The 143285-nt window shown below is 50.2% G+C and overlaps 2 protein-coding genes across 4 annotated transcripts in view; both read right to left on the bottom strand.

The window, feature by feature from the left end:
* Positions 1-1728, bottom strand: part of NPFFR1 (neuropeptide FF receptor 1) — an 8059-nt gene extending 6331 nt beyond the window's left edge. The window contains exons 1-2 of the mRNA XM_046652813.1: positions 1701-1728; positions 721-1035 (exon numbers count right to left, since the gene is read on the bottom strand). Coding sequence (XP_046508769.1) covers positions 721-1035; positions 1701-1728 — 343 coding nt within the window. The remainder of the gene's footprint in view (positions 1-720; positions 1036-1700) is intronic.
* A 39461-nt stretch (positions 1729-41189) lies between these two features.
* On the bottom strand, positions 41190-119429 carry LRRC20 (leucine rich repeat containing 20). 3 transcript variants are annotated; one of them, XM_046650399.1, is made up of 5 exons: positions 119317-119429; positions 113653-113796; positions 90793-90942; positions 67422-67589; positions 41190-43703 (listed from the first exon to the last, which is right to left on the bottom strand). In XM_046650399.1, exons 1-5 carry the CDS (start codon positions 119381-119383, stop codon positions 43549-43551), a joined length of 684 nt encoding a protein of 227 aa, XP_046506355.1. In that variant the 5' UTR covers positions 119384-119429; the 3' UTR covers positions 41190-43548. The 3 variants fall into 3 exon arrangements, with proteins under 3 accessions (XP_046506355.1, XP_046506361.1, XP_046506366.1); XM_046650405.1 differs by lacking the exon at positions 119317-119429 and adding an exon at positions 118223-118357; XM_046650410.1 differs by lacking the exon at positions 119317-119429 and adding an exon at positions 113929-113946.
* Positions 119430-143285: the final 23856 nt, after the last annotated feature.

Below are 143285 nucleotides of genomic sequence, written 5' to 3'. Positions count from 1 at the left end.
AAGAGGGAAGTTAAAATGAATCCTGTGATGTTGGACTGGAAGCAGAGGTATTGTGATTTGTACGTACAGAGGGAGAGATAAAGAAATAAAGGTGTGTATTTTAAGTGTGTGTGTTAGCATGCATGTATTTCCTAGCTCTGTCCCTTCTACCAAATCCCTGCTAAATGGCCAGCTAGTCCCTGCTTAGACACTCAGTGACAGGTAGCTCGCTGCCTGAAAGACAAGACTCTCTTTTGTTGGAGAATAGCTCAAATAAGTGGATTTTTAGGTCCTCATTCAGAGGAAACCTGTCTCCCTACCATTTCTTCCCACTGGCTCTAGTTCTGCACACGGGAGCTACCTGTGAGAGTGAGGCTGAATGGTGTAGTGGTAAGAAATAGGCATGTGAGAATGTGGGACTTGACGGTTAGCTGTGTGACTACAGAACGGTCCCTTAACCACTCTGAGCCACAATTTCCTCATCCATTAAGTGGGGATGATAATAACACATACTTTATTGGATTGTTGTGAGGATTAATTAAGATAATGCAGGCAGAGTACATCACACAATGCCTAGCACAAAGAAAATAATTAATTTATTGTTTCTATTATTTCTGGTCTAATTACTCAGCCACAAGACCGTCTTGAGAGTTTGAGACCATAGCATCTTGGCCAAGAGACAGGGCAACAACGCTTTCAGGGGTGAGGGGTACTCCTACTGCCTCCACTGCCTTCACTCACCAGTGATGAGGTTGTCCACAAGGGTGGTGGGCATGCAGAAGATGCCCACCAGCAGGTCACTGACGGCCAGGTTGAGGATAAACATGTTGGTGACGGTGCGCATGTGCCGGTTCTTGAGCACGATGAAGCAGACCAGAGCATTGCCCACCATGCAGAGGAGGAAGATGAGCACGTAGGCCACAATGAACATGGCCGCCACTGGTGAGGAGTGCTGGTAGTAGGAGGAGAAGGTGAGGTTTGCCGCCGGGGTCGCCTCGGCGTTACTCCCATTCTGGCTTGGGAGCCAGCGGCTGTTGGGAGGCTGGGCTTGCTTCCCTAGGAGCAAAGGAGCATATGGGTCAGGATCCTGGGCAAAGAAGAGATGACTGACTTCTCACTACTGGTGAGACCCTTCTGTGCTCCACACCCTGCCCTGCCCTAGTACCCAGACCTTGTGCTCTACTCCAGTCGCAACTGGATGCACTGATCCATGACTTGCAACCCACAACCACTCAAACCCTGATTTCACACCTCCCACCTGGTCCTGTCCACAACTCGTTCCCCAGTGTCAGCTATTATCCATTTGCACACAATCCCCTCTCTGCCCCAGAGGCTGACCTCCAAGGACTACCTCACCTAGGTTCCCTTGCCCTCCAGTTTTTGACAGGGCTCAGCCAATGGGAGGCACTGAAGGAGACTGAAGGACTGGAGGAAAGAGAGGTCAGGGTATTCAGCTCCAGACTCTCTCCCTGCCTGGCCAGTTCTGCCTGTAGGGCTGTCTTTATGGGCGCAGCTCCCGTCAGGTGACTCCTCTTCTGTGGCTCTAGCTTTGGGCCACATTGACACTGTTTCCTCTCTGCAGTCCCTGGGTTCTTCACCATCCCTTGCTGGTTCTCTTACCCCACCCCCAACTCCCCTGTAAAGTCCCTCCACTAACTCTTTGCAGTTAAACCCTTTCTGAATGCACCACTCATTTTCTTCTGGGACCCTGACTATTACACCCTTAAAATCTTTGATGTCGCTCCTCATCATCTCCACAGAACTTTAGTTGGGAAAAGCAAGAAGGCAGTAGAGGAAGGAAGACTGAAAGGGGATTGTGACCCAGGGCTAAGGAGCAAAGGCATACATTCAAGTCACCAGAAAGCCATTCCAAGGCAAGGCTAGCACCCATCCTTCACCTCCCCGCAGGTGGTGATCAGCTGCTTCATTTGGACAGCATTTCACAAAGCACTTCCATACCTATTATTTTATCTAACCCTCCCAGCTAAGTATTAGCCCCATTCAAAAACCGAGAACTGGGATCAGAGGGGTTCCGTGACTGGCTCAAGGTAGCAGAGGAGTATGAGGCAGAGTTGGCCCTGCTCTGTGTGTCTCTGAATCAGTCCGGGGCTTTATTGTGTGTTTCTCCAGCCTCGTTTGGAAGTGTCCCACCACAGCTCCTCTGGGAAGTCATTAGGTGTGGTGACTCACAGTGTTGTCTTGTAAACGCTCCTCTCGCCTTCCTGTGGGACCAACTGTGGCCTGTTCCAGGGGATGAACAGTCTTTGGGGAGTTTTCTGTTGCATCCCAAGCTCAGCCACTGGCCTGGAGGCCTGTCGGAGGCTTGGGACCTGGAGGCTAGGGAGACCCTGGGGGGAGCAAGGGCTAATAAGCTGGCGCTACAGGGACGGCAGGGACCAGCAGGTGCAGCAGGGGCACTCGGGTGGGGTGGAGGGCCTGCTTGTGGAGGTGGAGAAGCTGGAAGCTTCTGGCATGCAGCAAGAGGAGGACATGACACTCCCCTTCTTAGGCCCCCTAGGAGCACCCAATTTATCCAAACGTCTTTATTTTAATACAGAGAATGTCAAACGTAGAAGAGAGAATGTTTTAGTGAACATATACAAGAGTATATAGTTTAATGAACTATTACAAGAGAGAACTCCCACATGTCTATCATCCACTTTCAACAATTATCAGCTCAAGGCTAACCATGTCTCACCCATTCCCCCACCTCTCTTTGGATTATTTTGAAATGAATATTACATCACTTCCTTTCATGCATAAATAGTTCAGTTTGTATCTCTAAAAAAAAATCAAACCCCATAACCATAGTATCATTATCATAACAAAATTAACAATTATGTAATAATACTATCAAGTATCCAGCAACTAGCATTCAAAATTCCCTGATTGTTACATAATTTTTTAAATAATTGGTTTGTTTGAGTGACGATCCAAATAAGATTTCTGTTTCTATTATCTATTATTATGCTGCAAACTACCCCAAAATTTAGTGGTGTGGCACTGTGGCTTGGCAGTCTGGGTGGCCCTTCTGCAGGTCTCTCTTTGGATCACTCATGCAGCTGTGGTCATCTGATGGCTCGACTGGGACTGGAAGGTTCAATACGACCTCCCTCACATGGCTGGTGGTTAGTGCTGCCCTGTGTTAGTTCTCTCAACACCTCTCCTCCTCCAGGAGAATAGACTGGGCTTCTGCACAGCTTATTGGTCTCAGGAGGCCAAGACAACAAGAGAAGAAGCTACAGGCTTCTTAAGATCTCGGCTGCAGAATTTTCGCATCATCACTTCTGCCACATTCTGTTGGCCAAGGCAAGTCACAAAGTCGGCCCAGATTCAAGCCAGAGTAGAAACAGTCTCCTCCTCTTCACGGGAGGAGTGGCAACGTTACACTGCAGAAGAGTGGTGGACCCAGGGAATCACGATTCGTGCAGGTCCGTCATTGTAAAATCTACCACCACCTCCACATTGAGTTTGGCTTGTGGAAACCAATAAACAGAAACCTCATTAAAATGGATTCAGGAGGCCACAAAAGGGAGCTCTGACACCCTGCAATGATTTCAGAGCCCAAGAGGAAGAAGAAAGACTTCCTCTTCTTGCCCAGCAACAGCTCGGCCAATGAGAGACTGTCACGACTCAGCCACTGAAAAGCCACTGCACTTGGAATTCTCAGTCTCCTCCAACGATTCTGTCTACAATAGTCCTCCCACTTCCTCTTCCTCTCTTTAAAAGAGTTTTTCCTCTTTTTGCTCCTGGGGAAGTGGATGTGGCTTGCCATGCCTGCAGACCCCGAACTGCAATATTTTGGTGATCCAAAAATTTGGTAAACCCATTTTTTCTGGAGAAATAACTGGCTGTCTATTTGATTAAGGTCAATATTTTGATCGCTGTCTATTTGATGGTCAATTTCTCATGGGGGATCCAGAAAAGACCCCCAATGACTCCAAGACTGGTGAGCAAACAGGTGTGGTACCCACAACAGAGCCCACTGAGCTGGCTGCTTTTCTCACTGACCCTGGAGTTGGAGGGTGAGTCTTCCTCCTGGATCTGAGCTTCTGCCCTCTTTGTGTCGGAGGCTCTCCAGGTACTCGAGATCTACTTTCAGACTTCATCCTGAGCCCAGCCCTGTGGCCTAGTGGTTCAGTTCGGCACGCTTCACTTCAGTGGCGTGGATTCAGTTCCTGGGTGTGGACCTAAACCACTTGTCTGTTAGTGGCCATGCTGTGGCGGTGACCCATATACAAAACAGAGGAAGACTGGCACAGATGTTAGCTCAGGGACAATCTTCCTCAAGCAAAAAGAGGAAGATTGGCAACAGATGTTAGTTTATGGCAAAACTTCCTCCGGAAAAAAAAAAAAAAAGTCTTCCTCTTTTTCTGGTTAAAGCCTTGTTTGTCCGTGAGTACTCACTCGCGTGGCACTTCGTCCTGACTCTTTGATTCAGGCTGTTCCTTCGAACTGCACTAATCTTCGGTCCAATTTCTTTTGGAACTGGACTGTTTCCACTGAAACTGGTTAGCCTTGGGTCCGACTTTTGGACTGTTGATTGGAACTGTGCCATCAAGACTTTGGCCTGACTCTCTTGGGAGCGGACTGTCCCTTGGAACTGTATTGATCAACCTTCGGTCCAATTCCCTTGGGAACTGGTTCTTTGGAACCGTGTTGATCCAACCCTCAGTCCACCTTCATGAACTCGGCATGTTCCACTGGGACAGGCTGGGAGTAAGCCTGCAGGCTGCTTGAGCTGCTCAAGCTGTTTAAGCTGTTAGAGCTGTTTAAGCTGTTTGAGAATTATTCCTTTGCTCTAGAGAAAAACCCCTAAGAAATGAGATCCTAGTTATCTAACTATTTTGAGGGTGCCCCCGACAGAGACCCCGGATGATTTGATGTTTAAAAACTGCTGTCATTCCTCATGTACATTTCTAATTTAAATGGACCAATTTATTTAAAAGTAATTTAGGATACCGATGGCCATTATGGGGAACTTTTGAACTGCCCAAACTTCCTTTTCTTAAAACTGAATTGGACAGCACTAGCTCTGTAATTTCCAAACGGAATGGAACGCCTGTTTTGATTGGCATGCTAAGGCTTCCAAACGTCACCAGGAGTCTAAAATTGCCTCTTTAAAAAAATAAAATTTAAAGATTAACTGAGGGGAACAATTAAAGTGGTTTCGGAAGCCTCCTGGTCCTCTGCCCCGGCGCCTGGCACTCAGGCCCCGCCTCTGCGCAGGCTTCCTCTTCCGCTCCTGTAAGGCCTACCTCTCCCTGCACCCTCACTCTCACCCATGCCCCTCTTCCCCAAACCTTTGCCGACTTGCTCTGCGTCTGAACCTATCAGAACCTGTCCCTTTAAAATTAAGCCTTCTGGGGATCAAAAACTAAACCTTTCTTTTTTTTTGATTTTTTATTCTTTTTTTTAATTGCCGTAACAATGGTTTATAACATATAAATTTCAGGTGTACACTGTTATATATTTTGTTTTCTGTGTAGACTACATCATGTTCACCACCCGAAGGCTAATCACAACCCATCCCCACACACATGTGCCTAACCTGCCTTTCAACCTCCTCCCTCCCCCTTCCCCTCTCCTAACCACCAGTCCATAAGCCTTTAATTTCTTATATTCCCTGGACCAAAGCTGAACTGTGAGCCATAGCCAAAGATTTTCCCAAAATAATCAAAGATCTTCACAGATTTGCTGAGGAATTTAACAAGAGTCATTCAAACTTATCAACCCGGTTTCTCTGACTTCTATCAGCTCATTCATATGCTTCCGGTGAAGGACAGGCCCAGCAGTGGATGAAAACCGCTAGTTGGGAAAATCCTGCAAGGTCTCTAGAGTTACAACCAGGTGACCAGCCCACTGACGTTGTGTGGTGAGGCTCAGGCAATCGCAGGTGACTTCATCCGGGAGTTCCCGGGGCTTCCCCACACCTGCTGATTGGAACAAAGTTCAGGCTTGTGCACAAAACCCCATGAACCCATCCATGGCTCCCACAGTTGACTCCAGATTGTTTTTAAGAAAATTCTGCCCTTCCTTCAGATCTTGATTCCACCCGGGGAGCTTTTAACTCTATGTTTATTAATGGTCTGAACAGGACCTTTCCTTCCAGTAAAAAGGACCAGGATGGAATAGGAAACTGTGCCCACCCAGATTTTGTTAATCTGGCAAACCAGCTCTCTCGCACTCTAGATGAGTCACCTAAAACAAAGACCACTAAAATTCTTTTTTTTTTTTATTGAGTTATTGATAGGTTACAATCTTGTGAAATTTCAGTTGTACATTAATGTTTGTCAGTCATGTTGTAGGTGCACCACTTCACCCTTTGTGCCCACCCCCACCCCACCTTTCCCCTGGTATCCACTAAACTGTTCTTAGTCCATAATTTTAAATTCCTCATATGAGTGGAGTCATACAGAGATTATCCTTCTCTAACTGGCTTATTTCACTTAACATAATTCTCTCAAGGTCCATCCATGTTATTGCAAATGGAATGATTTTGTTCTGTTTTGCAGCTGAGTAGTATTCCATTGTATATATGTACCACATCTTCTTTATCCATTCGTCTGTTGCTGGACACTTAGGTTGCTTCCACATCTTGGCTATTGTAAACAGTGCTGCAATAAACATTGGGGTGCATAGGAATTTTGGGATTGCTGACTTCAAGCTCTTTGGATAAATACCCAGTAGTGGGATGGCTGGATCGTATGGTAGTTCTATTTTTAATTTTTTGAGGAATCTCCATACTGTTTTCCATAGTAGCTGCACCAGTTTGCATTCCCACCAGCAGTGTATGAGGGTTCCTTTTTTTTTATTTTTTATTTTATTATTTTATTTTTATTGAGTTATTGATAGGTTACAATCTTGTGAAATTTCAATTGTACATTAATGTTTGTCAGTCATGTTGTAGGTGCACCACTTCACCCTTTGTGCCCACCCCCCACCCCACCTTTCCCCTGGTAGCCACTAAACTGTTCTTGGTCCATAGTTTTAAATTCCTCATATGAGTGGAGTCATACACAGATTATCTTTCTCTCGCTGGCTTATTTCACTTAACATAATTCTCTCAAGGTCCATCCATGTTATTGCAAATGGAATGATTTTGTTCTGTTTTGCAGCTGAGTAGTATTCCATTTTATATATGTACCACATCTTCTTTATCCATTTGTCTGTTGATGGGCACTTAGGTTGCTTCCATGTCTTGGCTATTGTAAACAGTGCTGCAATAAACATTGGGGTGCACAGGACTTTTGGGATTGCTGACTTCAGGCTCTTTGGATAAATACCCAGTAGTGGGATGGCTGGATCGTATGGTAGTTCTATTTTTAGTTTTTTGAGGAATCTCCATACTGTTTTCCATAGTGGCTGCACCAGTTTGCATTCCCACCAGCAGTGTATGAGGGTTCCTTTTTCTCCACAACCTGTCCAACATTTGTTGCCATTAGTTTTAGATATTTTTGTCATTCTAACGGGTGTAAGGTGATATCTTAGTGTAGTTTTGATTTGCATTTCCCTGATGATCAGCAATGATGAGCATCTTTTCATGTGCCTATTGGCCATCCATATATCTTCTTTGGAGAAATGTCTGTTCATGTCTCCAGCCCATTTTTTGATTGGGTTGTTTGATGTTTTGTTGTTGAATTGTGAGAGTTCTTTATATATTATGGATATTAAGCCTTTGTCAAATATATGACTTGCAAATATTTTTTCCCAGTTAGTGGGTTGTTTTTTTGTTTCAATCCTGTTTCCATTTGCCTTGAAGAAGCTCTTTAATCTGATGAAGTCCCATTTGTTTATTCTTTCTATTGTTTCCCTTCTCTGAGAAGGCATGGTGTCCTTTTAATACTGATGTCAAAGAGTGTACTGCCTACATTTTCTTCCAGAAGCCTTATGGTTTCAGGTCTCACCTTTAGGTCTTTGATCCATTTTGAGTTTATTTTGGTGAATGGTGAAAAAGAATGGTCAATTTTCATTCTTTTACATGTGGCTTTCCAGTTTTCCCAGCACCATTTGTTGAAGACTTTCTTTTCTCCATTGTATGCCCTCAGCTCCTTTGTCAAAGATAAGCTGTCCATAGATGTGTGGTTTTATTTCTGGGCTTTCAATTCTGTTCCATTGATCTGTGCACCTGTTTTTGTACCAGTACCATGCTGTTTTGATTACTGTAGCTTTGTAGTATGTTTTGAAGTCAGGGATTGTGATGCCTCCCGTTTTGTTCTTTTTTCTCAGGATTGCTTTAGAAATTCGGGGCCCTTTTGTTGCCCCATATGAGTTTTAGGATTCTTTGTTCTAATTCTGTAAAGAATGTCATTGGGATTCTGATTGGGATGGCGTTGAATCTGTAGATTGCTTTAGGTAGAACGGACATTTTAACTATGTTTATTCTTCCAATCCATGTACATGGAATGTCTTTCCATCTCCTTATGTCGTCATCCAATTCTCTGAGAAAGGCCTTGTAATTTTCATTATATAGGTCCTTCACTTCCTTAGTTAAATTTACCCCAAGGTATTTTATTCTTTTTGTTGTGATTGTGAATGGTATTGTATTCTTGAGTTCTTTTTCTGTTGGTTCATTACTGGAGTATAGAAATGCTACTGATTTATGCAAATTGATTTTATACCCTGCAACTTTGCTGTAATTGTTGATTACTTCTAACAGTTTTCCAATGGATTCTTTGGGGTTTTCTATATATAAGATCATGTCGTCTGCAAACAGCGAGAGTTTCACTTCTTCCCTCCCTATTTGGATTCCTTTTATTCCTTTTTCTTGCCTGATTGCTCTGGCCAGGACCTCCAGTACTACGTTAAATAAGAGTGGTGATAGAGGGCATCCTTGTCTCATTCCTGTTTTCAGGGGGATGGCGTTCAGTTTTTGCCCATTGAGTATGATGTTGGCTATGGGTTTGTCATATATGGCCTTTAGTATGTTGAGGTAGTTTCCTTCTATGCTCATTTTGTTCAGAGTTTTTATCATAAATGGCTGTTGGATCTTGTCAAATGCCTTCTCTGCATCTACTGAGATGATCATGTGGTTTTTATTCCTCAGTTTGTTGATGTGGTGCATCACATTGATTGATTTGCGGATGTTGAACCATCCCTGTGTCCCTGGTATGAATCTCACCTGATCATGATGTATGATTCTTTTGATGAATTGCTGAATTCTGGTTGCCAAAATTTTGTTTAGAATTTTTGCATCTATGTTCATCAGTGATATTGGCCTGTAGTTCTCTTTTTTTGTGGTGTCCTTGTCAGGTTTTGGTATCAGCGTGATGTTGGCCTCATAGAATGTGTTAGGAAGTGTTCCATCTTCCCTAATTTTTTGGAATAGCTTGAAAAGGATAGGTATTAAATCCTGTCTGAAAGTTTGGTAGAATTCCCCAGGAAAGTCATCTGGTCCTGGGGTTTTATTCTTTGGGATGTTTTTGATTGCTGTTTCAATCTCTTTCCTTGTGATTGGTCTGTTCAAATTGTCTGCCTCTTCCTGTGTGAGCTTTGGGAGATTGTAGGAGTCCAAGAATTTATCCATTTCCTCTAGGTTATCCATTCTGTTGGCATATAGTTTTTTGTAGTATTCTCTTATAATCTGTTGTATTTCTGCAGAGTCTGTTGTTATTTCTCTTCGCTCATTTCTGATTTTGTTTATTTGAGCTTTCTCCCTTTTTTTCTTTGTAAGTCTGGCTAGTGGTTTGTCAATTTTATTTATCTTCTCAAAAAACCAGCTGTTTGTCTCATTGATCCTTTCTACTGCCTTTTTCGTTTCAATAGTATTTATTTCTGCTCTGATTTTTATTATTTCTCTCCTTCTGCTGACTTTGGGCTTCATTTGTTCTTTTTTCTCTAGTTCAGTTAGATGTGCTTTAAGGTTGCTTATTTGGGATTTTTCTTGTTTGTTAAGATGTGCCTGTATTGCAATGAATTTTCCTCTTAATACAGCTTTTGCTGTATCCCATATGAGTTGGTATGGCATGCTATCATTTTCATTTGTCTCCAGGTATTTTTTTATTTCTTCTTTAATTTCTTCAATGATCCATTGCTTGTTCAGTAGTGTGTTGTTTAGTCTCCACATCTTTGTGCCTTTCTCAGCTTTTTTCTTGTAATTAATTTCTAGCCTTATAGCACTATGATCTGAGAAGATGCTTGTTATTATTTCAATTTTTTAAAATTTGTAGAGGCTTGCCTTGTTTCCCAACATATGGTCTATCCTAGAGAATGTTCCATGTGCACTTGAGAAGAATGTGTATTCAGCTCTCTCAGGGTGAAGTGATCTATGTATGTCTATTAAGTCCAATCGTTTTAGTTTTTCATTTAGCTCCACTATTTCCTTGTTGATTTTCTGTCTGGATGATCTGTCATTGATGTGAGTGGGGTGTTGAGGTCCCCTACTATTATTGTGTTGTTTTTAACATCTTCCTTAGGTCTGTTAATAGTTGCTTTGTGAATCTTGGTGCTCCTGTGTTGGGTACATAGATATTTATAAGCGTTATTTCTTCTTGATGAAATGTCCCTTTGATCATTATATATTGTCCCTCTGTGTCTCTCTTTACCTGTCTTATTTTGAAATCCACTTGGTCTGATATGAGAATTGCAACACCTGCCTTTTTTTCCTTGCTATTTGCTTGAAGTATTGTCCTCCACCCCTTCACCCTGAGTCTGTGTTTGTCCTTGGGGCTGAGGTGTGTTTCCTGGAGGCAACAAATTGTTGGATCGTGTTCTTTAATCCATTTTGCCACTCTGTGTCTTTTTATTGCAGAGTTCAATCCGTTCACATTGAGAGTGATTATTGATGCAGGTGAACTTAGTGCTGTTAATCTGTTGCGCATTATCTTGTTTTCCTGCGTTTCTTTTCCTGTTTGCTTTAGACTACCCATTTAATACTGCAATTTCTTATGCTGGGTTTCTTAGATTTTTCCTTATTTATGATTTGTGACTCTGTTCTGTACTTTATTTTAGTGTCTACCTTGAAGTTTGTAATTAGAATCTCGTGTATAATATAGTCTATTCTCTGGTGGTCTCTTACTTACTTGACCAATACTGATTTAGACCCTTTGCTCTTCCCCTCCTAAATAATTATTTTCATTTTTTATTCCAACTCGTCTTATTATTTGGTAGTTAGAGTGATAAGATCGTCCTTGTTTTGGTAGTTTCCTTACCTTTACCCTAATGCTATAGTTGAATATTTGCTATCCTGTTCTGGTTCTATCCATCGGTCTCCCTAGTCTGTGGATTGTGTCCCCTTTCTCCCTTTTTTCTTTTTTCAGGTATGAGAGCCTTCCTGAGGATTTCTTGTAATGGAGGGCTTTTAGTTACAAATTCCCTTAACTTTTGTTTTTCTGGAAAAGATTTAATTTCTCCCTCATATCTGAAGGAAATTCTTGCTGGATAGAGTATTCTTGGCTGAAGATTTTTATCCTTTAAAGCTTTGAATATGTCACTCCATTCTCTCCTAGCTTGTAGGGTTTCTGTAGAGAAATCTGCTGACAGTCTGATAGGGGCTCCTTTATAGGTTATTCTCTTTTGTTTTTTTACTTCCCTGAGTATTCTTTCCTTTTTGCCAACTTTACTACTATGTGCCTTGGGGTAGCTCTTTTTACATTGACAAATCTAGGAGATCTAAAACCCTCCTCTACACACATTTCTCCGTCGATCCCTAGATTTGGGAAGTTCTCTTCAATAATTTCGTTAAGCACACTTTCTGCTCCATTTTCCTTTTCCATATTCTCGGGAATTCCTATGATCCTTATGTTCTTACTCCTCATTGAATCCATTATCTCTCGGAGATTTTCCTCATTTTTTTTTAATTCTTAGTTCTCTTTCTTCCTCTGTCTGGCACCATTCAGCCTGTCTATCTTCGATTATGCTAATTTTCTCCTCTATGTTGTCTACATGGGCATTCAGGGAATCCGTATTCTGTTTTATCTGGTCCATTGTGTTTTTCATCTCAAGTAATTCTGTTTGATTCCTCTTTATGATTTCAATCTCTTTTGTGAAGTAACTCCAGAACTCGGCTTGTTTCTCTATCTTTCTCTCTACCTCATTGAGTTTTTTGATTATAGCTGCTCTGAACTCATTATCACTTAGTTTACCTAATTCCAAGTCCTCAGGACTTAATTCTATGTTTTTATTGTTTTCCTTCTGGTCTGGGGCTTTTATAAATTGCTGGATGGTAGAGGAGCGGTTTTTTCGCATGGTGGTAGAATTCGGTTGCAGTTACAGCCTGTCGCCACTAGATGGGGGTCGAGAGCGGCATGTTATGAGCTCTCCGCCTTGGGGCAAGATGGCTGCGCCCACTGGCTTTGCGGGGGAGCGGGGGAGCGGGGGAGCGGGGGGGCGGGGGGGGGGGGGGGCGGGGGGGGGGGCGCTGTTACTCACACGCGCCGGTCTGGGTTCAGATCAGTTCTGTTCTCTGGTCTCCTGAGGCCCTTGGTTTATGGGGTCCCCACGATGGAAGCTTTCCCCCCGTCAGCGGGTCTCCACTGAACCAGGGCAGGAGTCCTGGATGATCCCTGGTCGCGCAGCCCCTCCCCTGCTCCCTCCCGACCCGCGCCGCAGTGATCGCAGACTCTAGGGGAGGGAGCGATGTTCTCTCCTACCGTTCCAGCGCCTCCGAGGGTGTAAGCAAGGTTATGATCTCCGCCTTCTTGGTATTGTAGGTCTCTAACGAGCTGGCATTATGTTTATTCTCTGAAATTCAGTTCTTCTAATCTTTTGTTGTATTTTGGAGGGGAGAGAATCCCGCGTCAGCTCACCCCGCCATTTTGCTCCGCCCCCTTCTCAAGACCACTAAAATTCTTAATCCTCAACTCCAGCAAATGAAGGCCCCGAACGAAACCCAAAACCTCCTCGTTTCTGTTATTATTATTGCGAAGAGCCAGAAGATTGAAAAAAAGGTTGTTAGAAATGTCAGGATTGTTACAAATCTAAGGGGTTCCAGCACGTTCAGCCCTCTAACCAGCCTTTCCAGCGTCCTCCAAATTCTCAGTGACAAGGCTCTGAGGAGCAACAGGGCCTCTTTCAATCCTCTCTCTTAATCGGCTCAGAGAAACACCTCTCCAGATCGGAGATGAATCTCTTTCTGTCCTAATTGACCCCGGAGCCACACTCTCGGTGTCTAGCCCCACTGCTATGAAGCAGGCCCTGCCTCCGAGGACTAAAACAGATCAGATGGTGGGGATTTCTAATAAACCTCAACAGGGTCCTGACTCTGAACCTAGTCCCTTTTGCTTAGGCCCTTCGAGAGACTTGCAGCCTTTTCTCCTTAGTTCCCCCACCCCTATTTTTATTAGGCCAAGCCTTCTCGAAAGTATCATGCTGGAATTTCTTTCCCCCAAAAGGGGGAAATTATTCTGGAATTTGACAGTAGTCATCAAGACAGTCAACCAGGTGTATTAAATGACCCTTTTGACATCTTTTATTTGCTCCATCTTTGACGGTACTATAGTTGATTCTGGGAACAGTAATCATTTGCCCTATTGAATCTGCTCCCATCCTCCTCATGGGCAAAATCTCCAACTGATATTGGTAAAATTCACAGCACACCTCCCATCGAGATTCAAATAGATCCCTCAAAATCTCTCCCCAGAATTAATCAATTACGTAAAGAAGCCCTTCAAGGTATAAAGCCCATAATAGAGGATGACAAGGCTCGAGGCCTCATTATCCCTTGTCCTAGTCCCTGTAACTCTCCTATTTTACCTGTCAGAAAACCTAAGGGCCAAGGGTGGTTAGTCCACGACCTCCAAGCAATAAACAACATTGTTATCCTTTGACACCTTGTGGTTCCTAACCCTCATATGCTACTAACACCCATCCCCACTGGATGCGAGTTCTTCACAGGCATTTACTTATGCAGCAGCGCATTCTTTAGCATTCCAGTTGATGAAGGTAGTCAACACCTTTTGCCTTCACATGGGAAGGAAAACAATCCACCTGCCTCAGAGTTTTACTGAGCACCCTTCTTATTTCTCACAAATCCTGAAGGCTGATCTGGATGATATAAAGTTCCCTAAGGGTTCTCCTTTGTTGCAACTTGCAGATGATTTGCTTCTTTGCTCTCCCTCCCAAGCCTCCTCACAGGAAGGCAGCATCCACTCTTGCTAAAGCTTTTACCCTGAAAGGGCCATAAGGTCGCCAAGGAGAAATTGCAGTTGGCCCAAATCCAGGTTTGACGTTTAGGGCATCTGACATCGGAACAAGGACTACACTAGATCCAGATGGGCTTCCTCGTGTCCTGAGTTTCCCCAAACCCCAAACTAAGTGCCAACTGCGAAGTCTTCTCAGGCTAGTTGGTTATTGCTGAAATGGGATTCCAAATTTCTCTCTTATGGCCAAACCTCTGTATGTTGTACTCAAGAACAATACCCTCAACCCAATTTTATAGGAAGAACTGGGCGACATAGACTTTAAGACCTTAAATGGGAATTTGATGAACCCACCCGCCCTTGGACATCACGATGATCAAGTTCCCATTTTCCTTTTTGTCTATGAGAAGGAAGGGAGTGCCCTTCGGGTACAGACCCCAAAACACGGGACCACCATCCACCACAGTTTTATAGTTAGCAACTGGACCCTGTGGCACAAGAATACCCCCCTTGCCTTAGAACCATTCCTGCCACGGACCTTTGGGTTAAGGCCACTGAGAAAATCATTGTGGGATCCCCTTTAACCATTTTTTGTACCTCATGCAGTAGAAATCCTCCTGAATTCTCATCACACTCAACATATTTCAGTCAGCCATCTCACCTTCTATGAAATCCTGTTGTTAACTGCTCCTCACATCACCCTTTTAAGTGGTGATCATCTTAACCCTGCTGCTCTTCTCTCCTGGTTACTGCCAAAGGCCCCCACGACTGCTTAATGCTGATCACCTCCCGACTCCTCGTGACCTGCAGGAAGCCCCTTGGGTGATGCCGACTTCCCAGAGCTCACTGATGGTTCTTATTTGAAAGGTGACAATGGCAAACCCTGTGCTGGGTGTGCTATTGCAACTCATTTTGATACTGTCGGGGCTGCCTCTTTGTCTATGGCTACTTCGGCCCAACAGGCTGAATTGCGCACGCTAACATGGGCTTGTACTTTAGCCAAGGGCAAAACTGCCAATCTGTCAGAGTGGCTCATGATCTTGGAGTGTTGTGGAAGCAAAAACGCTTCCCTACTTCCAGCAGAAATAAAATTAAAAATGGCCTCTACATTCAGGAATTATCGGAGGCTATACTTTTACCTGTCACTTTTAGCTATTATTAAGATCCCAGGGCATTCTAAACTTGACTCCCTGGAAGCTAGAGGGAATCACCTTACTGATATTTCTGTAAGGAATGCCGCCCTTAAAGGAACCGACAGCAGCTAAACCTCAGTCATAGTCTAAAGGAATATTTCCCTAAATGATAACTTAAAAAAACAACTAGAGGAGCCAAACAATTGGCCTCAAAAAAGGAAAAACAAGAGTGGAAATTCAACAATTATTGGTTTGATAAAAAGAGAAAGCTCCAGTTCCAACTAAATAACAACCCAGTCCTAACGAAGACTCTAAAATTCCCACCCCTGACCACTGCACGTGCATTAAACCATTGATGTACTGACAAAATGACAGCATTGATGAATCAGCATTGGTGGTGAAACGTTAACAAGGCCACAAAAAGTACCCACCTCACTTGTCCCATTTGTCTGGAATACAACCCAGGGAAGTATTTTATGTTCGTACTGCTCCCAGAATTTTTAGACTGTCTAGTGGACCATTTGAGATTTGGCAAATGGATTTCCTACAGTTGCTCCCCTCTCATGGATATAAATATGTTTTAGCCATGGTTTGTATGTTTTCTCACTGGACTGAAGCCTTCCTTTGCAGACAGCCTACTGTCTCTTCTGTGGCCACAGTCCTTTGGGAAAGGACTATCCCTACCCGGGGAACTCCTCTCGAGCTTCATAGTGATCAAGGAACCCATCTCACTGGTTGGGTGCTCGACAAGTCTGTGCTGTTTGGCCAGTTTTATGACACTTTCACTGTGCTTACCACCCTCAATCCTCTGGTTTAGTCAAATGCACCAACGGCATTATTAAGACTCAGTTGGCAAAATTTGTAGAGACCCTCCAAATACCTTGGCCAAAAGCATTGCCCTTTGTTCTTATAAATCTCAGGCCTGCCCCCTTTGGAACTCATAACCTCTCACCCTTTGAGACAGTCACAGGATGCACAGGGCACTTGGCTCCTGCCTCTTTTGACCTACAGCTGATAAAAGGAGATATACTCCAATATTGTGAAGGCCTAATTACTTCTACTAAAAATAACCACATTTTGGTAGAGCAATCTCTTCACAGTGTGATCCAGGGAGACGAAGACCTTAAGCATCACAGCTTGCAACCTGCAGATTTTGTCTATCAGAAGGACTCCCTTCAACCTCAGTGGAAAGGCCCCTGTGGGGTACTGCTAAGTAACCATTGTGCCACAGAACTCCAAGGAATAGACTCTTGGATTCACGTGACAGAGCTAAAGAGAGCACAAAATCCTGACTGGACGTGCACATCATCTGGTGACTTGAAAGTAAGGACTTCTCAGAATTGAAGCAGACAACATCTCATGAGACAGCTTCCTCAAGATGCCTGGACCAGGGCAGTTGGAAGGTTATGTGCCAAACCTTTGATGATAACATAATGCTTCAAATGATCTCCAATGCCTATGATCTTGATAACACATGGACTTTAAAAGTGTCTGAGTGTTCTCCCTTCTCCCCCTCCTTGTTTCTCAAATGTGGCCACAAGAGGTTTCCAGTCTGTGCACTTTCCCTCCAACATGAGACATGAAACCTAGGAAATGTCCTCCCTGGCATCGAGGGACAAGAAGTTGCTGAAATCAGAAAACTTGACTCTTGGTCAGAGATGCTTTCAGAGAAGGATCTCGATCAAAAGGGGAAAATGTGGAAATTAATAAACAGAAGCCTCATTAAAATGAAGTCAGGAGGCCAAAAAGGAGAAGCTCTCATGCCCTACAACAACTGCTGAGCCCAAGAGGAAGAAGAAAGACTTCCTCTTCTTGCCCAGCAACAGCTCGGCCAATAAGAGACTGTCACAGCCAATGAAAAGCCACTACACTTGGAACTCCCAGTCTCCTCCAATGGACTCTGTCTACCATAGCCCTCCCACTTCCTCTTCCTCTCTATAAAAGAGTTTCTCCTCCCCTTGCTGCTGGGGACTTGGAGATGGCTTGCCATGGCTGCAGAAATCAAAATGCAATATTTTGGTGATTCTGAATAAACCCATTTTTGCTGCAGAAATAACTGGCTGCCTATTTGTTTAAGGTCAACAGGTTGATGTGGCTCTTACGTCTCTTTTAGATTCTAGGTTCTCTATCTCTTTTCTCTCTCTGCAATTTATTTGTCATATAAATATCTGGGTCATTTGTCTGTAGAATTTCTTGCAGACTGGATTTTGCTGATTGCTCCCTGGTGATGTCATTTTACGTGTTCTACTCTCTGTCCCCTGCATTTTCTGTAATTGACAGATCTAGAGGCTAGGTCAGATTATCTGGTGGTCTCTTTTTTGACGCTAAGCTTGACCAGTGGGCTCAGGAGATGTCAGCCTGGTCCCTCCACTGCCAAGTTCCCCATCAGCTTTGCTCTGGTGATGATTATTGCCCAGACCCTTCACTGTGTCTCAGATACAACCCAAACTCTTTACTGCGTGGTCTGATTCCTGTCGCTGTCTCTCTGGCCTGACCCTTTGCAACTCTGCCCTTTGCCCATTATGCTCTGGCCACCTTGTGATGGCTCCTACACGCTCCTGCTTTTTCCAACCTCAAGGCCTTTATCTCTTCCTATTCCCTCTGCCTCTTTCCCTCCCTTAGCTCCTGGCTTAGATGTCTTCTCAGAGAAGCCTCACCAGATCACTTTATTTAAAGTAGGTGCCCCACTATTATCTCATAGCATCCTGTTTATTTTCCTTAGTCTGTCAATATTTTATTGGTTTTTAGGTTTATTGTTTTTCCCACCCTTGAAAGTCAGCTCCTGGGGAGCAGGGATCTTCCCTTCCTTGTTGGCAGCCACATCCCCAGTGTGTCGTCAGCGCCTGCCCTTTGCAAAGGGTTCAGTAACTGGTTGTTGGATGGACAGATATTGGTATGAAGAGAAAATGGAAGGAAAGATTGGTCCTGACACCAGGTGACATAGTCTTGCTCCCAACTGTATTACTGGCGTTGGAAGGCCATCTCTAGGGTCCTTTAGAAAGAACCCCCACCACAGAGTTTTTGGGAGCCTCCCCATGTGGCTTACCCCTGCTGAGCCTCAAAACCAACTCTGAATCAGTCCCCATGACTTGGGGAAATCTGTCGGTCTGCCTGGCTAGACTCCAGTCTGTGTGTTTCCCCTACTGCCTTCATTAAGCCTCAGAGAACTGCTCAGTGAGTTCACCTGCCACAGTCTGTCCCTGGGAAGTGTCTGGAAGCAACCCTGCCCATCACTAGACCCTCAGCAGAGCCTGGGCAGCAGTCTCTACACTTAGGCGAGTTTCCAGCATTATAGACTGCTTATTTTCTCAAGGAGGAAAAACTCCTTCCTATTCCTGGCAACTCCCCTGGGCTGGGGTGAGATGGTCTGGAGGCAGGCAGCCCTCTCACCCCTCCTGGGTCCCTGCCTGCAGCTGGAGACCTCATTAACACCCTGGACTTATCATTCTGGGATCTACCCAGTGCCCTTGTGGATGCATGACAGCCTGTGAAAATCATCCGCTGAGCCCAATTAAGCAATTCCCATACTTGGGGAGCTTCCTGGAGGTCTCAGGATATAATAATGGTTGCCTCCACAGCGTCTGATGATCTCAGAGATCAAGCTCTAGGCCACTGAAAGCCCAGGGCCAGAGAGAGGATGGAGATGCACTGGCTCTCAGTGTGTGGCCCCGAACCAGCAGCAGCATCACCCAGAACCTGTTAGAAATGCAAATTCTTAGGCCTCACTCCTGATCTAGGGAACCAGAAACCCTAGGGAACGAAAACCCCAGGTATCTCTGCTGTAATGTATCCTCCAGTTGATTCCGAGGCACTCTCCAGTTGGAGAGCCACAGAGCTAAAGGACTTGGAGCAAAGACCCTGGAGGTAGTGGATACACAGAGACCGGGAAGTCCCAGCTCTCCTTTCTGGTGACTTCAGGCAATACATTGAATGTTTGCGTCCCCTCAAAATTCATATGCTGAAACCTAATCCCCAGTGTGATGGTATTTAGAGGAGGGGCCTTGGGGAGGTAATTAGGTCATGAAGGCAAGCTCTCATGAATGGGATTATAAAGGAGACCCCAGAGAGCTGCCTTGTCCCTTCTGCCATGTGAGGACACAGCGAAAAGATGGCTGCGTATGAACTAGGAAGCGGGCCCTCACCAGCCACCTGGTCTGTGCCTTGATCTTGGACTTCCCAGCCTCCAGAACTGTGAGAAGTAAATTCCTGCGGTTTATAAGCCAGCCAGTCTATGGTATTCTGTGATAGCAGCCCCAGCCGACTAAGACACTCCTCACCTCTGTGGGAACTTACCCTTCTCATCTTTAAAATGGGAACACACATTTCCTGGCTACGACCTTGGGTAGGTCATGTCACCTCTCTGGAAACCAGAGTCCTCACTAGTAAAAGGGAGATAAGTTCACACTTACTGCAAAGGTGTCGTGATGAGGAGTCAGCGAGATAACGTGTGACGAGAACCTGGAGTGACGCCAGGCATGGGGCACTCAATGCATGTGTAGTTCAAGCCCTGACAGTCGTGTTTTTTCCTTTTTTTGTAATGCAAGTGCCTGACTTAAGCTTTGATTGCCAAGGTATCACTTCAAAGAGGCATCCCCTTCAGCGTTGGCTATCTCAAATAAACACATTGCCAGTACACAACTAGATAAAGAGCCAGTGTGGAGCTTCCTCAAAAAATTAAAAATAGAAATACCATGGGATCCAGCTATTCCACCTCTGGGTATTTATCCAAAGAACATGAAAACACTAATTTGAAAAGGTATCTGCATCCCTATGTTCATTGCAGCATTATTCGTAATAGCCAAGACATGGAAGCAACCTAAGTGCCCATCAGTGGATAAAGACGTGAAATAGAAGACAGTGAAATACTGTTCAGCCATAAAAAAGATGAAATCTTGCCATTTGAAACAACATGAATGGCCTTGAGGGTGTTATGCTAAATGAAATAAGTCAGAGGGAGAAAACAATTACTGTATGACTTCACTCATATGAACAAGATAAACAAACAAACACAAAGATACAGAGAACAGGTTGGTGGTTACCAGAGGGAGAGGGGAGTTGGGGAGGGCGAAAGGGGTAAAGGGGCACATGTGTATGATGATGGTTGGCAACTAGACTTTTGGTGGTGAAGACGATGCAGTCTACAGAATACAAAATATAATGATGTACACCTGAAATTGATATAATGTTATAAACCAATGTGACCTCAATGAAATATATATATATGTATATATGTAAAAAGAGGGACCAGCCCTGTGGCCAAGTGGTTAAGTTTGCACACTCTGCTTCGGCGGCCTAGGGTTCACTGGTTGGGATCCTGGGTGCGGACCTGGCACTGCTCATCAGGCCATGCTGTGGTGGCGTCCCACATAGAAGAACTAGAATGACCTACAACTAGGATACACAAGTATGGTACTGGGGCTTTGGGGAAAAAAAGGGGGAAAAAAAAAAGAGCCAGCCTCCTCCCCCCACAGAGGCTGCTTTTTTTTAGAGATCTTGGTTGATTTCAATAACTATTTGGACCACTTGTGGGGTTTTTTTTTCCTTTTCCTGCACTTTAAATTCCTGCTCCTATATTTTAAATTCACCAGTAAAGAGTGAGTGCCCTAAGCCCCCTCCCAAACACTGGTAAAAGCAGAACCCAGGCCCATGCGCTCTCTCTCTCCCACAACCTCGCTGTGTGGCCCCAGTGTGCTGTGTAATTTCCAGGTCTTGTAAGTAATAAACCTTTATTTTTTCAGTTTCCTCATGGATCTTGCTGAAGGCGTCTTGCAATCACTCTAAGAACCACGAGGGTGGCCCAGCCACAACGCTGGTTATTGACAGGCTGAAACCAGCACAAAACGGCACGTTAGCTCAGGAGCAGCAGTGTCGACCGTGTTAAACTGCACAATGAATATGAGAGTAATATTTTTTTGTGTTTTTTTTTTGAGGAAGATTAGCCCTGAGCTAACTACTGCCAGTCCTCCTCTTTTAGCTGAGGAAGGCTGGCCCTGAGCTAACATCCACGCCCATCTTCCTCTACTTTATATGTGGGACACCTCCCACAGCATGGTGTGCCAAGTGGTGCCATGTCCGCACCTGGGACCCGAACTGGCAAACCCGGGGCCGACAAGAAGCGGAATGTGCGAACTTAACCACTGCGCCACCAGGCCAGCCCCTGAGAGTAATATTTTTATAATACTCTTGGTTTGGGCCTCCCTGCAAAGCCTGAAAGATGTCTGAGAGAGAGAGACCACCACCAAAACGAATGCCCTGAGCTCAGAATCAGTCTGGGTATTTCCCAGAGTTCACAGCTCTCCCACTAACACTAACTTCATCATTATCACCACCTGCTCCACTGTCCTGGTACCACTCGGGAGCTCAGCCCCAGACCAGGGACCTGGGTTCACCATTCAACACCTGCTTCCTGAGAGTGTCCTGGGGGAACCGGCCGGGGCTGAGAGGCTGTGGGGATTCGCTGAAGAACACAACACAAAATAGGACAAAGGGCTAACGAACAAGGGAAAACACTCATGTTCATTTGTAACCCAAGAAATGCAATTTTAAAGAACATTTGGGTGCGGCTGGCCTGGTGGCTGAGTAGTTAATTTCATGCACTCCGCTTTGGCGGCCTGGGGTTCAAAGATTCGGGTCCTGGGCATGGACCTAGCACCGCTCGTCAAGCCATGCTGTGGTGGCATCCCACATAAAACAGAGGAAGACTGGCACGGATGTTAGCTCCGTGACAATCTTCCTCAAACCAAAAGAGGAGGATTGTCAACAGATGTTAGCTCAGAGCCAATCTTCCTCACAAAAAAAAAAAAACAGAGAGAGAGAACATTGGGGTAAGCTTTTCATCAGTCAGATTGGCAGAGATGAAAAGTGCTCAGTGAGGGCTAGAGTGTGGCCGTGCACTGTAGGGGGAGGAGGGACAAATCAGTTCAGCCTTCACAATTGGGGCACATCTGTCCAGCACCCTGACAAGGGACCCACTCCCGAAGCCAGCCAGTCCACTTCTAAGGTTTATCCTAAGGAACAGAACAAGCTCTAATGGTGTAGGGGGGAAATATTGACCAAGAGTTGTAATGGTTACAAAGTATTACGTACCTGCACTGTAAATCTGCATGTCATATAAAAGAGTGTGTGTGTGTGTGTGTACAAATGACAAAACAAAAACATTAACAGTGTTTGTCACAGGGGGTGTTTTAAGTGACTTTTATTTACCTTTTCACTAACTTGCATTTGACCTTCCTAATCAGAAGGAAGCTCTGATCAATGTGATGAACATACTGACTACGGCAGTGCTTCTCAGCTTGGACTCATAGCAAAACCACTTGGCTTTTTTTTGAAGAAGAAGACTGGCCCTGAGCTAACATCCGTGCCCATCTTCCTCTACTTTATATGTGGGACGCCTGCCACAGCATGGCTTGGCAAGCGGTGCCATGTCCACACCCGGGATCCGGGCCTGCGAACCACCGGCCGCTGAAGGAGAACATGCGAACTTAACCACTGCACCACCGGGCCGGCCCACCAGATCACTTGGCTTTTAACAAGACAGACCCCATCCCTACCAGTGAATCACTCTCTAGGGGTGGCATCCAGGCACTGGTATTTTTATTTAAACCTCCCTGGCGATTTGCAAGTGTAGCCAGATTTGAGAACCACTGAATTACACAGTCCTTAAAGGTGCTTACGCTCGGGTTTAGTGGTGGTTAACATTTTGGGGATCACCAAACTCTTGGAGACCCTGATGCACCTGAATCCATTTCACAGACGCTTTCCCAGAGCTTTGTCTTGCTATACCAAGAAATGGTCTCTGTCCAGATGGTATTTACAGTCTTTGAAAGCTGCGGATCTTCTCTCAATGTTTCACACACACTTTCAGGGGAGTGTGGGCATCCGGAGCTGTGGCGCACCTTGCGTGCGTTATCCCTTTCTCTAGCATTGATTTTTCCCTTGGAGAGTCAGCCCTCCTCCCTGCATGCAGCTTTAGAGGGACTGTCAATCAGGGGTCTGCGCTGGCCCCTGGCCAAAGGATGGCCAATCTGACTTCTGCTTTGGATCCGACTCTGGGTCCTCGGAACAGCTTTTCCTTCCACTGGATGACTTACCCACACTCTTCTGATAAATCCCCATTGTTGGTTAAGTTAGTGAGAGTCAGTTTCCGTTGCTTGTAACCCCAGTGTCTTGACTAAAACAAGGGGACTAAAGTTGATCATCCTTGGACCTCCTGGAGTCTGCAGAGTTCAGGATCAGAACCCCAGGGACAGTCGGAAGGGGTAGGGATGGGTAGGGACAGCACCATAGACCCCCAAGACTCCTGCTCCCCAGGTTAAGTATTTGCCGTCCCTATGCTGCCGCTAACAGGCCATGTCTTCCACAGAGACTGCACTGAGGCAGGCGGGAAAGGACACTGACCTGGAGCCAGAAAACACGGCCTTGAGATCTGGCCCAGTGGTGGTCACTCCAGAACTTGCATATAGGAGGAGCTTGGGGGGTGGGGAACTTAGTTTGAAGGAGAAGGTTGGGAACTTGTCTCAAATCTGCTTTTGGGGGCTGGCCCCATGGCTGAGTGCTTCAGTTCGCGCGATTGGCTTCGGAGGCCCAGGGTTTCGCCAGTTCAGATCCTGGGTGTGGACATGGCACCGCTCATCAGGCCATGCTGAGGTGGCGTCCCACATAGCACAAACAGAAGGGCCTACAACTAGAATATACAACTGTGTAGCGGGGGGCTTTGGGGAGAAGAAGGAGGAAAAAAAAGTGATTGGCAACAGATGTTAGCTCAGGTGCCAATCTTTAAAAAAAAAAGCTGCTTTTGCACAGTTATTTGGAGATTTTCAGTTTAGGGTGACTTGGAGAGTGATAATGGGGGAACCTAATTCCCTATGCCACCCCTTGGTACTCCTAGGTGAACTGGGGAGATACCCTTGATCTCCCTGTGTCCTCCTTGGCTTTCAGACATGGATGACCTGGGCTTCTTGCACTTCCCCATCTCATGGGGTTGCTACCAGGCCCAGTGCAATATCACAGGAAATTATAAAGGTCCTCTCTGACCTAAGGGCTGCCTCTTGACCGCATTAGCTATCTTCCAGGCAGCTGCAGGGGCTGGAAGGGTCACAGCGAGGGTCCAAGTCATTTGGGTTTGTTCCTGAGAAAGCCTGTCTCGGCAAGGCCTGTGTTGGGACACTCAGGTGAGTGAAAGGTGGGTGTCTGAGAGGCTCCCTGCTGAGGAGGAGGCTTCCTGAGACCTCACTCTGCCCTCCTGGAGGCCGAGCTGAAGCCACCTCAGCCCAGGCACCCACCGCAGCAATATAGATTTTACAAGCCCAGCCCCTTCTTGGCAAGTGAGAGCAGGTGGGCCTGCTCATTTGGGTTGACGGAGGCCAAAGACAGGTGCCGAGGAGTTCCTGGAGCAGCCAGCAGGAGCCTCAAACAAGCCTCTTTTTGCCCTTTCCCTTCTCCTACTCTGAAATCTTTTCATTTCTCCTCACTTCCTCCTGGAGCTCTCCAGTTTTCTGTTTTACCTATCAAAACCCATATTCAGGAAAGAAGGTTCTGATGCAAGTTGTTTACCTCTCAGCAAAAACTGAAGTCACCTCATTGCTCTTTACTCACATATTAAACCTATACTCTCAGCACATCCAAAGGCATTCCAGACCTCAGAAAATAGGGTAGAAGAGACTTAAGGTGAGGGGGGAAAGGGAAGGGGTTTTCCTCTCTCTTGCTCTGGGTAAGGCTAAGCCTATGCCCTGGAGCTCCCTTTCTGGGCTCTATGACTGTTTCCCCAGGGTCTACCTGCAGTGCTGGTCATGTTCTGTTTCCTCCTTCAGCTATGTGTAGAATTTTTTTCTTTCACTAAGCTAGAAATGCCTCAGAGGGTGAAGCTATGCCTAATTCAGTTCAGAATACTTTCCACTATCTGTCACCAGGCCTAGAACATAGAGATGATTAATGAACATTGGCAATTAATATAGGTCCTGAAGGCTATGAATTTTCCTCTAAGCACTGCTTTAGCTGTATTCCATAGGCTCTGATATGTACCATTTTCATTATTGTTGAAATACTTGTTATACAACATCAAGCTGTCTCTGACAAGGAAAGGAGAATTATTTTCACATCACGGATAGGAAAATTAAAGCTCAAAGATAAAGAGACTTGCTTTTAGAACACAGGGGGCAGCAGTGGTGGAGCCTTAGGTTTCACTTGGCCCCAAGATTCAGGGTGAATCAAGTAAGCCAGGTGACCTAGTCTGAGATAAGCCTGGCTCCGGCTCTGCCACCTTCAACCATTTCTCATCCTCTCTGGGCATCACCAGGTCAGCTATTAAGACTTCCAGTGTCCATTAACAGCAACTGACGGACAGCAACTAAGGATCCTCAATTTAAGGGGGCATTGCCATTCCAAAGCTCCAGCTGCAAAGCTGACACCACAAATACTGCCTGTGTCATCTAAAACCTTTCCTGAAGAAGCAGGCACACAGTGGCCAGAGGGAGAGCCAGCCTAGTCTGGGCTCAGCTGAGAAGTAATGGAAGTGAACACCTACCTCCTTTGGGATTCATTCTTCCCCCACCCAATATCTCCCAACCAGGAATCACCACTTAGAGTCTCAGTGTCCCTGTCCAAAGCTACTTATATTCTTTCTCTACCTATTCCTAGCAGGATCTTCTTTTAGGAAAGATTCTGATAAACTTGTTCACATGGATGAGGAAATGACTCATAACAACTTAAAGTGCTGTGTCTCTTTATGGTGTTTCCATTTTAAAGGGAGTCAAATCTTAAATCAGAAAAAGCAAAGCTCTAATGGTGCAATTTCAGTTAATAATGACAGAGTAGCAAAAGGTTTTTGAGAAAGAATGATTGAATTTAATTCTTTTATATTTATATCTTAAGTAGATCTGGTAGAAATTAGCTGTGTTGTCAGTTCCACTCTCTGTGCCTCAATTTCCTCATTTGTGAAATCGAGGCTGAGCAGCTGCTTACTCAGGCCTTTCCTGGCTCTAATAACCTGCGGTCTTTGCAATAGAAAGGGCCACACAACAATTGGAAGAGAAATAGTTACTATAATTATTGCTTCTACTCACTGCTAGAAGCAGGACAGACTGCCATAGGACAGATCATGGCCCCAGTGGGAACCAGAACTGTATCTACCTGGCCTCTGCCTCCCCAGCAGCAGCTGAGATTCCTCCCATTCCTCACTCCCAGCAAGACAGGAAGGTGCAGACAGTGGATAGGTGGGCTCCATGGAGGCTGCAGCCCCAAGAGTCCCCAGAATCTGGGCCATTTGTGCAGAGAGAGCCAGCAGACCCACTGTAGTTTCAAGCCAGGGCAAGCTGCAGCTCCTCAGCTCAGTTTCATCATCTGTTAAGTGGGGGTGAGGCTGTCTCCCTGCCCACCTCCCAGGCTGGATGGGTGACCCCAAGGGGATGAAGTGCATTGTGAAAAAGAACAGGACACAGTGTCTCTGGCAGCATTTCCAAGGGGCATGGAAAAGCAGAACCCCCCTGGACCTCCAAAATGCTTCTGTGTCCTGGGCTACAGGGAGGCCAGCTGGCTTGCTCCTCGCCACCTCCTCTCTCCAGTGGCCTCCTTCCTCTGCACAGGCCACGTCCCCACTTCCTCCAGCCAGTGTGAACATATATCCTCCCAGCCTATGGCGTCCCCCAGCCACAGAGCTCCCAGGCCCAGTAGGCAGCTGTGGAGGCTACGAGGGACTCTGAGGAAGCCACTAGGAGTGGATCTGATTTGCTGTCGTTTGCTGACTTATTGCACAGCACGCCACCACAGTCAAGGCCCAGTGGGAAGGCTTGGACGGGGGTTACTGCCCGGCTGGCCCCCGCAACGCAGCAGGGGGCTCTGCAGACTGCAGTGTCTGTCCTCAGGCATTGGGAGCAGGCTTCTGGGCCCTCAGAGACCCTCCAGGCCATGTTTTTGATCCAGCCACCCAAGAATTCCCCCTTTTGCCCCCTTCTCAGTCCCCTTTACTCAAGCTGGATGAGAACTGATGAGGAGACAGCTTCCAGGCCAGCTCTGAGTGACAGTAAGTTCTTCCTGATGTTGAGTTGAATTGTCTTACTGTAACGTGCTCTCTGGAGCCACAGAGAACAAAGGTGAGCTGCTGTCCCCAGGATCATCGCCCTCTCCCTGCCTTTTTCCCACACTGAACATCTCAGGGGCTCCACTCTTCATTGAGAGGAATTCCAGGCCCATCTTACTGTCAGTACATTTTGATCCCCCCAGTAATTTTCCTCAAGAATACAAGCCAGATCTCCCCCATTTTAAATGTATGCAATTGATTTTTGGACCTAAATTCAGGACTTTGCATTCCACTTACTTTTACCTTTCATTTTCTTAGATTGGACCCAGCATTCTGGCATGTTGAGACACCCTTAAACCTTGAATCTGTTGCCGTGTGGGTGTTATGGCTCTTATCCACAGCTTTGATAAGCATGCTTTTTACTTTCCCTCTAAATTATTTAATGTCACATCAAGGTCAGAGTCCAAGGGATCTCCAGGCTGCATTTAAGCCTTTAATGAAAGCTCCATTGTCAGTCCTCCAGCCCCTTTCCCAAGTCTCTCCATCAGTTCACAGGGCTTTCTGAGAAATCTTTGCAGCATCCTGCTGAAACCTCATAATTCAGCTTTCTATCTCTCAGAGACCCAGTCTGAAAGAGGAAAATTGGTACGTTTAGGGTGATTTGTTCTCAGTGAGCATTAATATTGGCTCCTAATGAGCACTACATTATTTTCTTTCGTTTTGAAACTTTTTTTGTTTTTATAAAAATGACGTGCTTATTATAAAACAGCTCTGAGCACTGCGAAAGAAGAGAGCAAACGCCACTGAGCAAACTCTCTCCCGCCCAGAGAGAAGCCCCACGGCTGACGCCTTTGTGATGCTTCCTGCCACAGCCCCTCGGCCCAAAAATTCTCGCTGGGGTGGACACTTCCTTGCACTTCTAGTGCCCCTTCAAGCCTGCGTCCAGGGGTCTCTCTGCTTTGCTTTCTTTGAAGCCATGATCAGGAACCACCTAGAAGTGCAGGAGTGGGGCAACCCTCAATCGATGGAGAGGGGCGAACAGCAGTCAGCTCCTCATCTCGTGTGGGCAGAATTTCAGGTTCATTCTGCACTTTTCTCAGAGGGTCCCCAGAGGGATAGAACCCTCAAGTGCCCACAGCTAAACCCAGTTCATTCATGTACCCATTCCTTGCTTTTTCTCCCTCTCCCATCTCACCCTTCTGACTTCTGCCTCTAGTTATCACCTCCCAAATAAACTCCTTGTACCCAGCCCTTCTCTTAGGGTATGCTTTCAGGGGCAGGAGAATTCAAAGATGTTAGACCTATCTCTTAGGTGATAGATCCAAAGACCATCTCCTTGCATATATTTTACATGTATATCCAATAATAAGCCTATGTAATTTTGCATAAAGGAGATCATAGTACACACGTTCTAAAACCTGCTTCTTTTTTTTAAAAAGTAGTATTCACAGTAGGCAGTGAATATATTCTTATACCAGTAAACAAAATCCTAAACACAGTTCTTAATGTCTGCCTAGCCATGCCACTGCAGGTGTGTCTCGTCACTCAATTTACTTAATTTACGGACATCTACATGGTTTCCAAGCGTGCACTGTGAGGCAGACGCTCACACACCTATCTTTGTGAGTGCACAGAATGGCGTCCTTTGAAAGAATCCTCAGAAGTGTGATTGCTTTTTTGTCTCCTAAGTGTTCTCTGTGTTTGATTATTTATTCTGGAATTTTAGCAGAGGTTGATATTAATCTTAGTACTTTAGAGGTTTTTTTTTTTTTAAAAAAAAACTCTCTTTCTTTTTTGAAAATCAGGACATTTGCCCATCTTCAGTTTTCTGGCACTTCCTTCACTCTCTGTAATTTCCTCTGAGGCAATGATTACATCTGCAAATGCCTCCAGGCCCCTGGGATGTCATTTGGGCTCCGACTGTATGTGGCTGGATGCCGTCTCTCCATCGCCTGACTTGGGTTTCAATTTCCTCGTTATGCTCTTTATTCCACTGTTTGAATTAAAATTGCCGGTGCCCTGCTCTGCCTGTCCTCCCTTGTGCATTAGGATTACACCACGCACCCCAAACCCTGAGCAGATTCCTTTTTGTTGTCCTTACTTACTTTGAAGCTTCTTCCCCAGTTTTCCCCAGCTTCTCTTCTCTCGGGCTTCAGAGTCTTGCTAACACTATTCTTAGAGATCCTTCCAATCTTCCAGACTCATCTTGGGTTATGCATTCCTCATCGCATCTTTTGTGTGCGCACTTTTCAAACCCTAGCTCACTGGAAAGCTACAAGTGCAGCCGCACAAGATGTTCTGTAAAACTCCCTTTTCTTTCTTGCCGGCAGTGTTTACAATTACTTGCTCAGAATTTCAGGGTTTTATTACCTCCTGCAGCAGTCTTCTCTTACCAGCATGAATTTATTCAACACATCTTCTTTTTTCACCCTCACAGCCTTCATAGCCCCACCCTGTGAAGCCAGCTGAATGTAAGTTTCTCCTTTCAACAGGTGGGTAACCAGTGGCACAGTGAGGTTTAGGCACCATCCCAAGGACACCCAGCAAGCCAGTGGACCAGCCTTCAGTCCTCCAGTTTCTTAGCTTAAATAAAGTTTCCCTTGCCCACACTGGCTGAGAGAGGGGCTTGGAGCTTTACGTGGTCCATAGTCCCCTCCCCTTTCCCCCAGGGAGAGAAATTCTCTCTGCATGGAGATCTTGTCTAGAATTCCATCTCCCCCACTACTCCCACACCTTCTAGCGGCAAAGCCAGTTACAATTTCTCTAAAGCTAATAGCCAAGCTGTCCTCACCTGGTTTCAAATGATCCCCTGCCCAGGCAGGAGGGAGATGCTATGCACACACCGACACACCTCAGGTCTTTCTCTCCCTCTCTATCTCTATCTTTCTGTCTCTGTCTCTCTCTCTCTCACACACACACACACGGGCACACATACTACAGAGCACTCTAGGTCTTTCTCTCAGTGTCTCTCTGTCTCTGTCTCATGCACACACACACAGCGTCACAGTGTCTGGCTCTGGATAGCCCTCTGTGACTGGACACCCCAGGCCCTTTTCTTTCCCTTCTCTCACTGCCCCTGAGTCAGTACCGCGCCCACCCCCGGTCCCATCACCCCCAGTCCCCGGGTCACTCACCCTCCATGCTGCCCACTCCCGCCCGCTCCGGGACAGTCTCCGATGGAGGGAGGCACCGGGCCCCTCCAAGCTGACAGGGGAGAAGCTGTCTCCCTGCGCTGGGTTGCCCGGCCCGCGCCTCTGCCTCTGCGCTCCGCGGATCGAGTCCGGAGTCCGGTGGAAGCGGGCAGGGATGGTGCGCTCGCAGGCCCCAGCCCTTCGCTGGGTGTCGCTCCCCTCGGGCCCGGAGTCAGCCGGCCAATGGCCGGGGCTGAAGACTCTGGTGCAGCGCTGCTGCCTGCCCGGCTCCGCCGCCCCGCTGCCCAGCGCCTCCGGGGCGGGCGGGCGGGAGGGGGCTGGCAGCGCCGTCGCCATGGCAACCGGCACACCTGTGCCGGCCGCAGCCCCTGCCCGCGGCACCCAGCCGAGCGGGGGCGTCCCGGGCCCGCCTCCCTGATGCGGCTCCCTCGGAAGGGACAGAGCACCCCTCCAAGCTAGGGGACACGCCCCACTGCCCGCTGCAGCCCTGGCAGCGACGTCCAATAACTCTGCACCCTTCTCCTGGTGCCCCAGATCCCAACCCCTGTCCCCACTCCTCGTCCTTGCCCCACTCAGTCTGACCTTCAGCCACGACGCTGGTATCCAGGACCCTGCGGCCCTCCTGAGAAGGGGATGAGAGGCAGCTGTGAATACACAGGAGGGCCAAAGGAGGGAGGTGGGCCTCCCTATCAGCTCTGAGCCCTGCGAGTGGGGACAGTGTGTCCCTTGGATGACCACTGACTGTGGAGTTAACTGGCCCAGGTGCTCACTAGATGCTTATCCTTGGGCAAGTGTGTTACTAGCACCTGAGTCTTAGTTTCTGCGTTTGTGAAATGATTTCATGGGGAGTAAATCAGATGATGTCAGATTCTGCCTAACACGTGGTAAATGCTCGAAAGATGGTCCCTTGAGCTGGATGAGAGGCTGCCTCTCCCCAACCATTTCAGCCACGGTAAGGCACCCATCAACCACTACCATAGACTTCTATCACATGAATCAAGATCTCTGGTTCCACGCAGACCAAAGAGAGTGAATGGCCCATTTCTTCCTTTACTGGGGACCATGGGTTTACTCCAGGGGGACTCTGGGGAAACCATTCACATCAGGCTTCTTCCTATTCTTTTCCCTCTAGCTCTTCTTCTGCCCCAAGTAGCTGGCAGAGTCTCAGGGCTGGAAGGGGCTTAGAGGTCATTGAGTCTAACCTTGCCCTGGGGCAGGAGTCCAATCCTAAGGCCCAGCAGCCGATCCTCCTGCCCTTCCATCAAGCCCTCTTCCCGCAGGACGGCCCTTCAGGCAGCAGGAGGGGGCAGGGAGGGTGCCCTCTCTCAAGTCTGCCCTTCTGTGGACGAAACACCTGAGTTTCTCTGGGCTTTTTTCTTCCTGTGACCTGCCTCAGTTTCATCTGTAAAATGGGGAAAATAATCCCACCTGTCTCCTAGAGGTGTGAAGATTAAAGGAGTACTCTGTGGAAAGCCCTTGGAAGAGTGTCTGGCAGATGGGAAGTGCTCAATAAATGGTAGCTACGTAGTATCTTGAGTCCACCTCCCTATGGAAGTGCTCACAGTTCTTGAAATCCCTCTGGGTCAGGACCTAGAACTGTCACAGTCCTATCAAGCCCCTTTGACCAATGCAGAGTTCAGGACACTGCTGTAAAGTCAGTCTGGCCCAGCACTGCCATTTAGTGTACGTGTGACTTTAGGAAAGTTATATAACTTCTTTGTGCCTCAGTTTCCCCTGATATACAAAATAGGGATAATAATAGTATTTGCCATGTAGTAAAGCACTTACCACAGTAAATACTTGGACTAGGCTTTAAAAACAGTCTCTCTTTCCACTTTTTTTTCTCCTTCTTCGTTTTCCCCTCCTTTCTTCTTCTGTTAGCAGCCACATCATTCTAGTGCATTAATGTAAGCTTGTGGTCAATTCCCCTCCCCGCATCTTTTTTATTTGAATGGTTCTGGATGACAGAGCTTCTTTTCCTTCTGCCTCCTCTTCTACAGACTTCTTTCTTCCATCGTCAGAACATTTGTCCAGTGCCCAAGTACCTTTGGCACCACACAGAATGAACTCAGTGGGCCCAGCCTTTGAGGGGCAGGCAGAGCAGTGCCATGGATAGAAAGACCCGGGTGTGAATCCTTCCTCCACCACTTATTATGAGTGGCCAGGGTAAGTCCCTTAAGCCCTCTAACCTCATCTTCCCCATCTGTAAAGTGGGATTTATGATCCTCTTCTCCAGGCTGTTGTTGAGGATCAAAAGTCAAGTGCCAAAAATACAGGGCCCGTCCTCATCCCCAAAGTTGTGGGTAGAGGCCAGATAGATTGGAGAAAGGGCTTTCCATGCAGATTAAAAAAGTGCCTCCTCTCACTCCCCTCCCTACCCCAAAGGGGCTCCCAGGAGACCTGAGGCACAGTCAGAGCATGCCTCCCCCCCAGGTTTACTGGACCGTAGGGCTGGGCTACTTCCCAGCCTTGAACCTCAAGTCCAGAGCCCTTCAGACAAGCAAGGCACCATTGTTCCTATTTTGCACGTGGAGCCACTGAGGCTAATGCCTTACCCAATATTGCACAGCTGGACAGTGGAGGAAAGAGGCTGAACACTCCTCTGGACTCCTTGGGCATTGGCCCTGCTGCCCCTCACCCCAGCCTGCCCTCAAGTTTCGTGGCACCCCGGGAGCATCTGAGAAACTACGGGTGCAGTCTTCCAGGCCAGTCTCTGTGCATCTCGAGGAGTCCCATCACTTCCTTGCTCTTCAGGGCTTCCTGCTCTGCCCAATCTGGCCAAGCCCTTGGCCTGGCTCCTCATCCTCAGGGGAGCTGCTCCCCATCCCACCCCACCTCCAACAGCTGTGGCCTAGGGCCTTTCCACAGAAAGCCCTACCATCCTGGAAACTGATTTCCATCTGAAAAGCTGGGTACCAAGAGGTGGCAGGAGGGCGGTGGGATTGAGAAGGGAGAAGGGCCTCTTGTGCCGACTGGAATGAATGTGGACCTGGGTCCACAGGGAGCAGAGGAAGAGGTAGAGGGTGATCTTAGAATCAGGCTTTCTAGGGGGCAGTGATGGAAGTCAAAGGGGACAATACCATGACTGAAGGACTGCCTTTCTCCTTGGAGGTTTAATGACCTGGCCTCCTTCCTGGTCACAGGCCCTCGGTGGGCGTGGATGGAATGTACAAGGCCTGTGCTGGCCTCTCACCTGAACTTCTCCTCTAAGCAGAGTTGGAAGTGGGTTCTGAGATGCCTGAGAGAGTTGGTAGGTGCCTGAGGAAGGGTTGGCATGAAGCTGCACAGTCCTCTGTGGGATACCTCCCTGGTGGTGGGAAAGCCAAGCATCTCCACTGGGAGACCCAGACTATTGCTCCCTGATTGGAAATGCATGTGGGCCTTTGGGATGAGGAAGGCCATTGGCATAGCCGCCATTTTGAAAAGGCTTAGAATCCACAGAGAAGGGGAAGAAGGTCTGAACCTCGTGGTGGTATGGTCCCTGGGAAGCAGACCCCCGGCACACTGCTGGTGTTTTCATCTATTTGGTGGGGGTGGTGGGTAGGGGAGAAGGGACTATCACCTTGAAGAGTGAAGCCAGGGGAGCTACAGAGAGGCTGAGGTCTGGAGGCTGGTGGGGTCCCTTCCTGGGAGCCAGGAGGTACCCCTCCCTCTCCTCAGCCAGCCTCTGAGGAACAATTCCTTCAAAATGCTTTAAAATGCTTATTAGTGAGTTCTCCCCAAGGAAGGAGGCCTGAGTTGGTATCTGCGTTTATAAATGACAAGTGGGGGTTCTAATGGCTGATTCATTCCCACAGCACAGCTAGGACAGCATGGCCAAGGAGCAGAGGTCAGGAGTGCTAAGCAGATGAGCTCCCAAACGTCAGGACCAAGCAAGGGCCCAGAAGGAACCCAGGGCAGGAGCCAGGAGACCTGGGCATTCATTTGAGCTCTGCCAGCAGCTCCCCGCATGTCCTTGAGCAGATTACTCCACGTGCCCTCTGGAACACTCTCGAACATTCCCCTGGAACTCAGTGTTCCCATCTATAAAATCGGAGAGGTTTGGACCAGAACTTTCTCACTCTGACAGTTTACCTTCTCCTCTGGAGAACCCAGGGCAAGGAGTTTCTTCCTGAGGAGGAGCTGGGGAGGGGGGGCACACTGGGGCAGTCCAGCTCTCTGGCTGGGTCCTGCACCCTGGGCGGCGGTGGTGAAGGCTTCCAGGTCAAGGAGGGGTTCTGGTCAGTCTCCATGGCGCCAGGAAGAACACGTCTTTGGGAAGGTGTTGAAGCCTCTTGGGAAAGGTGTGCAGCTCTCTGGGGGCAGCCCAGGGGCCTCCTCCAGGTGAGGCGTGGCCTTTTGTAAACCATTCCCCAGGCCTTGAACACTGATTCTAAGAGACACTGACTCTGGTCAAAAGGCCTGGGTTTGGATCCCAGCTGCCCCACTGACTAATGTCTGACCTTGGCCAGGTTCTCATCTTCTCCAGTCCTCAGCATCTTCATCTATAAAGTGGAAATAAAAATGGTAGCTACCTTATATGTTGTTGTGGGGATTAAATAAGAAAAGAAATGCAAGGCACTTAGCATAGTCACAGACACAGGGTAAGCTGCTAGTACATATTTTTATTTCAGATGCTTTTCTCCTTCTCTACTCCTTTTTGCACCTCTGGTTCTTTCCTTTGCCTCAAGCTTTGGGTGGCCCCAGTCATTTAACAGAAACACACAGCAGATGATCAACTTGGTCCCAGGGATAATAATGCCCTCCCAGGGGAATTTTTTTAGGAAATATTACTTAAAACCTAGAAGTGAGGCCAAGATGATAACTGCACGCATGAAGCACTGGTCCACAGGCTTGCCCACAAGAACGTACCACTGTGGTTTTCTTAGTTACCATTAATTAAGGGACTCTGTGAAGTTACATGTTAATTTGTGGATTTGTGTCCAGTAAAAAGTCGACTCTAAAGTTGACTATTTATTATCCTATAGGACATTGATCAGTGTTGTATGTAACAGCAATCTTATTCCAATACTGTTTTTTAAGGACTATGATAACTCCAGTTCTTCAAATGCTCTGGGAAACAGCTTTACTATCTTATTGGTTCCCTCATTAATTAATGAGTTGAATAAAATCTTTGATACATGTTCATCTTCTATTTACAAGATTCATGTTTTTAGCTTCTCAAAGTTATACTTTGGCACTGCCTATCACAGAGACTTTGAGAAGGTGAGAGGGACCTTAAAGTCACAGAATGCCATGCCTCTCAAACTTTAACATGCCCCTGGATCACATGGAGGGGCTTGTTAAAATGCAGATTCTGATTCAGAAGGTCTGGGGAGGGACCTAGCCTCTGCAGATCTAACATGGCCCTGGGTATTGTTGATGCTGCTCATCTGAGGACCACACTCTGAGAGGAAAGGGTCTGGTCCAACCTCTCAGCTTTGTCTATAGGAATCCCCTTTGCAATCCTGACAGGGTTGGAATAAGGTCACAGGGAGAGTGATACCAGCCCTGATTTTGGCTCCCCTACATTAAACTCAGTATATGTGGGGTTAAAATCAAAGCACTCATACCCTTTTCCTACTTACTCCTTGGCTTCCTGGCACCAGAATCCACTAGCCACCACGGAGGCAGACAACCAAGGATACCCACCTGCAGATTTCTGTATCTTGCCATCCTCCTCCCTTCAAACAGCCTCACAAGGCTAAGTGCAGGCTGGCGGGAAATCACCAACCAGCAAGGCCACAGGCTCCCCTACCCTATGAGCAGCTGCATTCCTTGCAACATTTAAAACCCCTGGCCTCCCATCTTTCAGGGAGATGGGACAAATTTGAGGGCTCATTCTTGTCTCCTGGCTGTTCCAGTTTTTATATGGCCCCTCTTGTGTGGTGGTTAAAGAACCTATCATTATATGTGGTAACAATTTGGCAAGCCAGCCAGGAGGCTCTTGCCTATGGCTCTGCAGCTCCAGGCTGACTGAGATTTCCTGGGAAGCAGTCCAGCAGCTGGACTTGAAAATATTGGCCTGGTATCTTGCTCACGTGTTCCCATCAATCATCCTGGGTAAGTAAAGAAGGTTACTTATCTGGCAGGTGCAAGGAACCTCAATATTTTGAGGACCTCAGAAGAGAGGAATTCACCCAAATCTGTAGATATTACAGGCAGAGTCTGATGACAAGCTCTTGGTCTGGTTTTCCTGGCCTTGAGAGGCCTTTAAAGTTCAACCTGAGATTCCTTATAAAAACTTTCAGCAAAGCAGATTTAAAAGAGCCTATATGATCAATTGCTATTCTTGCTATACTTATGTAAATAATTGAGCCAAGTTTATTAAAACTAGACTTATTTTGTAAACCAATGGGGTCTTAATTTGGATATCTTTAGTAAAAATGAGGGTGATTTTAGAGAGAAAAATAAAAACTATAATACACATTCATGGATATTAGATTCTAGTTCTGTTAATTGTCTGAAGTTTTGGTTTATATCTGTTAACTGGACTGGATCCTGAATTCATCTAGTCTTCTGAAATATCTGGCTACAGATCTCTAAACTAACATTTTCAATGTTTCCATCATTTTCATTCAGAATCATTGAAAACTGAACTTGCTCTTTTTTTTTTTTTTTCCCCTGAAGCCCTGCAAACTTAAGCTGGACATCTTAATATAAACTTAAGAGGGATTCATGCCTGCTACTATGTAAGCCATTCAGAAAGATACCTGAACACCCAATGACACCATCAGAGACATTTCAAACTGCAAAAAATGCTTTAACCCTGACTTCTAGAAATATTTTCGATTGGCTGCCCCCTGGGCTCAGGAACTGGTTTATAATTTGCTCCAACAATTAACCTTTTCTTTTTGTTTCTCTAGAAACACTTCTTATGAAATACCTGGCTACTTACTTATGCAGTACAGGCCTAACTTTGGGAGCCCACCTGCATCACTGTCTTATTAAAAGACTGGTTCATTGAGATAGAGCAACCTATGCTCTGATTCAGCAGGAAGAAGCTAGAGAAGTTGTCACCCCAAATCCCTGAAGATTGAGGAAGGAACATAAAATAGGGGGGAATTGATACTGGCCTGATATTGGTTCCCCTACATTAAACTCAGCATATACGGGGTTAAAACCAAAGCACTCATGCCCTTTCCCTGCTTACTCCTTGGCTTCCTGGCACCAGAATCCACTAGCCACCATGGAGACAGACAACCAAGGACACCTACCTGCAAATTCCTTTATCTCACCATCTTTCTCTTTGCAAACAGCCTCACACAGCCAAATGCAGGCTGGTGGGAAAGTGCTGACCAGCAAGGCCACAGGCTCCCCCTCCCCACAAGCAGACACATTCCTTGCAACCTTTAAACCCCTGGCCTCCATATTTCAGGGAGATGGGACAAATTTGAGGGCTCACTCTTGTCTCCTGGCTTATGTCACCCGAAATAAAAACCTTTCCTTGCCGTAAGTCTGGTGTTCCAGTTTTTATTTGGCCCCTCTTGTGTGGTGGTTAGAGAACCTATGATTATATGTGGTAAGAAGAGGACAATGCTTAACCAGAAGCAAAGCTCTCATACTGATGGACTTCAGGCACAGTGGCAGGCTAGTGGGGGGGATCAGAGGGCTGCACATCTTCCCTCAGGTCATGCCTTCTGGCTTTTGGCCACTCCACTTAGGAAAAGGCCCAGCCACAATATCATGGCTTGGGAGGGATGGGAAGACCAAAGTGGGGAAGACTTCCTACTGCTTGTTAGTCGTTTGGAAGCAAACTTTCTTGGTGGGATGCAAAGGCCCTGAGGCATGAGCACACCTGGGTGTTAAAGGAAAGCTTGAAGGATGGAAGTAACAGGAAGAAGGCAGGCCTTGCAGACCATTGTAAGGACTTGGCTTCACATTGAAGTGCAGTGGAGAGCCACTGTGGGACTTGGGGCAGACGAGTGACTTAGGATTTAAAAGGCCCCTCTGGGTGCTGTGTGGAGGAGAAATAGAGACTTAAGGTGCAGCGGTGTGGGCCTTGCTTTGAGTTTGGTTTACTGGGGCTCAAGTGGGCTGGGGAATGTGCTTCTTAAAGCACTCCAGTGATTGACTCTCGTTGATGGTCCAGAGATCCAGCACCACCTCTTGCACAACTCCAGGGGCCCATTCACATTGTTTCCCATGTAACAGGTGCCAATCAGCTGGAATGCATTGTGAATGACACCCATCAGAATTGTGCAATGTGGCAGTCCTGCAGGTCCCACCCTTGAAGATACCCTAATTTAAGTACTTCCCGTCTACAGGAAAGAGGGTTCACAGGTCCCTTGGCTGTAAGAAGTTGGAGGTACACAGAGTAGCATGAGCCCCAGCTGGCTCCTGGCCAAGGCGTCGAATGCCTTATCATCCTGTCTTCAGTGGTCCTTGAGGCCTGACAGGAGCTTCATAGATTCCTGAACTGTGAAGATGGGACGAGCGGTGGGCTGTGGGTCTTCTTACTCCCTGTGGGAGTAAATCTCCCATCAGCATCTAGATGTGCTCCAGAAAGGTATGACAGGCAGCTCTGCACTGCCTGGGGAGGCGAGGTTCTAGTCAGGGCACCATAGGCTGGGCCCACACACGGCAGGCGTAAGCAGATGGGTGAGGACATTCTCAGGTAGGTGAAATGGACACACTGCTGTCCACTAAGGGCCACTTTCCTCCACCCTCTGCTGTTAACCCCCACGACATCAGGGAAGGCAGGTTAGAACCCATTTCATAGATGAGAAAAGCAAGGCTCAGAGAGGCCTCTTTACAGGAATGTGATGGGAGAAGGAAGGTGCGAGTTGGAAAAAGTGATTGCTTCTTCTATCCAAGCCAGCCTCCAGTTCAAACCCCAGCTCTGCTCCTTCCTAGCCACACGTGGACCCCTAACTAAGCCTCCTGCCTCATCTGCAGAGTGGGCACCAAGAGGAGTGTTGCTAATAGTAAATGAGAAATCATACAGTGCCTGCCCAGTCCTGATAAACAGTAGGAGCTCACAGAGTGCTCTTGCTTGGACCTAAAGCAGAGGGTCCCTTTTGGGAGGAATGGTTCTGCCCCACCTGGCCCTGAGACACGCATCCACAGCAAGGTCTGGCTGCTCCTGGGCCCGGCCCAGTCCATGCCCTGAGTCATGTTATCTCCCAGGCCTTGGCACCTCTCCCAGGCTCTGGCCAGGCCTTCTGGGGCAGCTGCCAATGCTCACTCTTCCAGGAACTGCTCCCCGGCCCAGGGCTGGCTTTCTGAGAAGGGACAGACACATTTCACGTAAAGGGAAGCTCCAAAGTAAGGGTCTAGGGTCCAACATGGTACTGGGGAGACTGAGAATCAAAGCTGTCTATGTTGGTGAGGGATGTTAACCAGAGGTATTGTGGTGATCATTTTGCAATACATACATATATTGAATCATTATGTTGCACACCTGAAACTAATATAATGTCATGTGTCAATTATATCTCAAAGAAAGAAAAACCCCTCCAACCCCACACAGCCTACTGTCTACATTAATAAGACTTGGTTATTCATCCATCTTCTTCAACATGACGGTACTACTATTCCAGGAAAATCTTGCCCAGGAAGTAAATTGTAAATCATTTTATTGTTCATTCTAGGAGATTCCCAAAAGAATCATTTAAAGGAACACCAAACTGCTCAACTCTTCAGCAAACAGCATAAAAAGAGAATTTACACCTTAAGATCAACTGCTCCCCTCAACATACCCCTTGTTGTGTCCACCGATCCTAAACTATATCATGATCTGCACTCAGTCCCAGTCGAGGTGTCTTCCCTTGCACTGAGAGCCCCACCTGAAACCAGACCCGAAATCCACCGAGACTCTGCCCTCCGGGTGCCGACACGCTCCTCAGACTCGGGCAGAGCTCTCCCTTCGGCGAGCAGTCGGCTCAGTTCTGACGGACCAATAGGGGGATCTGATGGTATATTTGAGTCAGCATTCGACAAGAAGAGACAGAGTCAGATGGGAGTCCTCCGTCTGACCTTTGGGTGGGGGTGGGCAGCAGCCTGAGTCCAGGCTCAGGGGACAGTTATGGCAGGGCCCCCGAATCGGAGAAATAGTGACCATGCGAGTTCCAGAAAGGCCCTCGAGGATCTCCCGGTGCAGCCCCTTCACCTTACAGACAGAAACAGGGCCTGGAGAAAGGGATTTGTCCAACTCAGAGAGCTGGCTAGGACGTCACAGGGATTAAAGGAGTTAACATCTATAACACGCTTAGACACTGCCTGGTACCCAGTGAGCTCCGTATGTATTTGTTAAATAAAAATAATGCAGGGTCTGGGCTAAAACTCAAGGCAAATTCAGGTTGGCCTTTCTGATTTAGAAAACAAAGACTGACTTTAAGTGTGTACCCGGAAGCGGTTTCTCACTTGCATCAGAACAGCTGGGGGCTTGTTAAAACAGTGCTGGGCCACACCCCTAGAGTGTCTCGTTCTAGATACAGGGTGGGGCCAGAAATGTGCATGTCTCACTAGCTCCCTGGTGATGTCGATGCCGCTGGTCCAGAGACTCCTCTTTGGGAAGCACAGACCCTGCAGAATGAACCACCAGAAGTGTAATTTCTCCCATCAGTAAAGGAAAAATGTGGGGACAGTGGGTCCCTTTGTCCTTTCCCAGGTGTCCGGGCCTCCCCCAGGGCTGACGTCCGGCTGCCCTGCAGCAGCACTGTGTTAGGGCACATGTCAATCCTGTGTGGCTGCAGCCTGCGCCCATCCGTGAATATTCTGAGGAACACCTTGAATGGCTTTCTTTACCTCACGCTTTCAAGAGGGGCAGTCCCTCCTCTTCCCAGGTGGGCGGGTTGACACCCAGGCTATGGGAGGTCTGTGCAGTGAGAATGAGTCAGTCGCCAACCAGGCAGAGGAAACCAGTGCACTCTTTATTGCAGACTGAAGCTAAGGGCTCATTCACACGGTGGGCTCTGATTTGGGGCTTCTCTGACTGCCCCAGCTTTCCCAGAGAGGCAAGGGCAAACTGGCCAAGCAGAAAGAAAACAGCTTCTAGAAGCAACCCCTCCCAAGGCCTGAGGTGAGGACCTGGGGAAGCAGGAACTTGGCATGCAGAGGTTAACCAGAAAGGCAGTGGCCACAGGGCCAGGCACACCTGACCCCCATTTCCTGGAGACCGCCGGTCACTCCCTTCACTGGGAGTGCCATGAAGACTCTGAAAAGTTCTAAGAAGCCCAGGGTTTCCGGGGGCTGGTGTAGGGAGGGGGAGCACAGACTCAGAGCCCTGGGGATGGCAGGGGGAGAGTTGAGAACTTTCACCCTCCACTCTGAGGACATCCCCAGGGTCGCCCCCTGGCCCTTGCCTCTCAAACTGTAAAGTGCTTGCAGGAGTCACCTGGGATCTCATGGAAATGTAGGTTCTGATTCCGGAGGTCTGTGATGGGGCCTGGGATTCTGCATTTCTAACAAGCTCCCACGGATGCCAATACTGCTGGTCCACAGACCACACTTTGAGTTGCAAGGCTCTGGCCACACAACGCCTTTGTGCGTATCAGAAAAGTGCACCCCTTCTTCCACAAGGAGAAACTGCACTCCAGGACACAGGGTGGGTGGGGCAAGGCCAGCCTAGACTACTGCAGCCCCAACTTGTCCCCAGTGTCCACAGCTGAATTCTGCAGCCCTGGAGAACCACTTTCCCAGAGCTTGGCCAACCAGGCCTTGTGAGATAAGCAGAGGGAACACAGCATCTCTCGGAACGCTAAGTGCTCAGTGAGGAACCAACAATGGTCCCAAGCTGTCAGCTTCTTGCCAAGAGACAGGACGCCTGGGCAGGGGCAGGCCCCAGGACTGGGATAAAGGGAATGGGAGTATTCTGAGAAAGGGCCAGTGCTCTCAGCTCTGAACAGCTTAATCCTAGGAGTAGAAGAGTGGCTACCAGTCCATGGACATAGGATGTGGGTGGCCTGGCTTGTCCAAGTCATGGGGCCTCAGGTGTCTCCCATAGATCAAGACCAAGGTCCAGACAAGCTGGGCTCTGGACTCTGAGCCTGCTTGCTCCACAGATCAGAAGGTGGGGGGTAGATACCTGGGGATCAAGAGGTCAAGGGTTCTACAAACCACAGACGTTGTCATAAAGCAAGAGCCCCAGGCCCCCACCTGGCAGGGGGACCAGTTGTCCCTGTTTGCTGGTATTGTCCCAGTGTTAGCAGTGAAAGTTCCATGTCCTGGGAACCCCTCAGTCCTGGGCAAACAGGGAAGGTTGGTCACATCCTAGACTCCAGGCTGAGGGCTTAGAAGTGACTAGGTCAGCAGGGCTTTGGGTGGTGGCCTGGGAGCTGGCTGATCACAAATTCAGTGGTCCGTGGTGCCTTCTGTCCCGAGATGGACCAATGATAAGGCAGCCAGAAGGAGAGTGTGGTGGGGGTGGCCACCCAATCACCCGAGACCAGAGCCACAGGCACACGTGGCTTTGTTTCTCTCCGGCCACTTCTCCTGCGGCTCAAGGGTTGATGCCAGGCACACCTGGTCCGTCCCCAGGAGCACTCAGAACTTCTGACCCCACTGACATCATGAGGAAGGACAGAGCTGACTTGATGTGTTCCCTGGTCTCTCCGCCTGCTGGGCCTCGGGCTCCTATGTAAATGTTCTCAGCCCGCTGCAGCGCCAGGCCACACTCTCCACAGCTTTCCCACCAATCTAGAGACCCACAGGGCCCTGGGAAGGGCCTCATCCAGGCTGGTTCTCAGGAAGCAATGAATAGATGGAGGTTGTCTTCTATGCGTCTCAGGGCAGCGACTGGCTCTCAGCACTAGAAACTAGGCCTCAAACCCACAGGCGCCCAGAAAATGCTCCGCGATGCTCATCTGTGGGCTCAGAAGGTGCCCGAGGATTGGAGGGTAACTTGGAGGCATGTTTTGCCTAAAAAGCCTCCAAGGAGCCCAAAGGAGGCAAAGGTTCCCCCCTCCACCCCTTTTCCCAAATAACAAGGCTCAGAGAGGGTGGGGGGTCTGCCCAAGTTTGCACGGAAGCTGTGAGTGCCTGGAGTCTGGGCTCCAGCCCCCACCGCGCCTCCTCTCTCTGGGCCTTCCAGGGCCCGCTACTGCTCTAAGCTGTCTATCCTGGACTGGCTGCACCCCCCCACCACGCACTGTTCCGCCCACCCACCCCCAGTCCCCCAAGCTTGGCCTCCCATGGGCCTAGGGACACCCTCCCCTCAGGGTGTCAGGCCAGGTGGCCTCTGTCCCTTGGTGGGTGGGCAGGAGGAGAGAGGCCTACGGTGGGGGTGCCCGAGCACCCTCTGGAGACATGAGCATGTCAAACTTGATGAGCGGTGGTGCAATGACGCGCACCTCGGCATTCAGCGGGTTGAAACGGAGGTTGATGCTGCGCAAGGCGGGCATGGCGGCCAGCTTCTCCATGGGCACATCTGCTGGGGAGAGAGGACAGGTTAGGGGGCCAGGCAGGCAGAGAAGAAGGACGAGGGAACAGGGAGAAGCTCACCCTGCTGAAGAGGCACTCCCTGCACGGGGGTGGGGGAGGGGGGCCCAGCTGCTGGCGCCCAGCCCGGTGCGAAAGGCTGTCAGGGCCCCCCAGGGCATTACAACACAGGCAGGAAAGCACCCCCCAAAATAAAGTTAAACTTTTGGATTGCCATTTATCCCAGCAATTCCACTCCTGGGAAGAACCAAAAGAATTGAAAACAGGTACTCAAATGCTTGTGCACAAATATTCACAGCAGCAAGATTCGCCATAGCCAAATGTCCATCAACGGAGAAGTGGGTAAACCAAATGTGGTACATCCACATAAGGGAATATTATTCAGACACGAAAAGGGATGGAGCGCTGACACATATTACAACTTGGATGAATCTCAAAAACATGCTGAGTGAAAGAAGCCAAACGCAAAAAGTCACATACTGTATGATTCCACTTACATGAAAAGTCCAGAATAGGCAAATCCATAGAGACAGAAAGATTAGTGGTTGCAGGGGCCGCGGGGGGTGGGAATAGAGGGTGACTGCCTAATGTGGACGGGGTGATGAAAGTGTTTTGGAATGAGATAGAAGCGATGGTTGCAGAACATTGTGAATGTACTAAATGCCACTGAATTGTACACTTTAAAGTGGTTAACTCCACACAGTACTCAATGAACATTAGATAATATTATTAAAGGAAACTGAGGCCCAGAGAAGTTAAGTCAACTTGCCTAAGACAACCAGCTTGTAATTAGCTGAGCACAGGCTGGAACACATGTTCTCAAAAACACTGTAGGAGCTCAGGGAGGGAGCAGCCAGCCTGGACACAGAGGGGGCAGCTGTGCTCGGACTTGAGGGGTTGGCAGGATATGAATGAGGGGAAGGGGCGTTCGAGGTTGGTGAGCAAAAGCATGCGGCAGCATGCCAGAGAAAGCAGGGAGCAGGGGGACTGGAGGCTGTATCAATGGCATCTAGAAGGGGCCCAGCCCTGCGGGCAGTTTGGAACACCAAGGACGGTAGGACCCCTCAGCTCAGGGAGCCAGGCCCCGCGCCTGGGCCCAGGATCCCTGTGGGACAACCTGATCTGTTTTTCTGTTCCCCGTTTTAGACCACCATATAGGGAAGTCTCTACTTAGGAGGGTGCATACTGTGGTTTAGAGAGTGATCCAGACCACCTGGGTTCAAATTCCAGCTCTGCCATTTTCTAGCTGTGTATCGTTAGGCCAATTAATCAAACTTCCTGTGACTCAGTTTCCTCATTGGTGAAATGGGGGAAATAATAGCACCTATCCAATGGGGTTGTTGTAAGGATCAGAGGAGTTAACACAAAGCACTCAGAACAGTGTCTGGACACACAGTAGGCAGTTGATAACCGGACCAATGCTATACCATACAGGCCCAGGGCTGCGCTGCCCTGGATGCAAGCCCTGTCCGGGCAGAAGCTCTGGCTGTGGTCGCCGCCCGTGATCCCACTCTGTGAGCAGCCCAGATCCCATGTGACCTCCCACCCTAGCCCAGGACAGGGCCAGGGCCTCACCCCTCTGAGCTGGCACAGTCGCAGGCTGTCAGTAATGGCGAGAGCCAGCTCCTGCCTCCAGGACACCGTGTGCTGGGCAGAGGTGAGGAGTTTTTGTTTTTGTGGTTGTTTTGTTTTAAATTTTGGACCACGTTGGTGCACGTTATGCACATATTTTTAGCTTAGGTAAATGGTATTGTGCTATAGATCTCATTCTATTTCTGTGTTTTTTCAGTAAGCACCACTAAATTGTTTTGGAGATACACAGACAGTAAAATGCTTACTGTGCAAGGAGGTGTGCACATGTCTGCACTGGGGACCTCCGTCCAGATCGACTGGAACGTGCCAAGAATGCCCACAGGCGTCCCTTCTTCTCTTCCCAGTTTATACCCCTGATTTTTCTCATGATTCATCTGGCCTATTCCTGAATTAATATAAGTGGAACCATCTGGAACGTGTCTGGTGAACGGCTAGTATGTGACCTTCAGGGTAAGAATTGTTTACTTAGGACACTTTGAATATTATTGCCTCAAGTTATCATTTTCTTTTTACCTTTTTATTTGTAAATAATTTCTAACTTATAAAAAGTTACAAAGGAAGAACAGTACAAAGAACACCATAAACCCTTTACCAAGATTCACCAATTGTTAACATTTTACCCTCTGCTTTATCGTTTGTGCACGAGTGCGCTCTGTTTCCACACACACGATTGTTTTTTGAATTATTTGAAGGTAATATGCATATATCAAGGTCCTTCATCCCTACTTCATTGTGTCTTTCCTAACAATAGGGCATTCTCTAGGGGGCCAGCCCAGTGGCATGGTGGTTAAGTTTGCATGCTCCACTTTGGTGGCCTAAGGTTCATGGGTTCAGATCCTGGGTGCAGACCTACACACGGCTCATCAAGCCACACTGTGGTGGCATCCCACGTACAAGATAGAGTAAGATTGGCACGGATGTTAGCTCAGTGACAATCTTCCTCAAGCAAAAAGAGGATCATTAGGAACAGATGTTAGCTCAGGGCCAATCTTCCTCACCAAAAAAAAAAAAGGATAGGTACATTCTCTTACATAACCACAGTTATCGATTTCATAAATTACATTGACAGAATGCTTATCTAACATATGGCCCATATTTCAGCATTGTCAGGTGACCTAAAAATGTCCTTTTTAGCATCCCCTAGTCCAGCACAGGATCCAGTGGAGGGTCAGGTACTGCATTTAGTTGTCATGACTCTCTGGGTTCCTTTGTCTTTTATGATGTTGACATTTTGGAAGAATGTCACGCCATTACCCCTGTCTTTTTGATAGAGTCCCTTGTTTTGTGTTTGTCTGGTGTTTCCTCAGGATTAGATGGGGATTATGCATCCACAGCTGAAACACTGCGCAGGTGGCATGTTCTTCTTGGGGTGTCGCATCCGGAGATACATGGTGTCCATCTGTCCCTCATAAGTGACGTTAATTTTCTTCACCCAGTCCAGGGTTACCTGATTTCTCCACCATATAATTACTGTTCTTTTTCCTCCTTTGCAACTAACAAGAAGTCTGTCGGGACACACTTTAAGAGCATGCAAATATCCTGCTCCTCATCAAAATTTAGCATCCATCGCCCCTAGATTTAACACCCACGGAGGAGGCTTGCCTGATCTGATCTTCATGATGGTTGCAAAATGAAGATTTCCCAACCCCAGTATTTCACTCTAAGCAAGAGCCCTCCCTCCTCTCCCACTCATCTACTGATTATCAACGTAGACTCCTATGTTTCACAGTTCCTTATCGTATTGGAGTATTTTGGTGCTCAAATTGCCCCAGTTGGCCAGCAGGCGCCCCTTCAATCTGGCTCTAGTCTCTGACGTGCCCCCAGCACTTTCTGATGCACTTGCTTACTTTCTAGGAAGGCGCATCTCGGGTCCTCACTGCCCCCACCCTGGAACCAGCCTTCAGGAAGTCAGTGGGGAGGGGGATGGGACGCAACACTAACAGTGCCGTTGACCAAACTATGTTTCACAATCCATCCATGAGGTCCCAGGAACATCTAAACCGTTTGCTTTGGACTGCTGCCTAGAGCACCATCCTGTGTCCCCACCACACCCCACCTCTCTACTCTGCTAGTGAGGGATACCCAGGTGGCCTCCATCTGTTCTTAAGGGCCAGTGTGACAACATCTTTGGATGGATGCCCAGGAGCAGGACTGACTGCTCCAGCAAAGTAAACTTCATCTAAGGTGTTCTGCAGAACTCCTGCTGAGTCTGCCAGGAGCTCCAGTCACTCTGCTGGCCCAGGGCTTTCGATGGAGGCTGCCTGGACCTGCCCTCCATCTCCAGGCTGGCCGACATTGAGCCTGAACTTCAGCAAGGATTCTGTGGTACCCTTTCCTTCCCTGCCTTGGAGCTCCGCGGTGAGGGGAGGGCAGTGCCTGGGGTTCCACAGCCAGGAAGGGGGTGAGGAGAGCCCACTCTGGGCTCTGCTCTCTACACTGTGGAGAGAGCCCACACAACTGAATCCCCTGAAGACAGATACTCTCCCTCCTCCGGGCTTGGTATCTGGGATGTAGCTACCTCCTAGCTCTTCTGAGAAGGGAAGGGGAGGCGACTAGCTCAGGACAGCTCCTCACAGGTGCATGTCACTTGACCTGATAAAGCATTTCCCTATTGATTCTCCCCAGAGCCATGGGCGCAGAGCAGCACAGGTGCCCCTCTGCCCACTTTACAGATGAGGAAACCAAGGCTGAGCAAAGACTGACGCTCCACTCTGAAGCAGGAGAGTTGGGCCCTGGTTTGCTGCCTGGTGGTTCGCAGCAAGCTCCACAGTGTCAGCGCCTAGCTGGGTGGGCAGGGATGAGAGCAGGGAAAGCAACCCAAAGGCCTTCAACCCAAGTCAGCAGGTGACTCAGCAACTATGGGAGTTCCCAGGGGCCTCTTCCCAAGGCCGTCAGCCCAGGATGTTCCCATCCAGGTGGGAGTCTGCAGGGCTTCAGGCCTTCGGGATCTCCATGTCCGGTCAAGTCTTGTTGATGGTGTTTTTTTGTTTAACTAACACGTGTTGAGTGCTTGCTGACTTAAGCTCTTTATGTTAAGGTTTTTAATCCTCATAATAGCTGTATGAATTGAGCACTATTATGATGTCCATTTGATAGATGAGGAAAATGAAGGGCAGAGAGGTTAGGTAACCTGCCCGAGGTCCACAGCTAGGAAGTCCTGGAGCCAGGCTGGCTGGCTCCAGAGTCCATGTTCTTCATGCCACCTCCCAAACGGCCCCCAGCCTGGCATGTTCCCCCCTCCACCAGCCGTGACAACCCTTCGAGGAGTTTCCTCACTAACGGGAGATAGAAAACAGTCTTCTTGCAGGGCTCCCTGGACTCTGCGTGAGTGTCTAGTTTCCCCTGACCAGGACACTCACAGCATTCTGGGCCACCCACAGCCCAGGGACTCCACCTCCAAAGAAGCCAGGGGCACAGGGCAGGAGTCACAGAATCTCTGAGCCCTCTAAGGTCCCCATGGCAGCCGTTCCATTTTGTTGACCTGCCCTAAGAGAAAGGGTTTCCTGGAGATGTTCTCAGATTGATTCTGGAATTTTCCATGCCTCCTTATTCTGCTCTAGCTCACAGTGTAGAACAAACTTGTCCCTCTTGTCCATAACAACACTTGTGAAACTTGTAGCCAGCAGACCCCACCACCTTCTTCAGGCGAATGCTGCCAGATCCTTCATTCCACATGATACTGGGCGGGCGGTGGAGAGGTAGTCAAGATGCGGAACAGAGCTTTGAGTCAGAAAAATGAGACTGGCTTTTCCAGGGCCTGACTGTCTTGCTCTAGGCAGCACCTCTGCACCTCAGCTTTCCCATCTGTAAAGTGGGTCACTCTGCCTGCCTTGCAGGGAGGCCAGGAGAATCTGAGGAGAGGCCAGTGTGCAGTATGCCAGCGCAGTGCTCCAGCAACACACTCCACAGGCATAGGCCCCCTGCTCCTGTGGCTAGTCTGGTGCCTACACACCAGCCAAGCACCACCCAGATCCCTGAGGATAAGCAGACACCAGCCACAGAGCTTGGCCAGCAACACCTTGGCCAGAGTCTGTCACTAGGAGGATAAGGGAAGAGGTGTGAGGCCTCAGATTTCTCCCAAAAGTGCTACAGCTCCCCGAGCCCCTCACGGCCACTCACCGAAGGTCAGAAGCCCTGGATGTAGCCTCTGCTGAGAGCGGAGAGAACCAACCAGAAGCTTCCTTGAGGTACTAATTTTCATGAGTTGCTGGACAGCGGCCATACACATCACAGCAGAGGACCATCAGAGCTGGGAGGGCTCTCGAATTTGGGGAAACTGAGGCACAGTGGGAGGAAGCATCTTTGCTGGGATCATCCAGTCCCTGGGCGGCCAGGCTGACCTGAGACAGGTGAGACTCACTTAGACCAGAAAGGAGGGACATACTGGAGTCCACAGGCGCTGTCAACAGGCAGCCCCTCCCAGTAGGACTTTGCTCTCCCTTAGCACCTTGGGGTGACCTGGCTCTGAGCTCCCTGAGGGCCTGGCTCTGTTTGTTAGCCCAGCGGTCCAGTCTGTGGCCCTGCACACCCTGGGAGCACAGGAAACTCTTAAGCTTCTGTGGGCAAAGTCATTTCTTTATCCCTGAATCCCCAGGGCCAAACACCACGCTTGGCATACATACATGGTGGGCACAGAAAGACTCTGGGCAGCTGGGAGGGAGTTATGAGGCTGGGCGGCAGCCAGGAGCAGGCCCCCAGCAGGAAGATCAGCTCCAGGGTGGTGTGTGGAGCTGGACAGTACTCGTCGGGCAGGCAGGGACCTACAGGATGGAGAGGACAGGAGCAGCGAAGGAGGGACCCAGTGTGGAGGGCAAACTTGGAAGCTCAGGGAGCGAAAGCAGCAGAGACAAGGCGTATGCAGTATGCAGGGCTGTGAGCAGATGTTACTCAAGGGAGGGGAGCGAAAGCAAGACCAACTGGTGGCAGGGCCTGCTCTGGTGGCCTGGTGGTTAAGTTCGGCACACTCCACTTCAGTGGCCTGGGTTCGAATCCTGGGCGCAGACCTACGCCATTTGTCTGTTAGTAGCCATGCTGTGGCGGCAGCCCGTGTGAAAAAGAAGAAAAGAGGAAGACTGGCAACAGATGTTAGCTCAGGGCAAAACTTGCTCAGAAAAAAAAGAAAATCAGCTGGTATCAGTTCCCACCCACATCTTCCACTTTCTCCAGAGCTTATCTGTGTGCTAGAGCCACACTGTACAGCAGCCGGCAGCCTGCTCCTCCCCACCCCTTACTGGGAGCAGCGGCTGCTGCAGTGGGGGCTGAGGGAAGGGGCTGCCCAGGGGAGTTCTAGCTTCTCTTCATGCAAGCTGGGCCCCATTTTCCTCAGCAACGATGGCTGGGAAGACGAGGGCTAATGACCTGGACGCTTCCTCTTCTTCACAGTAGCTGCAGCTCTGTAATGGCCATGGCCACCAGCACAGCCAGCAGCGTGGTCGGGCAGGACAGACGCCATCCCCACCGCCCCTGATCACCCAGATACGAAAAGCTTGCATTGAGCTTTTAAGAGGTAAAATCATCTCATGGGGTATTTTATCCCCTGTGTAACACAGAGGGAAATCCAGGCCCAGAGAGGTTTAGCACCTTGCCTAAATGAGCCCAGCAAAGGAGGCTACTTCTGGGAACTGATATTTGAGGCCCTGTGCTACATGGTTCCTCACAATGACCCGTTTTGCTGATAAGGAAACTGAGCCTGGGATTCTCAGGGCTGACAAAGATTCTCTAACTCTACTCCGGCTCCCCTGGATTTTCCAATTAGGCCTAACTTTTGAGTTTCTGTGTTTGTCTCTCACTGTCCAATTTTAGCAATAATCCTGGGGGCAGGTCTGGTGGTGTAGTGGTCAAGTTCGCATACTTGGCTTTGGCAGCCTCGGCTTCATGGGTTCAGATCTTAGGTGTGGACCTGCACACCGCTCATCAAGCCATGCTGTGGTGGCATCCCATATACAAAATAGAGGAAGACTGGCACAGATGTTAGCTCAGAGCCAATCTTCCTCACAAAAAAAAAAAAAGAGAGAGAGAGAGAGAATCCTGCTAAGCTGGTTTAGCCAGAGTCTCCACTCTCAATATCTGATCACCCTTGATATCTAATCGGGTTCCTCATTTTCCACCATCCCCCGGGTGATGTCTGACCACCCTGGCCTGTCTTCAGCAAGAATCCTGTGAAGACGGTTTAGCCAGAATCCCCCCCACCCCTGATGCTTCCTCCTAGTAATTTTCCACCCACTGACCCCCACCCTGCTCTGTGGCTATAATTCCCACTTGCGATGCTGTATTTGGAATTAAGCCCGGTTCTATATTGACGTCTCTTTCCCCCATTGCAATAACCTGAATAAAATCTGTTTTTACTGTTCTAACTCCTGCTCAGCTCTGGTTTTTCTCTGACAGGGCCCAGGGCCACCAAGCCAATAAGCGGTGAAGGCAGGACAGTTTTTGATCCCAAAGCCCATGTGCTTCATCCCACAACACAGAGGGGCAAGACCAGTGCCAGACCCCGTGTCCCTCCACCAGGGCCTTGGCCCAGGAAGGTCATCTCGACAGGCAGGTTCTGCTGAGCAATACTCTAAGGGCTGGACCCGGGCTGAGGGCATCTCAATACAGCCTCACTTCAGAGATGGGGGCTGAGGCTCAGAGCTGCCAAGTCACCCTATCTCCCCATACGCCACCACTGGGGACCACTGGTTCTGCCTCAGTTTCTCCAGAGAGGGTAAACAAGGGGGTTGCTAAGGACTTTTCTCACTCTAGACTCCGTGACTCCTCCATCCCTCAGCTGGGGAGGCCAGCAGCCTGCAGAGTGGCCGTGCACGGGAGAGCAGAGGACAGTCTCCTGTGCTGTCGCTGCTGCAGGCGTGCAGGATGTGGCGCACAGAGCAGCTGCAGCCCAGCCCCGGAGCAGATCCCTGCACCCCCAGGCCTGGTCTCCAGTACTGCCTGGTTCTCAGCTGGCCACTTTCAAGTCTCCCACGCGCTGCCCTCTCCAGGGTCCGCCCCCGTCTCCAAACCGCCTGGCTGAAGGGTGGTGACGGCCTTCACAGGGACAGAGCAGGGACTGGTGGATCTCCGTCCCCTGACTTAACTGCTAACACAGTCTGAGCAGCTTACAGGAAGGAGCAATGGGGCCAGCAGACTGTGTCAAACTGGCAGAATCAACAAACCGGAGCAGCCGAGCTCACAAGTGACAAGCCCAAGAGGCCAACTGGGAGTTTCTAGACAAAGCTGAAAGATCACTTATATTCGCAGCATCCTGACAAAGGGGGAGATGGCTGGAGGGTAGAGAGGAAGATATGGTAGGATCAGCATTTTATGGATGGGGAGACTGAGGCGTGGCGAGGTTAAACAAGCTTCCCACGGCCACAGGGCACACGGTGGCCCGAGGGTAACAGAAGCCCGGCCTCTGGGCTTTGGCACACCTGGAGAGGAGGGGGGGCCTCAGCTCTCCCCTCTCCCATGGGCCATGCCCTTATCACCACTCACCGATGTGCTGCTCATCCTCGAATGCCAGCTCAAAGGCCACCTCCTCTGGCACTCCCCTTGGTCCCCACCCAAACTCCCATAACCTTTCTCCCAGGCTTGTATCGTGCATCATGCTCTGCAACCTGTGCATGTTTGTCCCCCTTGAGAATGCAGGACCTGGCACAGCGCCCACAGGGTAACTTTGTTGGATGAATGAATTAATGTCTTACCGCCCGAACTAGATCATAAGTTCTTTCAGGCTCAGGACCACCCCAGGCTGGGCCTACAGTGGATCCACCATTAACACGGCTTGATTAAGCAACTTTGTGACCACAGCACATTCAAGAGTTGGGGCCCTTCCCCTGGCGTGACCCATTCTGTGCACGTTTGCTGGTCAGAGCCAGGCCTCTGTGGACCAAGGTTGTGATAGGACACTGGCCCTTTAGCACCAGTAATCCAATTTAGGAAATGAGAAATTATGGATGAGCCAAAATAAAATCACCCATGTCCCACCATCTAGAACCAATCATACTAATGTGTTGGTATATGGCCTTTCCAACTTTTTAATACACAACTTTTTAAATACACACACCCCAATATTTAAAAAATGGCATCCTAGATACTAAGCCATAATGTGTTTTTCTTGATGACATGTAAACATCTCTTCAGGTTACAAGTCAGTGACATTGTTATGACTGCATGGCGGTCCACGGCATAAAGCGACCACACTTTGGCTCCTCTTTCTATTTTTGGACATTCAGGTTGTTTCCAACTTTCACTATCACAGATCAGGAGAGGCTATGAGTCCACAAGACTTCCGGGGTTACTTCATCTCTTTCAGCCTGTGACTGTAGAATGTAGAATGTGAGGTTCTAGAATTCTTTTATGAAGCCAGAGTAATGTTCCTTTGACTTTCACACTGCCCCCAAGCGTATGGTGGTGTTGATGGACTTCTGTTGTGAGGCGTAGGACCCTGGGTGGGGACTAAAGCCACTCAGCAACCTGGGGCAGGGAAGAAGGACTCCCACCTGGATTAAACACTGTGAGCCTGGCACAGGTGGGGCACAGTCCACTGCATCTTCTTGTCATCTCACAAGGCTGCAGCCGGTGACCCCAGGCCCCGTCTGCCCTCCTCCCAGCTGCACAGATGACCCAGCCTGCTCCCTCCACAGACATCCATCCCAGCCTCCCGCTATGTTGGTGGAAGCTTAAAGTAATTGATAATAGCAGAATCAGAGTGGGCAGTATTTAGAGAAAAGTACTTCCCTGAGGTCAGCATGATCTCACTTCACTAATCTTCAGCACTAGTGACTGGCAAACTTGTTTTGTGCCAGTGGGACAGCTGGAGGCAAGATGACAAAAATGAGCGCTCCAGAGAGCTCTTCTTCACACACGAGGCCCACGGTCTAAAAGGAGAGGAGGAAGGGTCTGGGCCCACGGAAGTGGCAAGGGGCACTGAGTGAGCTTCCCAGCACAGACCAGCCACCTCTGACTCCTGCTTCGGTGGGGCTGGGCCCATGACATCGAAGGTCCCTTCTGGAACTGGGATCTGAGGCTCCCCAACCTGGTGGCCCAGAGCAAGTTCTCTGGCTCCCTTGGCAGCTTAGAAACAAAGGACACCCCTTACCCTGCCCAGGCAGGAGCGCACTGGAGAGTTTGCACAGAGCTGGCTGTCCCACTTCTGACCTGGATGATCTCCTTCCGAACAGAATGCAGGACCCTTCACCTTCTCTGCATCCCCAAGGGATCCCGGCCAGTGAGCTTGGAGCCTGCACCTTTGGAAAACTTCCTTACAATGGCACCTGGGGTGCTGGTTAAAGATAGAAAGGCCGCACCCCAGCCATAGTGCCTCAGGCCTGTGGGCGGCACCTCGGAGACCACCTTGGTCTCCCTGGGGGTGGTGTGCACATCCATGCTTGAGAACCAGGCTGGCCCTGGCCCAGATCTCAGCCTCGATGCAGCTCTTGGTGCCTAGGGACCAAAACAACTAAGATCAAGGGTGCTGTGCTGTGCGGAGCTGAGCTGAGCTGAGCTGAGCTTCACGCACTCACTCAAAAAGCCACAAGAGACCAGCCAGCAAACTACAGTGACATGGTGAGGACAGGGAATGGTGCCTGTAACAAGAAGGCTCCCAGGCCACACTCACACACATCCCTCACTCATGCTGGGTCTGTCCCTTCAGAAGCTTGGCAGGAGCCAGGTGGGGGCAGTGACCGAGCCTCGCTCAGTCCCACAGAGCCCTGGACTGAGCATCGCAGTGGGGGCGGGAGGTGGTGGTGCCGCAGGAAGAAAACAGGAAGAGCCCCTACCCTCAGGGGCACAGAGGACACTGCACACCCTTAATCCTGCAAGCCGAGCTCCTCGGCCCTCAGGGAAGGCTGGTGGATCCAGGCGTTCTCAGCTCTCTGCTGAAAGAGAGGCCCTCCGGGAGAGTGGACAGGGCAGGGACTTAGGCTCTCACCTCGGATCGGCCACATAAAGTCATGCAACCTCGGGCAGGCCCCTTAACTCTCTGAACCTCAACCTGTCATCTTTAAAACAGTCCTCCTGCCTCACAGAGCCAAAGGGGATGGCGGAGGGGACCCTATGGTGCTCCCCAAGAAGGATGGAGTTACTGAGATGCAGACAGTGCCGTGGGCATCCCCATCGAAGGATGGGAAGCACAGAGTGTCTTTAGAATCCACTACTGAACCTAGAGACACTTTCTTTTCTCCTTAAGTACAAACTGCAGGGAAAGAAAAACAGAAGAGGAGCAAAGCCCTGGCTGCGATTCCCTCCTCCACGCCCAGCTGGCCAGCAAAGCGGGGCTGATGGCATCCAGTGGGCCACCTGCCACAGCCTTCTCCTGCACACTCCCCGGCCTCGATCTAACATGCAGCCAAAGCCGGAGCCGAACAATTCTCTTCAGAAATAACACAGTCTTCTTACTGGCTGCTCTGGAGACAGCCAAATAAGCAACTCAAATTGCCTGGCCCATGCCTGGCGCTTATCTTCCCGGTCAGATTTTGGTCTTTGCTCCCCTGGGCTATCCCTTCCTCCCCGCTGAAGGCCCTCCCTCACCTGCCCCCTGCACCTCAGCCCCTGGAGGGCCCTGTGCCCCATCCCCCCAGCCCTCCCAGGACACTCTAGGCCTCTTTTAGTTCCTCCAATTGGTTTAGTTAGGTGCTCTGGGGAGAGCCTCAGAGAAGAATGACAATTCCGCTGCCACCTCTCATGAAGCATCTCCCATTCCCTCCCTCACAGCTGGTGGCGTGCACGTGTCTCACCCCCGCACAGAGGACCGGAACTGCCCCATCGGTCGTGTGTCGGCCGTGTGTCCGGAAGTGCGGGGTGATGGGACACAGGGATGGAAAAGTCGGCGCCTGCCCTGAAGGCTCCTCCCCCAGGGGTGTGGGCGATGGGCCAATGGCTCCTTCGCAAATCCTTCTCCGTGCTTGGAAGTTAAGGTTGCTGATACCAACTTTACAAATCTTTTTTCTCAGGCTTAAGATCATTGTCAGAGAAATAAGACCTCCCTTACAATTGGAAAAATAGGAAGGAAAGCTCCTAAGATAGCCACCAGGTGGGAAAGAGGTATGTAGGGCCCCACCAGGGAAACCAGTTTCTGGGAAACAAAGTGAGTTGAAGGCGGTGGTGGGGGAGAGTGGTCAGGACACCAATGATAGCAGGAAGTGGGAAGGGTGTGAGCCAGCAGTGTGCTGGCGAAGGTTTAACTCTTTGAGGGGCAAAAACCTCTGATTTGTAGCATTTGCTGATTTTTCATGGTGTAATACTCCCACCATGGCTGATTTCAGGCTACACAGGAGAGGTCATTGAACTTGAGTGAGCGCCTCCAGCACGCCACTGGTGAGCCAACTTGAGCAGCCCACCTGGGCAGGCCCGCAGGCGCCCAAGTAAGAGGTGCTGGAGCTCAGGCCAACTGCTCTCCGCTTCCACCAGGATTCTCTGCCACAAACTTGTTCTTTGGGAACTGGCCTTCAAAACAGAAGCTATCTGTATGTTCTCAGTTGCCTTTGGCTTATAGATGAAGTTCCTTCCTAAAGTACCAGGTGAGCGGGCTGTGCTACAGGGAAACCAGGAGAGGGGCTTTTGTGGGCACTGGGGCAGCAGAGCACCATGCCCAGGGTCCAGGGGAAAGAGGAACCCCCAGGGAAAGATGCAAGTCCACAGAGCTCACCTCTGCCACCCTCCCAGCCAAGTGGCAGCTCTCATGGCCGAGCTGGTTGCTCCTCTCATCCTAATGTAGCTACACACATACATACACAAACACGCACATACACACACACATGCACGCATGCATGCATGCATCCATGCACGGGAGGAGGGGGAAGAGAGAGGTTACAGCTTCTTCAGGGATGGAAGGCAGTTGTTGATGGAAGGTTCTGGTCTAGCTCAGTGCCTGCACACTGGAATCACTGGGGAGTTATAAAAAATCACCAAGGGTGAAACTCACCATCAGAAATTCTGACTTAGGGGCCCACCTTGTGGGCAGTGGTTAAGTTCACACATTCCACTTTGGCGGCCCGGGGTTCGCTGGGTGTGGACATGGCACCGCTTGGCAAGCCATGCTGTGACAGGCGTCCCACAGATAAAGTAGAGGAAGATGGGCACGAATGTTGGCTCAGGGCCAGTCTTCCTCAGCAAAAAGAGGAGGATTGGCAGCAGATGTTAGCTCAGGGCTAATCTTCCTCAAAAAAAAAAAGAAAAAAGAAATTCTGACTTAGTTGGCGTGGGGTCTAGACACAGGTTTTTTTAAAGCTCCCAGGTGATTTGAGTGTACAGCTAGTTTGAGCACCACTGGCCTTCCTGGTGAGGCTTAATGAGAGAATCTGGTGAAAATCCTCACATAGCACTTCCATTGGGGTACGCTGCCTACCTGCTTCACTCTGTGAGGCACTGCTGTCTGCCTGCGGGGCCTGGGGAATCCCGCCTCATTATCATACACCGTCTTTCCACCCCAAGGGAGTTTCCTCCCAACTAAAGTTATGTGCTTCAGACATAACTTGCCTGTGCCTTCCTATCTCCCTACAGCTACATGCAAAAACCTCTCCCCACGCAAGGCTGTGCTGAATAGACTGCTCGGGTTCGAATCCTGGCTCTGCCCAGGTGGCATGACTTTGGCCAAGTGATTTAACTCTCCTGTGCCTCAGTTTCCCTACCTGGGGGGAATAATAGTACCTTCCTTGTAAGGTTGTCATGAGGATTAAACAACAGCATACTAGAAAAATGCTTACAGGAGATTGGGACGTGAAGTAAATGGCCACTGAATGTCAGCTGGTATAACCAGCCATGCCACGGGCCCCAAGAGAACACGGAGCATGCTTTGTCCCCCTCTGTCTCCAGCAGAATGCCGGCCATACAGAAAGTTGCTCAATCAAAAAAACAACTGATGAATGAATGAACACTTCCCAAAAGCCTAAATCCATGCCTGTGTCCCTGAGTGCCTCTTCTTCTCTGAATAAGGCCTCTGCCAGGCTGACCTCTGAGGTTCCGAGCCCTGGGACTGCTCTCCAGCACTCTGGACAGAGACAGGGACAGGCGTATGGGAGACTGGCTGGTTAAGGGAGTATGGAATTGTTTTGTTTTAAATGTCAAAGGACTCATTTTCCTGCTGTTCGCCTGTGTGCTACTCACAGAGTGCCAACAGCATCCTGTATAATTGGAGGTGCTGGGTAATCAAAGCTTTGCCACGCAACGGTTGGCACAGAGAATGCCATACGGGCAGAGACCAAGTGTGCGAAAGGTCTTGCGCCAGAGACCTGGCTTGCTAGTTCTCTGCTGGCAGATACACATGGGTAGGGGCTGCAAACAGGAGCTTCCCTCCCCTTCGTGTCTGAGGCCTCGTCTAATTCGCACTAATTGCTGTTGAAGCCTGTTTGTGTACTCGCTGACTCTTGCTCGGCGTGGCTCCACAGCTGGCAAGCAGTCCCTGCACTGTTGGTCTAATGATTGCTTCTCCAAGCTGCTTGCTAGCCCGATCGATGCCTGCACCTACCGTTCACTGCCCATGGACACAACTCAGCGCTCTGGCAGGCGCTGGACAGGGCGGGCTGGGCAGAGAGCATGAGTCTGCTGCGGCACGTGGGCAGCTGCCACCTTGGAGGGTGAGTCATCCTCCCCTGGGCACAGTGACAGTGCTTGGGAGGCAGGGAAAAGCTCAGACCATTGCCAGCTGGCTGTGCTGGGGGGAACTCCAAACCCAATGTCCAGGGAGGGGACGGCTCCATCTTCCCCCAGATGGGCTTGGAACCCAGATCCAGGGGTATGACTTTGTCTTTCCAGACCTGCCAGCCTAGAGGGCCCCTGCCTAGTCAAATCCTTGACAGGTCTGAAGGCTGCATATTGTGGTCACTCTTCTCATCTACTAAGTGCCTGTCTCAAGTCCCCTCTTCCTCGGACCCGAGAGTGGGATCAGGAATGACAGCAGCAGCCTGATTCAGGGTGTGCGTATGTGGTTCGGGGAGGCAAGGTGGGTTCCAAGGGACCTGGGAGCATGCCACAATTCTCCTGGGAGCTGGCCACTCCAAATCCTCTAGAAGGATAACTTTGGGAAACTTTTCTTGGCCCACGGAGCCCTGCCCACTGGATAGCCTCTAACCGTATAGCAGTGTCCCCTGCCTCCTCTGTTCTGGTCTCTGGGTAAATGCAAGAGGAGGCCCAGCAGGCTGGAGGGCAAGGAGCGAGGGGAGAGGCTGGGCAGGCAGCATGCAGCAGGGATTCTGGGTGGGCTGAATGGCCGCTGGATTAGCAGAGGCGGGAAGGGATCGCAGTGAACCCGGCTCCAGCCCACAAGGCTGGGACTGCCACACCCCACGCCTGTCCCCGCCGCCGCAGGAAACGGAGGTACCTCATGCAGGGGTGAGGTGACTTGCTCGTGCTAATGATGTAAGCGGGGCTTCAGACCTGTGTCTTTTCTGCGACAGAATCTGAGAAGCCGAGATGAGGGAGGGAGGACTACTACAATGTAGGGAGGGTTGAGTGGAGTCCACGTCGGCGGCTCTTGACCCCAGAGTGGCCACAAACCAGCAGGAGAGGAGCAGGAGGAGGCAGAAGAGGAGCCTGCCCTGACTTCTGCTTTTGTTATCACACAGGGTATCCCTCTGCATCCAGAGAGAAGACAGGCAGGTGGGCCTGCGGACACACTGAGAAGCCTTTCCTGCTCGTTCTTCAAGCAGCCTCTCTGGCCCAGGGAAGTTCTGAGGGCAGCTGGTGCTGACCCATCAAGGCCGCCCTGGCAAGCTGGGAAGACCCAAAGCCCTCACTGCGCCACTGTCCAGTCTGCCAGGAGGCAGGGCCTTGTATCCAGAAGCATTTGCCATGGCCAAGATTTCCTACGCCCTGCTTCCCTGTCCTGATGAGTGTCAGTGGGTTGGGCAGCAGGCTTGACCTCTCAAAGCTCTTGCGGCCTTGGCATGGTCTCCCCTTAATGTGAAATCTCCCTGGGAATGGGGCTCTCCTGTAAGGCCTGGCATCTTCCACTGACCAGGACCAGGCCTTGGCTAAAGCCCAAGTGGTGCAAAGCGGAAAATGCAGGAGCTCGAAAGATGCGACCAGCCAGATTATATTCTGGTTATAGCTCTGGGCAGAGGTGCTGGAGGACACGAGGCACCACTTACTAGTCCACACACAGGTTAGAGCAGCCCTCCACCCCCACAGAGCCTGGCAGCCTCGTGGGGAAGGGGAAGGAGGGAAAGAGGCCAGCTTCTCTGCTTTGACCTGTCTTAGAGGCTGCCAGCCTTCCGCAGCAGGCAGGGAGCTACAGGAAGTATGTTGCTAATCAGCCCCTTGTGAAACACCGGCTAAGGGGGCCTTGCCAGGGCCCCCTGCCCCCCGGGAGAGCTGCTTCCTTTGCACCTGCAGGACTCTCACCAGGGCTGAGGGGGCCAGTGTGGGAAAGCTATCCCCTTGCAACCTGCCAACCTGACCTGGCAAATAGTTTAAGGGTGTCTACCAGACACGTGGCATCCTGCACCTCTTTTCATGCAGCCACCCACACCCTCCTCTTCCATCAAACGAAGACCTGGCAGGCTCTGGAACATCAAAGACACATGGGTTCTGGAGCACCAAAGACCTGGGTTCAAACCCTGCCTCCACCGCGTCCTTGTGCAGGGTGCAAACTGTCCTGAGCCTCTCATCTCAGCTGACAAGTGAGGAGAACCCCACCGATCCAGGAGAGCAGATTGAGCAGATAAATGAGATAATTACAGAGGAGCTGTGCGAGGCATCAATAGCGATTAGGTTTTGAAAAGTCTGTGCACTTATCTTTTTAGATCAAACAGAGCATTATTTTCACTTCTGCTCCTCCAGGATTTCCTTTGTTTAAAAACCATTTTCTGGGCTCCAGGGAAAGAACTAGCAGTGAGCTCTCCTCCCAACCCAGCACAGGGACAGAGAGGCTGTGCTATGGAACAAAAGGACCGGGTCCTCCTCACTCCCTCTCCTCCCTCCCCGAAGCCCTCCCCTGCCCCGCCTCCACGTGCACCACTCACTCAGCACTTGGTGCCAGTGCTTCTCTCTCATGCCCCAACCACAGGTGCGTTCCCAGAGCTACGAGAGCCTGCAGAACCTCTCACTGAGGGGCAGCTTGGTAGAGCCCCCAAAGTGACACAAAGCCACATTCCCCCTGGTCCCTATGACATTGTGAAACCGGGTGAGGCTGGAACAGCAAGGTGAATGTCAGGGGTGGGAGATCCTGAGGTCCTGGTGGGCATCTATGCCCCAGGCTAGGGAGGATGGCGGGGACATCGCATTCTGGAGGATCACTTCTCTTGATGGCAACCAGAGTGGAGCTGCAGCTCCCTGGAAGGATCTGCCCCTCCCCCACTACCTGCCCAGAGAAGGGAGAAGATGCTGTGACACAGGGCCAGGGCCTGCAGTGATCCACTGGGCCACGGCTGGGGTGCAGGTGCCCCTCTTGGGCCAGGCATGCTCCCTCCAAGTCCCCACAGTGCCCCCTACTCCCATCCTCGTATCCCAGGGGACAAGGGTCTTGTACTGTGGAAACCTTATGTCTGAGGGCTGGCACCATGGCCCAGATAAACTATGATGAAAGACTGAAGTCGGGGGGCAGGTGTGAAATGTGCAACAGATGTTCAAGAAATAGAGCAGGACGACTAGGCACTGACTGGATGGATGTGGGGAAAAGAGGAGGAGAAGACAGTAGAGACATCAGTGCACAGAGATTCTTAATCAACACACCACTGCCCCGGCCTAGGGCGCTTGTCAGAAATGCCGATTCCTGTGCCCCATCCACAGAAATCCTGATTTGGTAGGTCTGAGAGAGAACCGGCAGTCTTCCCTTCTAACAAGCACTCCAGGGGGATTCGGACGTGGGAGCTGTGGCCTGTCCCCTGAGGAATTCACTAGGCTTAAAGAGCGGCTGCGCTTGGGAGGACGGTGGTGCCGTTAGCAGAGTCGGCTGCGGAGAGACGGCACTTGGTGCTTTAGGAAAGGCTTACACTTCTGAGCCCGTGCTGTGCATAGAAGTCACCTGCAGATCTTGCTCAGGAGGAGACTCTGAGTCGGGAGGTGGAGGGGGAGCCTGAGATGCGGAATTTCTAACAAGCTCCCAGGGGATGCCCACGCTGCTGCTGGCCTGTGGGTGACACTTTGAGAAGCCAGAGCCTTAGCAGGCGTTCTCACACTTTACTGCATATCCGCATCACCTGGGGAGGGGCTTATTAAAACAAACTGCTGCCCCCCTTCCCCCAAGTTTCCGATTGAGGAGGGCAGGGTAGAGAATGTGCGTTTCTCACAAGTTCTCAGGAGATGCTGCTGGTCCTGGGACCCCACTTTGAGAACCATTGGCCTTGACAGTAAGAAGTGAAACAGTACCAGGGCAGAATTAACTAAATGCAGCCCAGAGCATCCCTGAGCGGCACACATATTTTCTTTTTCAAAGTGCTACTGCTCTTTTTGTTAAATTCTTAACGAGAGCTCGTTTTCCTACGATCTCTTGCTCTCTCTGGAACAGTGGGTGCACAAGGAAAAAACCCCAGCAAATTGAGGGTTACAGAAAGTTAAATTCTAGCTTAACGGAAATAGTCTCCTGTTTAGCAAAAGGAAGCCTCTCAAATACCTGACTTGCTCTTCGCCACCACGTGCTCCAGGAACAGATGACACTGCTGGGGAGCACTGAGTTCTTGTGAGGAAGCTGGGACTTCCTGCTGCCCCTGCACCCACCTTCAGGTCATGTGTGACGGTGCTGGGGTGGAAGAACGGACTTCCTGGTTTTCATGAGGTGGGTGACCCTCATCTCCCCATGTCATCGCTCACAGTCAGACTGAACACCTCTACCTCCTCCAAAACCCTCTCTGGGCTCCCCTGGGCACTGCACCTCATAAGGACACAAGGACAGCCGCCCTCTGCTGGCATCCTCCCTGGGCTCGCCCTGGCGCTCCGACCATGTCTTATCTGGTACTTTACTATCTGCTTCCACTCACACCTCCCCCCAGCCTGGAAGCAGCTTCCCTGCTTCTCATTCACCTTTGTAGCCCCTCTCTCTCCAGAGTCTATCCTTCCCCAGGCAGTCTTGTTTGTAAGCACTTAGAAGCTTCCACATACCACTTTCTGGTTGGGAAACTATAGGCTCCATCCCATATCCCAGAAACTTGGAACTGACTGTCGTCTGAACAAATACCCTAAGCTACAAATCCTTTCCTCCTGCTTGGAAGCGCCCAGAGCAAACAACCGTATCCCGGCAGGCTTGTCCCCAAGGACCAGGAACCCTTCCACGTGGATGGCGGCCTCTGCTGCTGTGTGTGTGCCAGGAGGCCAGCTGGGAGAGGCAGGCAAGAGGCCCCTGCCCTCCACTACTTCATGTTCATCTGAACCGGCTCAGACCTGCAGGCTCCGGGGATGTGGCCACAGGCAGAGAAAACAGTAAGACAGGAGGAAGGACTTCCAGATTGAGCATGCAGGCTGTGCAGGGTGGGTAACGTGGGAGGGCTGGGGGTAAACAGTCAGGTGGCATTGAACCTGTCATCCACCTGGCTCCACACTCGGGTGAGTGTGGACCTCACTGCACATCCTCCCTCCAATCTGGACAATCAGTCACCAGGAGGACGCAGGTGGTGGCGACCACAAGGGACAGAGATATGGGTGGTAGGAGAGGAGGGACGAAAGTATGGTGTGTGTGTTGGTGGGGGATGTTCCATGAGGGGAAAGGTGGCTGGGCTGGCTGAGAACAGACCCAAATCTCTGCACAGCAACTCATGGGAGTGGCTTTTGATATTTTTTATCATGACCCAGTACATATATCTGTGTGAGTACACAGTAAAAGTGAAATAAAAAGTCACAAAGCAGGATCTACATGATGGACTCTGTCACATGCTGGTCTCAACCTACTCATTTGATGGGATGACTCATTAGTGGTCTATCATAGGCGGCACCTTGAAACAATCTGCCCCATTGAGTCTCAGTCATTTCAGAGGGCCTTCCAGGCTTTGGAATTCCTGCTCTGCACAGTGCTCCCAACCAACTGAGTACATGCTGTATGCCAGACACCCTGCTCGATGCTGGGTCGGGGCGGAGAGCAGGTGGCTCCAGAGATGAGAGGACATGGAGACATCACAAGCATAGACCAGAGGACTGTCTGTACAAGGTGGCAGCAACAAGGCCACAATGTGCTACCCAGATACATGACCTGAGGGCATTCAGCCAGGGGTGAGCACCAAGGACGGGCACCACCACCTCCCAGTGCTTGGTATCAGCAAGCAGACAGAAGTTCCCTGTCTCTCCCAGCCTCTGTGCCCTGTTGAGGTCCTGTCCTTTCTCCCCTCCATGGACTAGAGCCCTCTCTCCTCTCTCCGCATTATGGCCCAGAGAGTAGAGGAAGATTGGGTGGCAGCACTATTCATAAAGAAGATGATGGAGTTGACCTTGGCAGCTCCCAGGATGCTGCCAGCCTGCAGGTCTTCCTGGGGCAGGCCCGTCGCACCCTCTGGGGAGGTCCCTTCAGAGGGAGTCTCCTGATGCACTTGGGGGCTCGAGTTCAGAGCCGCCTGTTCTCTACTCACTGAACTAAAGGTTTAAGAGAACTCATGTGTCTCAAATTTATTTCTCAAAAAAATTTTCTAGCACTCTCAAGGCTCTGAAGGGAGAAAAGGGCCACTCTCCAGGCATCTTAAGCTCCCACTGCAATTATCCCAATGAGATGCTGCAGATCAGCTACACTGGGGAGTGGTGCAAAGCTATTTCCATAATAAAGGACTATGCAGCCCTCATCTTCTCCACTGCGGTCACAGCCCTCTCTCCTCCAACCCAGTGATGGAGGCTGTGGCCTGGCCCTTCCCTGTAGCCATCCAAGTAACAAGGATGGATCGGAGAGAGGTGGGAACTAGAAGCGAGGAGACTCCAGCAAGGGAATGATCACTCCACGTGCCCCTTCTCTCCATCTGGAGTTGGGGGTGGGGGGAGCGGGGAGAACTCCCAAGGCCTCCTGCATTGGAGGGGGCCCTGGGATCAGTTGAGTGAGTCTGGGAGCTGCTGGGCACTTGAGGAGAAGCAGGAGCCCCTGTTGGACAGGGGCAGCTCCCAGCACCTCCATATCCTCCAGGCCTGGCCCAGGCTGGCAGCAGGGGGCTCCGTCACAGGTCAAATTGACTAGGAAACAGCCCAGTGGCTGACTCTTTTACCTGGCCAGGTGTACTATGAAGCCTAGGAGAATCTCTTAGAGCCTCAGTTTCTACATCTGTCAAATGGGGACAAACACCTTGTTACCTTGGGCCTGTGCTGAGCATGCTTGGGAAACTGAGAGATGCTTCCACATGCAGTTATTACTGTCCCTCTGCAGAAAGGCAGAGAGAAGTATGTGAGAGAATGAGTCAAAACAGCCGATCTTTGCTCTGGGGGCTGTTACTACTGAGGGCTGATGTCATCCTCGTGGGAGGGGAAGCATTAGGGGATCTGTGCCACCCTGTACTGCCTGCTTTAGGGAAAGTCACTTCTTATACTGTAGCCAGCCTACTCACCCTGCTCCCTGCCTGGTGAAGGGCCACCTTCTGGGGTAGGGGAAAGGTGAGAAGAAGCTGAGGCTCAGAGAGGTGATGTGAGTCTTCCAAGACTGCAGCGAGAAAGTGGGGAAGCCAACGGCCAATGCCCGTCCTGACCCGCCTGCCTGCAGCTACATGCCTGGCTCTGGTCTTGGCATCGGCCCAGAGTAGCCCCTGCCTGGTTATTGACCCATTTAGACAAGCAGCAAAAGGAAGTGGACACATCATGAAGGCCTCAAATAAGAGGCAGAGGAGGAAGGGCCCAGCAAAGAGGGCCAGGAATGCCTGGTAATAAGGGAATAAAGGGTTCAGGGCAAGACTCCAGGTGGTCAAGGCAGCGTGGGAGGGAGAACCTCGCCGTGAAAAGGCACTTCTGGGCATGTCCCTTCCACTTAAAGACAGCACGGAGGCCCAAAGGGCCAGGGGGCCAAATCCAGGGGCAAACCACTCAGGGATCCTGGTGTTGGGAGGGCAAGACTGAACCAGGGCCCATGCCCAGGGCCTTCCCAGAGGCCAGGCAAGGGAGCCCCTCCCAGGAACACGGCTGAGCTGGAGTCATGTATTCTCATCCTGGCACTTCTGCGGTTTCACTGTGAACCTGATGGTCTCTCATACCCTCTCTGAGTCTCAGTTTACCTAACTGTAAAAGGATGGACCCAGAATCTCAGAGGTTAGCTCTAGCCAGGGCTAGAGTCCTGCTGGCAGATAGACAAGACGCTCCCCACCGCATGCACAAGGCAGGCTGCTCTCCATCAAGCAGCTGCAAACCACTAGAGAGCCCTTGCTCTTAATCAAATGGCATAATGGTTGTGAACGGGCTTACGAAAATAAAAGCATAACTGAAGGGGGTTATCATTAACACCATCAACATTAGAGGCGTTGTGAGAAAGGGGGAAATGGGCCTGGAGGTGGGCTTCCTGAGCACATCAAGGCAGCTAAAGCAGGGAGCCGAGGAGGAGGGGCATGGAGGGACCCTGGTCAATGCCAGGTTCTCTCCAGGGAGATGAGACAGCAGCTGGAGTGGATGCTCAGGCCCTGAGGAGATCCAAAGGTACATAACTGATGCAAAAGGAAAGAAGGGACCACTCCCCCGCCTCAGCAGAAGGCACATTTTAGAGCCAGAGGGGGAGAACTTCTGGTTCCCTGGGGGGAGCATATTTATCCTGCAGGGCACAGACAGGCTGTTCCAAACATGTTTGCCTAGTGACCCCGGCTTAGTAATGGTGATGAGCTCACTGTGCAGGCTGGGAAGGACAAGCAGGGGATGCAGGTAGGAGTAAATGTCTAGAGGAACAAGGCTAAAGGGTCTCAGAGGCAGCCTAGGCTGGCAGATGGAGACCCAGAGAGGGAAAGCCTGTGGCCCAAGGCGGCCCAGCTAGTCCAGGGCTGCACCGTGGGGAAAGCCGAGACCTTCTACTCACCAGCTGAAAGCAGGTGTCCAACCCAGCCCTCTGCGCCAAGCAGGTGGCAGGGCCTCATAAAGGTGACCTCCCCAGACCCAGTGCCCTGTAGTCGCGCATCTCAGACCAGAAGGCCCCTCCCTGCCCTCGTGTCTGTGAAAGTCTGACTCCAGAGCCCCGTGCCTTGTGCCCTGCAAGCCTCACTCTGGAAGGGGAGCCCAAAGGGAGGAACTGCAGACAGACGCAGGGGCCAGACCGCCTGGGTCCACTCACCCACGATCTCGTTCTCCTCCAGATTGATGGTCTCCAGGGCAGGCAGGGTGGTGAGCTGCTCGGGGAAGTCGTGGAACTGGTTCCGGGACAGGTCGATGGCCTTGAGGTGCTGCAGGGTGCTGACCTCATTGGGGAGACGGTGCAGGAAGTTTCCTTCCAAGCGGAGCTCTGCCATGTGGGGGGAGGATGAGAAGAAGAGGTGAGAGGGAGCAACCTCGAGACCACAGTGACTGCCCGCTGTGCTCTCTCCCTGCCTGGGCCAGGAGGGCAGTGAGGACTGGAAGGCCCTCCTGACAGAAGCCCAGGCCTAGCAGAAGGGTCAGGATGTGCCGGCTCCTCCCTCAGACAAAGCCTCAACTCTGGGCCTTGATGGGACAGGTCAGGATGGGCAGCCCCTGGGCTCCCCGCATCCCACAGCCCATTTGAGAGACATCACTTTCCATGGCTTCCCTGTTCAAGGAGCCACCGGGCAGCCAAGTTCTTTCTGTGTCACGTGACCCTGCTCCCCTGTCCGGCCACAGCAGACCAGAGGCGTGTGGGTTCCTGCCCGTAGAGCAGCTGCTCCAAAAGCTGACCGGCGACCTGTGTGAGGAGGTGAGCTGGGCCAGTGGGAGTCCCTATGTTGGGAACCTGGCGAGGCAGTGCTGGGCGTGGTGGAGGCTGATGCCGAAATGCTGTGTCCTGCAGAGCCAGGGCACCCGCAGGGGCCCTGCACAAGGGGAGGGATGAGGGGCGGAAGCCAGGAGTCAATGTGGCGGCAGGGGGAGGTAGCATAATGCAGGGCCCCCCTGTGGGGCATCTGGGGACCCCACTGCCTGAGTTCAACCCCCAACTGTGCCACCTACAAGTTGTTCACTCAGATAGTTATCTAACCTATTAGCTCTTAGTTTCCTCATCTACAGAAGGGGCTAATAACAATTCCTGCCTCATGGGGTTGGTGAGGGTGACATCTGAGAGGCCGGGTGCTGGTACAGGGTTAGCATTCGTACGCGCATTATTATCACCACAGCACAGGGCTGTTGTGAAGATCAGATGAATGCAAAGTGCTTCACCCAGTGTCTGGCACACAGTAGATGCCCAGCAAACGTTAGGGAGGAACCTGAGGAAGCAGAGGAAGCAGGAGAGTCGGGGAGACAGAAGCAGAACCATGAGGAGAGCGCCCCCAGGGGCCTTGGTGTCTGCTGGTTTCCCAGGCCCTGTCCAGTCCACGTGGGACCTCAGCGAGCCTCCCACCCCATCTGCCCTAAAGGAAACTGAGGACCTGAAATGCCAAGTGACCTGAACAATGACCTCAGCTCTTCTCCCCAGGGCCAGCTTCATGGGCACATGACCGGCGCAGGCCCACAGGGCCCCAGGCTCAGAAAGGCCCCGCACTTGGGGGTGAATGTTCTGCGCTGCCATCTTGAAAGCCTTAATAATTTTACTCCTGAATCTGTGTTTTGCAGGTAGACCTGGAGCCACGGAGTCTCAGCTCGCACGTGGTCCTGCCTCCCACCGTCTCCTCAGGACAGGCTCTCAGCAGCCCGCTCTCCTGCCTGTTCTCACCCCAGGATAACACTGGCCTCCCCTCCTTGCCCCTACTCTGCAACTGCTGCAGCCCTCCATCCCAGGAGGGGCCTGAGCACAGGGAGGGTCAGTCAGGCACGTGTGCCCGTGGCATCTCAGAGGGGAGCACGGTGTCAGCTGTTCCCCCCACCCCGCCCCGCCTCCCCCAGCCCCTGGGCTGGCAGCATCAAAGTGTGTCTGGTGGGTGGCCGCTGGAGGCTGACTCTTGGCAGGAAGGAGCCTCTCGCCCACCCTTGACCCAGAGATTGAGTGCATCCTGAGGCAGAGGTCTAAAGACCCTTGGATGCCTGGCTGGACCTCCCCAGACCCCAGAGCCCAGGCACTGAGAGAGCCCGTACCTCCTCTCTTCCTCCTCCCAGCCTTCCCGAGCCTGGCTGGAGTTTGTCCTTCTGGCCCACTCGAGGCACTTTTTGGAAACAAGCCGCAAAATACAAATGGCATAATTTCATGATTCTATATGTGAGTTAAATGCTCTGATATTTGCATGTAAAACTGGCATTGTACAATATAAAGATGAATGGTAAAATTCACACTAATAAAGTTTTAATTTTTCCTTACTTAGAAGGACATTAAATAGCAAACGAAAAGCAACATGACACACTGAGAGAGAGATCTTGGAAGAAAGGAAAAAGCTTCCTACGTCCCTTTAACAGGAACTTTCTCCTGCTTTTTGAACAAGGGTTCTGCTTTTCCATTTTGCCCTGTCTGCCCCCCCCCCCCCCCCCCCCCCCCCAGTTATGCAGCTGGCCCTGCTTCTCCCTCCATGTTCCACACTCCACTCTGGCTCCACGATGCGGCCCTGGGATGTGGGAGATGAACCTCTCTGAGGTCCCTACAGCGCCTCCCAGGGTTCCACAGGGAGGACAGAGCCCCCCCACCAGAGCCCTCTGGACCCACACACCTGAGTCACCTGAGTACCAGCCACACTGCAGGCCCCCTGCTCCCCCACGCTGGGGCTCTGGCGGTCGCGAACTGTATCTGATTCATCTCTGTTCCCTACATCCAGCCCCCTGAGGGGCTCTTGCAATCACTCAGCAAATATTTCATGAACGATGACTCTTCTCCCCCTAGGAGGCAACAGACAGCGCAGGGGGCCTGGCCTACCTCTCATTTTCCCATCTTCAGGGACATCCTGAAGGCAAGGCTCTGTCAGCAGAACCTGTGCTCCCCACACAAACCCAGGACCCCTCCAGCAGACAGGTTCATAGACAGCCAGGCCTTAAACCAGAAAACGTCCCCGTCCAGATCACGTTATAATGTCACAGAGTCAGAGGCACGCTAGAGAACATCTAGTCCAGCACTTCCCAATCGTGCCTTTGCCAGGCAGCTTCCTCAAACGCTCCGAGCATGCTGCTGCCTCCAGGTCTTGGCACTTACAGTTCCCTCTTTCTAGAATGCTCTTTACCGATATATTTGCAAGGCTGCTGCCCCACTTCATTTGTGTCTTTGCTCAAATGTCACCTTACTAAAGTAGGACCCTCTCCCAGCAGTTTCTGTCCCCTGCAGTATTTACTTTCACAGCATCGCTGTTACCTAACACTGTGACTTGTTTGCATATTGTCTGCTCCCCCCATGGGAATGGAAGCCGCACGAGGTGGGGCTGGCCTCTGTTGTAGAAAAGCGCCCACAACAGTGCCCAGCACACAGCGAGCACTCAATAAATATTTGATGAGTATACAAATGAATAAATGAATGCATTTGAGTATCACTCTCACAATTTTGCCAAATTTCTGTTCCATGTATACCACTGTTTTTACTTAAGTTGATTTGTTCATTTCTACTTGTCTAAAATGGAAACAGTTATCATTGCTTTCCATAAAAGCATTATTCAATTCTCGCTGGACGCTGTTGCCAGATGAAGAATCTGGGCCCAAGCTGATTTACGCCAGTGGAGGGGGTTGTGGAATGCACATTCCAGGCAGGGGGTGAGCGGCACTGGGCCGGCCAGGGCCAGGCAGGGTGTGGCTGCCTTGTGGAGTCTTAGAAGCTGCTTCCCTGGAATGGACATTTGTTCTCGGATGAGAACATGGCCCAATTTTCCTGGCTGTTTGGTTCCTGTTTGGTGCATTTCTCTAAGCTCTCATTTTCTAGGGACACGACTGCCAGGCTCTGTGGGGTCTGGCTGCCACGACACCTCCAAATCCCAGGTTCACAGCCTGTCTGCCAGTGGGGCCTATAATGGACCACTTAGGGAGCCAGCCTGGCCTCCCCGGGACAGCAGCTGGTGATCAGAGGACACTTTCGAGGTCACAGCTCCAGTTGCTGAGTTCTGTGGCAGGCATGGCTCGGCACTGCAGACAGGGAGGTGGCCAACATCCTCAACTGTCCTGGCTGTCCCCAGGTTTGGTTTCGTTTCCATGGTCAGGAGTCCAGCACGCCTGTACCACCCTGGGAAGGCTTCCTCACTGCCAGCTGTGGGTCCTCCCTTCCTGGAACTCACTGCATCCCCTAGCAGGTCTCATCTGCTGGGTTACAGACGAGGTTGGGGTACGGCCCCACATAGACAGGGGAGGTCCCTCAGCACCACTCCTCCCACGGCTTCTGGTGAGAGGCCACCAGTGCCAGCACGACTGTGGGAATTAATAAAAGAAACCTCACCTAAATTGAAGTCGAGAAGATCTGTAGGGGAAGCTCTCCTGCCCTGTGATACACTGCCAATTACTCTAAACAGGAAGAGAGGTGTGCTTACATCTCAGGCACGAAGTGCAACCTTTTTACTACTAAAGGAAGATTTCCCTCCCCTCCTGGCAACAGCCCAGCCAGCGAGAAGCAACACAGCCCAGCCAAGGAGGAGCCGCCACCCCCAGAATTGTTACTGTAGCCATTGGACTTTCCTTTACCACAGGCCCCCCCCCCCCCCACCGCTCTATAAAAACAAGCCCTTTCTTTTCTCTCTGGATTCGCCTGTGGTTTGCCGTAGCATGAACATCCCAAATTGCAATTCTTTGTTGATCTTGAATAGATCCACTCTTGCTTGAGAAATAACTGGCTGGCTGTTTAACGTCAACGTGACAAACCCAGGCTTTGGAGCCTGATGTCTCCAGGTTCAAATTCAGACTCTGCTACTTCCTGACTGTGTGACCTAGGGCAAGTTGTTTATCTTTGCCTCAGTTTCTTCATCTGTAAAATGAGGACAGTAGTAGACCCTTTCTGTAGGAGTGCTGTGAATTTAAATGAATTCATACATGAAAAAGGCTCTGAACAGTGCTAGGCACACAGTAAATCCTATGTAAGTATGTGAGATAGACGGAAAGACGGATGGATGACAGACAGGCAGACAGATATGGCAAAGCACACAGGGCACCTAGTGAACCCAGTAATCCAGTTAGCACTGAGAACCTACTAGACTCAGGCTTAGACGAGAAGAAAATGCTCTCTGCCTGATACCGTATGAACACAAGACCATCCTTTGCTACTTGGAAAGCGCCTGCAGGGTCCTAAGGCCTTTGGGGAGCAGATGTTTGGAGCACCAAGCAGCGGGAAGCTGATAAACATGGCCACAGCATCACTGACACACAGGGCGTGAGCTTGCAAGAGGTCTCATATGCTGGCTTGGTCCCTTCATACTACAGGGCCAGACCCCACAGCTCGGGGGCAACCAGGGTAACTGCTGTGGGGGGTGGGGAAGAGAATCTCCCATCTCTTGATTTTGTTACCTCCAATATTTGATGTGTTCAGAATTATTAAAAAAAAAAAAAGACAGGCTTTTATCAAACCATCTTGGGCCTGAGTCTAATTATAACCACAAAGTGGCTCAGAATTGCAAGAAGCATCCACCCCTAGAGGCAGCTTCTGATAGCCTTTTGGGAGCTTGCCTCTGTGTGCAGGGCCGTGGGGCCACAGAAGCTGACAGAAGGTCACTCTCTGGAGGTCTCGGAGGCCTCACCCTGCACCCTGCCCCAGCTGGCAGCCTGCTCCCACCATGGAGGACCCCAAGGGACTGTCCCTGACTGGCGGGAGCCTTGCTTGCCCCGCCACTATACTCAGGGTAGGAACGTCCTACCGCCAGTCAGCCTGCAGATGGTGGAGACAGGCCGATCTAGTCTGGGACACTGAGAGCTGAGAAGGTTCTGCCCAGTGCCCCGGAGACGAAAACCAGGGGTCACGACCAGTTTAGGAAGCCCCCAGGATCCCTCACTCCAGCTCAGGGTAACACGTTTGAGGTCTTTCCTGAGGCTGGTTTAGGGACCGGGGCATCCTTAAACAGAAGTACCCAGAATGACCAGAGAGGCTTTCTTTCTGCAGCTCAAACAGGCTTGCCTCGCAGGCTGCTAGGCACTCACTGCTCATGTCCAAGTTCAGGGGACATCATGCTGAGGGTAGGAGCGAAACTGAGGGTGAAGGAATTAATATTTCCCTGAATTAACAGCTGCATGCAAAAGAATGAAAGTAGACCAGTATCTTCCTCCATACACAAAAACAGACTCAAAATGGACCAAAGACTTGAAGGTAAGACCTGAAATCATAAAACTTCTGGAAGAAAATGTAGGTAGTACACTCTTTGACATCAAACTTAAAAGGATCTTTTCAAATACCATGTCTACTTGGACAAGGGAAACAAAAGAAAAAATCAACTAGGAACTTTATCAGACTAAAGAGCTTCTGGAAGGCAAAGGAAGCCAGGATAGAAACAAAAAACCAACCCGCCAACTGGGAGAAAATATTTACAAATCATATATCCAACAAGGGGTCAATCGCCAAAATATATTGCAAAGCACTGAGCAAGGAGAATGGGCAGCTCACACTGTAATCCCAAACTCCCCAAAAAGCTACAAGCAAGTGTTTTTATTTGGGGTTTTAGGTAGGGGAGGGGGAGCATGTGGCCCTGGGGGCTGAAGCTCTAAGAGTTGTCCTCACAGGTGTGCCTGTCTGTTCTATGTGTTGCACGCCGTGTGTCGTAGTTTTGATTTGCAATAAAATTCTTACCTTCTTCCACTACGCCCGGTGTCAGAGATTGGCTTGCTGCGTGATGGGTGAGCAAACTCACTTTAGGTTTGATATCAGGAGCAGGTGTATGGGTGGCCCTCTGCCTGGCTCCAAAGACCCATAGATAAAGCCCAGGCTGAAGAGGCACCTCTCCCTCCACTGTGGGTACCCAGGTCCTGCTGGGCCAGGGAGAGCAAAGCAGCCCCCAGGAAGAGAGGGCAGGGGCCCAAGAAAGAGAAAATGGGGAACTAGGCAGAACTGGTCCTGTGGGGTGTGAGAACCTCAGGCAGGCGGGCAGGCAGGGTTGGCATGTCTAACAAAGAGGACAGCAGCGCCCTGGGAAGCCCTGGGCCAGGTCCAGGAATTGGAACAGGTCAGGGTTCAGCTCTAAGGGAGAAGACTGAAGCCACATTACCAAACCGGGACCCAAAGCCAGACCAGGAGCCCCTCAGGGGCTAGGACCAGTGCGGTTCATCCTTGTCTCCTGTGCACCCAGCATAAGGCCTGCCAAGAGGGTGCTCAGGAAAGGTTTGCCAAATGAACAAATGAACAAATGGAGGGATAAATGGACTTTGACAGCTGACTTGACCACAAATTCCCCAAATTCTTCCTGCTGCTCCCAGGCCTGGCACAGGGCGCTTACCCTGTAGCACAGGGTGTATGTGTGTGTGTGTGTCCATCTGTCCAGTTGAGGGAGGAGGTTACCCCACGCACCTTGGCTCTACACCTGCCCACTCTCCAGGAGCAGCCAGGGTCCTGAGCAGTGGCCAAGTCTTTGCCTCAGTTACAGCACTCCCTACCCCCATCTCCTTGCCTTTGTGCCACTGGTAGAAGGTTGCCAGATAAAATGCAGGACACAATTTTGAATTTCAAATAAACTAATTTTTCTTTAGTATAAGTACATTTCAAATACTACATGGGACATACTTATACTAAAAAAGTATTCATTGTTTATCTAAAATTCAAATTTAACTGGGCATCCTGTATTTTATTTGCTAAATCTAGGAACCCAATGCTGGGGCCTGAACTCAGAGCCACCTGCTTGGCACTGCCCAGCTGGTTCTGCCTTCTCTGGCCATTCCAAGATCACCCACAACCAGTCTCTCCTGAAAAAAATAAACACTATTACCAAGCACCTTTTAGGGGCTGGTACTGTGCTAATTGCTTTCCCTGTATGGTCTCCTTTAAGTCTCATGACCACCCCACAAGGTGGGCATTAGCGTCACCCCCATGTTGCAGATAAGATGACTGAGGCTTGGACATTCAGTACTTAAGGCCAAATCCTACAGCTCATAAATGGCAGAGCTAGGGTCTGAACCCAGGTCCCCTGCCTCTTAAGACCACATGCAGCCGAACTGCACCTTTTCCCATCTCCTAAGTCACAGCAAGGCCGGGGGAGGAATGAGGGGACCGGAAAAGAGGGAGAAGAGGCCCGGCCATTTGGGAGCTCTCCTCCCCTGCAGCCACGGCTTCTCCTCATGCAGACTTGGAAAGCTGCCCGCCCCAACCCAGTGGCCTCTCTTCTGAGCTCCCGGCTTGCTAGCAAGGGCTGGAAGAGGGGATGGTGATAGAGGTGGGTGGGCTGGGGTAAGATGAGCGCTTGGGTTGTGGACCTGCTGAGTTTTCCATCTCAGGGTCCATCCATGTTGTACAAATGGCAAGATTTCACTCTTTTTTTATGGCTGAGTAGTATTCTATATATGTGTTGTGTGTGTATATATCTCACATCTTCTTTATCCATTCATCCATCGATGGGCACTTAGGCTGTTTCCCTATCTTGGCTATTGTAAATAATACTGCAATGAACATAGGGAGGTGTATATCTTTTAAGATTAATGTTTTCATTTTCTTGGGATAAATACTCAGAAGTGGAATTGCTGGATCATACGGTACTTCTATTTTTAATTTCTTGAGGAACCTCCATACTGTTTTCCATAGTGGCTGTACCAGTTTACATTCCCACCAACAGTGCACAAGGATTCCCTTTTCTCCACATGCTCACCAACACTTGTTCTCTCTTGTCTTTTTGATAACAGATGTTCTAACAGGTGTGAGGTGACAGCTCACTGTGGTTTTGATTTGCATTTCCCTGATGATTAGTGACGTTAAGCATTGTTTCGTGTACTTCTTGGCCACCTGTATGTCTTCTCTAGAAAAATGTCTATTTAGATCCTCTACCCATTGTTTAATTGGATTATTTGGTGCTTTGTCATTGAGTTGTGTGAGTTCTTTATATATTTTGGATATTAACCCCTTAAAGGATAGATATTCCATTCAGTAGGTTGCCTTTTCATTTTGTTGATGGTTTCCTTTGCTGTGCAGAAGCTTTTCAGTTTGATGTAGTCCCATTTATTCATTTTCGCTTTTGTTGCCTTTGCTTTTAGAGTCAGATCCATAAATTCATCACCAAGACCTACATCAAGGAGCTTACCACCTATATTTTCTTCTGGGAATTTTATGGTTTCAGGTCTTACATTCAATTCTTTAATCCATTTTGAGTTAAATTTTGTGTATGGTGTAAGATAGTGGTCGAGTTCGTTCTTTTTCATGTGGGTGTCTGGTTTTCCCAACACCATTCATTGAAGAGACTGTCCTTTCCCCATTGTCTGTTCCTGCCTCCTATGTTGTAAAGTAATCTACGTCTCTATCCTGCTCCAGCCATGACTCAAGGCTCTGCAAATCTCCTGTGCTCACATGCTGCTAGAACGAACGTCGTGCCCAGGCCTTTGCACAGTCACACCCACTCCTCCTAGGGCTAGGGGAGAGGGAGGAGGGCAGGGACCCTCTCTGCCCAGAGCGCTCACTACCTGTTCCTGGGCCTGGGCCTGAGCCTGGACCTACTAAACAGTGGTCACAGGTTCAGCAGATGAAAAGACATGCCCCTCCCTAATCAAATCCCTGCTCTGTCTCCAGGTCCTGGGCGCCCGGGGCAGCCCACCATGCTTCTATGATCTGGGTTTTCTTGACTGAATGATTTATGTCCTTTCTCTTTCCTACACCTAAGGAAAGGAAGGAGTTAAATATTTATTGAGCACCTACTGTATGCCAAGTGCTATACACATATCATCTCCTTTAATTTTCATAGCAACTCAGAGGTAAGATTTTATTATCTCTTTTTTTAGAGATGAAAAAACTGAGGGCTCAGAGATGTTACATGATTTGCCCAGCACCACACCGGTAGTATTGGTGGGGCAGCTGAAATCTTATACCGGACCTGTCTGGCTCCAAAGACACTGGGCTGCCTCCAAAGGGGTGGGCAAAGGGCTTTATGAACAGGGTTGATTGGAGAGAATGATGGCCCTGAAACTGGAGAAGCTTACAGCCAGATAGACCCCGGGAGACTTACCCTTCCAAACTTTACAAACCAGTGTCAACTCCCTACATTCTGCCGCCCAGGGGTCAGAAGGCCAAGACTGCTGCCTCACCGGCTCGGCTAATTACAAAGCACAGCCAAACAAGGCACCCCTGCCTCCAGAAACGTCTGCTCTGAACCGCAGATCACGGTTCACCTCGACTTAATCCTGAGGCTCACTCACTAAAGCAGGTGTTGAATGAATCCCATTTTACACATCAAGACGTGGGAACCGGCAGGGCCAGGGTCTGACCTCAGGCCAGTCTGGCTCCAGGGTCCATGCTTTTAGCCACTCCCCTTACTGACTCCCAGCACCCTGACATGAATAACGTTTGCAGCTGGTTTATCTTGGAGAAGCCTCAGAAATGCACACTGCTTAAAATGAGAGGTTGTTGCTGAAATCTGTTATCACCAAGGGAGATATTTCTTATCACTGTTTTACCATTTTTCCCACTCTGGGCATAGACCCCCTGGGCCTTGTTTGTGCTGGAGCCGTTTTCTCGACAGAAGTCCTGGTCCAGTCCTCCATCACTCCAGAAGGTAGCAGGCAGCCTGGCATTCAGGCACGTGAACAACGCTGATAACGACCACAGAAAGCCAATGCTATCCCCACTGGAAACACAAGATTTTGCTGTTTTAAGCCACTGAGATTTGGGATTATTTATTCCTGATGCAAAATTGGCCTATCCTGACTGATACAGTTTGTTTAACTTTAAATGCATTTCCCGTTTATAAAGCAGTGCATGCTCACTGTAAAAATACTGTCATCACAAAAATACGGAACACAGAAAAATGGAAATCCCATGTATTTCCACCCCTAGAGAGGACCGATGTTGTTTGGTATGCATTCTTCCATATTTTTCTATGTACACACTAATAGATGGCTAGATAGATATTGTTTTAAGAAAAACAAAAATGGAATCACGCACTATATCCTCTTTTGAGACCTGCTTTATCACTCAGTAGAGCTTAGGCAGCTTTCCAAGTCCTTGCTCGGTGGATCCCTCTCTGCAGATCATTGCTCTGAAGATTAAGAGACTTGTGGATACAAAATCACCCCCCCACCCCAGCTCAGCTCTACAGCCCCCGGGAAGGCTGCTCTCTGACGTCCAGCCTGTCTGGTGGCAGGCTCTAAGGAAAGGCTCAGCTGAAGGAGGAGGGGCTGCATCCGCCTGAAAGGTGGCCTCTCGCCAGCTCAGAAGCTTTCCTGAAAAGCAGACGGCCGAGAGGGAGTGGCAGCTGGGCAGGCAGGGCTCGCATCCTTGGCATTCAGCCGTGTAAGCTGCATGGGAGTAATCACAGGGGCTGTGCTGAAATTGGGAAGGAAGGGGAGCCTTTCCATTGCTAAGCTTCAAAGGGGCCCAGACCCACTCTGGAGGGGCAAGGCCGGCCCGCTCCAGTGAGTCAGGCTCCTGCCGCAGTGCAGAAAGTGCTGGAGGGCTGGGCTGGAGCAGGGGGAGGGTTTCCAGGAAAGAGGTCTTCTGCCGGTTATCAAAGGTTTAGCTCACTGGGCATGGAGATTACAACAAAGACCAACAATGATGGCTAACATCTGTTGAGGCCTACTATGTTCCAGGTACTCTAGTAGTACACACGCAATCATCATTTTAATTTTATTATAACCATTACCCGCAATTTACAGAGAGATGAAATAACTTGTCCAAGTCCACACAAACCCCAGTCTCTCCCCCAGATACCTGACTTTCCTCTCCCAACCCCCAAACCAGGATGGAGCCCCAGCCAGACTCCCCAAGAGAAGTGGGCCATTCCGCACCCAGCTCTTGTGCTGCCACATCCCTGGTCCCTGCAGCACCTGTGCTCAGGGCAGGTTCTCAGCCAATCCCCGCCTGTTTAGGGGAGGGGTCAGGTGTCCTTGGGCCCATCCTCTCTCCGGATGGCCTCACGAGAAGGACTCCCCTGCCCCTTTACAGCAGGGCTGTGAAGATGGGTTGAGAGTGCTGTGAAAGGCACGGTGTGCTGCACAACACAGATATTTACCAAGCTCCTACTATATACTCAGCCCTGTACACGCACACAAAAAGGATAATCTCTGGAAAGTAAAAGCAGTCCATACATAGAACTATTTCTGTTAGAGAGGGACAGGACCCAGGAGACTTAATTCTTGGATTGTAAAGCCTTTTGTGGAAATAAAAGTGAAAGCTAACATTAAATGCAAGAATCAAAAGGGGAAATAAAAGAGAAAGTGGATGCCGCTGGGACACAGGGCTTACAGGAAAGTCAGTCACAGTGATACCAAAACAGCCCCCACTCGCTCACCCACACACAACACCCAGCAGCACCGTGTGACCCTGGGGCGATCAGGTGCAACTCTAGACCCTCCCTCAACAAGCCCGCACAGCAGTGGGGGAGAAAGCAATGACAAGGACAACAAATCAACAGCATGATCTCAGATGGCTAGGAAGGCCTTTAAGGCCAGAGTGGAGGATGAGAAGGAACCCGTTGTGCAAAGAGCCCCAGGGAAAGCTATCAGGGCAATAGCAAGGACAAGTGCCCTAAGGCAGGAAAGAACTGGGCACATCCAGGAACAGAGAAGAGGTCAGCATGCCTGGAGCAGGGAGTGAGTGAGGGAAAGTTGTCGAGATGCGTCTGGAACCAGGTTATGCAAGACCTATGAGACAACAGTGGATCTACTCCAAGGGAGACAAGAAGCCAAGGAAAGCATTGGGAGGATGAGTGTGCACAACCTGCTAGGTTTTGAGTTGATCTTGTATCCTGGGAACTTGCTGAACTCATTTATTAGTTCCAGGAGGGTTTTTTGGCTTTGGTTTTTTTTTTGTAGATTCCTTAGGGTTTGCTATGTAGACAATCACGTCACCTGCAAATGGAGACAGTTTTATTTCTTCATTTCCAATGTACTTGCCTTTGATTTCTTTTTCTTGTCTCACTGCAGTGGTAAGAACTCTCAGGATGAGAGCAGACATCCTTACCTGTTCCCAGTCTCACGGGGAAAGCATCTCATCGTTAAGTCCGATGTTTGCTATGGGACTTTCATAGATGTTCCTTACCAAGTTGAGCTACTTCCTGGGTATTCCCAGTTTGCTGATTTTTTAATCATGGATGGGTGTTGGGGTTTGTCAACTGCTTTTTCTTTGTCAACAGGTATGACTGTATGATTCTTCTTCTTTTGCCTTTGATATGATAGATACACTGACTGATTTTCAAATGTTGAGCCAGATCTTGCACATTTGGAAAAACTGATAAATACCATTGGTCATGGCATATAATCCTTTTTATACATCGCTGGATTTGATTGTTAGTATTTTGCTGAGAATTTTTGTGTGAGAGATATTGGTCTGTATTTTTCTTTCCTTTTCTTTTCTTTTTGTACTGTCCTTCTCCAGATTTGAAACTGAAGTAACACTGGCTTTGTAGTATGGTTTAGAAAGTGTGTCCTTCTCTTCTATTTCTGGAAGAAACTACGTAAGATTCATGTTAATTCTCATTTAAAAGTTTGATACAATTCTCCAGTGAAATCATCTGGGCCTAGAAACTTCTTTTTTGGGATCTTTTTACTTAGGAATTCAATTTCTTTAATGGTTATAGGACTATTCAGATTGTCTATTTCATCTTGATTCGGTTTTGGTAGTTTGTGGTTTTCAAGGAACTGGCACATTTCTTCTAAGTTGTCAAATTTATGAGTGCAAAGTTGTTCATAATAGATGTGGTACGTTTTGAGTGGGAACCAAACCATGGAACTGCTTCCAGGCCCCCTTGCCACCGGGGGAGGGCAAAGAAAGCAGTTTCCCTGATATAGTCCCCATGCCTGTCAAAGGCCCAGCCTTGCCTAACTCCTGGGACTTTATGCCACCCCAACCTGGACACGTGAGGTTTCCTGTGCTGTTTCCACTTCAGAGGAAGAACAACAGTGTGGCCAACGGCCCAGCCACCTGATTGGCCGGTGTGCTGAGCTTCCAACTGAACATTGCCGCAGCCTCGTCCAGCTTTGCTCATCCCCACTGGGGCCACACACATTCTTTCTCATTGTTGATGTCCCAATAATGCCCAGGGCCTGCCGTCCTCTGTCTCGGATGGGGAGGGCTGAGGTCCTCTGGGCCCGGGGGCTGCATTAGGGGACTCCAGATGTTTCTTCCTGCGCTCTTACGCCAGGGTTCAGAGTCGAACAACCTGGGCTCCTCGGATGAACAGGGGCTCTGGAGAAGACCCTCTCCATCCCACTCCCAACACTGTCCCCAGCCTGAGAGCAGCCCATCATGACATTCCCTTACTTATTATCCCTACTGAACGGTGGTTTCCGGTGTCTGTTAAATGGACTGCTCCTTCCTCAAGTTCTTCTTATTACTTCCGCATCATCCTTATCTTGGACAACTGCCAAGGCTGACTCAGAGGCCTCAGACTGACTCCAGTGGAGACAGAAGGCCTGCTGGTTCCATTAAGGGACAGATGAGGCTGGCCTGCAATAATTGTGTAGCCAGGCAGCGAGGAATGTGTCAGCACCAAAAATACCTGCCCACTGAGGACCAGTCAGCATCTTGGCTGCAACCTGCATCAATGAGCAATCACGTTCCCCCCTGCAGGGCAATGTGTCCTTCAAATGGGCCATGATCAGCACAGAGACAGCCGCTGCCCGCAGGGGACAAAGGGTGAGGAGACAGGAGTGAAGTTTCCAAAAGCCACATCCACTCCTTGGGCCAACAGAGGGAAGGGGTCAGATACTCTTCTGGCTGGGGCTGGGAAGTGCACTGCTAACCATTGTGTCGCCCTGTGAAGAACGAGGCAGCTCTTGTATTGACATGGACCGATTCCTAAAATATATTACGAAGTAAGAAAGGCAAGTTGCCAAACAGTGCCTCCATTCTGCTCTCATCAGTAGTTTATAAAAGAGCTCTGGAGCTGGACCCACAGTCCCAACCCCTTCTTTCTCACTGTGTGACCCAGGCAAGTTACTTATGTGCTCTCTGCCTCAGTTTCCTCATCTAAAACAAAGAGAAAACAGTACTGACCATACAGAGTTGTAAAGATTTAAATAATTTTATACTTGCAAAGTGCTTACAACAGTGCCTGCCTATGGTATCCTGTAAACGCTAACAAGATTAAATACACTGATGCCCACATTGGCACAGGACATCTCCAGAACTGGTAATGGTAGTTGCCTCTGGGCGGGGGACTTGGATTATCTGGGGGCAGGAGTAAGAAGGAGCCTTATTCCCCCACTACCCTTTCCAACCCTTGGAATACCGTACTGTATGCATCTATTGCTTATTCAACAACACCAACGGGAACTGTTTCACATGAAGCCTTAGAGCTTTATAACAACCAGAGAAATGCACAGGAGGTGGGTAAGAAGGGTGGGGGGGATGGAAACTCTTTTAAATCTCAAAGCCAAGAGCAAAGGAGGTCTGCGCTTAGAGCCCCAGCAAGGCAATGAAGGGAAACTGCAAAGTCCCATGTCACAGAGGGTGGGAATGCTAGCTGGGCTCCAGAGGACTGAGGCACGAGTTTATGTAGCTGCAAACAATGTCCAGTGTTCCAGGTGTGCGTGGGTAGAGGGCAGCTGGGGTCCGCTGACTTCGGGGGTTGTCTTCTCCTGTTTGTGAGGCAGGAATACGTCTCCAGACTGCCCCCAACTCCCCTCCAAAGGGAATTTATTCTATTTACTCCTGTCACTTTCCAAAAAAAGGATATAGTTTGGTTATAAGGATACATAAAGATAAATTAATAGCATATGAGATTTCTATAGTTCCCATGAAGTAATATCATTATGTCCACTCTAGGATGAGAAGGTAGAAGCTTAGAGTGGCCCAATAATTATTCAAATCCTACCATGGATTTGAACGAAACACACCAAGAATAATTTTGAACTCCCCCAGAATCTAGACTCTGTGCTCCAGGAGGGGCTGGAGGCTGGAGGAGCTGAGGAAAGTGGGCAGTGTGGTTCCCTGGGAAGCCTTCCCCTCTGGGGCGCAGCCCTGGCTCCACAGTGAAGTAGGGTGGGAGGACAGGAAAAGCAAGCAAGATGGGGATACCAAGGCAGGAAGTCCCCAATCCTTCTGGTGTGTATTAGTTTCCTCTCGCTGCTGTAAAAAATCACAACTTAGTGGCTTAAAAGTGTATTTATCATCTTACAGTTCTGGAGGTCAGAAGATCATAATGGGTCTTAGAGGACTAAAATAAGGTTGTCAGTAGGGCTGGGTACCTTCCGGAGGTTCTAGGGGAGAATGCGTTCCTTGATTTTCCAGTTTCTAGAAGTTTGTGGCCGCATCACGCCAATCTCTGCTTCTACTGTCGCACGTCCTTCTCTGACTCTGGCCCTCCCACCTCTGCCTCTATAAAGACCCTTGTGATTACATCCAAGGGCCCCACCAGTTAATCCAGGGTACCTCCCCATCTCAAGGTCCTTAACTTAATCACATCTGCAAAGTCTCTTTTGCCATGCAAGGTAAGATAGTCACAGGTTCCAAGAACTAGGACGTGGACATCTCTGGTGGGTCATTATTCTGCTGACCGTGTGGTGGGAAGTCATTCATTCACCTACTAGATACTCATTTTTGAACACCAAGTTCTATGTGCCAGGTACTGTGATGGACAGTGCTGGGGGTGCAGCTACTTCCAGGACTGTAAGAGGGTTAACTCATTTAATCTTCACAAGAGCCCCAAGAGATAGAGACTATTATCATTATTATTCCATTGTACCAAGAGGGAAACTGAGGCACAGAGCAGTTAAACAAACTGCTCATGGTTACAGAGCTAATAAGTCGCAGAGAGCATCAGTCAGGGCCCCAACCAGAATCAGATGGTACACTCAAAGTAGGATGATTCAAGACGTGGGAGGCTCCAGGGGAACCTCCAGGGATTGTGCAGTAACCCAGGCCTAGGGGCAGAGAGCCGTTACTACCCAGAGGAAACCTGGAAGGAGGGAGTCGTGTAGTGGCTGTCTTGAGAGACAGGACCTCTGGACAGGGGCACAGCCAGCCAAAGGTGGACCTCCCAGGGAGGTGGCCGGGGGAACAAATTCACGGATCTTATCTCCTCTCTTCCTCCAATCTCCTGCAGGGGCCCCCCATTGGCTGCACCCCACTACAGCCAGAGGGTGAGAGAGGGCTAGGATCAGCACAGAGAGTGGATCCAGAGGGCAAACAGAAGACATCACACCCCAGAACTGGGCTCGAACTCAGCATCTGTGATTTGAACACCAAACAGCCCAGCCTCTCATCTTGTGGGTCCTGACCCACCCATAGGGCAGGCTGCTCCTCATCTCCTGTTGGGTCCCAGGCTCAGGGTGACACAAGTGCTTGATGACTTCATAGTGTGTACCAACAGCTTAAAATGCTCACCTGCTGGCCTTGATAATCTTATCTCTGCGAATCTATCCTAAGGATGCTGAAGCCCATGACATTTGGGTTCCTTTACTTCTCTGCTGAGGAAAGCCGACCCACTGCCTATATGCATGCAGGCAGGGATCATAAACAGCTTGGCCTTTGCCCCACTGAGCTCAGCCAGGTAACCCCAGGGGACAGACACCCTTGAGGACTGATGGCAAACACTCATGCAGAAGTCCACAACCTTATCATTGTCTCTCTTGATCCAAGAGCTGCCCCTTATGAGTAACTCAGGTGAGACGGACCCTCCCAGACCCTGCTATTCCAATGGTGGGCTGTGCAGAGGGAACTAGAAAATGTGCGCCCAACAGAGTAGATCTGCCTGATCCCAGACTAAAACCAAGACATCAGCATCCATCTGACCTCTGCCAAGCTTCAATGTCTGCCCCACTTTCCCAGCACAGTTCTGGATCCCCTCTTCTCTCCCCCTCCATCCACTAAGTGGCATCAGCTAGAGAAAAGTAAACTCAGTGGGCTAAGCCCAAGTGGGAAGTGGGAGAAGAACATCATGGCTATGACCCACCTTCTCCCACTGCGGTGGGGTCACCTGCCCCAGCTCCTTCCTGATGCACTTTCCAAGGATGGTTCCCCAGCTCTGTGGCTCTGGATCATTATCACACCAATGACCCACAGTCCCACCTCTCCTCCCTTCTCTGATCACCAGGAAAGAAGCCCTCTGGGGCCCTGACATACAGTATCTACTGGCACACCCACTTCTGGCCCCCAAATACCTCCCAAGACTCCTGACCCATGGACAGCGCAGCTCGGATGGTGTGACCTGAGGAGTAGAGGGACGAGCCCTGTCTTCTTTCACCCTCCTCTGTCTGCAGGAACCCAGCTCTTCAAACCAGCTTCTCCTTTCCCTCCGCCGGCATCCACCCCAGGCACTGGCACATGGGCCCTGGGAGCCCAAGTCCATCCCTGGTGAGCAGAGGAAATGATGGGGCCCCTCTGGCACCAGCGGCTTGCCAAGGTCAAAGGAAAGCCCCAGGGCTTCCCCCAACTGTCTTGAGCTTCCTGATGGCTCAGGTAATGAGGAAAATTACCCCGTTTTCTCTGGCAGCAAACAAGGGAGCTGCTGCCACCAGGAGCCACCTGTGGTGAGGACAACAGGCTACTTGGCAGCAGCAGGAGTCCTGTGCAGACACCCTGCAGGGCTCGCTCTCCTGATATCACATGCGTGAAGCCCTTGGTTTTAAGGAAGGGACCCCAGCACTTCCTCCTGGGGTTCACGGTTCCCTGGCATCCCCTGGTCAGAGGGAGCTCAAAGAACACATGCTTGGGGAAACATTAGGAAGAGGAAAAGAAGCCTGTTACTGCTGAAAAATCGCAGCATGCAACGAGCTGCAAGTTAGCGAGGATGTCTCCACTCCACGCTGCCCAGGAGTCCCCCGGGTGACAGCTCCCCAACTCAACGCCTCTTCAGGAGCCCCTGGCACCCAGTTCTGTCAGGCCCAGCTCTGTCAGGCCCAGTTTTCTCCAGCTGCAGGGCCTCAGGCCAGCTAGCCTCCAGGGAGGCACCCAGCCAGCTGACCAAAACAGCGGGACTCCTGCCCACCCACGGCCACCAGGAAGCCCATCTCAGCCAGCCTGAACCCAGCCTCGCCCTGCGGCAGGCCATCCTGGTAAGGGGACCCTCCACTTTGGGGGTGGAAGGGTCCCAGGACCTCCCCAGGGAGCTGGATAAAGATAAGGCCTGGACTTGGCACTCAAGGTCCTGCCCATGAGACACCTACTGTTGGCCACGCTGCCGCCTCGCCCACCTTCCTGGCCTCGTGAATTGCCGCACGCTGCTTCTCCTGTCTGAGACACCTTTCTGCCTTTTCCACAGGCCTATCCCAACCTATTCTCCCAGGACTCTTCCCAAATGTTCCCGCTTGGGCAGATGTCACCCTTAGGCCAGCCCTGACGACACACCATATCCCTCTGCTCTGAAGTGTCAGTCTTGAACCATTTTTCTAGTCATTTCCGAAACACACCTCCCATCTTCCTGAAAGATGCCTTAGGGATTCCCCTTTTCCATCTGGTAAACTCCTACTCATCTGTCAAGGGCCCTCTCTAAGCCATTTCCTCCAGAGATTCTCTGCTTCCCCGCTGTTATGGGCTGAACTGTGTCCCCCCAAATTCTTACGTTGAAGCCCTAGTCCCCAGGACCTTGTACAGTGACTGTATTTGGAGATAAGGCCTTTAAAGGGGTCATTACATTAAAATGAGGCCCTCAGGGTGGCCTTAATCCAATCCAATTGGTGTCCTTACGTGAAAAGGAAATTAGGGCACAGGGAGACACCAGGATACAGAGGAGAGACCACGTGAGGACACAGTGAGGAGGTGTCTGCAACCCAAGGAGACACCACTCCTGCCGACACCTCAGTCGGACTTGCGGCCTCCAGAACCGTGAGCAATCAGCGTCTGTTGCTTACACCCGGGACGCAGTCCTTTGACATGGCAGCCGCAGCAAAGTCACCCGCCCCCCACCCAGAGCAGCACTGACCTCGGCCTCCTCGGCACGCCCAACGGACGAGGAGTGAATGCCTGCTCGCCAGCCGTCACCTTACAAGGGCTGTCTGCTTACACACCTGCCTCCCTTGAGGGACTGCGGGCTCCTCAAAGACCCGGTCTAGATCTGAGTTTTCTTATCCTTCCCAAATGTTGGGTGCTACGGGGATTAAACCAGATGACACGTGTAAAGCCCTCAGCTTAGAGCTAGGAGGGCTAAGCGCCCAGTGAACCTGGACTCATGTTATTACTCTCGTGTTCGAACACACGGCCGGGCCCAGAACAGGTGCTCAGGAGGCACTGCTGAACCGAGTTGAAAGGCAGGCTGTGAGAGACTGAACACACAGACAACGGCCAGACCAAATATAAAAACAGAACTCTGACCCACAGCCTGCAGCAACCTGCCCAGGAAACCAGCCCCTTCGCTACGGTAACCAGCCCCTCTACTACAGTAACCAGCCCCTTCACTACGGTAACCAGCCCCTCTGCTACGGTAACCAGCCCAGGAAGCTAGTATGCTGTGAGACTTGCAGGAAGTCAGGTTGCTATCTACCGACAATCCAGGAAGCCAAATAATACCTCTTGTAACAACCGGCCCCAGGTGGCCAGGACTGGATTACTAACTGACAGCTTCCCTACTTGCTGGCCCACCTCCAACTTAGAACCAATTGGGGAAAGCCAAATCTGCACGCCAACCCAGACATTGGGACCCACGCTCCACAAGGCCCACCTGTCCTTTGGGTGGATTCCATGGTGCCATTGGCCTTCTCAGGTCTGGCTTTTACCTTCCATAAAATGGGTGACGGATATCAAGGCAATGGAACCATCTAAGGATGACCCAACTCTGAGAAGGCCACCAGCCTAGCAGAAAACTGTCCCCAGGGCACCCAGGGGAAAGAACTTTGCAGGCAGGGAGTAAGCACATGGCTCTGTCCCCAGCACCAAGGCAGCCCAACTCCTCCACCAAGAGCTCAGAAGAGGATGCTGGCAGATGGTGCAGAGTCCAGACGGCCTATTCAAGCCTCCTCTTCACACATGAAAGGAGAGGAATTTTCTATTTGAAAGAAAAACCACAACAAAAGCTAGGCCCAGAGCCATCTCTGCGGGAGCCAGGTGCGTCTCTCAGCTCCAGCCCCTCCCTGCCCGGGGTCACCATCCCTCAATCGCTGCCACCTCTGTGAAATCCAATTACCGGGCACACTACGGCCGTCCCTTTGTAATTGGTGGCGGTGTGGGGGTGTCAGGAGCCAGCGGTGGCACAGGAGGGAGTTAAACTGCATCCCCCAACAGACTTCCGACTGGAAAGGTATTATGGTAAATATATTTCCAACGCTGAGGCACGAATGCACGGGGCTCTAGACCCATTTCTCCAGCACTTGTCACCATGCCCATGGAGAGGGCCAACTTACCCCACAAGGCGCTGGTAAATGTCAACTCCTTTGAAAGCCCTTGCCTCCACACCCACCCCACTGCCCACGCCACTCTCAGGAAGGATCAGTTCCTCTTCCCGGCAGCCCCAGGTTTTTCCACACCACTATCAGCACTCGGTGTTGTTGTCGAGTCTCTTCTGCATCCCTGGGCTCCTTCAGGGGGAGACCTGGCCTACTGGCCTTTGTTCCTCGGCCTCTGGACACAGGTCTGGAACACAGCAGGTACTCAAGGGAAGGGTGAATGAAGAAAAGCACAAATGCACTCTCCTTTTACCCAAAGGAAGCCCCACTGCCTGACTGTGCCCTTCCTGGAGGTCCCAGACAACCCCTACCACCTGTTTGTTATCTTTCTACCATCCTCTGAAAAGCAGACATCTCTAGGGGAACCTTGAGCTAACGCAGGTGGCCTGGAAAGGCAGTCCTGGCCTGCAAGGTGGGCGACCTGGATGTACTGCTTTGAGACGCCTGACAAGGCCCTTCTCTCCCTGACCTTCCCTCTCCATCCATGAAATGAGATGGCAGAGACAGCTCTAATAATTTATAGGAGATTGTCTCAGCTGGTGGTGCATGAGCTAAACCTAGCTTGCAAACGTGTTTTATCAGCTTCCATATTATGTAAAAATTGGTAAAACCCACATAAAAATCCATACTTCCAGCTTCTGTTGAATAAAACAATCAGAACAATCTCATGGCACACCTGGCAGAAGCTGAGCAGGGCACGCACTAGTTTGCCACAGTCCACACCACTCCCTCTCGTCATATGCCATGCCCCATCTGAGTCACTCACGACTTACATGCTAGTCTCCTAGGCATTTGCATTTATAGCCCCTGAACTATGGTCTCAACCTTGGCTGCCAACACTTTAGAATGACTGGTACAGGCTTTAACAGACGCCTAGGCCCAGGTCCATGCCCAGACACTCTAATTCAACTGGTTTTAGGGTAGAGCCAAGGCAACCATGTCTGTAGCAAAGCTCCTCAGATTATTCTAATTCAGCCAGGGCGAGAGCTGCTGGTCCAAAGGGCCTGCTGGCTGTGGGGCCCCATCTCACCATGTAAGCAGCAGCCACCAGCAAAGGAAGGACGAGAACGGCAGGCCTGGTTCGAAGTGCCCACAGATGCCTCTGGGGAGACAAACCTTGCCCTAGGAGCCCCTGCCCCCCAGTCAGAAGTACTTTAGCTTAGCCAGCACAAATGCAATGAGTTCCGGGAGCTTCACTCAGAAGTGTCGACACGGACCAATCCCTCCTCCTTCCCAGGCCCTGCCTGTAGCTCCCTTCTGAGCCACGTACAGGCTGCTTCCTGTCCTCGGACTGGGTTTGCCAATTCACGCCTCCCTCTCCGCTCTGGGCTCTGCCCAATGCCCAGAGCTCCTCTAGGGAGCCTAAAATCAGTTGTATGAGAGACGCTTGCTCAAGTCTCTCATGTTCCATCAGCATTTTATGTACTGGTTTCTCTAAACAGACCCTTAAGACCCTTTTCATGCTCCTATCAGATAAAGAATTCCAGAAGGCAGGAAACACTTCTCCTCTGCCTCTTGTGCCCCCACCCAGTTCTCCTGTCCCCGCATTTCACAAACACACACCAAGTGCCCAGGCTGCAGCTCTACCCCATGGGTCACCGGGCAGCTGTGGACTCTTGCAGAAGCATGGAGGGACTGCTCTGTGGAGGGAGGAGTGGGCATTGCAGGGGCTCTGCATCCTGCTCATCCATCCGGAGGAGCCATTTCAAAAGAACTACAATGTCCACCTGCTGGCCTCCTGCCCATCTCCCTGCCAGGCATCTTCGTCCGCTAGGTCTGTGTATGTCCAGCAGAGAAAACATCAACACCCCAGCACCTGTCACTCCCGAATTGAGAAAGCAGCACAAGAGAATAGTGCCAGATTGGGGTGGGGTGGGGGTGGTGGTCAGAAGGGAGCTCATTCAAGTCTATCAAGAAATAACTATTCCTGGGCCTCAAGACCACAAACACTCTGCTGGTCTGTTCAGAAAAAGAAAATCACTCCAGGACCCACGCCCCTGACCATTAGTCAATCTGATTTACAGCCAGCTAGAGGCAGGAGTGATGCTTAGAGATTTCCAGGCTGCAGAGAGGACACAGGTCCATCCTCAAAGCCTCCCCCTGGGAATGATGTCCCGGGTCTAGCCGAGTGGGGACTGGCCCTGGTGACATTCCCCAGATGGGGTTGGAGCCTGAAGGACGAGGGCTAGCCACGCCCTCCTGGCCTGACTGACCAGGCCTACCTCGGAGCTGACAGAATGTGGTCATGAACTTGCTGGTGAGGGACTTGAGCTCGTTGTTGGCCAGTGTGATGAGGTGGATCTGGTCGGTGACGTTCCGCAGGACCTTGTAGATGCCGATGGGGAAGGAAACCAGCTTACACTCGGCAAGATCTGCAGCCAAAGAACGAAGGCAGACTGGAGTTAGTGGCCGCAGCTGCCCAAGGACTTGCCCCAAACCACGTGGACCCTGGCCCTGTCTCCTCTCCCGGCCTCCTTGCTCTTCTGCCTGTCTCCCCTGCACCAGGCTCGAGACCCTGCCCTCTGCCTTCCAAGAGCCTTCCTCATCGCCATTAATCACACTTGTCCCTACCTCATACCTGAACCTCAGGGTTTATTCTAGCACCTTCTCTATTACCACAGCCTACCAGCCAGAATGCAGAAGGCACCACGATGCCCAGCATTCACAGCAGTGTCTGTGAGGGCTGCAGAATTCACTAGTCCCTCCAGAAGCATCAAAGTCTCCACAGTGGAGCTGAGCCTTGAGAGTATTTTACAAATAAGCTACTTCTTTGAAAACAGGCAATTCCCACAGACTTTGTGGTTTGACCTTCTTCTCAGTCCCGTCACTGTGAAAGCAAGCCTGCACCAGAGGCAGCAGGGAAGCTGCTGGAGAGAATAGTCTGGCAGTTCCTCAAGTGGTTAAACTTAGAGTTACCGTGTGGCTCAATAATTCCACTCCTAGGTACACATCTGAGGGAAATGAAACCATATGTCCACACAAAAACACATTACACGTGAATTCAGAGCAGCATTTTTCACAACAGCCAAAAAGTGTAAGCAACCCAAACATTCATCAACTGATGAATGGACAAGCAAAATGTGGCATATCCACACAATGGAATATTATTCAGCCATAAAAGGGAATTAAGTACCGACACAGGCTACAACATGGACGGACCCTGAAAACATGCTGAGTGAAAGAAGACAGTCATCAAGGACCACATATCGTATGAGGCCGTTTGTATGAAATGTCCAGAAGAGGCAAATGTATAGATAGAGACAGAAAGTAGATTAGCGGTCACCTCGTGCTGGGGGTATTGGGGGACAGCAACTAAGGGGTGGGGGCTCCTTTGTGGGGGTAACGCATATGTTCTAAAACGGATTGTGGTGATAGTTGCACAACTCTGTGACTACACTCAAACCGCTGAGTTGGACACTTTAAAGGGGTGAATTGCATCTCAATAAAGCTGTTTCTTATATCTGGCAGCAGGGAGACACTGAAAGCACGGAGACTCAGAAATTAGGTGTCCAGCTCATCTAAGTCACGTAAGTTCCACGAGCCTCAGTCTCCTCACCTGTAAAACGGGGGTGTCACCATCTACCCAGCAGGGGTATCAGGAAAAGGAAATGTAACAAAAAGTACTAAAAGTCCTAACAAAGTGCCTGCCAGCTACGTAGTGGGAATGCTACAAACCTGCCTTCTCTCCTCCCTTCCCACTCTCCCCCCCCCCGCGCCCCTGACTCTCTCCAAATCCTCTCTATACTTCAAGGCCAGCTCCCATCCCAGCCCTTCTGGAAAGCTTCCTGGATGACCCCATTACTGGTGATCGTCCCCCCAACCCCTGAACCCCAGGGACACTCACCAACTCAGACAGCACTGCCCACCTCTCAGCAATCTCCTGTCTCCCCAAGGAGGCCGGGCTCCCCCAGGCCTCCAAGCCTTTGAAGCTTATTCCAAAACAAATATGCAAATTCAACAATATTCCTACATGCCGGTAATAAAATAAAGGTTTTAAAGATCCTATTCTGAACAGCAACAATATTTTTTGAAATCAAACAAAAAAAAAATCAGAAGTAAACAGAATTTAACATTTATACCACCTCTTACATGAGGATGACTTTTTTTTTTTGAGGAAGATTAGCCCTGAGCTAACTGCTGCCAATCCTCCTCTTTATGCTGAGGAAGACGGGCCCTGAGCTAAGATCCGTGCCCATCTTCCTCTACTTTATCTGTGGGACGCCTGCCACAGCATGGCTTGACAAGCGGTGCCGTGTCCGCACCTGGGATCCGAACGGGTGAACCCCAGGCCACTGAAGCAGAACGTGTACACTTAACCGCTGTGCCACCGGGCCGGCCCCAGGATGACTTTCTAAATGTAGGAGCCACAAAAGAATCACAAAGAACCAATCAACAAACATAACCGTACAAAAAATACAAAACACTTGGATACTTAAAAAAATAAATAAGGCAACAGATTGTGAAAAAGATCTATAAATAGGGTAGTCAAATAGGATAGGTTAACAAAGAGTTACCTTTACTATTTAAAATGCTCAATATAGGGGCTGGCCCCGTGGCCGAGTGGTTAAGTTTGCATGCTCCGCTGCAGGCGGCCCAGTGTTTCGTTAGTTCAAATCCTGGGCGCGGACATGGCACTGCTCATCAGTCCACGCTGAGGCAGCATCCCACGTGCCACAACTAGAAGGACCCACAACGAAGAATACACAACTATGTACCGGGGGGCTTTGGGGAGAAAAAGGAAGAAAAAAAAAAAAATCTTTAAAATGCTCAATATAGTTCAATAAAAAAATTGAGACCACCTAAGAGATAGATGGGAAAAGGACATAAGATATTCACAAGGGAGAAAACGTAATTACTAAACAAATACATGGTTCCTGATTTGCATTGTCACACTGCTCTCCAGAACATTCATTCCAATTTACACATATCCTGTCCAACAAGTAAAAGGATGATTAAAAAACAAATCTTTGCTAATATGATCAGGGGAAATGGTATCCCCCGCTTTAATTTGCAATTCTTTCAACAATGAGACTGATTATCTTTCATGGTGAATTAACCATCTCTATTTCCCCTGTGGAAAATCCTCTTCATGTCTCTTGCTAGTTTTCTATTTGGAGTTCTGGCATTTTTCCCCCTAAATGTTGGTAAAGCTCCTCAAATAGTATTATCAACCTATGTCTGTTCATTGTTCTTCTTATTTAATAGTTCAAGTTATAGCATTTAGGTTTTTTGGTGGGGGGGGGGTGGGGAGGAAGATTGGCCCCAAGCTAACATCTGTTGCCAGGCTTCCTCTTTTTTGCTTGAGGAAGATTGTCACTGAGCCAACATCTGTGCCAATCTTCCTCTATTTTTTGTATGTGGGATGCTGCCACAGCATGGCTTGATGAGTGGCATGTATGTCCGCGCCTGGGATCCAAACCTGCGAACCCTGGGCTGCTGATGAACAGCACACGAACTTAACCAGTACACCACTGGCTGGCCCCTAGGGGTTTTTTTAAGCAGAATTTTAAAATTATATGCACACTGTAATTCCAACTAGGTACAAAAGAATACATGCCTGGGAAAGAAGATCCAAAAGAAAGTAACCAGAATGTTAAACGGTTATTACAAAGGATGTGAGCCATTTATTACTATTTACAGTCCCACTGTTTATTTTATACCAAATAAGTAAAGTACCACTACATGTCTATATAAAAATATTCTTAAGTATAGATAGTGATACTTTACTTTTAAAAGGGAAAAATGTTGGGGCCAGCCTGGTGGCGCAGTGGTTAAGTGCACAGGTTCCACTTCGGCAGCCCGGGGTTCGCTGGTTCGGATCCCAGGTGTGGACATGGCACTGCTTGGCACACCATGCTGTGGTAGGCATCCCACATATAAAGTAGAGGAAGATGGGCCCGGATGTTAGCTCAGGGCCGGTCTTCCTCAGCAAAAAGAGGAGGATTGCCAGCAGATGTTAGCTCAGGGCTAATCTTCCTCCAAAAAAAAGAGAAAAACGTTTATCACAAAAATAGCCTTTTTTGGAAAAAATAACCTGGCAAATTCAAGGATAAACTGAGGGCAGCCAGCTGCTCATCAATAAGAGAAACGAGAAAGGCAGGCCTGCAAAAGAAAGTCAGCCACGCTCTGCACTGGACTGGAGCAGGAACTACGCGATGGAACTCGCAGGACACGGGCACCACTGAAGAACTGACCGTACAACGCACCCCTGCTCCCCAAAGTGGGGAGAGAAAGTGCTCAAGATGAAGGCAGAAGAGACATAAAGCCATAAAGCAGCTCCAGTTATTTCCAACGGTCCTCAAAGAGCTGTCTCCCCTGAGCAGACGAGCCCAGAAACTCCCAGCCCACAGCCTGGTTCCTCCCACCTGGGCCACCACACACACCACCCCAACCCTCCACCGCGCCCTCTCCCAGTCTCCAATTCAAGCCATGCCAGGCCCCTGCAGCCTCACTTGGCCATGCGACATCAGCCACAGAAGAGTCTCACCCCCACACCTGGAGGGGGCCGAGGGCCTGGAATGTCTCCACACCTGCTGCTTCCATTTACTCTACGTGAACAGCTATCGAGGCCCCACTGTGTGCCGGGCACACATTGTGCCCAGGGACTTCACTATCATTTCTTTGTTCTTGGGGACTCCATCTGCTCCCTCCATCCTCTGACCCCAGAACTGCCTGCCAGAGGCTGGTACATGTGTGGAGGGGTACACCCCGAAGTTCCTTCTCACAACAGCCTAGCTGCCAGGGATGGCAAAGCGCTCTGCTGGGATGTGATGCAAACACCCCCATCCAGCCACACCACCAGCCACTAACATGGCACATGGACATCAATCCCTGTGGAAAGAAGTCCATGATCTTGGGAACAGTCCTCCACGGTTCCTGGGACAAGAATATGGAGATCCAGGTACCAAGACACGCTGGAACAAATCTCAACCCTGCCCAGTCATCTTCCCATCTGTGCACAGGGAGCACGATATTTCACTTTCATGTCCAGGGGGATGGGGACAACAATAACCATAAACAGTACCACTTACTATTTCATATGTGCCAGGCTGTAAGAAGTATCCTCTCTGTACCCACAAGGAAACTGTAATTAAGTGACTTGCCCAAGGTCATACAGCCAAAAGTAGAGGAGTGAGAGTGAGACAAAGGTGAGGCTGGTCAGGAAGTCAGGGGTCCTAATCATTCTGCATCCTGTCCCCTTGAGTCAAGAACATGCCCAGGTGCCTGCCTCTAGGCTGGGCCAGAGAAAGGGGAGTCTATGCATCTTAGTGGAAACCAGGGCCTTGGCTACAAACTCCTGTAGCCCTTTCTAGTTCAGAGCCCGTGATTCTGGGGACAAAGGCCCCATAGCTTTCTTCATGAGCCAGTTACCTTTTGTTCCCAGGAAATTCTTCGCCAGGTCTAATTCGGAGGATAGGTCTATCTATACCCACTATATCTGTTTGTGGTGCAGAAAAGCCCCCTGAGCTGAGTCAAGTTCAATGCTGGGCCCTGGGGCTCACGGGGGCAGACAGTACTACTTCCAGAGGACACAGCCAGGATGTGGCTGGGGGCCAGGTCCCACTAAGGAGACGGTACCGCACCCAGGGAAGAGAAGACCCAGGCTGGAGACAGGTGAGTCGTCCTCAAGGAGCCGTGGGATGTTATCAAGAAGAGGGTCCCATTCTCTATGGGTCCTCAGAGCTGACGGTACAGGAACAGTTCACCAGACATAAAGAAAAGGCTCCCACGTGAGGAGGTGAGTACAGCATCACAGAGCGTGATCCAGCAGGGTCACCACAGAGAGGATTCCTGAACCAGGCGGAGGCCGGGTGGCCTCAAAGGTCCCATTCTACTCAGTAAAACAAATGTAGCTAACATCCCTGAGTATTTTCCACGTGCTAGGCACAGTCCTAGGCACTTTTTATATGGTAACTCATTAAATTCCCACAACAACCATGACTTGCCCTCACAGGAGGAAAATGAGGCCCGTGTTGATGGGTAAACGGTTCAAGGTCATTTTGATAAGATGATGGAGTGCAATGAATCTGAATGCAAACATTCCAGGAGGGTGACCAATGTGTCCTGGTTTGCCCAGGATGTTCCCAATTTCAGCACCGAGAGTCCTGCATCCTAGGGGACCCCTACTCAGTCCTGGGTAATTCAGGACAGTTGGTCCCCCTGGATTCAGGCTGGACCTTGATGGATGACAGATTACTAGAGTCAGAGAGGAGAGAGAGAAGACAAGCCAGGCATAGGCCATGGCATGAGCAAAGGCCCAGAGGACTTTCATTCCCCTGGGACTCCACCTTTGAGCCCTGCCTTCTCCTACAATTTCCTGGCGCCTCACCCTTGCTCTGCGAGACCTCAGAGGAAGGCTCTAGCACCAGAATCATTCATGCTACTTGGTAGTGCACGCTCACAGACCCCAACAGGGGCTTGGGCACACTAATGACAGGGAGCAACACCAACGTCTGGACAGCTGGACTCCAGCACGCAATTCCCCAGGCCTCCAGCCGTCGACACCTGCACTGCAGTAGAGAATAGAGACGCTTGGGGGAAGTCACTGTAATAAACACAAGGCGTAATTATTCTCATAATTATAATTATTATTGCAAGAGCCAAACTGCATGTCCCCAAACCTCTAATTAGGACAGTACTTTGTGTTAATAAAGCAGCTTTTTATTCAAAATGCTTGGGTCCTTCATTAAAGGTTATCTCGTTAATTCTAATGCATGCCTGATGAAAAGTAACTCGTGGGCAGAACCAGAGGAAAAGAAGCAAAACCTAAGAAGTAAACAGAACATTCTGTGCAAGTCAGGAGAGCTGGGTCAAGCTTGCATTGTTTCTTAGAACCACAGAACTGTGGCCCCTGGTCAGTCCCTACTGACAGGTGGGCCTGGTGACAGCGCCCCGCAGTGGGGAAGAGCAGAGAGGGTCACAGAGCCCCTGCCAACCAAGTCACAGGGCGGAAGGAGAAGGGGTCAGCCACCCAAGCTGGCAGGCACAAGGGTTCCGCGGCCCGGCCAAACAGCAAGACTCCCAAGGCTGTGGGAGGAACTCTGCAGCCAGTGTGCCTGCCTGGTCCTGCCCAGAACATCTTTTTTTCACAAAACATCTTTGCTTATGGACTCTCAGGGTTACAAGGAGATGAGGTCTTTTAGCCCACATTTTCCAAACTTCCCAGTATGAATCATCTGGAGAGGCTGGTCCTGGGCCCCTCCCGCTGAGGCCCTGCTGCAGTGGGTCTGGCACAGCGCCAGGGAATTTGTGCTTTTTAACAAGTATCCCAGGTGTTTCTAATCAGTAACCAAGCATTGTTTCAATCAGTGAGCAAACGGGAAACACTGAGTAACACAGCCTCTAATCTCAGGCCTGAAATGCTCAATGTCTCCACCAGAGGGCACAGAGTTCTCCTTGAACGCCTCCAGCAATGGGGAGCTCATTTCCCCTTCCTCAGAATGACTGTAACTGTTGGCGAGTTCTTTCATGAACTACATAATAATTGCTTCCCTGCCAACACCCACTGGTCCTTCTGCTTTCTTGGGTCACACAGAGTATATCTGCGCCCTCTTCTGCATCACAAACCTTTACATAACATGAGAATGAAGGACATGACGAGCCTTCTCCAGGCAAAAACATCCCCAACCTTCAAGCACCATGGTTTCAGGTGCTCCCTTCAGAGAATCGGGACCGGCCCAGCTCAGGCCCTGCCCCAGCCAGAAGAACTTATTCAGGCTTTCAGTCTGTAACACAGCACTGCAGCCATTTGTTGACCTCAGCTGTGAGCCAGAATCTGTGCTCTGGATTCAGACCTACGATCTCACCTACCCCTCACCACCACCCTGTAAGGGCAGCTCTAGTCCTAACCCCGTTAACAGAGGAGGAAACCCACTCACAGAGAAGGTCCAGGATTGGACTGCTCAAGGTCACACGACTTATTCAAGGTCATCCAGGTAATGAAATAATAATTAACATTTATAAAGTGCTTCCTGTGTGCAAGTCAGTGATCTCAGCATCATTATATTAACTCAACCCTCACAACAGCTCCACGAGATGGGAACTATTATCACCACTGCCGTTTTTAGAGAAAGAATCTGAGGCACAGAGCTGTGGGCCTTGGTTAGAAGGTGGCAGAGCTGGGCCTGATACATGCCCCTAACCACTATACTACACAACCTCCCTAGAATATCCACCTCTCACTCAGGATAGTCAGCCACTCCAAAACAAAGTGGGAGATGGTATGTTTCCAACGAGGAGACAGGTCTTCCAAGATTTACAATGGATTCCTGTAGACACTGGTATATTGCAGTTACCATGGAACTATTTAAGGGGACTGAGAGTTGAAAGAGCTGGTAAAAGAATTATCCAGGGGCTGGCCCCATGGCTGAGTGGTTAAGTTCGCGCGCTCCACTGCAGGCGGCCCAGTGTTTCGTTGGTTCAAATCCTGGGTGCGGACATCAAATCACGCTGAGGCAGCTTCCCACATGCCACAACTAGAACGACCCACAATGAAGAATATACAACTATGTATCGGGGGGTGTTGGGGAGAAAAAGGAAAAAAAATAAAATCTTAAAAAAAAAATTATCCAGTATCAGGAGCCTGGCTTTGTCACTAATGGGTTGTGGGACCTCGGGCAGGACCCTCTGGCTCTTACACGCTTGGTTTGCATCTAGGTCAAGTGCCAGGGTTGGAGCTGGTCTCTCTGAGACCCCTCCCGGCTGCCTTCGTGGACTCCAGCCGGTGGTTCTCACACTTGGCCACACATTGGAATCACCCAGGGAGCTTCACAGGCTCTGATGCCCGAGTCTCACTCTCAGGGATTCTGACTTAATTAGTGTGAGCTGGGGCACACTAATGGAGGAATGGGGGAGGGAGGGGTTCCAAAGCTGCCCAGGAGATTCTAACATGCAGCCAGGGTGGCGGACTCTGCATGGCACCATGGCCTCTCAAGCCATAATGTGCAAATAGATCTCCTGGAGATCCTAGAGAGGTGAGGATTCTGACGCTGCAGATCCAGGGCAGGGCCTGAGACCCTGCGTTTCTACTAGGCAGGCCCAAGGACCACTCTCAGTAGTAAAGGCTGGTCCAAGGCAGTGGTTCTCAAAGTGTGGTCCCCAGACCCACAGCATCAGCATCATCTCAGCACTTGTTAGAAATGCACATCCTCAGGCACCACCTGGACCTAAGAATCAGAAGCTCTGGGGGCGGGGCCCAGCCATCTGCGGTTTAACAAGCCCTCCAACTCTGATGTTTGCTCCAGCTTGAGGATGCCCAGCTCTGAGGGACTAGGCCTCCCACCAGCTGTGGCTACTTGGCCCTGACTGATGAGAATGGTGACAGTGCTGACAGTAACTCGCATTTACTGAGTGCTGGCTGGTCTATGCTTGTGTAGGGGTTTTGGGTTTACTCACTCACGGAAAGTCACTTTACCTGTGTGCCTCCCACTTCCCCTCAGACCAGGCTCTTTCACGACAGAGCCACTGACTCTTCATTCCTCTCTCTTGCCTGGTTCGTGTTTCCAGCTCTGAAGGAGGCACAGGCGACCCCCGGTGTGGAAGCAGCCTGGGCTGTCGTTAGGAGGCCCACGTTCTCCACCCGGCCCCTCGGCTGTCTGCCACGGGGGCACAGGGAAACGATTTCTCCACGGGCTTGTCTCCTCTTCTGTAAAATGGGGGTTTGGACTATGGGATATTTGAGGTCTGAGCCAGGCTGGATATTCTGTGACTATGATTCTACTGAGCAAAGTCTCTCAGGCTGGTGCTCCTGTCAAAGAGAAGTGGCTGCAATCTGTAGCCAAACGTTTCTGAATGTCCGTGCCTTAGAACATGCTGGAACACGCACTATATTGGGGTGATCACATTGTTGGTGAGTACAGAGCTGGGATTTGAAGCCAGAGTAGTCTGATTTCAAAGCCCATGGTCTTTCCACGACACTACATAAGTCTACACTAATTCTCTTCCTACCATGGTCAGAGGACAGTCCCCCCAAAATAGTGATATAATAATACTTTCCCCTTATATGGCACTTCCTACGTGCCTGAGACTTCTCCAAGTACCTGGTACACTTTATCTAATTTAACAACCCCATGAGGCAGGTACTACTATGTTCATTCCCATCTTGTCATTGCAGAAACTGGGGCACGGTGGGCAGAGGAGAGCTGCAACCCAAACCCCAGCAGACTGGCTCACCTACCCCGAGAGCTCAGTTTAACAGAACGGGACGCAGGATGTGCAAAGGCAGCAGAAGAGGGGCCTGGGTGGGGTGGGCTCTCATTCTGGAGGCTGATACAGTTTCTTCTATGACATGGAAACGAAAAGATCTGGGCCTGCTGGGAAGAGCCAGCACCCCTTCCAGAAGAGCAACCTCCCAGCACCCCCAGGCATATTCGAGGGCCAGGGGAGAGAGAAGCAAAACTGTCAACAGCTGGGCCTCCGTGACCCGGGCTGCCAGTCTCTGAAACGCCACTCGATGTCCAAAGCTGGCAGGTGAGGCACGCAGGTACCGAGGACTGCTCCGGCACACCACGGCGCCCACTCAGGCTGTGCTTGAACAGCTACTCGTGTACAGCGTGTCCAGAGCTAACTGGCCCTGGAAGGGTTCAGACAGAAAGAAGCCCTGAGCCTGCTCCCTCCTGACTAATCCCCTTCTCCAGAGACAAGGCCTTTCAGGTCTTCTGGGGGTTCTGCTAGTGTTTCACCCCTGATCTCTAGAGCAGCCTTTCCTGGCCTCTCCCTGTGCCAGGCACTCTGGAGGGAAAAGCTCACAGGAGAAGGAGCTCACTGAGGACCACGGAAGTCCAGCAAGCTCCACCACAATAGCCCTTATCTTGGGCCCTGGACAGCAGGTGGAGAGAAGGGAAAGAGGCACCCAGGAGAAGGGGAGTGGGTGAGGCGTCTTCTGGGAGTGTGGGGGTGGGGGACCAACCATCTGACAACGTGGCCGCGGGTCTGGGAGAATTCCTTCTTTTACTTCCACTTTATAGACCTCTGTACTGTGCGATATTTTTACAAGCACTATTACTTCTCACAAATATCCTTGCTTCAAAGAGAGTAAAATCCCTCCCACGCAGCTTCCCACGGGGAAGGTTTTCCCTAAATGCTTGGGCTGGGTCCATGCAGATCCGCCTCGAAGGGAACATGAGGAACGGGGCTCACATCCGCCAGGGCCACGCTCAGAGGGGCTCCTGCAGCCCGCAGCCCACAGCCCAAGACAAATGCCACACACATGGGATCGGATCCCCGACCTACCACCGGAGCCTCCGGTAAATAACGTGTCTGCCTCAGAGAACAAAGCTGCGCTCTGGCCCCCTGGCCAGCGGCCATCACTCAACAGTCAGGACTAACCACACCAGAGCCAGAGACCTAAAAAGGAAGTGGCGGCTGCAGCACGGGCCCCAGGGCTTTCTCTTTCTTGGCATCCAAATCGAGGATTTTCTTGGGCCGGCTCTTTCTTGCTGTGGGTCTTGGGCAAGTTATTTACTCCCAGCCTCAGCTTCCCCTTCAATAAAATGAGAACAAGAATTCATGCAAAAACCTGTACATGCATATTCAGAGCAGCATTATCCACAATACCCAAAAAGTAGAAATAGCTCAAGTGTCTATCAACTGAGGAATGGATAAAGAAAATGTGGTCTCTCCCCACAATGGAATATCATTAGGCCATGAAAAGGGATGATGTACCAACAACACGGATGGACCTCAAAAACAGTGTGCTAAGTGAAGAAGCCAGTCACAAAAGGCCACACACTATATGATTCCACTTATAGTGTCTAGAATAAGCAAATCCATAGACAGAAAACAGGCTGCTGGCTGCCAGGGGCTGGGGGAGACAGGAGAAACAGGGAACGATCGCTTAATGGTACAGGCTTTCTGTTTGGGGTGATGAAAGTGTTCCAAAATTGATCATGGTCATGGTTACACAACCTTATGAATACACTGAAAACCACAGAATATTACACTTTAAAGTGGTGAATTTCATGGTATGTGTATTACTCCTCAATTTTTAAAAAATGAGGACAAGATGATCCAACTAACTGGGTGGTTCTGAGCATGAAATAATGTCCACGAGGGGCTTAGAGCAGAGCGCAGCAGACAGCGTGTGCTCAGGAAACAGGAGACGCTGCTACAAGGATGCAAAGACAGGGTGTTTACGTGAGAATTCATTACAAGGATGTGCTTCAGCTCCGTTGCTCCCTGAAGGAGGGAGAGGACCCTTGGCAGTCACTTATTCTAACAACCTCACGACAGGGAGACAACCTTGTGTGTTATGGTGGCATCTGGGACGTGCCAAAACCATCCCTGCTTCTTCCTGGCAAGCCAGCCAAACACCTTAAAAAAAAAATCCTACCTTTAATTAAAATCAAAAGTAAATCCCATGGGGCCAGTCTGGTGGTGCAGCAGTTAAGTGTGCATTTTCCACTTGGGGGCCCGGGGTTCACCGGTTCGGACCCCAGGCACAGACATGGCACCGCTTGTCAAGCCATGCTGTGGTAGGCATTCCACATATAAAGTAGAGGAAGATGGGCATGGATGTTAGCTCAGGGCCAGTCTTCCTCAGCAAGAAGAGGAGGATTGGCAGCCGAAGTTAGCTCAGGGCTAATCTTCCTCAAATTAAAAAAGAAAAGTAAATCCCACACAGAATATAACCAAATGACACAGTCACCCATTTGAGATATTAAATTATTTTAATTTAATCAATGATTCATCGGTAACATGTAGGTACAAAAGGGAATACACAAACAGTAACCCCTTGATCAGAGGGCTCAAGTAACTTGCTCAAGGTCACACAGCTAATAAGTGGCAGAGCCAGGCTTCAAACCAAGGCAGCCCAACTTTGGATAGACCACCTTATTCTACCTATGAATGAGGGTACAGCTGGCTCTCTGACACGACCAAAGCCATGAATGTCATGTGCAAATGGTGAAAGGGAGGCAAACACTTGTTCCTAGCCAGCAGGGACAGTGTCCTTTCCCCTCTCATCCTCCCCAACACCTCCAGTGCCGACCAGGAGGAGCAGGTGCACATCCCAGAGTAAATTTCCCCGGCCTCACTTGCTAGGCAGAAGAGTAACCCTGGGACCATCCTGGTGGCACCCTCGCCACAGCTGAGGCTGCTGGCCAGAGGGCCCGAGCCCACATCTACCCTCAAGGAATGTGTGGGTGTCTCCAGGGGTGATGAGATGCCAGACAATGCAATTAGCCAGGAGCCTGCTTCTGAGCAGGGGAGACAGCACTTACCCAACAGAGGCAGCACCCCAGCAAGACATAGCTGTAGAGTTATTGACTGATTGGATTTTTACAACACCTCTTTTCCTCCTCAATCATTCAGGGCTTGAAATAACAAGGAATCCAGCCCTGTAAGGAAGGCTTTCTCAGAGCAGTAATTGGCCTTCCTGAGGTCGCAGTGGGACCACTGAGTGGATGCAGGAAGCAGCAGCAGACGCCTCCCAGCAGTATCTGGTGCTCAGCCTCTGACCCAGCCAACACCCGGGCCCAGCTGCCGGTTGCACGTCCCACCTCGCCCACCTGCCGGTCCTCAAGCTCGCTCACCACCCAGACTCAGTTCACGCTGTTCCCACAGCCTGAAGGCCCTTCCCTGTCCTCACAAACCCTCTGGCCAGCCCAGCCCACCTTGCCCAGGAAGGGTGCCTCAACCACCTCACCTCCAACCCTGGGACACGCACCTTAGCGCCTGTCCTGGACCCTCTCCTCCCAGCTGGTGGATACCTGCAGACCAGCCTCCAGCATCCCTGAGTGGTGAGCCTGACCGGAGGAGCGTGCGCCTCCTGCTGACCACCCCTCAGGCCTAGCACAGAGCTGGGCAAACACTCCTGAACTTCACCGTACCCCTCACCATCGGGAAGCTTTGCCTTGGGAAATTGGGCTACAAATGAAGGAAACAGCGAGCTAGTATTTGTCCAGGATTTGAGTTCACAGCAAGAACTGTGCCGCCTGCAGCAACGATGTGGTTATTCTAATACGGTTGTACTGGCACCTGAAAGAAAGCAGCTTTATAACCCTTGACAACGACGGTGGCCGTTTCTTCACAGAGGAATGCCTCTCCCTGGCCTGCCCCGACCCTTCCATTCCCATCACCTGAACACCTCTCCCCATTCAAGAACCTCCAGGACTCCCCATGCCACACGGATGACCCACTCTCTGTACCCTGGCATTCCTGCTGAGGGACCCGGGTCTGACTTCCCTTTCTGGACATCCTGCTGTGACTCCACTCCCACCCTCCGGCGAGCCAGAGTGCTCACTGTTTCCTGCAAACTCCCTTTGTGTTCCCACCTCTGTGTTTTGCTGGTGCTCTTCCCATTAAGTAGAACATCCTCCCTTATCCTCAAAAACCTCCTCTCCTGTCAACACCACATTACAAGGCCATGAAGCCTTTGCTCCCGTCCTCAACTGTTGTGATTGCTCCTGCCCCCGAGCCCCGACCCGTGGCGTGCTTGCTCCCTGTCAGACGCTCACCCTGTGCGCCTCACGTGAAAACGACTGATGCATCTGTCTCACTCCTCCCAGCAGGGCCGAGAGCTCCTGGAGGGCAGGGATTAGGTCCCACTGAGGTGGGTGGCAGCATAGGGACCTACAGACTCAAGTTCAAATTCTGGCACAGGATTTTCTGGCTGTAAGAATCCAGGCAAACCACCGCAGCTCATGGTGCCTCAGTTTCTGCTTCTATGAGTGATGTGAAAACACCACCTGTCCAGAGGTGTTAGGCAAATCCGATGCAAGTATTTACTTGACACGTGTTTCCTGAGGACCCAGTACATGCTAGCACTGTCCAAGGATGTGGGGGTGAGCAAGACAGAGCCCCTGACCTCAAGGGGCTTACACTCTAGTGTAAGCGGGGAGAAGAGCAGTAAAGATGAGACAAACACCTGAGAGGCTGTCAAGCAGTGACACTGCTCTCAAGAAAATAAAATGGCGTAATGGGAGAGCAGGTCACCGAGGCAGGGGCAGGGGCAACCCTCACAGGGGCGGCCAGGGAGGGCTTCTCAGAGGAAGCGATAGTTAGCTGAGACAAGGGTGAAAAGAAGGAGGAGGGCATGCAAAGATCTGGGCAAAGGACAATCTAGGCAGAAACACCAGCAAGTGCACAGCCTAACAGGACCTCTGCCAGAGCTCAGTGATTAGCTCTGGCCGCCTCCTCCCACCTCCCCGCCCTCCACATTGCGTTAAACAGACACACAGCACACAGCGAATACACACCTGCTGAAACGAACTGGAGAGAATAAGGAATCCTGGGGATAAATGGGTGCATGGCAAAAACACACATCTCAGCAAAACACAGTCAACCTAGACGAGGCAGATGCCAATTAAAAAGCTTTTAAATTCAACCTCATCTTTGAAGATAATGACCTTTTGCAGCACCCGTCTCTCGGAATAAACCACAATTTTCTAACCTCTGAGGGAAAACAGACATCACTCATTTCAGTCTTTGTCACCACACTTACAGCTTGCGGTTTGTCAGGGCTCCGCTCCAGAATGACTGGCTTCGCCAGGCCCCTCCGGCACACACCTCTGTCCCCAGCTCCCTCCGCGGCCCAGAGCCATGTTTGCATTTCTGCAAGTCTTTGATTTCAATGAACTCCTCAGTCTTGAGCGACACAAGCTTTTGATACCACATAATTATCTTTTAGGTTATCTTTCTGAGGCAGAACATTTTCATTCTTCTGCCAACATAGGTTTTGTGAAGCTGCATAATTATCCAAGCGATTTCAAAAAATATTTTGCCTTCTAAAAGTGCTGCTTCAAGTGCCAGTGACACATAGGGCAGACGGGCAGGCGGGGGTCTGTGCTGCAGGCAGGCGGAAGGATGCACTGGGGCTGACAGGAGCCCCAGAATCAGGGTGGGGGCCGAGACAGACGGGGCCCCTCTGGGGCAGCAGCACTTCTGTGGAAATCTCCATCTCCAGCTGGTTACGCTGGTAATTCCAGTCCCCTTGCTGTGTGCTTCTTCAGGGGTGTCCCCCCGGGAACCCCAACTCATCAGAATTCCCTTATCCACCCCAAATGGCTCAGACTTGCCTGTTTCTGTTACATCATGACCAGGTTTCAAACTGTACACCCCCCACAACCAATCAGCCACCCACCGCCATCCACAGCCTCTCCTTCTTCATGTGCCTCCCGCTGGCCCCACTCCAGAGAGGGCCACCCCAGCACAGGCCTGGCTGTGCCTCTTCCCTGGTTTCCCTTCCTCTGGTCTCACATCCATCCCTTTTCTCCTCCATGTCACAGCCTTGCTCTTCCCATCACAAGCGCCGGCTTGCACATCACCCACCCCTCTGCTCACACAGACCCCCTCACCTAGAATGCCCTGCCCCTCACTCCCGTCCCACACCTGCACCCCCAAACTTGTTCCATCTGTTAAGGTTCAGCTGCAATGCCACCTCTTCTGGGCAGCCCCCTTATCACGAGGCTGCACCAGCGCTCAGGAGAGGAGAAGCAGGATCCATCCTCATCTAGTTCACTCTATGGTCTGAAAGTATGTTACAACCCAGGTGAGCGGCTCCCTGCCCAGCGCTGTCTCCAGGGCGTGCGGCATCTCCTCAAGTCACGGCGCCATCTAGGTCTCAGACTCCTCGCTGTGCAGGGAGCTCACCTCCCCCAGCTTCCCTGGAGACCCCTCAGGGTGGGACCAGTTCTCACAGCTGGGTCCATTTCTGCAGACCGAAGGATGAGATCGGGGGGAGAACTAAGGCGAGAGGCTGAGGGATTTGTAACCACGGGACGAGGGAATTCATCCACCCACCCAACAGACACGCTCTGAGCACAATGCTGTGTCAGAGAGGAAGGGCCCAGGGAACAGAGGACAGAGGAGGAAGCCTGGCTTCTCACTGCTTACCCTTGGGCCTCGTGCTTTGTGCACTAGGCATGTGAAATACCTATTGTTTTTAAAATTAAACATATACAGTTTTAATAGTATTTCTCTGAGTGCATATGCCCTGACTAGCTCCACTGAACAATTTTTCTCTCTCCATCCAACAGCTGCCTTCCAATATTGAGCTGCTCTCTTTCCCTCCATGGCCACTTCTGCACCTGAGGCTTGGGGTCCAGACAGGCCCCCACCGAGCCCATGCCGACCTGGGCACAGAGAGGCAAAGCCCGACCAGGGCATGGTGCGAAAGGTCTGCAGGCACCACCAGGCCTCCCCTGGCCTGCCAGAACAGCGAGCTCAGTCCTGCCCGCCAGATGCATTCTCTGTGTCCACTTCTCCAGGTCCAGCTCAGAAGCAGGCAGAACTCCACAGGCGCCCCAGGCAGGGCTGACACCAATCACTCGCCTCTGAACCGAGAAGGGCACCCCAGGCCCAAGCGCTGCATTTCTGCCCCTCAGGCCGCCGCGCCGTGCCCACCTGGCGCCACTGAAGCCCTTGGCTCTCTGAAAGTTCGATTGATTTTCCTCGCCAAACTGGCTATTTGCCTCCGAATAATATTCTCACACACCGCCCCCCAACCAGGGCCTCACTTCCACCCCTTTCTCTGCACGGGCACATCCTGCCTACAGAAGACCGCCTGATCCCCCACAGCCTGCTCTCTCCAGAATCCGGGGGCCAGAAAAACTCAAGAAAGCATGAACAAACTCAAGAGAAGGGAGGAAAAGTTCATGACACCAGTTAGGACAGTGGCCACCTCTGGGGGGGAGCGGGGCTGCTGGAGATGCTGGTAATGTTCCACGTCTAGACCTGGATGGTAGTTACTTCAGTATTTGTTTTATAAAAATCTGCTGAACTAAGTGTATGTGGTTTTATGGACTTTCCTACGCATGCATAAATTTTCACAGCTTTTCTTCTTTTTAAGAAAAATGATTGGGTGAAGGTGACTTAGAAAAAGTCAGGAAGCCTCTTCCAAAGAAGAAACATTTAGGCTGAACTTTAACATATGAGAAGGGCCCAGCCAAATGAAGAGCAGAAAACAGCATGTGCAAAGGCCCTGAGGCTGGAAAGGGCTCAGCCGTTCAAGGAACTGAAAGGTGTCCAATCTGACTGGATGTAAGCAGCTCAAAGTGCAGTGGGAGAAGTTGGCAGATGTCAGTCATCCCCAGCTTTGTGGTACAGCTTGGGTTTTACTCTCTGTGCAAGGGGAAGCCAATGATAATTTAGCACAGAGAGAATTACAAAAGGTCAGGGCTAGAGCCCCAGACAGGAAACTGGTCCAGCATTTGGGGTTAGGGTGAGGTCCAGAACCCCAGCTTTCTGATTTCTGGATTGGGGCCCTTCCCATAAAACAGGCCTCCCATCTTCTTCTCAGCTCACCAACCAAACTCCACTCGGCTCCAGTCCAGCCCTGGCAGAGCTGATCACCCCAGACAACAGGCTCAAAAACTTACTGGCGTGGCCTCCTAGAGCAGTGGTTCTCAGTAGGGGCAGTTTTGCCCCCAGGGGACACTTGGCAGTGCCTGGAGACAAATTTGCTTGTTACAACTTGGGAGTGAGTGGCAGGGGTAATACCAGCACGTGGTAGGTTGAGGCCAGGGATGCTGCTAAATATTCTACAACGCATGGGGCAGCCCCCAGCAAAGGATTATCCAGCCCCCAAAGTGAAGAGTGCCAAGACTGAGAACACTGATAGAGGAATACAAAGGCTTCACTTCAAATAAGTACGGGGCCCTCAAGAGAGAAAAGCCCTCTGCTAAGGGGGGTGGAGGAGACAATGAAGGGCGCTTCTCGGCCTCCCAGGATGCCCCTGTCCAGAGACCACGTCTAGAGAGGGGGTTGTAGGCAAAGGCTTCTAGGCAGCCCCTCACATCACGCTGTGTGGGAAGCAGAGCTGGGGGAGCAGAGGGCCTGTGCTGTGGGTACCACTGTCCCCTCTGCTGCTGGCAAACTCTCAGCCTGCTTCCCCGTTGAGAGGCAGGGAGCCGAGGACAGCAACACTGAGGCTTCCAGACCTCGTGGTGAACAGACAGGCGGCCCTGGCCCGGCCGAGGGCGGCCCCGTGAGAGCCCGCTCCCTCCTCCACGCCCTCAGAGCTGACCCGAGCCTGGCTGACCCTCAGGCCTCCATGGGCCAGGAGCATCGCAGCAGAACACACAGCCCTCACCCCCACCGGCACCAGCCGCCTGGGCCCTGGGTCGGGAACTGCAGGCCGACAAGCTCCAACTAGGGCCAAGACCACCACCCCATCAGGCCAGAAAAACTGCTCCCACCATGGCCCCTGGCTGCTCTCCTCCTCAGGATGAGTGTGCGAGAGTATGACTGTGTGTGAGTGTGTGCACGTGTGTGTCTGCCTCCCCCTCCAGACTGAGCACTCCTGGGGCACGGGGTACACCCAGTAGGTGCTCAATGTGTTTTTGTTGACAAATGAGCCAGGGGCAGTGTCTGTCCCGAGGGAAGATATTATTCTGATCTGGCTGAGTACATATTACGTGCTTCCTGAATACCACACTTCCTGAGTACCCTTGCTCAAGAAAGGGCCTGCAAAATCAGATCCCTGTGGGAGGCGGCCAGGGAGGAGCTGGGCCGGGAGTGGAAGCCCTGTCAGGACCCAGGCATTCACAGCCAGCAACAGCCAGGTCAAGTCCCCGGCTCAGCTGCCTGTCACCTGGTCGGCCGGTGACAGGGCACCATCTGCTGGTGAGTGCAGGAGGCGAAAAGCACTTGGCCAAAGTGCGGGTGAGCCTGGCAGGGAGGGAAGGAGGAGAGGGGGCACATGCTTCTCTCACCAGCCTCGCTCTCCCCACTTGATTATCTCACGGCTCCCGCCTAGCTGTTCAGCTCCCCGGAGATGGGTCATATCCATGTCCATATTCATCCCCTCTCTCTCTCACACTCACACACACACATATATCCAGAGGCCTGCCCAGCCCCCCGGAACCCACCAGGAGAAGGAAGTTCCAGACTCTAAACTGTACGCTGATTTCTCAAAATTCAAGGCAGGGGGACCAGCCCGGTGACGTAGTGGTTAAGTTCGCACACTCTGCTTCAGCGGCCTGGGATTTGTAGGTTCGGATCCTGGGCACGGACTTAGCACCGCTCGTCAAGCCACACTGTGGTGACATCCCACATAAAATAGAGGAAGATTGGCACAGATGTTAGCTCAGCAACAATCTTCCTCAAGCAAAAAGAGGAAGACAGGCAACAGATGTCAACTCAGGGCAACTTCCTCGCCAGAAAAAAAATATACATATAAAACCTTAAAAATGAAAACAATGGATGGCTTCAACAGCAGATTAAATACAAATGAAGAAGTAAACAGGGAAAGGGAAGGCAGATCTGAGGAAATTTCTCAGAATGTAGCAGAGAGATGAAGAGAAAGAAAATACACAAAAGCAATAGAGGCCCAGAATGGAGGGCCTGAGGGGGATTCCAGGAAAAGAGACTGGAGGGATGGGGGACAGCAACACGCCAAGAGCTAAAGGTATCGAATTTTCTTCAAAAGAACACGGTCAGGAAGTACAAAAGACTATAGAAAAGATGAAAAGAGACATGAAACCTCCGTGCCCATCAGGCCGCCTGATGCGCAGCAGGCCCCAGACAGACGCTGGCTCCTTCCCTCCCCAGCTCTGGTTGGTCCTTCCTGCTTCCCCTCTTTGCCTCAGTGCGTCTGTCCCAGCCAGCCACGCCCTCCCGTCCCACACTCTCCCAGGCCTTTCCAAATCCTGCTCCTCGGAGATAACGACCAGTGTTTAAAGTCAGCCCCAAAGGCCTAGAGCCTCATCCCTGGGGAGGACTGGGGAGCAGAGCTGTCCGGCCTGATGGTCCACTGGCTGGACATGCCGTCGTCCGAGGCCAGGGAGGGAAGACAGAGGTCCCTCAGGGGTACGAGGACCCAGGGAAGCCCAGATGGGCATGAAGCCTTTAAAAGGGAAAGAAGTAACGTGGGGAGAAAAGGTGTGGTTGGAGAGGAGGGCTTGGTTCAGGGGACAGGAGCTCAGTACAGTGCAGAGTTCTCGACTCAGCAAGCTCATTCGAAAACTCTAAGGGATGAAGCTGAGGAGGGGTGCGGGGCTGGAGGAAGGCGGCTTCAACTCAAGCTGAGGGGCAGACTGGGGCCCGGCGGAAAGAAGCCCACTTCCTGGGGGTGAAGAGGCCCGGAGTGGGGCAACTAGGGCTGGGAGCCAAAGCTCAGGTGGCAGGAGGGGCAAGCTGGCTCTGGAGAACCCAGGAGCGCCTGGGGGCACCAGTGATGCTGCCCCACCTGTGCGAGGCAAGAGCAGCCTGGAGCCCAGCTCTTCCAGCCCAGCTCTCCAGGGATCTCCCACTCTGCAGCGAGACACCTGCCCGTGTGGAGCAGCCGTCCCTCTGGGCCTGTGCACAGGGAGGCAGCGAGGGGAAGCCAGCCGAAGGGGAGAGGCAGGGCAGCTGGTTCCACACCTAGGACAGGGGCTTGAGAAGGAGCTCCCCCAGTCAGGTGGCTGCTGACACCTGGAGGAGGTGTGTTTGTGACACTGGATGGGAGGGACTTAGGCACCTCCAGCCCTTGGGAATGAGGAAACTTTAAAAATAATAGGTGCCATTTATTGAGCCACCTACATGCCAAGCACCTGACAGACACTACAATTACTCCCAACCCCCCGATGAGGTAGGCACAGTCACCACCCCATTTTACAGATGAAGAAACCGAGGCTCAGAGAGGTTAAGCGACCTGCTGAGGTCGCAGGCTAGCAGGGGGCAGAGTGGGGATTCAAATCCAGGCCGTGTAAGTAGTGGAGAGCCTTGAACACTGTGGTAAGTACAACCGTGCGAGTGACCAGGCTTGATGCCAGAACTGAGGGCCTCAGCCATCCGCTCACCAGCTGAAGACTCCCCGCACCGCCCCCCCCAAGACCTCTCTCCAAAACCAACGCCAGCCTTTAAGTATGTTTGCTCACAGAGGAGATGCTTCTCTCACTTCAGCTCAGTCCAACAAACACCGCTCTGTGCCTACAAAGTGCCTGACACTGCCCCGGCTCTTGGGGGTCGGGGGACAAGAGACAAAAGACAGACTCCTGCCCTCTAGGGATACTCAGTGGGTGCTACAGAGGAGGAAGCAAGTAAGGGGTACACGGGGTAGAGCTGAGGGCTCCCTGGAAGAGGTGGTGGCCAAGCTCAGCTTGAAGGCTGAGTGTCCCTCCACTGTCTGGGCCACCACCCCCTCCCAGGAGCCTCAGACACACCTGACAAAGCCTGCTCACAGAAAGCCTCTCCCTTTCCAGTCTCTGGGTCTTTGCTCAGGCAGTAACCTCCAGGGAAATGCTCCATTGCAAGACTGACAGACAGACACAGACACACACAGGCACACACATCTCTACCTGCCCACGGAATGCCTCTCCATGCGCCAAAGGCCCACCTCGAATCCCATACCGTCCACCTGCATGATCACCCCCACGGCAGGACAGCGCTCCCCTCCTCTGGCTTCCCCCAGCACGCCTGTGGCTCTCCAGCGGCCCTCACACTCCAGTGGGTGAGACGCGCCCACTGCAGCCCCTGCTGACCCACGCACATGGCGGAGAGTCAGGAATATCTGTTGAATTCAACTAAATGAGATGCCTTGCTTAAAAGCTTGGAGTCTTGGGGTAACTGTACAGACTAAAATGCTATGACCAATTCAAAGCGAAAAATACGTAAGACACAATTCAAGTCAAACAGTGGAGTGAAAAGGGGCCTCCCGCTGGGTGACCGGAGAAAAGCCCACTTTGCCTTCGACCCTCCATCTCCTCCTGATCTGAAGACCGGGGCTTGTCATGCCTGGCGGGTACCATCTACCACAGGGAGGCCGTGCAGAGTCAGTAAGGCAACAGGCAGGAGGCACCTGCACAGGGCCTGGTACCTGGGGCTCCGTGGCAGCGCCAGCTTCCGTCACCTGGCCCGAGGGCACACACACTTGGAGTCCTCGGCAGTCCAGGGCAGGTAGACAGGCCCCCGGCAGCCGGAACCCCTCACTCAGTGGTTTTCAAACCTCTGTGACCACAACCCACAGTCAGAAATATGCCTTACACTGGGACCCAGCACACACAAGCTAAACACGGCTGCGAGAGATGCCGGGAAACACTTCTCGTGGCGAGCGGCCACACCAATACTGCCTCTTTCACCTCTTCTCTCTATTTCGTTTCTAAACTGATTCCACAAACCACACACGGGCGCCCTGCGGTTGGAAAGGCCGCGCCCACGCTCACCCAGGGTGTCCGAGCCGCTCTCCACTGTCTCGTTGACCTTCCTCGCAACTCTGGCCACGGCCTCACCCATCTTCTTCAGCATGCAGACGAGGTGTCTTGCTGCCAGCCACCAGGCCGGTCTGCTGCTCACAAGGGGATCTGCACCTGGGGAAGACACAGGGCCGTGAAGCACCCGCCCACCAGCCAGGAACCCACCCGTGAATCCACCCTCCCACGGGACCCAGGCTGCAGGAAGCCTGCGGGGGCGGGGGAGGGGGGGAGGCCCAGACCACTCACCTCCTCCCTCGGGACCCAGAGCCCAGGCCACATCCAGTTTGACCTTCAGAGTGGCCCATCTGCCCATCAGAGGGTGGGGGCAGCCCAGCCCTACCGGTTTCCCAGGAAGATCGACACGTGTGACCTCATCAGACCCGGGGCCAGGGCCTGAACTAGTGGTCAGGCGCATGTGAGGACTCAGGTGTGCACTGGCCTGTGAATCACTTAACAGGCGGAGCAGCGGGGAGGAGGCAGGGCTCAGTCAACTGCAGGGGAGAGACACTTGTCCCTCCACAGCCTCGGAGCTGATGCCCTGTCCACAACCCCTAGGATGGCTCCTCCAGCTCCCCTTCGCCCACCTGCCTCTGCCAGGCTCCTCCTGTGTGCTGCGAAGTGGGGACACAAAGACACATGCAACACAGCCCTGCCTGGTCAGAGCTCAGTCTGGCGGGTTGGGGGGGGTCTCTAAGAATTCCCTTCCCACGTCTCAAAATGGAGCGCAGGGCACAGTTTTAGCCTGCAGACCTGACTGTCAGCCTGATACCGAGTTTATGTGCAAGACTCCGAGGGAAAGGGAGGCTGGGTAGGAACATGAGAGATGGGGAAGTTGGATCCCCGGGGGAGAAGAGGCTTAAAGAAGGGTGAGGAACACAACCAAAATTATTCGGTGTTAAAGACACAGGGGACGCACCAACTCCCTGTTTATTACGGAGAAGGAAATGGAGGCATAGAGAGGGACTAAATGATCTGGCCAAGGTCTAAGTGAGTAAGTGGCAATAATCCAGCCAGCCCAGCTGCACGCCCAGTGCTCTCTTCTTTACAGAAGTCACCCACACCACCGGCAGCAGCACCCCACGGAGAGGACGAACTGGAGGCCAAGGTCAGCACCCTTCTTTGCCCCCAGATCCCAATCCCTGCATCACAGGCAGCTCAGGGAGCTCTCATGAACTCCCTGTCGGGTCAAAGGCAGAAGAATGTGAAGGGCAGAGGGAAAGGGGATGGGGCAGTGCTCAGAGCTGCTAACAGATACCAAGAGAAAGCCCGCACGTGCTCAACTGGACAGGCAGGGCAGGCGAGGGGCGGCTGGAGAAGTACACCCACCTGCTTAGGGGAGAGTTAGTGGTGAGCCCAGTATGCGTGTGCTTCCGCCCAAGGAGGCTGACACGGAAAGTTTGAGACCACGGTGCAGTGGGAAAAGATTGTTTTTTGAAAACAGGCCTAAAGCCCAACTCTGCTATTTATTAGCTGAGAAGCTGTGGGAAAGATTCTTAACTACTCTGGGCTCTAGCCCAAGGCCCAGGATGTAGGTACTCAATAAATCTTAGCTGAAAGGATAAAGCAGTACACATGCAGACATGACACTAGCATCTAATCCCAGTTTCATATCCATGTGACTTTGAACAAACAACTCAGTGGAACTCATCTTTGAGGAATGAATAGAACTTCCATCTCTCCACCTCCAGGAAGTCTTCCCTGATTGCCCCAGCCCTCCGTGTTCTCTCCTTCCTCTGAATTTCAGTGGCCCTTAAAGCCTTAGCACAAGCCACTTGGGTTTTTTATGAGCTTTTTTTAATACGCACACTTGTCTCCCCAGTTGGCCTGCGGGCAGCTTAGGGCAGGGAGCAGATGTATACTGTGCTTTCCCCCTGCACTTCACACCACACACCAAAAACAGAGGCTCAGTTAGTATCCCTCAAGGGTGGTGATGATGATCAACAGCCATCATTTGGGTTTCAAATCTAAATACAGGTCAACTCACTCTTACAACAAATCTAAGACACTGTCTAAATGAAAAAGGTCATACATTCAAACACATAACAGTGCCAGGTGGGCAAGTTGCATAAGGTGGCCCAGGGTAGGAGAGGAGGGAATAGCAAGAAGTCTGGCAAACTGGACCCAACACCTTCATCATGCTCCCTTTAAGACCATTCCCCTAAGCTGAGTCAGAGCAATGTTGCTGCAATCTTGATTTACTCCAACCCCCTCACAAATGGGAATATTGAGGACCCAAGAAGGGAGGAAAATCAGCTGGATGGAAACAAAACCCAGGTCTCGTAGCTCTCAGCCCAGGATTCTTCCCACCATACCACGCTCCCTTCCTTCCCCATCCCCAGTATTCATCATCAATAATCACAGAGCTGTACTGAGCATCAGCTAGAAATAGAGGAATTAGCTTTGACCTGTGATTCTGATGAGGAAGAACTTTCTAAACATCACTGAGGCAACCCTGGCCTCACAGCAGAGGGGAAAGGAAAGGTAAATCTCCAAGCTGCCCAGGGTCTGTGCTAACCCTGGCGGGGGCTAGGCTGATTGCTCTCAATCAGGCACTATGCCTACAATTCTACTAGCTGCCACCAGGTGGGGGTGGTGGCGCCTTAGGCCATAGAGCCCAGGACCAAAAGCAGTCAGATTAAAAACCGCAGCCCTTGTGCAAGCTCAGACACCCCACGGTATGGGTCAGAGGATGGACATCGAAGCAGGAATAGGGGCAACCTGTAAAGTCTGAGCATCAGAGAAATTCACTAGGAGGAAGGGCCCCTTACATTCCAGAGAATGCTCTGGGTGTAGCATAGATGTGCCCTCGACCCGACCACCCACACTAAATGGTTAGGAAAACACCCTCCCTGCACGCAAAATCACCCCTCCCCCCAGTGGAAGATTCCTTCAGAAAGTCCAGCTCACAGTCCCTCTCCCAGGTCAGATGACAAAGCCTGTCATGCTCTGGCACAGTCAGGGCTGTGAGGTGACAGGGTGGCAGGGCCACGAGTGTTATAAGACCTGAGATGGGGTAAAAGGGGCCCAGAACTGAGGGAAGAATAAACTTGGGATAGTGGGAATCTGGAGTGGGTCCCTGAAACGGTTCCTACAAGGTTGTCCAACTTCACTGACTGCTCCTTTCAGCCCCAACCCAACACGGCCTCTCTGACAAAAATACAGCAAGCACTTATTGAGCATGTAACAGGAGCCTGGAGAGAGGCCTGGGGGTTGTGGGGGAGAGAGTTACAGACCCACTTCTGACTGAGGGCAAAGCCCCCTAGGCAGGGCCACCCCTAGGATGTGAGGGGCCCCTGTCTATATAAACAATTTGAGTCAACCAAAATCAGCCCATCAGCACCTTGCTGGCCACCCAGTCTCATGCCATCCCACAAAAGAAATATCACGCCGGCCAGTGGGAGCCATCGGCGTGCACGGCAGCCCTCCTGGAGCCGGAACCCAACCAGAGGACACCAAGACACCCCCACGAGCTCAAGTTCTGGGCTCCTTGAGGGGTCTGGTCAACCCCAAAGGCAGGGGTGGTGGTGGCAGAAAGTCAGAGTGTGTCCCAAAGGGGAGAAACAAGAACCAGCCCACACGGGTCTGGTCTGGGCTTGGGGCATCCCAATCCGATGGCTCTACTGGCCCCTGCTTGTCCCAAGCACTGGAGGGCAGCCTTAGAAAATTTCAAGGAAAGCGCTCCAAATCCTGGAGACCCTTTTGCACAGGATCCAAACTCATACTCACACTGCTGCTGTCCCAGCAACACAGCCCTCTCCACACATCCCAACTGCCCTTCCTCAGAGTGTGCGTCAAAGTCCCGGGGAAGGTTTGAATCCAACACATCCCCTGGGCACCTTCTACACAGCTGGCACCGAGGGAGACAAGGCCTGGGGCAGAACGAGCTTCCCGTCCGGTAAGAGAGACTCGGGATAAGAGGCAGAATGAGCCAGACGCTGGCCTTGACACCAGACCCAAGGAGCACGCGTGCCCTCTGCCATGAAGGCACACAGCATGGCTGAGAGGAGGGAACAGAGACAGGGGCTGAGCAGAGGTCCCCAAAATGAGAGAAAGGAGGAGACAGGCAGCCAGGCTGTATGGGGCCAGGGGCCTGGAGGCCCTCCTCTAAGGCTGTCCTCTTTCTTCGCAGGGGACCGTGGAAAGCTTTGTGAAGGGAGCTGCCCAAACCAACCAGAGTTTTGGAAAGTCATCAGTATTGTGAGCAGCCCCATCTGTACAATGGAAACATCGCCTGCCTCACTGGGCTGTTCTGAGATGCAAATGATCTATAACTTTTGAGAAAAGTCTTTGCAAACTGTTAAGCACTTCTCACACTAAGGCATTACCAACAGGTGAGTAAACAGGTATAGACAGTAAGTTAGGATATAATGAATTGAACGCCAGAAAAAAAAGTCCTGCTTTGCGACAGCTGGCAACACTGCCCTCCTGCGTCTCTAACTTGGTTTCCCCTAGATTGAAGGCTGGGGGAGGGGTGCTTTTTGCTTAAACCCTGACAGCAGCCCTCTGCCACGGCTCCCGCCCTCACCAGCGAGAACTCTACCTTATCTGGAGCCCGGAGATCTGTGCAAAGGAGCTGCTCCGACACCCCGTCCGCACCAGCTGCTCCTATATTTAGTTACTCGTGTGGTCACTTGGGAACTTTAGAGCCTGGCAGCCGCCCCGAAAGGGCAACTCGAGCCTCCTGAGCCATGTGCGCAAGCTCCCCCCACCGCCGGCTCCAGCGGGCCCTCTGGACCACGCCAAACGGGGGAGCCGACGGGTAGGTGAAAGGCCGCCGGCTGGACTGGACCCAAGTAGCCCCGAAGGCCAACTCCAAGCCAGAACAAAGTTGACCCACTTTTCCACCCAAGGGAAAAAAGCCCTCTGGGGCGTCAGTGGGAAAGGCCGGCGCCTTGTTTTTGAGCCATGGGGCTCGCAGCGTCCTGCGCGTGCTTGCCTGTGGGCATCTAACCATCCTTGGGCTGGGCCTCCCAGCTCTGATCGCAGAGGCCAGGCCAGGGTCTCCGCGCCTCGCGCAAGGAGCCCGCCTCATCCGTCTACCCCACCCCCCGGCGCCCGCAGCCAATGGCTCCTCGTCGCCGGCCCTCCGCTCTCGGGGCAGGCGGGGACTGGGGAGAGAATAAAGTAGGCAGAGGAGAGAACGCTGGTGATCGCGGAGGGCCGGGGACTCCCGCGCTCCCAGGAGGCCGAGAGGCACACCCTGGGGTAGGCGTCTGCAGCTTCCCAGAGCAGAAGCGAACCCCGAAAGTGTCGCTTCAGGAACAAAATATACAACGGCTTCTCCCAGCAGGGGCGCCTCCCGCGGGGAATGGAGGCCCGCTCAGGACCGCTTCCCCGAGCTCCCTATTCCCTGGCACTGCTGTGCCCACTCTCCTGAGCCAGCCAGGGTCCAGCCGCAGTCTGCAAACCAGAGCCGGCGCGGCGCCGGGCCCCTTTGGCGCCGCAGAAGCCGCAGCTGGTGCACCACTGCTCTTTCCACCGGGTGACCTGGGGGAGGGGAGGGGACGCTGCAGAAACGGGGACAGTTCTCTCCCTCTCTCCCCCAGCCCCTCCAGCGCTTAGCCTGAGACTACGTTTACTGTGCAGGGCACGAAGCGTGGGCCCCCGATCCGGGCCGCTTTCTGCTCCACTTACGGCGACAATGCCTCCTAGCGCCCTGCGCAGCGCAGTCACGCTCCCTCGGCCGCTGGCGGCGCCCCATGCAGGAGCGGCGCGTAGGAGCGGGCAGGTAGGGCGCGCGGGGCTGCGGGCTCTGCGCGCGCCGCCGCTCGGCAAATCGCCGCGCCGGGATGAGAGCCGGGGCGGGAGCCGGCAGCGGGCCCGGGCCGCGCGCAACCAATCAGCGCGCCGGTCCTCGCACCGCGCCCGGGAGGGGCGCGCGCGGAAAGGCGGCCCGCGCGCTCTCGTCCGCAGGGTGGATCCGCTTTGTGTGCGGCTTCTGGAGGGAAAACGCTTGGGAGGGCAGGGGTGTGGCCGGGAACGTGCGACAGATCCCAGGACCAATAGGACTGAGGCTCCAGATTTGTTTTTCTGAAAGAAATAAAGTTGAATTAGCCAGGTCAGGGGTACTTTGAAAAACATGAAGATGGGGAATAGGCACCTTTTCATGTGGTGTTTTCGGGTGCCATTCGGGTTTTGAGAGACAGTCATTCTGGCTACACTAAGTTACTTCACCTCTCTAAATCTCAATGTTCTCCTCTATAAAATAGGAACTAAAATATATAAATATCTACTTCACAGGGTCATTGTGAGGATTAACACATGAAATATTTCTTGCGGTGCCCAGCAGTATAGCTCAGGGAAAGGCAGCTGCGTCACAGGCCTTCATTTATGGAGGACTCACGAGGTACCCTTTACTAGGCACTCTAGGGAGGACAAAATAGACGAAGCTCCGAACCAGCCAGTGATGATCAATGAGTCAAATGCTCCAAAAAACAGAAGCATGGATTGAGTATGGGAGTCCTGAAGAAAGAACGTTTCATTCCACCTCTGGGGATGGGAGCAGTCACATAAGGAACCCACACTGCTGGATGTTATGGTTTGAATTTTGTCCCCCCTAAAAAAGACACATTGAAGTCTTAACCCCCAGAGCCTCAGAATGTGAGTTTATTTGGAAATAGGGCCATCGCAGATGTAATTAGTTATGATAAAGTCATACTGGAGTAGGGTGTGGCTGGTGTTCTTAGAAGAGGAGACGGATAGATGCACGGGGAGATGTCATGTGAGGTGGAGGCAGAGATCAGACTGATGCATTTACAAGCCAAGGAGCCTCAAGGATTGTGGGCAAGGACCAGAAGCTAGGAAGAGGCAAGGAACCAATGCTCCCTCAGAGCCTCTGAAAAGGAGGCAACCCTGCCAACACCTTGATTTCGGACTTCTACCCTCCAGAACTAGGAGAGAATGAACTTCTCGTGTGTTAAGCCACCCAGTTTGTGGCAATTTTTTACAGCAGCCCTAGGAAACTAATACAATGGGTGGGCAGGAATAAAGGGAAGGCAATGAGAAACCGCTCAAAGTAAGTCTTTCAAAACGGAAGGCCTAGTGTATGCAAGGCCCTGCGTCTTGGGACATGCCAAGATGAATCAGACACAGACCCTGCCCTCAAGGGGTTGCCACGCATGTGGATGCCTGATCAGCCATGTTTTCTAACTCCTTGTGCCTTCCCAGGAAGACTATGGAGTCCTCTCCTCAACCTCACCATCACCCCATCCCCACCACATATGTAGCAGGTACCAGATCTAAATAACAAATGGATCGAGTCCCTTCTGCTGAAGCTAAGACCCTTATAACTCTGGACAAAGCAGACTGTTTTGCTGTTTCACTTAAAACCAGTCTTATGCTTCTGGCCAACTTCCACACGTGGGTGTCTTCTCTCCTCTGCTAGGCCATACACAGACCTGGGATAGCCAGTACAGTGCTTCTATGCATTAATAAGGGCTCAGTAAATACCACTGACTGATGGCCTCAACCTGGGATCTCCCACATTCATGCCTTTCCTCACTCCGTTCCCTCTCCCAGGAACGTCACCCTGCACCCTTCGATTCCACAAGGACAAGACGCCTCCTCAGCTCAAATGCCGCCTCCTCTCTTCTTTATGGGTTTGTTCTCCAGAGCACTTCCTACTTCATGTTCATTATTGTGCCATCTCTGCACAAGTCTTTTCTCCCAAGACTCTGCTTGATTTCTAATAGACCAGAGCTTGGCACATGATGAGTACTTAGATACATTTTGCTGCACAATAAAACACTCCAAAGCTTGAAAGTGGCTTATAACAACAACTATGTATTTAGTTCATGATTTGGGGGTCAGCATTTTAAGTTGGGCTCAGCTGGGCAGTTGTTCTGGTCTCAGCTGGACAGCCCCAAGCATCTGTGGCTAGGCAGCCAGAGGCCTCTGCTTCTGGGAGGTGGCTAGCTGTCAGCCGAGGTAACTGGGCCACATGTCCCTCATCCACCAGCAGGCTAGCCGGGGCTGGTTCACATGGAGCTGCAGGGCTCCAAGAGCGAAAATGGAATCATGCAAGGTCTCTCGAGGTCCAGGCTCAAAACTGGCACTGCGTCACTTCCATAGTTGTATTGACTAAACCAAGTCACAAGCCCAACCCAGATTCAATGGTGGGGAAATAGACTCCATCTCCTGATGGCAGGAGCAGCAAAGTCACATTGCAAGGAACATGGATATAGAGATGGACAGAGAATCAAGGCTAGTTTTGCAATCTATTGCAATGCTCAATAAATATTCCCACAATACCTAGCACATAGTGGGTGCTCAGTTAATATTTATCAACAGTGCTAAGATTTTCAATCAGAGTATTTACAGACTTCAGTCAACACAGTCAACTGGCAAAATTTTGTACCTTACTCATAAGATATCTGTTGCCACCCTCAGTTTCAGACTAGCAAATGAGGAGATCAGGAAGATGGGGCTGTGCAAGGGGAAGCCCCACTGAGGCTTCTCAATGAAGAAGATCAGCTGGCCCCAAACAGGCTCCTCTGAAGAGCAGCATCTCTGAGGGCCTGGGCCTCTTAGGGACCTGGTCCAAGCCGAGTCACCTGAGTTGGAAGCCATACAGCCTTCACCTGTGAATAGAGAGATGTTTTCCAGGGCTTGAACACAGCCTCTGAGGATGCTTGAAAGCCTGCAAGCTGCCTTCCAGATAGGAACCTCCTGTGTGATGGCAAAATTATCTGGCTGTTTCCTGGAGGGTCTACCCCTCCCTGAGCAGGATGTATTCGCAGGGCACTTCTGGAAGGGATACTGTCCTGTGGACAGAGCCAGCAGCTCAGCTCTTATGACTGACGGCCCTGATGGAGACCACCTTCCATCAAAGAATTACTAGAATCTCTCAAGGCCTGTTGTGGGTTGAATTGCGTCCCACCAAAAAAAGACATGTTGGAGCCCTAACTGCCCACCCCTAGTACCTCAGACTGTGACCTCATTTCACAATAGGGTCTTTATAGAGGTAATCAAATTAAAATGAGGTCAGTAGGGTAGACCCTAATCAAACATGACTGGTGTCCTCTAAAAAGGGGAAATTCAGACACAGATGGACACGCATAAAGGGAAGACAATGTGAGGAGACACAGGGAGAAGAGGGCCATCTACTGGCCAAGGATTGGAGTCTGGAACAGATCCTTCCCTCACAGCCCCCAGGAGGAAGCGGCCCTGCCGACACCTTGATTTTGGACTTCCAGTCTCCAGAACTGTGAGACAATACATTTCTGTTGCTAAGCCACCCAGTTTGTGGCACTTTGTTACAGCAACCCTAGAAAATTAATCGAATGCCTCAAATCTCTCCTTTTCCATTCTATTCTCATATTTGCCTTGGGGGAAAATACCCCTTGTGGGAAAATACATTCACGTAGAAACAAACATGAAGTCCAAGTGACACATGTGAGCTAGACACCATACATCACCCTCTGCCTCCCCCGGTCTTCCACCTGGAGCCACACCTCTGCCCGGAGCCGAGTCAGCAATAGCCAGGAAGTTGAGGTCACTCTCAGTAACTACCTTCCTAAGCAGAACAGAAGTTCATCTAGTCCCTCTTGCAAAAGATTCAGCCTGATGAGAGGCACCCACCATAAGCACCACCCCAGCTACTGCAGGGCTTGCAAAGATGAGCAAGAAGCAATCAGCACCCTCAAGAAGCTTGCTCTTGGCTATGGAAGATAATACTCATCTAAAAAATGATGATAATGAAGAGTTTCTCAAGCTTCAGCCATTGCCAGACCAACTTCCTGGTATTTACCGTATCTGAGCCCCACCCAGTGGTGAGCTTGAGTCACTTGTACAGGCTCAGAGAGCTCATTCTGCACATCTTTTTCCAACTCTATGTTCAGTGGCGTCACCCTGGTTTTCAGAAATAGGCATGATGTGAAATTTACACCATGGAAATCAGCACACACTACAAATCAGGACTTTTTTTTTCGTTGAAAAACAGTATACCAGCACACTATACTATTATTTACTCACTTTTTCCTTTAAATGGACTCATTTTTAACTTGTTTATTTTAAAAGGAAACTTTGTATCATTACCACAAATAGAAACCAGTATACCTTGCCATAGATAGAAAGCAACCTTAAAAATAAATAAAAGTTGGGGGTCGGCCCCATGGCCGAGTAGTTAAGTTTGCTCACTCCACTTAGGTGGCCCAGGGTTTCATGGGTTCAGATCCTGGGCACGGACATGGCACCACTCATCAGGCCATGCTGAGGCGGTGTCCCACATGCCTCAACTAGAAGGACCCACAACTAAAAAAATATGCAACTATGTACTGCGGGGATTTAGGGAGAAACAAACAAAAAATTGGCAACAGTTGTTAGCTCAGGTGCCAATCTTTAAAAAAATAACTAAATAAAATAAATACAAGTCTATTATATCTCAATAAAACTGGGGAAAAACCATGAAAATGAAATAATGTTATTAAATTCTAGCAAATTACTGTTGCCTGCTCAAGGCCTGCTCCTGAGGCTGTTCTTCTTGTTATAAAAGTTGTCTAGCAAGTGTTAGGGAGATGGCAAAGACACACCAGTGCCTTGATTAATCCAGCTCCTGCCCTGGGAAAGACTGTTGTATTGGAAAGCAGAGAAATGTGAGTCCAGCAGTACCAACTAAAAACTTTCAAGGAGGCTGCTCCCAATTTGCTCACCAACTGCAGGAAAAAATGATGCTTAAATACGTCTTAAAGGCTGGGTTGAATTTCAATAGGCACAGAAGACCACGAAGAGGGTGAGAGTGGGAAAGAAGCAGGGAGGGGAAGACCATTCCCAGAGGAGGGTTCAGCTTGAGCAGAGGCTTAGAAGCCAAAAAGCGTAACGCATTCCTGGGAACACCCAGTGTCCCCCCTCTGGCTGAGGCATGGGGGGTGAGGAAGCAGTGGGAATGGTGTGAGAAAGTACATTGAGCTGATCGTGAGCACCTTCGCTGCCAGGATGACGAGGTGGTACTTGGTTTACTGGGTGGTTCAATTAGCTTTTGCTTTGCAACGAACTGCCCAAAAAGTTTAGTGGCTTACAACAACAAACATGTATTATGCCTCAGAATTTGTGAGTCAGCTGGGCAGTTCTGTTCTGAAATGGCTTGGCTGATCTCTGCAGTCAGCCGGCACCTGTCTGGGCCTGGCTGGTCTAAGACGGCCTCACTCCTGTGTCTGGCAATAGGAGGGCTGTTGGTCTAGGGGCCTCCCAGGGAACCAACTGGGGCCTCCGCTCATGTGGTCTCTCATCACTCAGGGGCCCGGCCCAGGCTAAAAGGCAAGCCCCAACGCGAAACACTTCTCAAGCCTCTGCTGGTGGCACAAATTTTCTGTTACCCCGTCAGCCAAACATGGCCAAGCCCAGAGTCAATACGGAAGGGCCACCCAATAGTGTGGATACAGGGAGAGTAAACGCATTGGGACCATGACTGCAACAATCTCCCACAGTAGGGATGGAGAGTTTTGAAAACCTTTGAGCAAGGGAGTGATGTGACTAGAAGAAGGAATGAAGCATGGCATGATTTGTAACAACAACAATAATAGTTTATACCTAAAGTGTAACTATCACTTTTTCCCCCAGGACTTCACATTATCTATTCAATCTTTACACGCACACACATACACACACGCTGTTAGCAGTCCCATTTTAAAGATGAGGAAACTAAGGCACAGAGAAGTTAAAGAACCTGTCACAGTGCACGCAGCTGCTAAATGGTAGAATTAGAACTCAGCCTCAGGCAGTCTAACTCCGTACCCAGTATACATAACTGCTAAGCTATGGAGGGACCCAAGAGAAAGCCCTTTTGATGGTCTCTGTGAGGGAGAAAAGTGTTCGTCTTAAGGTAGTTGTAGAAGTGACAGAAAAGGGACAGATCCAAGAGACACCTCTGAGATAGACTCTGCAGGACTTGGAAACTGATGTGGGAATGGAGGAGAAAAATGTGTGGGACAGATGTGGGGCATGGGGGACCTGGCTGTGCCTGCACAGGGCTAAGCTAGCAGGAGGACATGCTGGTCTAGGGGTGAATAAAGGGGAGGATTTAGGATATGTTGAGGAGGACGTTAAGCAGACACCCATTTGGAGCTGTCCAACTAAGTCTTGGAAGTAGAGGTCTGAAGGTTCAGAGAGAAATCAGGTCTGGAGCTCAAGGCTGCAATCTCAGGTTAGAGGCCCTAGTTGAAAGCATGTGAGAAGAGAAGAATCCCCACAGCTAGGTAGGTAGGTAGGTAGGTAGATAGACAGATAGATAAACAAGAAGTGGCAAGGTCTGAGGAGGGAGATGACAGGAACATCTGAAGGTGGGCGCTGGCGATGAGAGAGGAGCTGGGCAGAGGGGGCAGGGCTGGCTCCCAGAGGCGGGGCCTAGAGAGCCTCCGTGGCAGACCTGGGACCTGGCGGCAGGGCCAGACGCTGCAGGAGGTGAGCGGGGATGGCTGAGAAGGGCTGTTGAGTTTGGTGAGCTGAAAGTCGTTGGTGAACACAGCTAGGGCCAGGACCAGATGACAATAACACAGCAACACACAGCCACTTAGTATGCATCAAGCACTGTTCCGAGCATTTCACACATATTTACTCACCTAGTCTTCACACAGCTCTTGTCATCCTCCCCCCCCCCCCCCCCCCCCAGCCTACTGAATAATCCCCAGGCTCTAACCACAGTGGAAATAAGATGTGGTTTGTGGCCACTTTGATCCTTCCCTGAGCACAGTTCTTCTTCATGAGCTCCTCCTGTCTCTTCCTAGCCTTACTGGCTGTGGAAATCCCTTTGGGTCCTCTGTGAAGCCCGTGTTTTCCCCTGTAAGGACTCCCAGCCAAGATACCGCAAACTCATCACAATGATGTATCTCAGCCTGAGGGAACCTCTCATCTACGTCTACTGTCTTTGAACAGCCTGAACACCCTGCCCTAGAAATACATGCATCTTATTACGTTTTTAGATCCTAAAAAGACAATAAAATCTCCTTGAAGGCAGTGACCAGGTCTTATCCATCCTCGAATCTCCCTTTAATGAACAGCAGTGGACGCGTATCTAGAACCAGATCAGTGTTTCTCAGTTTACAGATCATCACCCATTATCAGGTGGAGAAATCAATTTAGTGACTGTATTAGTTATCTATTGCTGCATAACAAATTAAGCAAAACATAGTGGTTAAAAAGCACTATTTATTGTACCATGGCTTCTGTGGGTCAGGAATCTAGTGTGTCTTAGCTGGGTCCTCTGGCTCTGAGTCTCTCACTGTCTCTCACAGGCTCTCAGGGCTTGACTGGGATGAATCCTCTTCCTAGTTCACTCACATGGTTGCTGGCAGGATTCAGTCCTGTGGGCTAGAGGACTAAGACCCCAAGTCCTCACAAGCTGTTGGCAAGGGGCTTCCCTCGGTTCTTGGCCACATAGGTCTTTCCATAGAGCATCCCTCAAGACGGCAGCGTGCTTTATCCGAGCGAGCTAGCAAGAGGGCAAGAGAGAGTGTGAGCAAGAGAGACAGAAGTCACAGTCTTTTGTAACCTAATCCTGGAAGTGACATCTCATCACGTCTGCTGCGTTCTGTTCATGAGAAGCAAGTCACCAGGTCTAGCTCACACTCAAGGGGAGAGGACCACATAGGTATGAATATCAGGGGGTTGGAAGCCATTTCAGAAGCTGCCAACCACAGCGGGTAACACCAACACTCTCTTCTTTCTTCCCCGTCTTCTTCTTCTTCTTCTCCTCCTCCTGCTTCTCCTTTTTTTGATGAGGAAGATTGGCTCTGAGCTTACATCTGTGCCAATCTTCCTCTATTTTGTATGTGGGATGCCACCACAGCATGGCCTGATGAGCAGTGTGTAGGTCTGTGCCTGGGAGCCAAACCCCTGAATCCTAGGCTGCCGAAGCTGAGTATGCAAACTTAACCAGTATGCCACTGGGTGGGCCCTACACCAATACTTCTTATAAATAGAACAGAATAGAAAACAACAGGGAGATTCACACATGAGAAAAGCATTATTTAATGAACCTTTTGTTTCAGTTTTATACAAAGGTATGTATGGACTGGGCCATGATATAAACGTGTATTTTTTTTTACTGTGAATCAATGCAAAAATGCTAGTGATTCACTGTACTAAATGATCTCTCAGTTATTTCCAGTTTTCAACATTTTTTAAATTTCAGCTCCACTGAAGTATAATTGACATAAAAATGTAAGATATTTAAAGTGTACATCATGGTGATTTGATATATGTATACATTGTGAAAGGGTTTCCTCCATTGAGTTAATTAACACATCCATCACCTTATGTATTTATCTTCTTCATTTTTTTTAACTTTTTTTTTAAGATTGGTCCTGAGCTAACATCTGTTGCTAATCTTCTTTTTTTTTTCCCTTCTCCTTCTCCCCAGAGCCCCCCAGTGCCTAACTGTATATTCTAGTCATAGGCTCTGCTGTGTGGGACGCCGCCTCAGCACGGCCTGACAAGCGGTGCCATGTCTGCGCCCAGGATTCGAATCAGTGAAACCCTGGGCCGCTGAAATAGAGCTTGGGAACTTAAGTACTTGGTGATGGCAATGGCCCCTATCTTCTTTTTTGTATGTGAGAATATTTAAGATCATTCTCTTAGCTAATTTCAATTATACAATACAATATTATCAACTATAGTCATCACCATGTTTTGTACTAGATCCCCAAATTTCAACGTTTTGAATCAATGTACCTAACAGGTATTCAATGAACATTAGATGAAACGATGGATGGACAGTTGGGCAAGTGGGTGGATGGATGAGCGAATGGATGGATAGATGGGTGGATAGGTGGATGCGTACTGTTCCTCCCAGATGATTTATCAGGCCAAACCAATTCAGAGTGAGTTCTCACTGATCCAAAGCCTATACCAGCGGCTGGCCCCGTGGCGCAATGGTTAAGTTTGTGTGCTCTGCTTCAGAGGCCCGGGCTTCACCAGTTCGGATCCTGGGCGTGGACATGGCACCACTCATCAGGCCATGCTGGGGCGGTGTCCCACATGCCACAACTCGAAGGACTCACAACTAAAAATACAGAACTATATACCCGGGGCTTTGAGGAGAAAAAGGAAAAATAAAATCTTTAAACAAAAACAAATCCTATACCATTTACTGTGAGTTTATATAGCACATATATTGACATTCAGAGATGTTTTATTCTGATATGTAACTAATTCTTTTAGCAATTTTTTAATTTTATGTGCACTTTGCCCCAGGTACAACACTGGGTATTACAGATACAGTGCTTAGCAAAAGAAACGCGGTCCCTGCTTTCCTGGAGGATTTAATTCAGTATTAGAAACAGACATTAAAAGAACGTATACTACAAATGCATCATTATCATTATAGTTTGTGAAAAGAGTCTTGAAGGAAAGTACAGAGAGAGAGTAACAGGGGGCCTGATTTAGACTGGGTGTCAGGAGGGGCCTCCTCACGGAAACTGCATTTAGGCTGAGGCTTGAAGAAAGGGGATGAGTGAGCAGGACAGGGCAAGGCGGGGAGGAGAGTGTCCCAGGCAGATGACACAGCACATGCTGAGCTGCTGAAGCCGCAAAGACCTGGTGTTTTCAAGAAACCGACAGAAGGTCTGTGAGGCTGGCATGAGTGGGAGGGCGTAGGATAGGAGTGGCACAGTGAGCAGGGGTTACTGGCAGGGGCTGGTCTTGGTCCAAATGCAACTGGAAGTCATAAAGGGTTTTGAACAGAGGAGTGACAAGATCTGATTTGTATTTTAAGACCCCTCTGGCTGCAATGTGGAGAAGAATTGGAGGGGGCCAAGAATGGGCATGGGAAGAACAATTAGGAGGCTCACTCAGTCTTCCAGAGGAAAGAGGATGGCGATGGGAGACAGAAGGGTGCAAGACAGTTCGGGGGCAGAATCACTAGGACTTGGCAACATATTGAATTTGGAGGCTGAAAGAGATCAAGGATGACAGGCTGGCTTCTGGCGTGAGCCTCTACTGGGTGGTGCCATGACCTAGGCCTGAGGAGGAACAGGTTTGGGGAAGGGCTGTGATCAAGAGTTCAGCATGCCCAATACTGTGTTCGAGACGAGGGTGAGACCTCCACGTGCGGGTGTCAATAAAACGCCACCACCCACCTCGTGTCAGGCTGTGATCCACTTCACATGCATTTTCTTACTCACTCCAGAAGACCACCCTATGAAGTAACTACTAGTGTTATCTCCGTTTTAGGGGTGTGAAAGCTGAGCACAGAGACTGAATGACTCGCCCAGAGTCACGTGACTTGTTCACAGCAGAGTCAGGATTCAAATCCTGTCCATCAGCCTCCATCCACAGGGTGTCAATTCCCTGAGCTACCCCTGGGAATAAGTTGGGAGATGAGGTGGAGCTTGGGGAAGGGGGGGTCCTATCCAGCACTACACGGTGCCTTGAAGCCATTATATCCCTCTCAGGGAAGACAGCACCCCCAAAAGGCTTGTCCAGCCTGTCTGTAGATTCAGACATGTCTGGGCCTGTCTGGAAGGTTTGTGGGGTGAGACTCTGTGGGGGTATTTGCATAAAGGATCAGAGAGCCTCGTGGGAAAGTGCTCCCCAGAAGGGAAGAGGACAGCAAGGTGCTTAGCCCAAGCATAATAGATCACTTCTGGAAAAGAGGAACAGTTAAAAAACTTTTTTAAATAGTCTTTTTTTCTTCCTAACTACAAAAATACTACTTGTAGAATGCAGAAAACTTGCAAAAGATAAAAAAAAAAATGGGAAAAAAATCGCCTGTAACCTTGTCTCCTGAAGGTAACTACTCTTATCATTTGGGTGCATGTCCTTCCAGTCTTCTATTTATATACTTTTTCGAGGAAACGATCATTTTGTACGTATGGTTTAGAGACCTGTTTCTTTCCATAGGAAGAATTCCTAGCAGTGAGTTCCTAGCAGTTAGGGCGTATTTTATAATCTTTTAATGAAAATGCTATGGCTTCTGGCAGGGCTGAGACCAGGGAGAGGTACGAGAGGCTCCAGGGTAGCAAATTTAAGGAGCACTCACTCTCTGCTGCCAACCCCGCAGTGCACAGCCTGAGAGGGGCTCTTCAGGTCTTGCCTCACCCCAGCCCTGCCCCTAGCTTCTGGGTCCTGGTGGGAAACTGAAAGCCAGAGACAGGGCTGCTGTGTGACTTGGAAACAAAGCACACACAAGATATGTCAGAATGGAGAGTACTCCCCCTGACAACGCTAGACGACAATTATGCCTGCAAACAGACATAGGACACCCCTATGTTATTCTCAGGGAGTAGGTCAATTAGGGTACAGCTAAGCTGCCACTAAAAAACAATACTTCAGCTTAAATAAATAGTTTGTTTCTGTCTCATGAAACATGCGGCCTAGGGAAGGTTGACGGCTCTGCTCCAAAAGGTCATCTAAAAACCAAGATGGCCAGTTACTCTGTCATCTTCAATGTGTTCTTTCCATCTCAGGGTCCAAGGCTGCTATTACAGTCGTACCATTTCTGAGCTGGCAGGAAGGGGAAAAGAAAATGTCCAGAGCAAGCCACTTGCCTTTAAGGAGAAGACCCAGATGTTGCAGGCCTTGCTCCTTTTTACATCCCATGGCCCTGACTTGGTCATGTGACCACACCTAACTGCAAGGCAGCCTGGGAAATGTAGTCTATAGCTGAGTGATCATGTGCCCAGCTGAAACTTGTGTATTTTATTACTAAAAAGAAGGGGAAAATAGGTACGGGGGAACAATTAGAGGCCTCTGCCATAGGGAGGGATTTTGGATAGAGGTTCCTACAGTTCAGTAGGTGGGTACTAAGCCAAAAAAACCCCTTGTTTTTTGTGCTCAGACTACTGGAGCCCAGGGAAATGTGGTTTGTAAATATAGATCTTAAGTCCACAGTCTAATTATGAGCTGAGACTGACCGTGGAAATACCCTTACATGGCACAGGGCTGGAGACTCTATGTGCTTAGGGAGTGTTTATTGGTCAATTGTTTAATTATCAACAAATCAGGAAATCATTAATTCATCCATCCTCTTTGCCCCTTCTTGTAGATCAGCTTTTCTTGCCCCTGACTGACCAGGATATTGGCAGATGCTATTGGTTGCTATTCTAATACCTACCCCTCTCTTTTTTCTTATCAATAGAATCCTATTTTGGGGGGAAGCAGTATGGCAACTAAATACTCACGTTCCCTGTCTCTCTTGAAACTAGGGAAACCACGTGTCGTGGTCTGGTCAGTTGTATTAGTTTGCGAGGTTGCCATAAACTAGGTGGCTTGAACAATGGAACTTTATTGTCTCACAGCTCTGGAGACTAGAAATCCGAAATCAAGGTGTTGGCAAGGTTCATTCCTTCTGAGGGCTGTGAGGGAAGGATCTGTTCCGGGCCTTTCTTCTTGGCCTGTAATGGCCTTCTCCCTCTGTCTCTGCATTGCCTTCCCTCTGTGGGCATCTGTCTCCATCCAAATTTCCTCTTTTACAAGGACACCAGGCATATTGGCTTAGAACACACCCTAATGACTTCACTTTAACTTGATTGTCTCTTTTAAGATACTGTCTCCAAATAAGGTCACAATTGGAGAGACTGCGGGTTAGGACTCCAGCACATCTTTTTTGGGAGGACACAATTCAACCCACAGCACCAATGAAATAAGAACAGAAATCAGCCAGCGAAGCATTTACTTTCCTGATAAAATGAGACAACTTTCTTCCTGCCTTGAATGTGAACATGACAGCTGCAGCCTTAGCTGACATCTTCTGACCGTGACAGAGGGGCCCTGAACCAACTCCCGCGACCTCAGAGCTCCCGACATCTTGTCACACAGCTTTTATTCAAGCCTTTGAGGAGACTTTTCTATTATCTGGAGCTGAAGGCATTCCTAACTGGTCCAGCATCTTCCTGGACTGTCTTTAGTTCATCTGCATCTGTTAGGGGACGTTAAGGGCCTTATATAAGAACATCCCACTCATCTGTCTTCTGATGTCTTATCCTAAAAGTCACGTAAACTTCCAGAGTGATGACAAAACACAGGCAAACGTACTTGCTATTGAAATGCCTGGGAAGGCTGGGCTTTGAGGGGACATGATGTTTGAATGGAGCGGGCCTCAGAGAGAGCTAAAGCCCTGAGCCAGAGGAGTACTGTAAACAGGCAGATGGTTGGGGTGGATGGGAAAGGGAAGTGGGAGGAGCAGCAAAATGCAGACAGGTTCGGTAAGGCTTCTTACTGAGGAGACTAGGGAAGCGGGATTTACTAGGATCAGTCAGATGCAGGAGCCTAAAGGAAATCCCAAGGGAGTTACCTCTACTACCTAAATACAAAGACATAAAATCACAGGCTGGATGAAAACTTGAGAATATCTGGTTCAGGTAAAGCAAACTCAGATGCTCCGGGGGGTCAAGGCAGTAGCATGAGCGAGTGAAGCAGGCAGGTGAAGACCGTGGAGAATGGTTCACCAGATGGGGCAGCTGTAAATCAGCTCCCAGTCTTGAACTGTGCTCTGGGCCCCGAACTGCTAAATCTGTCTTTTCAAGAAAAGCTAGAAACTTTTTATGTTGAAATCTCCAGCTTTTTTAATGTGGGCAACCCACTAAAGAATTTCGAACAACACGTGAGCTAAATAAAATGCATCTGTGAGCTAGATGTGGTCACCAGAATGCCACCTCTGCTCCAGCCCCACCTCATGCCCAAAGCAGACCCCACTACAGTATCCCACACCAGTGCTCCCCAAGCCTCGCCTCGAATGCCTCCAATGACAGAGTCATTACAAATCCACTAACTCCTGTAACTCCAGACATCAACCCACTTTTCTGTTGCAGCTTTAGAAAGAGCAGAAGACCATTTCCTCTGTGCAGCCATTGCCCCTTTCCCTTCACTTGCTGAAAAAATGCCATACAGAGGAGGCAACAGATACATCAGAGACTTTCAGGCTCTCCATACAGGACTAAGAGACAGAAAAGAAACAGGCGGATGCACGTGAATATTCAAGAAGCAGAGAAGACAGGTCCCCGTGGCTAATTAGATGTGAGGAGTGGGGAAAGTGGAACAGAGGTTGACCTTTAGTCCTTGGCTAGAGTGATCAGAGGATGATGGTGCTGTGCACCAAGAAGGGGCATGCAGGAGAGGGAGAGGATGTGGAGCAGAGGGGGAGACGGCAGGCTCCATTTAGAGGATGTCCAGTTAGATGTGCTTAAGGGACATCCAGGCATCCGTTAGATATTTGAGTCAGGAGCTCCGCAAGGAATGTGGGCTGAAGCTATAGATCGGGAGTCATCGGCAGAAACTGAAGCAATAGGAGGGGGTGAGCTCACCTGAGGGAGATATGGAGTGAGAAGGGAAGAGGAACAAGGCAAAACCCGGGGAACATCAACATTTACATGAGGGGCAGTAGGGGAGCAGATGGTGGTGAAGACCGAAAAGGAGATGCCAGGAAGGGACAAAGAGAAGAGACTCGTGTGCAGAAACTTGAGGGAGGAGAAAGGATCGTGAAAAAGAGAACAGTCAGATGAGGACCAAAAAGTGTCCACTGGATGTGACATCAAGGCAGCTTCTGCGCAGTGGCAGGGTGGAGGCCAAAGTGAACTGACAGCAGAGTGAATAAACGGAAATGAGAGCGTGACCAGCAAGCGTAGACAGCTCTTTCAGGAAGCTTGGCTGGGAGGAAGGGAGGAAAACACAACTACAGTTAGGAAGGGCCTTGGGGCCTAGGATAATTAAAGCTGTAGAGACTGGGGCATGTTTACACTCTGATGCCAAAAAATCAGGGGAGACGGGAAACGTCCAATTGGAGATACAGAATACAAGACTACACTCCGAAGCTCCCCAACTTTATTTTATAGTGTAAAATGGAGCTTTATCTGCTCAGGCTGCCATAACAAAATACCATAGACTGGGTGGCTTAAAGAACAGAAATTTATTTTCTCACAGTTCCGGAGGCTGGGAGTTCAAGACGAAGGTGCCAGTCGATTTGGTTCCTGGTGAGGCCTCTCCTCCTGGCTTGCAGATGGCCACCTTCTCACTGTGTCCTCACAGGTGAACAGAGAGCTCTGGCATCTTTTCTTCTTCTTTTTTTTAAAGTATGCTTTTTTGTTTGTTTGTTTGGTGAGGAAGATTGGTGAGCAATATCTGTTGCCAATCTTCCTCTTTTTTTTTTTCCCCCAAAGCCCCAGTACACAGCTGTATATCCTAGTTGTAGGTCATTCTAGTTCTTCTGTGTGGGACACCACCACAGCATGGCTTGATGAGTGGTGTGTAGGTCTACGCCCAGGATCCCAACTGGTGAACCCCAGGCCACTGAAGTGGAGCATGCAAACTTAACCACTTGGCTATGGGGCCAGCCCCTCTTCCTCTTATTTGAAAGGCACCAGCCCTATGAGATCAGGGCCTTACCCTTATGACCTCTTTTAACCTTAACTACCTCTCTGTAGGCCCCATCTCCAAATACATTCACATTAGAGGTTAGGGCTTCATTATATGGATTTGGGGGGATAAAATTCAGTACCTAGCAGCCCATGTACTCACCATTCTATCTATTACTGGGGAAAGCTATTTGGCATTTCGTGGGCCTTCCTGGAACTGCCAAGCTGGAGCTCCCTCCGCCTTACCACACCCCTCCCTTCTCCACACCCCTCCCTTCTCCCTCTGCATTTTTCCTCCTCTGACCATGAAGGGGGAAACTCATTGGAAGGACATTGTTGAGAAAGTTGCCTGGTGGTCAAAATACAAGATGTTCTTATGGAAGGAGGAACGAGTCTGGAGCTTCTAAGAGAAACACACTCATGCCAAGCCCTGGCGTGGCTGTGACTGTTGTATGGACACATATTATTCCCATCAAGGATGCCCCAAAATACACTTTTAGCTTCAGTTGCCCAGATACATCACAATAAAAGTGAGTTTTTAGGGCTACAATATCCACTTTCCACCGAGCCATTTTAGTCTCTAACTACTGAACAACCCAGCCCCGTCTATCCCTGTGCTATCCTGACCCTGAATGTCCTGCATTCACTTATTTATTCAACAGGTACTTACGGAGCACCTGCATGTGCCAGGCACCGTGCTAGTCCCAGGGGACAAGCGGAGAACATGACAGGCTGCTTTCATGGCACTTACGTCTACCGTGGAGCAGCAGATATTAGTGAAATAATCACACAATTATAATGGGACAGGTCGCGTGGAGGCGAGGCACCCAGTGGCACGAGAGCCTCTGACAAGGAGATCGGGCCTTGGCAGACAGGGTAGGGGAGGCTGCCCGGAGAAAATTCACCCGAGTAGGATGGGAATGGCAGGGGATGAGTAGGAATCCATCAGGTGAATGTTAGAGAATACAGACAGCCCCCAACTTACGATGGTTTGACTTCCATTTTCTGACTTTACAGTGGTGCGAAAATGATAAGCATTCCATAGAAACTGTGCTTCACATTTTGAATTTTGATATTTTCCTGGGCTATTGATAAGCAGTACGATTGATACTGTCTCGTGATGCTGGGCAGCGGCACCTCGCCACAGCTCCCACTTAGCTACGCCATCATGAGGGTGAACAACCGATACACTTACACCCATTCTGTACCCAGACAACCATTCTGTTCTTCACTCTCAGTACAGAACACAATAACTTACATGAGATTTTCGACACTTTATTATAAAATAGGCCTTGTGCTAGATGATTTTGCCCAACTGTAGGCTAATGTAAGTGTTCTGAGCACGTTTAAGATAGGCTGGGCTAAACTATGATGTTTGGTGGGTTACATGCATTAAATGCATTTTCAACTTATGATATTTTCAACTTAAGATGGGTTTATCAGGATGTAACACTATCAAAAGTTGACAAAGATCTGAATATTGGTTTTCTGTGCTGCAAATAGAAAATAATAACAAATTTACACAGCTTTTTCTTTTTTAAACAACAAAATTAGTGACTTGAAACAACACATTTATTACATCACAGTTTCTGTGGGTCAGGAATCCTGGCAGGGCTTAGCTGGGTCCTCTGCAAGGCTGCAATCAAATGTGAGGAGGGCTGCATTCTCACATGGAGGCTTGACTGGGGAAGGGGCCACTTCCAGGCTCACTCACGTTGTTGACAGAATTCATTTCCTTATGGCTGTAGGATTCATGGCAGCTTGCTTCTTAAAAGCCAGCAAAAGAGAGGGAGAGAGAAAGAGAGGGGGAGGGAGGGAGAGAGACTCTAGAGTGAGTCTGTTAGCAAGGTGGAGTCTTACATAACTTAACATAATCACAGGAATGACATTCCATCACCTTTGCCAAATTCTGTTGGTTAGAACCAAGTCACAGGTCCCACTCACTCTCAATGTTGTGAACAACCAGGAGGTAGGGATCATAGGGGTCACCTTAAAGCCTGTTCACCAGAGAGAACAACCAGACAAAGGGAATAGCATGTGCAAAGGCCCTGTGATGGGAGGGAGCATGATCCATTTGAGGAACAGGAGCACAGAGACTGAGAGGGAGAAAGGTAGGAGATGAGGCCAAGCCATGGAGGGCCTTATTCAAGATTCCAAGAGTAATGGGAAGCCATGGAAGAGAGGGTGGTGATGCAATCCTATATACACTGCCAGCCATGGCTATTCCAAGTCTTCTGAGCCTAATTCAGTGTGGATAGGTGAATAACCCTAATCCAAATCCAGTCAGAAGACCTGGATGCAAGGAGTTGTCAGCAAGGCAAGTGAATCCCCTGGCTAGATGGAAGCTCCATGATGTCTCCCCCTGTCATCTCTGAACCCAGAGCCAGGGCTATACCAGGAGCTCAGTAGATATTTCTGAATGAATTAGTTGATGGAGAGATGGAAGCCAGGTAGCTTGCCCAGAGTCTGCATGGAAAAGTGGATCCTCAGTAACTGAGTCAGAGCCTTCCACCTTGACTTTGACAGCACCCACTCAGTCATCACAAAAGGATTCCCACTGAAAACCCTGGGCTCTACCCGAGAGAGGGCAGAAGCTCCCCAGGGCAGGGTGCCTCTTACCTCAGCATGGTGAACACCCACTCTTGGCTCCAGGCTCTGTACACCATCTGCCTTGCCTTTGGGCTGTGGCTGGCACAAGGCGTGGCACACCATTCACTGTTTGGATGACAGTGCATTTCCATTTCAAAAGTGCTCTCTCTAGTTGGAGCTCAAACTGTCAAAACCAGACATGCCACCGACGTGGTGTGGCATTAAGGGCACTGCCCACTTTCACCCTGCAGGCCAGGGGTAACAGAGGGAGGGTTGCACCCATGAAGAATCTCCCACTAAATGTTGGCTGGAGAGAGCGACAGGAACTACAGGTGTTGAACTGTAGTAATCAGGCAGATAAACAGGCTTCCGTGGGGGACCTTATCATGTCTAAGTAACTTTGAACTAACCGTGTCTCCCTTTCTGAAGTCTACAACTACAGACTGTTGTTGGCATCACCTGACAAGACCACTAAAGGAAGAAATACTGAGACTGAAGCACGGCCCTAAAAGCCACTTCCATTTTTTAAAACTCAAATTATATTAAAAATGTTACAAGTGCCAAGAAAGGGCTGCCCATATGTGGTATATTGTGCACGTTTGGTCCCGGCAGTACATCAGGTATAGATCTAGGAATACTGTGTCTGTGGGGTCACAACTGTCTGGGCAGCGTCCAGTCCCCAACTATCTAGATAACCTCATTCAGAGATAAGATTCTGATCCCCACTCCAATGTGTGGGTTTTTTCCTCACCACCCAGCAATTCTCCAACACCAGCTGGGTGTCGTACAATTCAACTCAATTCTGACACTAACTACCTGGAGAGAGTGTCAGATCCCACAGGTTAAAGGCTCAGTCCTACAAGACTGCCCCCTACCTCTTCAGACTTCAGATGCCAGTCCCAAGTCCAGGTTATGACCTGTTCTTCTGGCCAACTGGTCACATGGATCAGAGGTTCCAACAACCCTCTCCTTGGGTTTGATTTACTTGCTAGAGAGGCTCACCAGACTCCGAGAAACATTCTACTTACTAGATTACTGGTTTATTATAAAAGGATATAACTCAGGAACAGCCAGATGGGAGAGATGCAGAGGGCAAGGTATAGAGAAAGGACGCGGACCGTGCATGCCCTCTCCAGGAACACCACTCCCCCCAAACCTCCACGTGTTCACTAGCCTGGAAGCTCTCCGAACCGCCCCACCCCCAGTCCTTCTGGGTTTTTATGGAGGCTTCATTACATAAGCACGGTTGATTAAATAATTGGCCACTGGTGACTGACCTCTATCTCCAGCCTCTCTCTCCTCCCTTGGAGGTCAGGGCGTAGGACTGAAAGTTCCAACCCTCCAATCACACGGTTGGTTCCTCTGGTGACCAGCCGCCATCCTTGGGTGACCTAGGAGGTGTTCCAAAGTCACTTCATTAACATAACAAAAGACACCTTTATTACTCTCATCATTTAGGAAGTTCTAAGGGTTTTAGGACCTCTGCGCCAGGAAAAGGGACTAAGAAGAAATATATATTTATTATAAATCATAATATTACAAGAGATAATACACAACTGGTACGTTTGAGGCCACATGAGACCCTCCTAGTCCCCAGTGGTAGGTTCTGGGGGAGGGAGCAGAGATATTTTTTTAAATTCTCATCGGATAAACAGACTAGTATATCTACAAATGGAATACTACTCAGCCACAAAAACGAATGGACTACTGATACAGCAACACACTATGCTGCGTGAAGAGCCCAGACATAAAATGGTACATATAGCGGGCCGGCCTTGTGGCCAAGTGGTTAAGTTCGCACGCTCTGCTTCGGTGACCCAGGGTTTCGCCAGTTCGAATCCTGGGCACAGACATGGCACTGCTCATCAAGCTATGCTGAGGTGGCATCCCACATGCCACAACTAGAAGGACCCACAACCAAAAAAAAAAAAACACAACTATGTGCCGGGGGGCTTTGGGAGAAACAGGAAAAATAAAATCTTAAAAAAAAAATGGTACATATAGTATGATTCCATTTATATAAAGTTTTATAACAGCCAAACTAATCTGTAGTGATAAAAAGCAGATAATTGCTAAAGCAATCCTGAGGAAAAAGAACAAAGCTGAAGGCATCACAATCCCTGAATTCAAAATATACTACAAAGCTACAGTAATCAAAACAGCATGGTACTGGTACAAAAACAGGTGCACAGATCAATGGAACAGAATTGAAAGCCCAGAAATAAAACCACACATCTCTGGACAGCTAATCTTTGACAAAGGAGCTGAGAACATACAATGGAGAAAAGAAAGTCTCTTCAACAAATGGTGTTGGGGAAACTGGAAAGCCACATGCAAAAGAATGAAAACCAACCATTCTTTTTCACCATTCACAAAAGTAAACTCAAAATGTATCAAAGACCTAGAGGTAAGACCTGAAACCATAAGGCTTCTAGAAGAAAATACAGGCAGTACACTCTTTGACATCAGTCTTAAAAGGATCTTTTCAGACACCATGTCTTCTCAGACAAGGGAAACAATAGAAAGAATAAACAAATGGGACTTCATCAAACTAAAGAGCTTCTACAAGGCAAGGGAAAACAGGATTGAAACAGAAAAACAACCCACCAATTGGGAAAAAATATTTGCAAATCATATATCTGACAAAGGGTTAATCTCCATAATATATAAAGAACTCGCACAACTCAACAACAAAAAAATCAAAGAACCCGATCAAAAAATGGGCAGGGGACATGAACAGACACTTCTCCAAAGAAGATATACAGATGACCAATAGGCACATGAAAAGATGCTCATCATCACTGATCATCAGGGAAATGCAAATCAAAACTACACTAAGATATCACCTTACACCTGTTAGAATGGCTAAAATAACCAAAACAAAAAGTAGCAAATGTTGGAGGGGTTGTGGAGAAAAAGGAACCCCCATACACTGCTGGTGGGAATGCAAAGTGATGCAGCCACTATGGAAAACAGTATGGAGATTTCTCAAAAAAATTAAAAATAGAAATACCATATGACCTAGCCATCCCACTACTGGGTATCTATCCAAAGAACTTGAAATCAGCAATTCCAAAAGACCTGTGCACCCCTATGTTCACTGCAGCATTATTTACAATAGCCAAGACGTGGAAGCAACCTAAGTGCCCATCAACTGATGATTGGATAAAGAAGAAATGGTATATATATATATATACAATGGAATATTAGTCAGTCATAAAAAAGGATAAAATCGTCCCATTCACAACAACATGGATGGACCTGGAGGGTATTATGTTAAGTGAAATAAACCAGATAGAGAAAGACAATCTCTGTATGACTCCACTCATATGTAGAAATTAAACACGTAGACAAAGAGAACAGATTGGTGGTTACCAGGGGAACGAGGTGTTGGGGGGTGGGCACAAAGGGTGAAGTGATGCACCTACAACACGATTGACAAACAATGACGTATAACTGAAATTTCACAAGGTTGTAAACTATCATAATCTCAATAAACAGTTAAAAAAAAGGTAGATCAGTGATTGCCTGAGGCTGGGGGCTGGGGGTAGGGGATGTTGACTGCAAATAGGTACAAGGGAACTTTGGGTGTAATGAAATGTTCTATATCTTGATTCGTGGTGGTGTTTACAAGGATGTAAACATTTGTCAAAACCCATTGACAAGCACACTTGAAAGGGGTGCATGTAAATTACACCATAACCCAGTTGATAAACAAAAATTGTCATCTGAATAGGGCCACCACAGACCCCTCTGCCTTAGCTGTGTCTAATGTTTATATCTCAGCCTCTGCAAGGGCTTCTTAAAGTCAGTTCCACACACATGGACCACAGGCTGGTTCTGAGTCAGGCCCTGTCGGATGCAACGGAACCAGATGCGTGAGCAGACAACTCTCGTGCAAAGGCTGGTACAAGTGACCTCAGTGTGCACAGGGTACTATGGGACTTCAGGGGGAGGGAACCAACCCTGGCTAGGAAGCGGAAACTCAAGGAAAGCCAACCCAAACTGAGTACAGTCGTGCTTTGCTTAATGACGGGGATATGTTCTGAGAAATGCATCATTGGGTAATTTTGTAGTTGTGCAAACATCCTAGAGTGAACTCACACAAACCTAGATGCTATAGCCTACTACACATCCGGGCTATACGGTACTAATGTTATGGGACCACTGTTGTATATGCGATCTGTCACTGACCGAAACGTCGTTACGTGGTGCATGACTGTATTAAATAGGAGTCCGGGTCAGGCAGGGAAGGGATGGGGGAAGAGAGCACCATTCCAGGCACAATGTTCGCTAGGGTGCCTCTGTCTTGTTCACTGCTATATCCCCTCCCCCAGAACAGTGCCTGACATGCAGTAGGTGCTCATTAAGGATTTGTTGAGCTAACAAACAGTATGAGCAAAGACAGGGGTCTGCAAACTATGGCCCACAGGCCAAGTCCAGCCGGCCACCAAAGTCTTACCGGGTCCACACTCATGTGTTTACACATTGTCTATGGCTTTCTTGCTACAACAAGAAAGTTGAATACTTGTGACAGAGACCGTAAGGCCTGCAAAGCCTAAAATATTTACTCTCTGACCTTTTATAGAAAAAGTTTGCTGAGCCCTGAGTACAGGCAAGGAGGGGATGATTTTAGAGTTTAATCCCAAAGGTTCGGAGGAAGGAGGTTCAGTGAGGTGAGAAAGGCGTGAGAATGAATCCTTACTGTCCAGTTATGGAATGTTGTGCACATTTTCTCACCTTTTGCAATGGATACGTAGACTGGTGCATTCAACACCTGTTCTGACTTCCTTCTGGTGTATCTTCTTATGCTTCAGAGGCTGGAAAGCTAAAAAATGACATTTTTTACCTTTCCTTGTAGCAAGCCCCCCAGATGTGTTTCTGGGGTTGGGGTTACACCAATCAGATGCCTTCATAGAGACATGAATGCAGGCCTGAGTTGAGTGGGGAGAGAGGCCGTGTTGCTCCAGGCATCCCTTTTGCTGATATGGATCTAGCAGGCTGTGCGGCTTGGCAGCTGAGAGTCTGGCAGCAGCTCCCTGATCTCTGAATTGTGGCTCAGGTGCAGCCGGCTGTTGGGACAGTGGCTGCTTATTCCCCAGTTTCCTGACTCTGGTCCACATAGCAGCTCCTCAGAGGGTCAGTTCTGCAGGGTCCCGAGGGTCATTCCTGGAGGCCCACCCTGAAGCCCATTCCTCCAGTTCATCCAGTTTGTTATAAGCACCCACTCCTCTGAATAAACCTTTTCTGTTATTGCAACTGACTCCTAACTGAAATACTGTTTAAAAACACACACGTTCTTTAAATGAAACAGGGTAGATTAAACCTATGTGTTTAGCTCTTCTTTCCCATTAGTCCCCCTAAAGTGAGAGCAGAGGAATTTTTTTAAAGCATAAACCCATAAGGACTAAGAAGTCAAGAAAGGATATGGCAGTGGACCAGTGATGGCAACAACATTTTGGAAGCAGGAAAGCAGAGAGACACATGATAACTGACTTAGCAGAGTAGGAAAAGTGGGGGTGGGGCAGCTAATAAGAAAAATGCCAGCTCAGAGCACAGCACTCCAGGAAGGCTCATGAATCAGAGGCTCTAGGTACCACGGTAGCCAGCCCTGGTGGTCTAGTGGTTAAGATTCGGCACTCTCTCCACTGTAGCCAGCATTCATTTCCTGTCAGGGAACCATACCACCCGTCTGTCGGTTGTCATACTGTGCTGGCTGTGTGTTGCTGTGAT

The sequence above is a fragment of the Equus quagga genome, chromosome 2 (genome assembly GCF_021613505.1).
Source record: "Equus quagga isolate Etosha38 chromosome 2, UCLA_HA_Equagga_1.0, whole genome shotgun sequence".
NCBI lineage: Eukaryota > Metazoa > Chordata > Mammalia > Perissodactyla > Equidae > Equus > Equus quagga.
Note: the sequence above shows the minus strand (reverse complement) of the source record. Positions and strands in the feature narration are given on the sequence as shown.

Excerpts from the sequence above, each read along its gene's own strand:
- LRRC20 (XM_046650399.1), bottom strand. The coding sequence starts at position 119,383 with ATGGGGCGCCGCCAGCGGCCGAGGGAGCGTGACTGCGCTGCGCAGGGC. Across the intron at positions 90,943-113,652 it reads GAGCGGCTCGGACACCCTGG|ATCTTGCCGAGTGTAAGCTG; the intron begins GTGAGCGTGGGC and ends CTTTGGCTGCAG. Across the intron at positions 43,704-67,421 it reads GGAGGAGAACGAGATCGTGG|ATGTGCCCATGGAGAAGCTG; the intron begins GTGAGTGGACCC and ends TCTCCCCAGCAG.